This window comes from Camelina sativa, chromosome 20 (assembly GCF_030686135.1).
Source record: "Camelina sativa cultivar CO46 ecotype springtype chromosome 20, ASM3068613v1".
In the NCBI taxonomy this organism is placed as follows: Eukaryota; Viridiplantae; Streptophyta; class Magnoliopsida; order Brassicales; family Brassicaceae; genus Camelina; species Camelina sativa.
In genome coordinates, this window is record NC_141899.1 from 13,035,769 (window position 1) to 13,158,604 (window position 122,836).

A 122,836-nucleotide genomic window follows, 5' to 3' on the forward strand; every position below is an offset into this window, starting at 1 on the left:
TAACTCTGAAGTGATTTGTGACATATTATAGAAATTACATAAACATAATTTATAAATCCATGATATAATCATATAATTTAACATAAAGAAAAATAAAATCAACACCTAAAATCACCGACTTTCACATTATTATTTTACAAAAAAAAAAGAGCAACTAATTTTTTTCCCCAAATAAAGAATTTAAAAATAGAAAACAAAGTCAACCACCGTTATACCAAATTTAGATATGATATACTAATACTATTTCATAAGTGATTGGTGACGACAAACTACTACGTTTTGTAGTTTACCATGTTTTCTCACTACTACTAGGTCTATAGATGCCGAATGAATATGCTCAATATTAATTAACAACTTAAGAATTCTTAAGATGGTTTAGCGTAGCGTAGCTGTCATAAATATCTAGCTAGCTAGCTTGATAAAACAATTAGCTTTCAGAAAACGATGATGCTATGTTAGTTGATGGTTTAGGCTTTTACCTTAGTACTAATATACAACCTTATAATTTAAAAGGCTGATTAGAGAGAAGGATTAGTGGAAGAAGTTGGTAGATGGCCCCGACCATGGAATACAAAAATTGGATAGAAAATATTAAAGTTGAAAGCTAAACAAAATAGTATATACTTTTCTTTAACAAAAAAAAAAAAAAAAGGAAATAGAAAAGTTGAAATGATAATAATAATATGGTTTGGTTCATTCAATTAAATATAGAATTCGAGTGTGGCGACCAACAGACAAGTGATGCTTCGTTAAGAAGAATTGGTTAAAGGGCATCTTCTTATCATAATCTAAAGCCATTATTGCTTTATTAGTAGTAGTATTATTATTATTTGTAATACTTAATTAAAAGTATGGAATGATAACGATAATGATGCAATTAATTCTCTGGGTGGAATATTCATGGCACTTTCATAGTAGGATTGTTGTAACACGTCTTCTTCTTCTTCTTCTGTATGACAACAATTAAAAAAAAACAGACAGATATCTTTGGAAAAAGTTATAAAGCGGATTAGCTTCTTCTTACTTTTGAGTAAACATGAGTTAAGCTAATCCTCTGTATATGTTTACCACTAAAACGAAATTAGAAGAAGCTAATCCGCATACTCCAACATCTCATACTCTTCAAGAGAAAAAGCACAATGATGTATAACGCAAATAATTTAAGCTTAATACAAAAGATTTTGATCATTATTTTCATAAATATTCTGGCACGTAACAATTTTATCTACGTTCTTGAAATTGCAATTTTTTAAAAATTGCCTAACAAAGAAAGAAAAAAAAATGGACATAGTTTCTCGGATTCCAACTAGTGATGATGGGCCGGTTCAAGGCCCATTTCATGATGTAATAAGTAGAGAGGATAAATTGACAAAGGGATACACTCATACAGATAGTGTGAGTCGGGTCATCTCACAATGCTCTTGGCTTGAAGACAAGAAGCTTCACTTAGTACTTGACTTGGACGACACGCTTGTTTACACCATTAGAGTTTCAATGCTTTCTGAATCTGAAAGTATCTATTAAATATCCCACATCAATGATGGAATAGATTCTTGATTAGTATATATGGCAATCATTTTTTCTCATATGGTTTCACAGCCCATAATTATGATACATTCTTAATATGGTATCAGATTCTATAGTTAAGCCCAATAAGCAATTTCTTACATTTGTTTTCTTTATCTATGTAGCCCATATGTAGTCCATATAAATGGCATATTTTGTTGTGGTATTAGGTTTAGACAGTTTTCGTGTTAGACCATTTTTCACGCCTATCTCAAGAGAGACTATTAAATACTCCTTCCATTTCAAAATATAGGATGTTTTAACTAAAACACGCAGATTAAGAAGATATTAGTTTTAACAAGTTCAACAAATCAGAAATAATACTACATAATATAAAATACTAAACTAATCTAAAAATTGAATAGAAACTTGAAAACATCATATATTCTGAAACAAAAATCTCAAAACAAAGGGAGAGTATCTCATATTGTTGATGGAATATACTCTTAGGTAATATATAAATGATGTAACAAAACTTCTCCCTCTAATACCATATTAAGAATGTGATCCAACTAATTCTCTATATGAATTATCCAAATTCGAACAAATCTGAACCGAACCTGATCTAAAATTTGAACTCCCAGACCTAAATGTACTCATGAAATAAATTGATTTCATCAACAAATACTAGTGTAGTTTTTTTTTTTTTTTTTTTGATCAAAACTAGTGTAGTTTCTAAAGTCCTAATTTTATCTAATACTATATTAAGAATGTGGCCTAACTAATTCTCTATCCGAACCATCCAAATGCGAAAACGTTTGAACCTAATCCGATCCAAAATCCTAACGCCCAGACCTAATGTACTCTTGAAATAAAATGACTTCATCAGCAAATAGTGAAGTTTCTAAAATCCTAGTGCTATCTAGAATGTTCTGATGATTCGGATCGGGTAAGGGCTGCGTGACCCGACAAAAAAATAAAATAAAATGAATGCACACAACAAAATCGGATTATAGTCATAGAGAAGAAAAAAGAAAAGAGGGTCGAATAATAAAACAGTGTCTCCTTCGTCTCTAGCGGTGAGTTGCTCTCGAGTGTGTGATTCTCTCTGCTGCGACTCCTTCCGGATCATACATTCTACCGGAGCTTTGAGCTTTCCCGTCAAATTCCTTCTCGAGGGTTGTCACCGATTCAACGATTCTCACAGTTACAATCCTAAAGTTTCCGTCTTTATTCATTTGTGCCGTTTCATATACCCGTCATCAAGGTTTTGCATTTTCTTCTCTGTAAAGTGTATTCTCTCCTTCTCAATCGATTTTCGAAACTAATAATCTTGCTTAATGGAAGTTTCGTCGTAATGCTTTGCTTCTTCTAGGTTAATGTTTCTATGGAATGTTGATCGAAAAAGCTTTGACCTTTTTTGTCTTTTTGGGTTGAAACATCACAGGGTATAGCTTAGAGAATGGAGGACTCCAATGAAAAAGTGAAAAGTTCGAGTAGAAAGAGGTTTAGAAAACCTAAAAGTTTGGAATTTGATTGTTGGGGTTCGAAAAATCTCATTGAGTTTCTTCAGTCACTTGGTAGAGATACCACAAACAAGATACCTGAGAATGAAGTTACAACGATTGTGATGAGCTATATCCGGGAGAGAAACCGTGAAACTCCTTCTAAGAAGAAGAGAAAGACCGTAGCTTGCGATGACAAGTTGCGTTCGCTTTTTGGGACTACGAAGATCAATATAGTCAAAGTCCCTGATTTGGTAGAGAAGCATTATGCAGAGAATCAGGAGGACGAGTCATTCTTTGATTTTCTATACACTCCAGAGGATGATAAACAAGAAAAACAGAGATTGTCTCCATCAGATAAGGTGGCTAAACGGGCGAAGCAGGTTGTGCAAAAGCCTAAAGGCACTTTTGCTGCAATAGTGAGCGATAATGTGAAGCTTTTGTATTTGAGAAAGAGTTTACTTCAGGAACTAGCAAAGACTCCTGAAACTTTTGAGAGTAAAGTTGTGGGGACTTTTGTGAGGATCAAGAAACCCTGTCAGCTTGTTTACGTGACAGGTAATTTTCATCTCAACCCTGGTACCTGTACATAGCCTAGTTGGACAAGTCAAACATCAACATACTGTAGTTTCACTCCAACAACTCAAAAGTTCTGTAACTTCTTAGATTTGCCTGAGATTGAGTCCTATTCATTTGTGACTTACTTTTAACTTTTTTATCACTAATCTCATCTCTTAGATTGTCAGGTTCATCATATATATTTGGTCTGTTGTAGGAGGTTAAGTTCTCTCTCGTTTTTTGATTTCCTGTTAAGTAGGTGTGATGGAGGGAAATCCGATTGATGGTAATCTTCTTCAGGTTACAAATTATTCCTATTATCTAGAAGATGTTTTTGTCTCTTCCCTATCAGATGATGATTTTTCTCAGGTAAATTCTCAGAACTATGCCTGTTCTACTTTTGTCCTTCTTATCATTGACAATGTTAGGCAGAAAGTTAGTCGAAATAGTGTGAGTGTTTGTGTGTTTCAGACCATAAGTCCTCAGGTAGCCCTGTGTATTGACTAGTGGCTGTATATGGACTGATCTAATTTTGTAGTTATGTGAAGACGTACTATCTTATGCAATCTATCTTGTTTAAATAATGGCTAGTCAGATTTTACTTGACAGATAGTGCTTCCTATTTATGATTTTATAATAGCTTTACTTTAACTTTTGCAGGAGGAATGTGAAGAACTTCATCAGAGAATAAAAAATGGCTTTGCTAAGAGACTTACAGTTGTAAGTTTCTTTTTCTATTTAGTAGCTAATGGTACCTTATTTTGCAGCCTTGTTGTCTTTAGAGCTCTCTCTAGTAAATATTTGTATTGGTCGACATTTAACTCTTGCATTGCTCCTCATTTTGTTTATTATATTGCTTCTGTTTTATATTAAGTTCTATAATCAAAATCCACTTTAACCATGGACAGGCGGATGTGGAAGAAAAGGCTCGAAGTTTGCATGAAGATGTGACAAAACATGTATGTTGCTAATTTACTCTCTATTTGACATGATATTAAATATTTTCCCCATTCATTACCGCGTCTCTTATTTATCTCACAATTGAAAGTGACAATCAAGATAGCTCAGAAGATGATCAATCAATTCTCGGTTGTTATGTCAAATTGTATTTCCATAACTAACTCTCAACTTTTGGTGGGTGTCTTTTAGTGGCTTGCAAGAGAGCTTGTATTGTTACAAAGGCTTATTAATCAGGCTAATGAAAAGGGATGGCGAAGAGAATATCCTTTTCATAATCATAATCATTTTTATATACTTATAATTGAAGAATTACTATTGGGGAAGTGAGAGCGAGACTCTTTCTATATATTTTCCTTGACTTCTTAGCTATACGCTGTCCCAGTATCTGGACAAAAGAGAGCTTCTTGAGAATCCGGAAGAACAGTCGAGGCTATTGTGTGAAGTTCCTGAAGTTGTTGCAGAAGAAGTTGAACCTGAGAAAGTAGATGATGATAGGAATATTGAAAATGACCTCATTGTACCAAATCCTGAGGCTTCCCCCGAGGTTCATCAAAGTGACGGAAAACAACAACTGAGTGATTCACCAGCTTCTAGTGTCAAGAAAACTCTAGAAAATTTGGAGCTTCTTAAGAATTCGGAAGAACAGTTGAGGTTGTTCCATGAAGTTCCTGAAGTTGTTGTCGAAGAACTTGATCCTGAGTATGTAATTGATGATGAGAAGATAGAAAATGACTTCAGCGTACCATACCCTGATGCCTTCATTGAGGCTGATCAAAGTGACGAAGAAAAACAACTAAGTGATTCACCAGATTCTACTATCCAGAAAACTTTAGAAGGTTCGAAGCTCGGTAATGGAGAAGACCAACCAACATGCACTGCCTCTGCAGGTGCGTCCATCCTTTGTAACTTCAATTCATCGAGAAGACTTAAATTGGCTGGATTAATGATCATGCTCGTCCTTGCCTTTGTCCAAACGTGTTCAGATTGAACTACTTAACAAGATGAATGTGTCTTTACACTAATTAGATTAATTGAACATCATCTGGTTTTTATTCTTGTATTGTTCTGTTGGCTGGATTGAACCATTTCCTCCCGACTTGTTTGTTCTTAATAGTTAACTAGATGGTATCCAAGGAGTTACAGGGATCTGTATTTTTGTTTGTGTGAATTCTAGGTAACAAAGATCTCCATGAAGATGTATTCGAGCCCCCAGCATATGACATCACACAGAACAAGGACTGTATCACTGAAGTCACTCATCAACAGTCAAGTATTCCTGTGATTGATCTCTCTAACCAACCTCAAGCTCAATCAAACCCCATAGAGATTATCGAATTAAGCGATGATGATGATGAGGATGATGACAAAGACAGTCGAGCTTACCAGAACTATGATCCAAAGAAGGTGATGTGGTTCTATGAATTCCCCAAAGGAAAAACACATGGACCATTTTCTCTCACAGCACTCAAAAGGTGGAACGAGGAAGAGTACTTTATTGACGTTCCAGATTTCAAAGAATGGAGGAAAGGAGAGAGTGCAGTGTTACTGACCAAACTCCTGCCGTACATCAAAACCTAATTAAAGAACTTGTGAAAGCTCAGAATCCTCTCAGTTTAGAAAGTGTGCAGTTTCTTAACTGACAAAACTTGTTTATTTAATCTAAATACAGTTGTTTCAGAACTTCGTGTACATGATGCACAGATTCTGACTTTTGTTATAAAAACTAGTCTCCCCTTAAAATTGTTAGATTCCTTAAATTATTTGAAAATCATAATGCTTGTTGCAAATAGTATTAGTTTTAGTAGGTAACAAATAAATAAATAGTGCAATGTATATATATAAAACCCAGAGGTCAGCACAACACTTTACTTACCAGTCCCAGAATTAAAAAACTGATAGAGAGAGAGAGATAATAAAAGGGAGAGAGATTGCTTGAAGAAGACGACGACGAAGACAAAGGAGGAAACTTTCTTCTCATTTCAATTAAAAAAACCAATTTTTATTTACTGGGCTTTTCGTGTTGTCGTGTGATTGCGCAATTGGTTCCTTATCATTTGCTCTCGCAATCATTATCATTTCTTCTAAAATCAACACGCTCAATTTTTCAATTTCATTCTCAGAAATTTCCTACCTTTTTGGGGTTAGTTCCTGTTTCATCCGTGAGATTCGATTGCTTTAAACGCCGCTCAGATGAGATCATGAGAATTAGAAAGAACAAAAGAGCGGAAATTAGACTTCTTTGGGATTCGATTGGGATTTAGTCAGCTTCCGAGTGAGCAGCTGATGATGGAGAATGGCCATGAGGAGAGATTGACCGAGAAATTTTCTGGTTTGGGACTTGAAGATGATTCTTCTCGCTCGCTTGAGAATGAGTTTAAGAACGACAACTTGTTTCAGGTTATCAAAGCTGTTGAAGCAGCAGAAACCACCATCAAGGAGCAGGTCTGGTTCTCTCTTTTGTGTCTTTTTTTTCTGATATTGTTTCAATTTGTGGGGATGTACTTGCTCAAATCCGTCCATTTCGAAACTTATGTATTGGGAAAGAGAAATAGCTGTGGATTCTGGCTAATGCCTAAGGGATAAATAAGTATCTTGAGTGTAGGATTCGTCGTCTCTTGGTCTCTTTAGCATTTGCCACCGCAAGACGATGGTTTTTGTTTGTCATTGAAGTAATTTGGCAATCTAAGATTGTGTTTTTTTTTTTTTTTTTTTACTCTAAGCAGGTGGAGGAGAATAGCCGTTTAAAAGCTGAACTTGAGAGAAGTGCTCTGGAGCTGGCTAAATATGTAAGTAATTTATCTAGTTAAATGGAAAAGAGAGTATCTCTTCGGTCTATGTGATGACTTGCAGTCAGATATCTGTATTTTCGCAATTAGTGAGGATCCTTGTTTAGTTGTAATAATGCTTACCTTTTTAATCATTGGTGAATTTGTGATTTACATAGTAATCTTGTTTTTTGTTCTCCATCTAGAAATCAGATGATTCCTTTCCCCAAACATCTAATCTTGGAGATCACTCAAATACTGCCCTTGTGTCCCCTCTAGTTGACCAACCAGTTGACTGGAAGCAGAGTGTGATTAAGACTTCGGATACTGATTCATCAGGCATGCTGGTTGTTCACCCACATGTGAATGGTAATGGCGAAGAAGCTAATCTGAGTAATCGTTTTGAAAAGCTCTCTGAGGGAAATTTCGTTAATGGCATTGTCAGAGAAGCTATAAATGGTGCTGGTCCCTCTCAACTTGATTCTTCATTATCTCCTATGAGGTACTGAAACTAAAACTACCACTCTGCCGGGTGCTAAATTTACTTGTAAATCTTATGGTATAGACGAATTTCCACTGTCTAAAAGTGTATAATTCTCGAGATCTGATATCTGCTAGAATGCGGTTAGAAGGAGAGCATACAGTAGACATCAACTCGTCTGCTCATGGATCTGTGCCAGGTGATGGAGTAAATAATTCAGGCAATGCATGGAAGCAGGTCTCCATCAATCTAACTACGTCTTGGTTTCCTTGGTGTAAATAAAAAAGTTTTAACTTAACTATGTACTTATTCAGGACCTCATTCACAAGGTCCAGGAGCAGGAACAAGAAATTTCGCAGTTGAGTAAATATCTTACTGACTGTTCCGTTAAGGTGAGTCCTGTTCGACAAGGGAGATTTCGAGTCATTATTGGGAATTTATGTTACTTACTTTTGTGGTTCCTTGGGATTTATTTGTGATTGAGTCAGGTTTCATTTGTTGCTTATGGTTTTCTCTAGTTTTTTGCCCTTTATAAGTGAACAGAACAAGAAATGAAAATCATCTGTGGTTTGGATCAATAAAAGTTTGTCATAAACAAAGTAGGATATTCATGGGAAAAGATAGATTTGCTGCTACTTAGAGAGACCTGCAAGTATCCTACTCCGTTTCATAGGAGAAGCGGCAAACTCATATTGATCCAAACCAAAGATTATTTCTTAAGTGATTTTTATGTTCTCTTCGAAAGGGCACAAAAGAAGAGCAAAACCCTAAGCAATCAGCTCAACCACAAATAAAACCCAGACAACCATAAGAGTAAAAGGACATAATAAAACCTGTAGCCTTTTATGCTTGCTGTTGGTTCATCCCTTGCATTCTTTGTTAATTTTATGCTAAATCAGCTTACAAACATTTTATGTATTTTTTAGGAAGCCCAAATTCGCAATGAAAAATATGTTCTGGAAAAGCGAATTGCCTACATGCGTCTGGTTGGCCTTTCCTTTTTCTTTTTTTATTTACTTATCTGTTTTCATCTTGTATTTAATTTAATTGTTTGGAAGCTTAAAGATTCTTGCTGCTGTAACCAGGCATTTGATCAACAGCAACAAGATCTTGTTGATGCTTCATCAAAAGCTCTCTCTTATAGACAAGAGATAATTGAGGAAAATATACGCTTAACATATGCCTTACAGGTACTATCGTCTTGTGTATGTGGAATTACGGCAATAGTTGTCTTCTGGCATACGCCTAAATTCCTCATTTCTTTTTTCTTTGGTAACCATAAGTTATCCTCAGTTTCCATCAACTTGTTACCAAATGTTCATGGTTCAGTTTTTCAGACTAGGATTTGTCTCTCCCACCTCACTCTCATCATAATTTTTGATAACAACGTAGTGCAATTGGTATACACTTCTACGCAAAATCTGGTTAATTTTCAACCGAAGCCAATATGCCTTTTTCGAATCTTTCCAGGCTACACAGCAAGAGAGATCTGCATTTGTATCATACTTGTTACCTCTTTTATCGGAGTATTCTCTGCAACCACAGGTTTCTGATGCTCAGGCTATTGTTAGCAATGTGAAGGTCAGATCCGAAATCTAAAGTGCTGTCTCTTGCTATCTTTTATCCTTTGTTATAACTTGTGTTGGAATCTTACCTTTCTTGCTTTGTCATTCAGTTGTAATTTTTTACTTGCATACGGTAGCCTACTAGTTTGAGAGATTTTGTTGCATTGTATTAGACTTGACTTCAATAGTGGGGTACATCATCTTCCCTGGAAATGTTTCAAATTCACATCCCTTGAAATTCAGGAACTACAATATAATGTAAAGAATATTGCCTCTCAGCGGCATATTTTAAAACTGTGCATCGTTTTTAGTTTCCTATGCAAGTGACCATGACTTAAAGTCTCTTTCAGTTAATTTATGGAGTATCCTATATCGATGATTAACGGAGCTCGATTGACATAACTTTGAGCTTCATGGATAAGGAAGCACAAGCACTTGTTATCTTGTCTGTGAAACCTAGAATTTATGTGGATTCATGGAAACCATAAATCATAGAACTTGGATAGGAAGTTAATTGACTGATTATATATTATACCCTGCTTCGTTTTATAGCTATTGTCTTTTTTATTCAGGTTCTGTTTAAGCATCTACAAGAAAAGCTTCTTCTTACTGAGGTATGTTATCCGGGTATGGGCTTATCTGGTGTTAAATGTCAGTGTCTGCTTCATTTTTGACGGCAGTTTATTCCTGGCATTGAATCCGCTGTATTGCTTACTGACCTACGATAGATGCTTGTGTCTGATCTTTTCTTGTATTAGAGAAAGTTGAAGGAGTCAGAATATCAATTAGCACCTTGGCAGTCAGATGTGAACTACTCAAATAATTCCCCTTTGGCTCCACTACGCTCAGCTGGTGTAGCGTTAACCCACTCTGTACGTTCTTATTCTTTAGTGTTATATCATAAGCTTGAGTGAATTAAATCTTAAATTACTTCTTGTGTTTCCACCAGACAAAGGATTCCTTGTATTCCCATGATCACACAGCCGTAGACTGGAATTTGGAGCGCCAGCATCAAGATGAGCCAAGTAGCTCAGCTGTGAGGAATTACCACTTTGATGAGTCTAGTACGTTTTCACCTCTTGTTAACAGGTGAGTTTATCCCTGCAAAGATTACTATTCCAAACTATATGCAAACTAAGTGCACCCACTCTATATTTTATGAAGTCTACACATGTAGTTGCTAGAGCATTGTATACATCTATTGCAGTGGGGATCTTTCACATATAAAGTCACCCAAGGAGTTATCAGCAAAACATTTAGCTTCTTTCTCGTTTTGAGGGTTGGTCTTTCTCTTTCTTAGGGTTGGGTACCGCGAGGTGACCACATTTCACGTTAGGTAGGAACAAGTCTGTGACATCTTGCCTCTTTGTTTATCATTGACTCTTGACTCTTAAAGTTTTCTTACATGTTATTAAATTTAATTTGGCTGTGACTCTTGACTCTGACTGGTTTCTCTTGACTGGTAAAACACGCTAACACGTTATTTGATTTAGTTGGCTATGACTCTTGACAACGATTATTGGTTCTTGACTTGTACAACATGCTGACAAGTTATATGATTTAATTTAGCATAGACTCTTGAGGCTTGAGTCTTTCCTGCTGACTCAGAAAATTCCTAGTTCTAAGCCTATAGTTGGTATCCCTCTTCTGCACTTTGAGTGTTCATCGGCTTTTTCCTATGCTTACATTTTCTAACTTCGTGTTCGCTCTAGGCGATATGATGATTTCAGCTTTCAAAAGTATCAGATTAGTCATAGGCCTAATAAGGTTCTGTTCTTCTTTATGTGTCTTATTTATTGATCTCTCATAAGGTGGCATATCATTTAACTTGGTCCTTTTATTTTCTGTTTTTACCTTTATAAGTATTGTTAAATTACAACTTGGTCGTGCTCTCCTGGTTCTATGCACTTTAGTTATTGGTGGATAATTTTCTGCAATGTTGATCATAGTTTGATGGCCCTTCATGTGTACCAGTCAGTCGGCAGCATTTGAGATGCATGTGCAACCAGGTACGAGTATGGAAGAATCTCCTGGTCTGAAGCAAGCAGATGAAATTCCACCTAAGCATGTCCAATTTCGTGAGCCTATCAGCAAGACAGTGGTGGACGATGCCCATAATTCAGCATATGTGTCTGCGTTTGATGATCCAAGCTCCTCAAATTCTCCTCTTTTGTCCCCCGTTCTTGAAGAACCTTCTTCCTCCTTTTCTGAGGGTAATGATTAATAATACTATTCTCATTATGTTATTTCACTTGTCTCAATATTTGAACCACTGTTGACAGCTGGGGATGATGACCCGCTACCAGCTATAGAGGATCTCCAAATTTCAGGAGAACCTTATCCTGGACATGAGCTTCAAGCTTGTGGTTACTCCATTAATGGAACAACAAGTTGTAATTTTGAGGTGCGTATTAGACAGAAAACAGAATCGCTTTCTTATTTATGTTGAATTGCATCTAATCTATCTTCTTCTCTTCTTTAATTTGCAGTGGGTATGTCATCTAGAAGATGGATCTGTGAATTATATTGATGGTACATTCCCCTCCTGCTTACCATATCTTTATCCTCGAAGTTGTTCGTTCTCTTTTGTTTCTCATATGGATATAAGAATTTAGTCGTTAACGAATTTCTAATGCAGGAGCAAAGCAACCAAATTACCTTGTTACTGCCGATGATGTTGATTTATATCTTGCTATTGAAGTTCAGCCTTTGGATGACAGGAACCGAAAGGTTAATACGATTGAATGAATGAGTGTTTCTTTCCTGTGGATAGCGAAGATTAGGATTGTGGTATACTGGAATCTTCTTTATCTGGATTTTAGTTTCCTCAGTATTTTGTTTTGTGGGATGAATTTAATGCTAAAATACTGTTGGGGGAAAGATTTTTCCGTTGGACTGAAAGTAAATATATGATTTAAGACTTATGTTAGTTAGATGTGCTTACACTGTTGTTTACTGCTGACTTTTTTTTAAAAGTTTTTTTCATGTGGTTTGCAATATTCATTTGCTACTTTCTGATTTCAGGGGGAGCTTGTGAAGGTTTTTGCCAATGATAATTGCAAGATCACTTGCCGTAAGTTTATCCATTTACTTTGAGAATTATCCGCTTGAGTTCCTATAAAAGCAGGCTACTTGTCAGTTTACATCTTGATATTAAGATGTTAAGTCTTTTATGCTCGCTGAGCTGTTTCTGGTTGGTTGTGTAAGATATAGTGGTTCGCTTAAATCTGAAGCATTCTTCGAGAACTTAATAATATTTAGTAACAGTAATCCTCTTTTCATTTTCACAGTTCCAGAGATGCAGAGCAATATAGAGAAGACACTTCATACTGGCCATGCTTCATACAATGTTTTCCTTGCGGTATAACATTTGCCTTTTCAACTCACATATTTTGGCTATTATTCTCTGGCTTTTCTTGGATTATTTACATATGGCTTTGAACAGACTGGTTTCCTGGATATACGGGAAGCAGCTACGTTATCTATCAAGAGAGAAGGTTACAGCATCAAGTGTAATAACGATCTTATAGTTGCAGAAAAGTTCTCAGCTTCTACTGCTGTAAGACTTATGCCTTATTTGCTCCTGTCTTTTTGAGCGGTTTAATATGAATGGGGAAGGTTTCGAACTTTGAACTAATATTAGAATCCTTCTTGTGATACCTCTCTAGGTAACAATTCCGTTCGGGCAACCTGCAGAATTTGTTATCATTGGTTCTGATGGTAGTGAGTATTCCTTACGAACAGATAATGGATCGACAGACCTTATCGGGTAAGTAAAATTTCGCTTTCTTTCAAAGATGGACATAGACCATAAGAATGCTTCGAGTTTGAGGAGCGGCTCCTCAGGAGCCTGACAAAATTTAATTAGGTTATGAGTACTTAGTGTGTTTAAACGCCCATTTGTATCAATCAGCATATGCATCTCAGCTTGGTCAATTGGTTAGTGAGCTTGTCAGAAACTTGATCCGGATCAATCAGCATATGCTTGGTCCTATGATCCTTTACTAAATCTATGTATCTCAGTAGGATTAGACACTTAAAGAGTAGGTGATATATATCACACTTGTTTGCTATATGTATGTTGAATACTACACTATAACCTTTTAATCTTCTGTTATGTTTTTGGCAGCTCAAGAGATGAAATAGTACTCACCCTGAGATTATTTATCAAGAGGGTAATGTATTTTCAAAAGCATTGTATTCATTTTATCACTTTCTTTACAATCTCTAGAAGACAAAAATTGCAGCTTTCATAAAATCAGAGATAATAAATGTAGATACAATAATACAAAGACTTCAAGCTTCGTTTATAGAGAAGCAATTGCTGACTCGGGTCTGCTTATATTCGTTGCAGGCTCTGCTGAGGAAGAAGGGAAAAAAGAGAGTATTTTTGTTTAACAAGTGATGAGATTGTATATAACAATTTTTTTTGGCTCTCTGGCTCTTTTGTTAGCTGCAAATCAATTAGTTAGTTATAAGGCCTTTGTGACACAATTTATTCATGAGGAAAATGAATATTTGTTTATATAAAATAATCCCACTTAAGTTACATTTTGATCTCACAACAAATGTCACTGCTATGCAGTCGCATTACATTTTAAACAATTGGCCACATGGAGTATGTTACAAGGAAACTCGATTGCAAGCAAACTCGATTGCTTATGTCATTTTTAATATGGTTATTTTTTTTAAGCTATTAATAGAAACAATATATTGCTTCATACTCTTCCACTTTAAAATTATTATTGTGTTTTTTTTAATAATGTGTTGTTGTTTAGGCTACTCTTCCACCTTCATAGATGTTACTTTTCATTTTACTTTTTATTCAACCACAAATGAAAATGTTTAACTCATTTCATATATATTATATTTACTCAATCATATAAAGAAAAATTAGGATAAACTAAAAAAATCGTTAGGCTGAACTACAAAAATAAAATTAAATCAACTAAAATTATGAAGCAAGTCAATGACAAAAAGAAAACCAATATTTTATTTGAAAAAATATATCAATATTACAACATGATAAAAATAACTGCTTAACAAATTGGGAAAAATGCTAAAAAAAACCCGAAGTTATTTTTATTTGGACGTTTAATACCCAATAGTTTTGGATTGGAATAAAAATACACCAAATAATAAAAACGTGTCATTTAAAATCCAAAATAATAATCGTTGTTATTTTCATACCCACGATTTTTCAACAAAATCAAAATTCCCATTTTACCCTGGTTATGTAATTAATTATTATTTTTTAATATTATTTTTTTTGGTTTTCTATAAACCATATTAAACCGGTAGTAAATCCCGGTTATCTATTTATTTTTGTCTTTCTTCCTCCTCTCTCAAAATTTCGATATCTAAGGGGAAAAAGAACAGAGATCTGCGTAATCATTTAAGCTTTTCTTGGATAATTCCTCAGAGAAATCTCGATCATCAAACCGTAAGAAGCATTCATCACTGTAGACTCGACCAGCCGAACCGGAACATTTTCTCTCGAGCTCCACTCTGCTTTCGTTGAAGCAACGGCGACAATGGGAAACATAAAGATCTTCGCGGCACTGTAGAAAGACATAGATGGGTGGAGATACATCTTTGGAGGAAGAAAGGACCCAAAGCTTGTCGTCGGAAATGAGATCATTGACGGAAGACATAGCTCTGAGGAGATCAACGTGGCGGCGACTAGGGTTTACAAGCTGTTGACCTAATAAAGGTTGACAATTGAGGAGAGATTTCGAAGAAGAAGAAGAGCCCACCGTCGGTAATAGTACAAGTAATGAAACCCATGCGAGGAATTGAGCGATCGACGCACAAATTTGCATTAGTAACCGACCGGCGCGTGATCATGAATCGTGAAGAACTATTCCCATATGCAAATCTAATGTTTCTGATAGAGTTCAGATTCTTGGTGAGAGAAATAACACTCCATAAAGGGTCATTAATAGCGGCGCCGTGAATCTCAAGCTGGGTAGCGAAACCACCGTCGACCACCGCACAACCACCGCATTGCTAAGAAGATTACAAAGCTTAATTTTTGTTTGCATTTTCTCTTATTGTTAAAATTGAAACTTGAGATATTGGGTTCAAATGATTACTAGTGTAAAGGCAGATCTCTGTTTTTTCTCCTTAGATATCAAAATTTTGAGAGAGAGGAGGAAGAAAGACAAAAATAAATAGATAACCGGGATTTACTATCGGTTTAATATGGTTTACAGAAAACCAAAAAAACTAATATTAAAAAATAATAATTAATTAGATAACCGGGGTAAAATAGGAATTTTGATTTTGTTGAAAAATCGTGGGTATGAAAATAACAATGATTATTATTTTGGATTTTAAATGACACGTTTTTATTATTTGATGTATTTTTATTCCAATCCAAAACCATTGGGTATTAAACGTCCAAATAAAAATAACTTCGGGTTTTTTTTGGCATTTTTCCCTTAACAAATTTATTATGCATTGAGAAAATTTAACAGTTTCAATAAATATAAGGACAAAAAATTTAATTTTTTTTCTTCTAAAAATGATAAACTAAATGAAAGTTCTTTTAAAGAAATTAAGAATCAGATTCTACTAAACACATAGCTAATTGAAAGTTCTTTTAACAACTTTGATCTTCCCATGGTGTTTCCTCCTCTGATGCAGACACAAACCCCACCACTTGTCCACTTTGATCAGTTTGCCGAGTGGAATCAGACTCTGTCGTCTTTTGCAGATCCAATGATGATCTCTTCTTACAACTGAATTAGGTCTTTGACTAGGTCAACAATTTATTAATTTCTATTATGTATATGATTATGAATATTAGATTATGAGTTTAACTCTGTTAGCAGTCTCTTCTTGTGGCCGATTTAGATAGATTTAGGGTTTGTTAGATTTATTTGCCAAGTAAGAATGTATTTTTTCTCTCAAGTTGCTAACATAGTTTTTGGCTTATTCTACTTTTTTTCTTTTCTTTTCTGAGTCGTAAATTTGAGTTTGATCAAACTAACTGCATATTAAGGGTTTTTATGCAATAGACATTGAATGTTAAATGTCCATAATTGATGCAGACAAGTAAACTAATTGAGTAAATTGAACCTTGTTTTTGTGGATGATCTATTTTATCATATAAAGAAAAATTAGGATGAACTAAGAAAAAGGTTAGGCTGAACTAAAAGAAAAAAAATTAAATCAACTAAAATTATGAAGCAAGTCAATGACAAAAAGAAAACCAATATTTTATTCAATATTACAAACATGATAAAAATAACTGCTTAAGAAATTTATTATGCACAGTTTCAATAAATATAAGGACAAAAATTTTAATTTTGTTTTAAATGATAAACTAATTGAAAGTTCTCTTAAAGAAATTAAGAATCAGATTCAACTAAACACAGATCCAGTGATGCAGAGCAATATAGAGAAGACCTTTTATACTGGTCATGCTTCATACAATGTTTCCCTTGCGGTATAAGTAACATTTGCCATTTCAACTCAAATATATTTTTGGCTATGTAGTATTCTCTGGTTTTAATCCTTCACATGCATGTGGCTTTGAACAGAATGGTTACCTGGATATATGGTAAGCAGCTACGTTATCTATTGAGAGAGAAGGTTACAGCATCCAGTGTAGTAGTAATGGTCTCACAATTGCGGAAAAGTTCTCAGCTTCTACTACAGTAAGACTTATGCCTTATATGCTTCTGTCCTTTTTTTTTGACATAAAAGAGTTCATAGATAGCTTTGCATGTTGAAAGAGTTAAAGTTTATTCTAAAGAAAATTTCTACATGCATGTGAAGGATTAGCATTACCGGGTAAGTAGAAGTTAAGTTTCTTTCAAAGACCGTAAGAATGATTTGAGTTTGATGAGCCTGACAAAAGTTAATTAGGATCTAATACTAAGTACTTAGTGATTGTGAGATTGATTATATAGATACACTACTGATATATATAAATACTACAACGGTTAGTTTGACTTTAGAATAATGGAAATCGAATCCAATCCAGATTGCATTGTGACAACAAAACGCGTATATCATTATATCATTTAATGAAGAGAAATATGGAAATCGAATTTTCTACATAAATAAATAACCCTCTGAAGTTGTGTGTTTACCCTAATTCTCAAATTCTATATAATATAACCCAGAACCGTGTTGTCTTTTACCCTAGTAATTCTCAAAGATCGTCCTTCTTTATTTTCTCTCTGCCAAGCAACTAAAGCTTCTTCTTTTCTATTTTTTTCTCTCTGTAAACAAAGCTTCTTCTTCTGCAATGTCGACCAAGGACAAAACAAGGAGATCATTGTTGTCGGTGAGAAACCGAAAAAGTTTCAAGAAACAACCTAAGACAACAAATTTTGCTTTGAGAGAAAAGACCATGTATAAGAAAGCATCCGAGCTTTCGATCCTTTGTGATGTCGATGTCTGTGTTATATACTACAACCGTGACGGAGAACTCGTCGGGACATGGCCGGAAGATCAATCCAAGGTTCGAGACATGGCAGAGAGATACAGCAAACTCAACGATAGCGAGAGACGCAAGAAAAGCACAAACCTTTCTCAGTTTCTGAATAAGAAGACCGGCCTCAAAGACAAGAAGACATCTTTAGATATCAATGACAAGAGATTCTCTGAGAAACTTTTGGAGATGGAGGCTTCGTTAGAGAGTAATATACGGGTGTTACAAGATCAGCATCTTCGGGTGTTACAGAACCAGACAGAACAACCCGATCAGAACCCTCTGGTGTCTTCCGCTGGCTTCTTCACAACATTGATGAGCGGTGGTGCGTCAAAAACAGAGCAATACCTATCGACGCCTTCATCGACTCAACAACATCAGAGAAAAGTTTCATTCTTTCTCTATAACCATGACAATGGTAGCTTCTGTCAACTCCCTGACTCCTCTGTTTCTACCTTTGACCCATCGACGAAGTTACATTATGAGTTTTAACTCTTTTAGCAAAAAGTCTCGATTTAGTTATATTTAGGGTTTTGTTAGAAGTCGACAATTTTTGTTTGTTATCATCCTTTGAATTGTATGTTTTGCCAAGTATGAATGTACTATTTTTCTCTCAAGTTTCTAACATAGTCTTCTACTCTTTTTTTTTTTCTGAGTCTGAGTCTTAAATTTGAGTTTGATCAAATTACTATATTAAGGGTTTTTATGCAATAGATCACATTGAATGTTAAACGTCTATAACTGATGCAGACAAGTAAACTAAATTGAGTAAATTGAACCTTGTTTCTGTGAATGATCTATTTTATCACTTTCGTTACAATCTCTACAAAACAAAAATCAGAGAGACAGTGACTGATTTGGTGCAGGCTCTGGCTTTTTTCAGCTGCAAAACAGTTAAGAGATAAGGACTTGTGAAACAATTCGTTCATATGAATAATAGTCAATCTTTGTTTATATAAAATGATAATCCCACTTAAGTTTACATTTGATCTCACTACAAATATGCATTACATTCTATTTTCGTGACCTGTTCGAGTACACTAAACCCTTGGCCACATGGACTATGTTACAAAGAAGAATGATAAGTCTTAGGAGATATGATACAACAAGAATGAAGTAACACAAGTATATTCCTAAAACCGAAATCAATCATACATTCATCTGTGTCGGAATTTAGGCCACACTGTGATAACTCCTGGTCTTGTCTCATCAAACCTGTACCTGTAAAGCAACATTCCATTCTTCAGTTGTTAGAAATATCGAATTGGAAGAGATAAAAAAGAGAGTTTGTTTCACCTGTTATCTTCAAAGAATGTCTTCACAGCCTGAGGAAGGGAAGCATGTCCCCGGCTGTGTTTACCAATACCTAATTAAAGGACATAGAACATTACTATCACAGATCTATGTGTGAAGCTTCTATTATATCTAAACAAGGGAAACATCAGTTCACTTGATGCTACATAAACAAAATTTGACATACCTGTTACAACCTGCAATGAGTTTCTTTGTTGCCTAGAAGAAGTTTTTTGACTGTCGCGGCCTTCCACATTTAATCTACCAACAGGCTCTTGTGATGCAGATCGCAGGACTGCATTCTTTGGCCTACCTCTATTTGGTGATACCGAACGGTTCACTGTGAATTGACCTTCTATCTCTTGCAAACGTTCTTGTAACGCTTGAACAGCTTCTGTTGCGTGGAGTCCATGCAGGTCCAACTTCCATATGTCGTTGTCCTTATTTGTTGTACCTATTATTTTTTTGGCTGCCTCAGCATTTAGCCTCTCAGCTGTTAACCAATCCTCTCTTGCTTTTTCTGAGTGCTGCTTGGCAGATGCATGATCATACCTCTGAAAAGCATTTTGGGCAGCTCTTGAATGGTTTGAGGCTGATCTGTTTAAAAGAAAAGAAGGGGAAATTTCTCAATAGCTGATGATAATTACATATTCAGCTCTGAAAATAAGACAGGGTTGATATGAGAAACCGACTAGTTGTCGCTTGAAATTTATGCATATAGTTTGGAATTTAAGCTCAAAATATGAACTCTGGATTCGGTCGACACAATTAATATAAACAGACTATGGAGTATGGACACAATAAACAACTCAATATAAAAAGGATACACGCCTTTGTGTACCTCATCATTTTGAGTGCATCCTTTCGATGATTCAAGTAGAGATCATCTTCTTCCCATTCAGGCTCTATAGGAAGGAACTGAAGCCGCTGAATGATACTATCTAGTTCAGAAATATCTTCAGAAAACCGTTGACTGTCAGATGCATTCACCGATAACGACCTTCCATCACTCTCTTGCAGATCATACTTGCCAGCATCTTCAAAAGTGGACCTAACAGTCATCTTCACCGAACCTGTAACACTTATTCCAAGTGTTCTACATCCAGAACTTTTGTTATTGATTGAAGCTGGCACCTCAGCTTCCTTATTGTTACCAGCAGGAACCATCCCTTCCAAAAATTCTAAAGCCATGTCAAAATTATCTTCAGTGGATAACAATACATCCCTTATCAAGCTCTCATCTGCCCAGCTGTTCATTTCCTTTAACTTCATCAAGGCTGAATCATGACTGTTTACCGGCAGAATCAAACTGCCAGGTTTGCTTCTAACTCCTCCAACGCTTTCTTGGTTTCCGCAATCCTTATTCTCTGTCAATGCCGGAAATCTCGAAGAAGGTAAGAGCACAGAGGAAAAAGACTTTTCAGAAGGTTCATGATTTCTTCTGTACTTTCCTCTAACATCTAGAAGAGATGTATTAACACTAGTCGAAACAGGCGGGAATGGATCATCCTCGACTTCGATTTCTAGACCTTGCTTCTGTCTCTGCTTGAGATCAAACGCAGTCCAACCAGATGATTTACCTTTCATCCATGACATCTTTGTATCAAACTAGCTCTCAGCGTTTGATCATATCTCATTCCCCATCACAGTAACAATATTATACTTCAAAGTTTCAGCCTTTTGAGGTACATAAGGGTGACTCAGGAACTGCAGAAACAAACCAAAACGCAAAACAATTTCTCAATGAACAATACAACTAGTCTACATTTAAATTAAACCTAGACAAGACAAACCCTACACAGTTCTGTAATTCAACAGAAGACAAAAGCACTGGTCCGGGAAAGAAAAAAATCAAAATCCCCCAAAATTTGGAAAAGGACATGACTTTTTAGAAGCTAAAGCGGCCGAAGAGGGTGGACTAACCGACTAACCTAAGGCCAATGATTGGAGCAGTTGAGGTTTGAATATGGTCGGAGGGTATTAGACGAGCCGGTGATAAAGATTGACGGAGAAGGGAAGCGATAAATTTTGCCGGCGGATGGAGGAGAGAGAGAGACGACGCTGCAGATTTGCATTTAATTGCGAAATTTGACCTTTCTCGAGTTTTTTTTTGAAATTTTGACCTCTTTTTCCTTGTCGTCAACATTGTTGACATTTAAACTTAGCCCTAGTGGGCCTTTACGGCCCATATTAGTCCGAACTTAAATCAGAACGAAGTCTTTTATTTTATACTAGCGTTACATAAGCCACGATAATTACAAACCCGACCTAAAAAATCAGTGCACTGTAAAATTGTCCTTCCACGTTCTTACAAACGTTCTTGTATTTGTATACAAATTATTTTTACCATTCAACAAGAATAGTTACATTACATATTGTTGGTGTTGGGTTTCGTCGATCAGAAGCCCACCCGATAGGTCCACTAAGACGCAAGCGCGAACAGGACAAATGGGCCTGACAAAGGCCCATGAAGAGGAACCCGAGCCAAAGGACGGAGTCAACCTGGAGGAAAAGTTGGGATTGACGAGTCGAGATCGAGGGCAAGATTACAGGAGGACGTTTAGGAGAAATCTGGCGGAGAATGAAGTTTAAATATCGGATTAATGTAAAGGATTCGGGGGCATGTAATTTTTCTAGCAACTCAATACACGAAATCAATATAAAAGGTCCAATTCGCAGTTCTTCATTGTTCTTGTCGATTTGCACCGAAAGTCTGTCCAGATCCTGTTTCTTAATTTTTCTTTCTCAATTGTTGTTTCTGACTCCAACACATATGTAAAATTATATCAAACGAGAATATTAATACAAAATCTGTTTATATTAAAAAAAAAAAAAAAGAAGGGAAAAACAAAGTTAAGTGAATAAAAGAAAAAAAAAAACTGAAAATAGAATCATGAACAAACAAAAACAATTGATTAACTCACAAACGTGGAATTATAATAATGATATTAGAGAATGTAACCATAATATTTTTGTCATATTGGACACGTACGTGGCTATAGCATTTTTATCCGTATTCAGTCAGGCCGACTTTTAAATTTAGAAAGTAATTGTCAGTATCTCCAAGAAAGGAACAGTGCACCTAATAAGTCTGCTCTCACACCACTACTAAAACACACACGGATAAATATCATCTTGTCGACAAGAGACGGACGGTCCAATGAGTACTTAAACAAAGAATTACATTTTCACTTAAACAAATCATTTAATGTCCTCGCATAACGCACTTCAACGAAGGTTTCAACTTTCAATAAGGTGTGAAAAGAAGGTGTGAAAAGACACGAGCTACGTTTTCAACTTTCAATAATATCGATTTCAAACCTAATTGTTTAAATTGGTTGAAAAATGTAATGTTTGATCATTGATGTAATACTAAAAGTTTTCATTTCAAACATGAATTATGTAGGAAACGTACACGTCAAGCGCAAAGAAAAAAAGGGTTTCCTTCCGTTTGGGTTTAGTGTTGTTTACATTAACCATTTACAAAAGAAATCTTGTTTTAAAATGTTTAAATTTGTAAGTTACTATTTTTAACAAGCTAAGCACACAATAAATATAAACGGAAAATACACAAACTCAAGCAAACAATCAAGAAATGAGAACGGTGATGAATATATATACATTTTACAAAATGGAAATATGTCTCGATGTAAATGTTATATACTAGTATATAAAAAAGAGCAAGTTGCATCATTTAATTTGTGTCAAATAAATAAATGATTTAAATTTGAATTATTTTTTTATGAATGATACAAAAAAATAAAATTTAACATCAATACAAATAACTGATGCCATCAGTAATCTGATTTACATCAATTCAGAATAATTGATATAAATTTATATTAATTTGCATCACTTTAAAATATTGATACAAAATATAATTTTACATCACTTAAACAATTGATATAATTTATAAATTATACTAACATTACTTAAAATAATTGATACAAATTTACATCAATAAAAAGTGATGTTAATTATATGAATTCACATCAATTATAAAAACTGATATAGCTATTTACTTGTTTATATCGATTAAACGAACTGATGTTATTTACTCTAGATTTGTATCAGTTAAGAAATTTGACGCTAATAAAACCAACATGCATAATAATTAACAAATAAAACTTGTAATTTAAATTGATGCAGTTTAAAACAAAAAAAGGAATATATCTCTTGAATATTGTAAAACTTGACACAAAATATTTGCATCATCAAATCATAAATCACTTTTATAAATGATGTAAAACTTATTTGCATCAATTATACATGATGCAAATATATAAAATAACTGATGTAATACAACCTTTTTTTTGTAGTGACTCAACACCCTAAATAGTTCAACGGATCGAAACAATTTACTACTTTGATTACAAAACTCAACAAGAGTCTTTTACAATACACTTAGCATCGACATTAACGAAGAGCCGTACTGGGAGTTAACTTCTCTGCTAGAAAAATGCATTAAATTGTGGCACTCTTCACCAAACTAACCTCAACAACTTATCTTTTCTTTAAGTGAGGGCATGGACTCACCTACCGGTGTTCTCGAATCTCATCACCGTACAAAACAATCAATTCCATTGTTTCTAATTTCTATTCTACTGTTCTACCCATATGGCCATATATAGTATTAAGTAACAACCGTGACAAGAACGATAGAAGCCTTTGTGTCGTTCATTAAGTTTACAATTTAAAAGATATATTGTCTCATAATGATTTTTCTTTTCCTTGAAACGTTGTGTACTACAACTACAAGTACAAAACCCGCACGTAGAACAAGTTCACAGAACAACACAATAACATGATGTAAACACAGATAAATCATACATAGGCCAAACACTAAATAGAATATAAAGCATAAGCATAGCTTAATACATTTATTTTATTTAATTAATTGAGCTAATAGGGTGATTAATTAAGCAGCTTTAGAGTGAAGCGACGCGCTCAGCAACAAAATCCTTAATCCGCATAATTAACTGGCCCGACTCCGGTAACTCAGGAAAGATATAAAACGCGTGGAACATGTTTGGATACTCGATTAACGTTGCTCGTTTCCCGGATAACTTTAACCACTCGTAGTAGCTTCTCTGCCAATCCTTTAACGGATCAAACCCAGCCACAACCACCATCGTCTCCGGGTACTCCAGATCCGATATATCCACTGCGTTTGGTCCTCCTACGTTAACCGCTTCGTGATCCCGGTTTACTCCTTCCGGTAACATCGCTTTCCAGCACCAATCTGCTCGATTTGACGATACCAAAGGAGCGTCGACGAGTTGTTTCTCCGCTTCAGTCCTCTTTTCTCCGCCGAAGAACGGTTGGATCGAGATCAGTCCGATCAGTTTCACGGCGGTGAAATTCCCCCTGCAAACTCGGACGGCGACGTTGTGCGCGATGTTTCCGCCGGCGCTGTCTCCGGCGAAGAAGCATCTAGACAGATCAGCGTTCGCCGGGAGGATGTTGCCGCGATTCTCATCGAGGTACTTGAGAACGTCGAAGCCGTCGTCGTACTGAGCTGGATAACGATGCTCCGGAGCGAGACGGTAATTGACGGAGACGACGTAAACCGGCAGTTTTCTAGCGAATCGCCGGCATACATTATCGTAAGGGTAAGCGTTAGGGCTGAGGAAAGCGAAACCGCCGCCGTGGAAGAAGACAACGACGGGGATTTTGTCGCCGGAGACGTGCGGTGTGAATAACCGGAACCAGAGGTCGCGGGAGGGATCAACGACGAAATCGGAGGTGGAGACGGAGTTGATGGGTTTAGGATTGGGAGGAGCACGGAAATCGAAGAGGCGGAGGAAACGGCGGTTGATAGTTCCGTCGGGACGTTGAGCGTTATCGGTGAAGGTTGAGATGACGGTGAGAGCGATTCTTGTTTTTAACGGAATCGTTAGTTTCTGGTTTGGTTGTGATGATTCTGTCGCCATTTTTTTTGTTTTTTCTTCTCCTCCGTGAAGATATTAATTAACGGATGGATTTGGAGAAAGTATAGTGCAACATTTTTAGAAGCTGTTATATATATATATGCTTTAGAGTATTTTGCCAGCTGTATTTTTTTGGTTTGTTTTTTTGGTGACATTTATGGTTAGAATAACTGAGTAATGGAAATTATAGATTTGTATTAAGTGGTCAAAAATACTCAAATGGCATATCCACTTCTTGCAAGATCAGAACTCACAAGAGTAGGGGAATCTCAAATGAGTCTGATGAGGTCAAATCGTATCATACGAATACCGATTGATTCGTATGCAGCTGCTTATTTTGAAGAAATAATTGGCTTGGCTCCATTGATATGGCGCAGTCTCTTATTTTTTTTTTTTTAAGGTAACATGTAGACGTAAGGTGAAATATATATCAAATATTTTATTGTTCTATAGTGTTGATGAAGTCATTTTTCACATGGGCAACAGCGATAGAGTAATTCATAAGAACAGTAGACGTAATCAATGTACATCGTGAAGAGGGGGGTGGCAAAGTAATTTCTAAACGTCAGACACTTGCATCATCAACTGATTTTCAATCTCATTCAATTCTATGTTAAATTCAGCACTGGACATCACATGGGTAAATAAATTTGTAAAGTGATGATAATTTGGTAAAAACTCGGGGCTCTCTATCAGACAAAAGCCAAGGTAGGGAAATATCATATATGTATTGATTACTACCTCGTCGGTGGATCAAGATTCAAGAACATATATGCGTTTGTTTTATAAGGAATCTGATTTTGCTACAAGCTTATACGTTTTCAAGGATGATTTTCACTTAACATACCATGACTACGTTACTAGTAACATATAAGCCATATAGTGTTGTATGATGCATCAACATTCAAATAAGGAACCAATGCACTAGGTGATGAAGAGTTTGGTTGTCAAAACAAAAAAACTTGGTTTTATACAATTATGTTTAAAACTCATCTATATATATAAAGTTACCTTTTACTCATTCCTGGTGCTGCCACGTCAGCATTTCTTCTTTAGTCTTTTTGGGTCTAAGAGATAATTATTAGCCCACTAAACATTCATTCAAAAACAAACTTTTCCACATAATTTTATATCACAATCTGGCCAACGTCTCTGGACCCAAACTATTTCTTTAGCTTATAGATTAAACACCTAATAACGCTTCTCCACATGCTGTCAAGAACGCTCCACCTTCACACATTCCTCTCCTCCGTAACTCTCGATCCATGGCGTTTAACTTCACACAGCCTTTGTAACGGCTATATTAATAGCCCAAAATTTATTAAGAGAGATATCACTTTGAAGGAGAAACAGAGAAATATTGAGAGAGAAGTTAGAAAAGAACCGCCTAGAGTTAAAAGGAGCAAAGAGAGTTAGAGTTTTACCTTTATGTCTTTGTGTGAGATTGTACTCTCTTTCTAGCTTCTTCGTCTTTGGGAGACAGTTCCCAATTCTCACCCGAGACGTGGTTAGAGGCAAATAACTCTGTTATCAAGTTCCAGTACGTTCCAGCAAAATCAATCAATCGATCATAAGTGAAGGAGAAGTAGCGCAAGGGTTTAGGTGTTCCACTTTGCTTTATTATTTTTTTGTTTTATTCTTTTGGCACAAAAATCATCGATCTCTGTTTGGATCCATGATTTGAAAAGTCAAAAACAAGGAGATGAGAGTGGTAACGTTTGACCTGGAAGGCTGGAAGAAGCAAACAACAACGGCCACGGAGACTTGAGACTCGTCTTTGTATATATATAGTATCTTTCTCTCTCGTCGACACTTAACAGAAAACGCAAAACACGACTCATAGACACAATCAAACTTACCTAAAAAGTTTTCTTTTACAAACGATGTCATTTGCAGTTGCCGTTTGCAACTCGCCGGTGTTCTCTCCGTCATCGTCACTTTTCTGCAACAAACCTCCGGCACACGAAACCCTAACTCTATCTCTATCCCATCTCAATCCTCCAGCTTTTTCTCCTTCTCTTTCCTCTGCGCCTCCCACATCTCCATTCTGCCTCCGTCTCCTGAAACTGCCGCCTAAATCAGGGTTTGGAACAGACTCTGTTCCCTGAGGCGTTCTGAAGAGGAAACGTCCGATGAGGCTTGATATACCGGTTGGTACTGCAGCTCCTATATCTGCTGAGGCGTCGGTGACTACAGAGACGCTGAGGGAGGAGAGCAGAGAGGTGGAGAGGGAAGGTGATGAGTACTCTGTTTATTGCAAGAGAGGAAGAAGAGAAGCTTTTGAGGATCGTTTCTCTGCCATCACCAATCTTCGAGGTGATCCCAAACAGGTAATACTTCAATTTGCTTCTGTAGTTTCGAGTTTCTTTACTCATTATGTGATTTGAAGAGTTATATAACTTAAGGTTTCATTATGGTGTGTGAGCCAGTGATGAGCTTTGTGAAGTTTGGTTCTAGAATTGTATGAGTAGTTCTTGAATAGGTAGATCATATATATTTACTTACAAAATCACTAAAAATATTCTAAATTCAGGCAATATTCGGAATCTATGATGGCCACGGAGGATCAAAAGCGGCGGAGTTTGCGGCTAACAACTTGTGTAGTAACATTAATTCTAGATGAGATTGTTGGTGCCTTGGTGGGATGAACGATTCAAAGATTAAAGAAGCTGTAAGACGCGATTACCTAGCGACTGATTCTGAGTTTCTTAGGGAGAAAGATGCTAAGGGCGGCTCTTGCTGTGTCACGGCTCTGATCAACGATGGGAATCTCGTGGACTGCCGTGCTGTTTTGAGTGTTGGAGGGCACGCTGAGGCTATGACTTCTGATCATCGTCCTTTGAGAGAAGATGAACGTAACAGAATTGAGAGCTCGGTAAGAATTCTTGCAAAAATAGTTACTGTTTGCTTTTTTTTAATTCAGGATTACATGGTTCTGAATACGATAATGCTGCAGGGCGGTTATGTGGATACATTCAAAAGTGTTTGGAGAATCCAAGGATCTTTAGCAGTATCTAGAGGAATAGGAGAGGCTCATCTCAACCAATGGATAATATCTGAACCAGAGACAAAGGTTCTACGGATCAATCCCCAACACGAGTTCTTGATCTTAGCATCAGACGGTCTATGGGACAACGTTAGTAATCAGGAGGCAGTAGATATAGCTAGACCATTTTGCATAGGAACCGATCAGAAACAAAAGCTATTGTTTCAGTAGTGTGTGCCAAAATATAGTTTGATAAAGTATACACAGAGATTAAGTTTGGTCAAATCACAAAATATAGAAAAAATGATATGTAATCACTTAGAAAAAGTGACATGTGATTTGTGTAACATATCTCAGAAAACATATTACTAAAGTTACAATTCTATAACATGATAAAAAAGTAAAATATAAAAACAGCTTGGGAAATTTCATCAATTTTATCAAATATTTTAAACCCAAAACATTGGCAGAAGTATGTTTTTTTAGAAGACAAGCTGAGATTGCATCACAAAATTAACATCTGAAAATAACATATGAGGTTTTAGAAAAATATGTAACTTGGATTAGTGAATGGATATTCATTGTCGGGGTTAATCATTTTACCATCTAAGCATTCTTGATTTGGTTGGAAATTCTATTATGGCTGATAATGCATTTGTAGCGACATAACACTAAAAATGTTCATGAAACTTTGTTATATTTGTATTTAGTTTGTGATATCGATATGTTTAAATGATCTCTATAATTAGGCAAACAATCGACATTCGATTAGCCCTTTTGGGAAAAATTTTTAACCTTAATTGGTTTCCAATCGATCAATTTCCCTTACTTTGTCAAAACCCAAAACAACAATTTAGGCCCACTCGATGAAGTCCCAAAAACCGATTAATTGATGTTTTCTTAATTTCAGGGGACAAAAAATCAACAAAATTTATCTGAAAAAACAATTAAGGGCATAATTGGCTAATTTTATATCATAAAACCTATTTAACCAAACTTTTGAAAAAAACACATATCACACTCTAATCAAACTCCGCCGCTAAGCACAAGTCAAATACTAGACAATAACAAAATGACAAATAATAATACATTAATCACAACTAATAACTACAGCAAAACAACAACTTTAAGTACACAATGTTAACTTCTCATCATAATTATTTTAAAAACATTTAAAAAACACAGAAGATGATCTCAAATTTTGAAAAGAAAAAACACATTGAATTATACTTACTGCAAAACTTATTTAAAAAAAATATATATCCAACAAACAACATAAGCACCCAAATCAAATACAAAAACAGACATAAAGATGAATTTACATAACCAAAAAATAATATATGCAACAAAATCCCAAATACGCCTTTATCTAACTCCCGCGCGGATCAATTGCTAGTTTACCTAATAATTAATACAGTAAGTTCTTTAAAACTGTATATAATATTTTAAATTCGTTTTAATAGTTCTGATGTAAATAGTAAATACAAATGTTTTAAAAATAAAATAAAATAATGTTCATTAATCTCAACGTTGGCATAAACACGAAGCTTCAACGTTGTCCTTTGAGATCAAACTTGTTTTTGCATCCCCCCTCGATTTCATTTATAATCGTCAAATTATCCGAAGGTTATTGTCAGTGTCATAGTCAAGAACCGGAATTAGGTATAGAGATTGATAAGACTAATTACTTTTACTTATACTGTTATGCACAAGACATTTCCGTTGATTTAGGGTTCTTCATTTTCAATTTACCGAGCCAATTTCATAATCTTTGATTTGGGTTCTTCATGCTTATACGTTGTCAGGGATGATTTTCACCTAACATGTCACGACTACGTTACTAGTAAGATACCGTATAGCCATATAGTGTTATGATGCATCAACATTCAAATAAGAAACTAATGCATTGCGTGATGAAATGGATTTTGGTTGTCAAAACAAAAAACTTGGTTTTAAAACAATTATGTTTGAAACTGCGCAAATTCAGTAACAAATTAATTGCAGCGTATTACATGCTCTTGGGTAAATTTAAAAGAAATGCCTCTTAACTTATAGAAAAATTTATTGAAATATTTTTTTGAGTCGTTCATATAATTTTTTTCTGGTGCTCTTTCTAGCTTACAAATTTTTCTTTTTTTACTTTTTCTAGCTAACAATTTTTTTTTGGTATCCTTTTAGGTTACAAATTTTTTTTATGCTCCTTTGTCTTATAGTTATATGCCCTTAAATCTATGTATCCGGAGTGGTCGCTCTGCCCTCCCCTATGGTTAAGCCGGCACTGATTAAGTGCATGTTGGTTGTAGTAGTCTTACCAAAAAAAATAATTTCTAAAAAACGAAAAAAATTAAAATCATTTACCTAATAAATAATACAGTAAATTCCTAATAAATATTATTTTAAATCCGTTTTGGAGTTTTTTTTAACAACAAAAGTACAAGATTGGGTCGTTTTGGGGTTATGATGAAGATATTAATACGTATATACTCTGTATATATATATATATTTCTTTTTTTTTTAAATTGTTCAACAATTGCTGTTTAAAAAAAAAAAAAAAAATTCATCAAGCAATGCGTTGTCGTTTTCAATGTTTCGTGGTTTAAGGGTTTATCATTTTTTCCCATTTTTTCACAGACAATAAAAGTACTCCCCGATTTCTTCACCACCGTCGTTACTTAACGCCGCCTTGGCACCGTTGAACGCTTCTCTTCCTCGCCTAATTCCGGGTAAGCTTCTTGTCCTTTATGCCAAACTTGTCGATTTCATTTCTAATCTTCAATTATTTGAATGTTATTGTCAATCTCTCTTAGATCGGAATTAGGTATAGAGATTGATAAACCTAATTGCTTTTAGTTTTAATGTAATGCACGGCTGCCTTTTACTTAGATTATTCGGCATTTTCGTTGATTTAGGGTTCTTCATTTTTCAATTTCAAGATCTTTGATTTAAGGTTCTTTGATTTAGATCTTCTGTAGTAGGAATCTAAAAGAAAGACTGTGTTTTTTTTTTTTTTTTTTTTTTTTGTAATGTAAATTTAGGATTCTTGTGTAAGAGAGTAGGAGCAAAATGGGTTGGAAAGCTGCTGAGAAACTTATCAGACACTGGAAGATACTCCGAGGGGATAATGTGAGGAGGACACCACTCACTTTTGTTCTTCTTCTGGTGGTTTGTTTTAGTTTGGTTTCATTTTCTTATGAATGATGATGTGGTGTTTCTTCTTGGGTTTGATTTTTATATGCAGGTGATGATAATTCGTGGGAAAGATAAGGGTGAGACTGGAACCATAAAACGTGTCATCCGATCTCAAAATCGTGTTATTGTTGAAGGCAAGAATCTGGTGAGTTTGTCTTGAATCATCTTTGTTCTAGATATCTTCTTACTTAACACCAATGATGGAGTTATCAATCTTCATTTGGTTCTTCTCGACAAATTTAAACATCTACTATTAGTTGGTTATTTAATCACAAAGCGGGTCTATTTCCATCGCTTTCTCTACATAATGTTTTGAATTGTTCAACTTGAACTCTTTTCGTTTTGGATGATCTAACTCGCTGCTGTGATAATCTTTTGTTACTTGTTTTTTGTTCTGTATCTGCAGATCAAGAAGCATATAAAGGGAGGCCCTGATCACGAAGGTGGAATTTTCACGGTAGAGGCTCCTCTTCATGCCTCAAATGTCCAAGTTGTTGATCCAGTCACTGGGTATTATCTCATTTTGCACTACTATCATCACCAATTTCTCTTTTGCTCAAGCAAGTATGTTTCTAATATCTTTCCCATCTCAGGAGGCCTTGTAAGGTTGGTGTAAAATACCTAGAAGATGGAACAAAAGTAAGAGTAGCTAGAGGTACAGGCACATCTGGTTCGATAATTCCTCGACCAGAGATTCTTAAGATAAGGGCTACACCAAGACCCACTACCGGTACGTAGCAACTCTTCAACATCTCTTTAAACATACGATTTGCGCATAGAATGTTGGAAGTGTATATCGTAGCTACTTGGGAACAAACATAACCATAAATACTGTCGGCTGTAAGATTAAGGATGGAATCAACATAATCTGTTTGCTATGCATTTGAAACATGCGTTATATGTTCTAAGTCTGAGAAAAAGGAATAGATGCATTGATTCCCTTCTGAGATCATTACAAGAAAATGCTTTTTTTGGCTTTGCCCTTATTGTCATGACTATAACAAACTGTGATTCTTGGTTTGAACCATATATTGAAACATCTCAATTTCGCACAATTTTATCTCTATGAAATATAGTTTGGCCTTGATAGTAGTGGTTTTCTTACAGAGGGAATAATACTTTTTTTTTTTTTGCAGCTGGCCCTAAGGACACTCCAATGGAGTATGTCTGGGAGCAGACATATGATGCTAAAACAGGAATGGGCATGCCTGATCTTTAAGTAGACCTCTTTACAGTTTCATTCCAAACATGTTGCTGCTCCAAAAGTTTCTTCTTTTCCCGATCCATTAGTTAATTGTCAAGAGCTATGAAGCGAGGTTTTGTTGAAGAACCTTTTAGTCCTGACTGAAACAGAGTCGTTTTCGTTATTTTCATTGATCTTGTGAACTTTTCAAGGTGCCAAATAAAAACCATTGGGAAAATTTTTCAAGTTGTCTACTCTACACAGATTGACAAAACTACTGACATTTTTTTTAACTCTTGTATCTACAAAAACTACACAAATAGCATAAACTCTAAACATAAAACAAAAAGCTACAAGTCTACGTAAATAACATTAACGAATAAAATCATAAAACTCTCATATAGTTTGACAAATAAGGAAAATCAGATTTATTTTTAACTTTCATTGGGGATGTTTTCTAGAATTAGTGGTCTACAATAAACAAAACGGAAATATTAGAGGACTAATATGTAAATAATATAGTTTCGCCTAATCGAACGATTAAGATCCATCTTCGTCTTGTCTTGTTAATAAAGAAAACTCTGAAGAGAGGTTTTTTATAAGAAGATCCCATTGTTGTAGCGAACCCAGAAGAAGAAGAAGCAACTCTCTCGAAGGGGAAGAAGACGAACTGATTGATTCATCTGAAATATGGAGAGATTACAGCGAATCTTCGGAGCTGGTGGCGGTTTGGGTCACGCATCGCCTGATTCTCCGACTCTCGATACCTCGGAGCAAGTTTACATCTCTTCTCTCGCCCTCCTCAAGATGCTTAAGCACGGTAAAATTACCCAACCCAATCCTTAAAACTCTAATTAAGCTGCCTCCTGATTAGGTTATTATGATTTTGTTTCCGCTCTCTTTGATTTTCGTCTTGCGCCCCCTTTTTGATATGGAGCTCTAGGGTTTGGAATATTATTGTTCGATCTGTTTGTATAATAGAGATTTGATGAAAGTAATTGGGTAATTCGCAGGAAGAGCTGGTGTTCCTATGGAAGTCATGGGATTGATGCTTGGAGAGTTCGTGGATGAGTACACTGTTAGGGTTGTTGATGTTTTCGCTATGCCTCAGAGTGGTACTGGTGTTAGTGTTGAAGCTGTTGATCATGTTTTCCAGACTAATATGCTTGACATGCTTAAACAGACTGGAAGGTAACTTGTTCTTCTCTACTAAACCCATCTACACTTTAGTGAGCTTTTTTGTTATAATTCAGAATCTGATTTTGGGATATTGATTCATTCTTGTATCGTAATTTTCAGACCTGAGATGGTTGTTGGTTGGTATCATTCCCATCCTGGATTTGGCTGCTGGCTTTCTGGTGTTGACATTAATACTCAACAGGTGCGTTGTGTTTCCTCAGTTTGTTTACTTATCTATTCATCTGAATGAACTCAATAATGATGTGTTGTTTTCTTTATCGTCCATACTGTAATAATTGACTTGGACACTATATAGAATGTTAATCTGTTATCCACTTTTGCATTGTAGATCTAACTTTGGATTGGACTATATATGCTCATTGTGAACATCTGTGTGCTTTTTTTTTTTTTTTTTGTAGAGTTTTGAAGCTTTGAACCAGCGAGCTGTGGCAGTTGTGGTAGATCCAATTCAAAGTGTGAAGGGAAAGGTTGTGATTGATGCGTTCCGCTCAATTAATCCACAGACTATTATGCTTGGGCAAGAACCCCGTCAAACAACATCTAACCTTGGACATCTTAACAAACCATCGATCCAGGTGATGAATGATGATCACTTTGTGAAACGTGTCTCTTTTGTTTCTAATTTGGAACGAAACGTAATGATTTCTCAGATGCTGACTTTTGGATACTACTATGCAGGCCTTGATTCATGGATTGAACAGACACTATTATTCAATAGCCATCAACTACAGGAAGAACGAGCTCGAGGAGAAGATGCTACTAAACCTCCACAAGAAGAAATGGACAGATGGTCTGACGCTAAGACGCTTTGACACCCACTCCAAGACAAATGAACAGACTGTCCAGGTAAGAAAGAAGGATTATTTTGCAATCTTTTTATAGTTGTTAAAGCATATTGCACACTCATGTTCATTGTCATTGTCTCTGTTTTGGTGTTTAACAGGAGATGTTGAGCTTGGCTGCTAAGTATAACAAGGCCGTTCAAGAGGAGGATGAGTTGTCACCAGAGAAGCTTGCGATCGTGAATGTGGGAAGACAAGACGCAAAGAAGCATCTGGAAGAACATGTCTCCAACCTGATGTCATCTAACATTGTTCAGACACTAGGTACTATGCTCGACACTGTTGTCTTCTAATGAGCTTCTCACTTCTCCAACCACTTCACAACCATTTGGCCAGAGTTGAGCTTTGTTCTTAAGACATCTCTGTGGTTTCTGCTGAATGTTTTCGTTTTATATCTTATCTCCTAGCATTTACGAGGTTGTATTGTACTATGTGATTTCGTTCTTTTCGTTAAGCCAGGGATTGATTTCTATTTCTTGCAGTTTCTTTTTCAGATTTTTTTCTCCCAACTTTCAGAATTTATGCTTAAGTGCTTTGGCCAGTAACTGGCAGTATTTCCAAACACTATCACTTAATTGAAGTAGAACCATGAGAATGAATTGGGATGTTGTTAAAAGTATCTGAATTTTGTGACAAACACGAAACTATTCTAGATGACTGCAGAATATTCAAAATACAGTATCTGGCTGAGCTGGTTAACATACTTTCTTACAGAAGAACTCAAACAAGTAGGGAAGAAAAAGAGGACCAAATCTACGTTAAATTCCACAGTAAAATATACAAAATGTGTGTGAAACGAGTACCGAAGATAAGCCAAACCATGGACTATGAAGGCTCTTTAACGTTTTTTGTGCATCAAACAAGTCCAGCTTTGAACACATTTGGGAGATTGACAATTAGTTCAAACAAAGCACAATGGTTTTGGGACGATCTGTGTAATGTTGCTTAAAACTCGGTGTCGAAACAAGTGTAGAAGACCTTGGAGACCATGGTCCTTGCAAAAGGGATGTAGCTCAAGCTATACCTGCAGTGTTAAAGAACAGAAAGATGAATGTCGACAACTTTTGTGAATGAACTCAGAAACCATCTAAGTAGCATTAGGTACACCAACTCAGTACTAGTTCAGGCTGATAAAATGGTTCGATGAGCGAATCATCAATCATGTAACTGTATGCAGAGACCATCTATAAATAACGAGAAAGTTCAAGATAAATGCAAAAGAACCAAAACTTCAGCATACCAAATTAGACCAGAGAACTCAAGAATGATGGCCAGCAGCGTCAGAAGCTTGTTACGAACCTACACAGAAAGAAAAAGACAGATTATATTCAGTACAACAAGGCCTTTTCACTAGCTAGTTTTAATCAAACTTTAACAATGGTCACTATAGAGAAACCCACTTACATAAAGTAAATTGAATTAAATGGAGTTGAGAAACCCACTTACATAAAGAGCACAAAATAAGGCAATGATGATGCTTGCTAGATACAAAGCAGTAGCGTAGATACGAGCAGGGTCAAGCATCATAGTCACCTGCCGCTGTGGGCCTATAAGGAATGCTGTGCTGTCATACAAAAATGACATGAAACCTAAAATCCATGAAGAAAGAAAAAAACAATATGGAGAAATACTAGTACAGACAGAATCTCGTAAACCAAATGCGATATCACAACCTAAACTAAAAATCAAAATACGGACCTCCCAAGTGCCATCAAATTTCCGAGAGTAAATGTGATGCCAAACTTGACCGGATTGAAGAAAACAAGCATTGACTGCATTGTCAAACAGATCAAAGATAAAGAAGAGGTATATCCAAAGGGCTTAACTTCCCAGAGTTATAGAGCTAAAACAAGTTTAAAGGTAAAACGATTCAGGATAATGAATTCTAACATGGATAAGAGTTGAACTTACCAAAAGTGTACAGGTCAAGCCAGCTGACAAACAAATTGCAAACCCATAGAATCTCTGTTTTCATGAATAAAAAACAACACATTAGCAGAAGATAAACCCAACTTCAAGACATTCAACAAATTCCTCTAAACGAGACAACACTACAACTTCATAGAGATACACAGTAAATAAACCCTCAGCATACTTGTCAAAGCAAACCTAGCCATATGGATCAAACTGCTATAGTGTTATCATATCCCATGCAATTCTATCATCCTTCTCCTCCATTAAATCAATTTTTTTTTCTGTGCATGAATCTGAGTTTAAAACACTGAATGTTATGCTATTGATCACTTGATCTACATCCAATAGAAACTCATTTTGTCTTTCTACATCAGTGAGCTTACGAGCCTAACTTCTCTAATTGGACGACTACACAGTACACATTTGAAACCAATCGTTGCGATAAAACCAAGAATCACAAGAAACAGCGAAATGCAGAGAGGACTTGATCGAAGAGATTAAACATCTCGGGAGTAAATAAATAAGAACCTGTTTGGTAGTCAAAGCGCAATTTCGATTAAGATCTTCCATGAAAGAGAGCGAGCTTTCTTCCTCGGCAGCTCGTTCCTCGTCTTCAACCTCCATACCTACCATCATCTTCATCTTCTCAAATGCCTGATTCATCTTATCCATCTCTCCGCTCTAAGTCCTCTCTGTGTCTACTACTCTAAGCTCTTTATCTCTCCTAGTTTCAGAGCTCAGATCTCACGCTTCTTGCTTTCAAATTTGTGACAGCAGAACTGAAGTATGGTTGGATCTTCTCTGCACAATTACGCCATCGGAGAGTGAAAAGAAAATGAAAGAGACGCTCTCCTCTATTCTTCGTAGTGGTTTCGTTTAGAAAGGCTTTTAGTATTGGGCTTCTTTCACGAAAAAGGCCCAACTCGTTGTCCATTAGAACACACAATCTGGCAACTCCTGGTTTTAATCAAAACGACGTTGCACTTAGTAGATTGACGTTTCCCACGAATCGTCTGACTCAACAACATCGTTAAATGGTTAAGTTATATCGTTTGACTAGATGTTAAAATCACCAAAATTTCATATGGTTGTAAAATGCATGGTATCATCGTTTAGATAGAAAAACGTTTTCTGCAAATAGTTTGAATATATTTTAGCCGTTTTTTTTTGTCGTCTACCGAGTTTGGTCAATCGTTATGATGTTTTTTAAGTAAAATAGCCTCGTGATTTGTTTCTTAATACTTTTTAGCCACAAACGTTAACGTAACAGCTGTTTACACAACCGATGTGTAACACACTATTTTTGTTTTGTTTTCTATATAAGTTGGTCAATTTTGTTGTGATTTCTTTTAGTAAGTTATCTCGTGATTTTTGTTTCTAATTATATTTGGTTCATAAAAAAAATGATATGTAACATATTATTTCAAATATATAAAATAGAGAAAATAAATTAATAATTTTGGCTTTGTTATATATAAATTTATCAGTCACATACTCACTAATTTTTCTAGTATTGTTATGCATTTTTTGACATTCTAATATTCTGTCAAATGAATTATATTTTAACTTGTAAGCAAATTTTAAGTTATTTGTCTAGTAAATGATTTAAGATGTTGAGTCCATAGTTCCATACTTTGCAGTTTGCACACAATAAAGTAAAAATGGGCAAATTAATTTTGCCTGAATGGGAAAAAAAGTACAAAAATAAAAATAAAATAAAATTGAATGAAATTTTTGGAGTCCGGACTGGGAAAAAGAAAAGAAGAAAAAAAAAAAGAGGCCGTTTTTAGAGCTTATTAAGGCCATTCTCATTTCTCTCTTCTTCTTTCTTCACCTTTCTTTTTCACTCTCCGGACTCTCCTCAGTCCTCAGTACTCTCTCAGTCTCCGGCGCTTAAAATCTTGCATTCTCCCGTCGTTTACTCCGTAAGTTTTCTTCCTTAGAGGCTTCGATCGCCTCTATAGAGACTCCTTGTTCTCGATTTCGTCTCTCTTCGTCGGAAAATTGCCCTAATGTTCTCGATTTCCAAGTTTTTTTTTTTGGTGCTATGGGTTACTTTTTTGTTTCCCTATTTTTTCATAGTTTTGTGTAACGAGGTTCTGCTTCATACTGTTTGTGTTCACTGTGTTGTGTTCTCACCGTTTAGTCACTGATCCGAGACTTTGACAGTGAAAAGTCCTTGTTTTTTTTTGGTTTTCGTGTCATATCATCCGATTGATCTACCGCTTTTGCTTTGATGTTTGTTTGTTTTGCGTATTATGCGTTGTTGGATTGTTGTGGTTGAGATGTTGGTTGTGACTGTGGGTTTCTTTTTGATGGCTCTAGGTTCAGAATGAGTTCTAGGGCTGGTCCAATGTCTAAGGGGAAGAACGTTTCTCAGGGTGGTTCTAGGCCTGAGGTTGAACAGTTGGCTCAAGGTTTGGCAGCGACGAAACTGGCTCCTTCACAAGATGATGGTGGAGAATGGGAGGTCATTTCCAAGAAGAACAAGAACAAACCTGGTAACACTTCTTCTGGAAAAGCTTGGGTTCCTCAGAATTCGAACCCTCCTAGAGCTTGGGGTGGTCAGCAACAAGGTAGAGGTAATAACGTGTCTGGGAGAGGTAATGGCAATGGTGGTCGGGGAACTCAAGCTACTGATCACAGGGTCTCTGGTCGGGGACGAGGTTTGAACAAAAAGTATGATAACTATGTGGCTCCTGTTGCACCTGTAACCCGCCCTCCTTTGGAAGGAGGATGGAATTGGCAGGCACGAGGTGGTTCTGCTCAGCACACTGTTGCGGAGGAGGTTCCAAACATGGAGGATGATCTGGATAATGCTTCTGAGGAAGAGAATGATTCTGATGCTTTGGATGATTCTGATGATGACCTTGTGAGTGATGACTATGACTCTGATGTCAGTCAAAAGAGCCATGGATCACGGAAGCAGAATAAGTGGTTCAAAAAGTTCTTTGACAGCTTGGATAGCTTGTCCGTCGAGCAGATTAATGAACCACAGAGGCAGTGGCATTGCCCAGCTTGTCAGGGTGGACCTGGCGCCATCGACTGGTATAACCTACAGCCACTGGTAGCTCATGCGAGGACTAAGGGAGCTAGGCGAGTTAAGCTCCATAGAGAATTTGCTCAAGTTCTTGACATGGATCTACAGATGAGAGGAGCATCTGTCATCCCCTCTGGTGAGATTTATGGGCAGTGGAAGGGTTTGGGTCAGGAGGAAAAGGATCATGAAATTGTCTGGCCTCCAATGGTCATCATCATGAATACTAGACTGGACAAGGACGATAATGATAAGGTGAACTTCCTTCTATCTTTTTCTCCTTTAATCTTTTTTGTTGCGTTCTGCTGATATTGGAATGTTATATTTTTCAGTGGCTCGGGATGGGCAACCAAGAGCTGTTGGAATACTTCGAAAAGTACGACGCTATTAGAGCACGCCATTCCTATGGTCCACAGGGTCATCGTGGGATGAGTGTTCTGATGTTTGAGAGCAGTGCCACTGGCTATGTGGAGGCCGAACGCCTTCACAGGGAGTTGGCTGAGCGAGGCTTAGATAGAGACGCCTGGTCCCGTCGGCGAGGTCTGTTTTCTGGAGGTGTTCGCCAACTGTATGGCTTCCTTGCAACCAAGCAAGATCTGGAAATATTCAATCAACACTCTCAAGGTTCTCTTCCCTCAGAAATTTTGATTTATGCTTTTAAGTTTTGTCACTGGGATTTATTAGAGTTTTTTTGTTGGTCCTTGTGAATGTATCTGTTATGTAATTTCGTTAATTCATTAGGTAAAACGAGGCTGAAATTCGAGATGAGATCCTACCAAGAGATGGTTGTGAAGGACCTGAGGCAGATTGCTGAGGACAATCAGCAGCTGAACTATTTTAAGAACAAGCTTTCAAAACAGAACAGGCACGCCAAGGTGCTTGAGGAATCTCTGGAAATTATGAGCGAGAAGCTGCGTAAAACTGCAGAGGATAATCGTATCGTGAGACAGAGAACAAAGATGCAGCATGAACAAAACAGAGAAGAGGTATGGTTTTTTTTTATACTTTTACTTGGAAATCACAAACTCGACATTCTTTTATTACCTTTTTGATTGATTTTGTCTTAAAGAAACGGTGGTGGTATGAAGATGGATGCACAAGACCGGTTTTTCAAAGACTCAATCAAGCAGATACATGAGAAAAGAGACGCAAAAGAGGAAAATTTCGAGATGTTGCAGCAGCAGGAACGTGCTAAGGTTGTTGACCAGCAGGAGAAGAATATGAATCGCTCTAGCAACGATGATTGCCGAAAGAGGTATACGTACTTACATAAACCCTCTTTTCGTTTTTGTTTTCCAAGTACAGGAGTAACTGAATGGTTCTGGGTTTTGGATAATTGTGCAGAGCTGAGGAGGTGTCAAGCTTCATCGAGTTTCAAGAGAACAAGATGGAAGAGTTTGTGGAGGAGAGGGAGATGCTGATCAAAGAGCAAGAGAAGAAGATGGCAGAGACGAAGAGAAGGCATTACGAGGAGATACTTGATCTGGAGAAAGAGTTTGATGAGGCTTTGGAACAGCTCATGGACAAGCATGGCCTTCACAATGCAGATGACTGAGACAAGGTCTCTACAAACAAAGACAAGACTAAGTTTCTTGCTTTGGTTTTCTTATGTCGGAAAATAGGAGATTTGAGAGAGACTCCCATCTTAATAGGACTAAGTTTAAGGAGATATAATAGACTGTTATTAGTATTATTCTCCAATTTTTACTAGACGGATCTTAAGGAAGCATTAAGTTCTTGGTAACAAAACCAAGTTTCTTAGTAGTTGGTTTTTGGTAATTTTTTTGATGAACGTTACGTTGACATATAAACCAAACTAAATCAGCCGAACCACACTAACTGAATCAAAACCGTGGGATTAGCCTAATTCGGAGTTATAGTGTACAATTAATATTTTCGTAAAGTTTGGGGGGGAATAATAGTAAGTATCTAAAAGACAGAGGTCTTTAGATGCAATTATACATTTGGTCTAAAGAGACGTGGTGGTGTCATAAAAACACTTCAACTTGAATCGTATTGGAAGAGCATCGTCACGACCACACCAAAATCTATTTGTTTAATAAAAGGAATCCCATAAATATCTCTCTGCTTTAAACAAATCTTCTTATCGACGAATTTACATCTCAAGCTCTGCTTTGGATCCGCCGTAACTTAAAAAACCAAATCCTTCTTCTCCAAATCGTGGAAACATGGCCCCGCCGGCAGGACAAACGGCGGCGGTGGCTGAAGTGGCTGGAGCCGACGGTGCTCAGCCGCAACAGCAGCAGCAGCAGCGTGGATTTGGTTCCACGATTTCCGGAATCGTTAGAATCGCCGTCTTCTGGTATTTTGCTTCCAAGTTCTTTTCACCTAAACAGAAACCTGTTGATCCTTCTGCTCCGTCTCACCTCATGACTAATCTCTTCCACAAAGGCGAATCATTGGTAACTTTTTGTCTTCTAGATGAACAACTTCGATTCATATTCATACGACTAGTTCATATGTTCTGTTTCCAAATCGTATGTAACACGCAGTGTTTGTTCTGTAGTTTGTGTATGAATACGACCATTGTTTGGTTAGAGGATTAGGGTTTATAGATTTGATTTTTGTCTATGAATATAGCTTCGAGTCTAAATGCAAGCAATGTTTTTTTTTCTTTATGCAGGATATGTGGTTTTATATGTCAGAGCATGAGAAGTTCAATGACTTTGGCAATGATAAAGCTCTGTATTGGCATGAGACTAATATACCTTATGCTGTGTGGACACCAGAGAGTATTAGGACCAAGTCACTGACGTATTATCCATCTGAGGTATCAATCACTTGCTTTGACTGTGTTTAGGTTTCTTTTCGTATTTCTTACTCTTATATCTATTTTTGTTTTGGTTTCCAGACACTACAGAATAATGGAAGTCTGTATGCTCATGTCTTCTTTGCTCGATCTGGATTTCCCATTGACCCCACTGATCCTGAGTACCAACCTCTTAATAGTTTTAACAGGACTCATCGTAAGACTTCCTTTTTAAAAGCTGAACTGATAATTAGGTTTCTGTGATGGCTGAATTGGACTGTTCTTTTCAATATTTCAGCTGTGGCAACTTACTTTCCTAAGCAAAAGAAAAATAAGAAGAAGAGTCTCTTGGGGAGTCCCAAAGACGATGATGAATCCGAACCAGAAGTTGAGGTATGGCTCTGTAAAAGTTTTCTTTGGGGAAACTTTACATATAGTTATGTATTTTTCTTGAACTCTAATGAGTTCAATAGATGTGTAATGAACTAACGCCAACCGCACATTCACAGAGTGTTGGTGATAAGAAATCGGATCTCAAGGTAGAGGTCCCTGTGGAATATGTATCCCTCTGGAAACCGAATGTCACAATTAACCTGGTTGATGATTTTACTCGGTAAGTTGGTTTTGTTATTTTGATATAATCATTGTTGATTCACTTTCTATGTTGATGTATATATGATTCTACTTCTTGTCGAAAATAAATAGCAGAGTCTTGAAAAGCATAGGCACTTGATCACACTTATCAAATATGGGTATAACCTTAAGCAATCGCAGGGGAGACATTTTGACTTCATGAAAATTATAATTGACCTAAATAAGTAGTAGCTGTAGAACATTAACCTAATTGATGGCATGGTATGCCCTCTTTGACTGTCTGTCAGTATTGAATTTAATATGACTCCATACTGGTAGACTAATATCTGCTTTCACTTTCATGACAGCTATTCACAGAATGGTGTACCACCAAACATTGCTCCTCGTATCCTTCAATTTCTTTTGACAAAAGAGTGACCTGCTTTATCAATTATTTGGATTTTTTCACAACTCTCTCCACGTATGTGTCATGTCATGTCTCTTACTTAGTTAATGTGTATAAGGTGCACAATAGAATCTTGTTTTCCATTATTTGATTTTCTTTTGATAGGTGGAATGGGAATTTCATAAGAGGGTTTACATTTTAGCATTGTGATTGTCTACTTGCCCAATCTGTTATATGCTGTACTTAACTTTAGATTTGCAGACTTACTTGTAGAACCTACCACAGGAAATTACTATCCTACAGTTTACTTCAATGAGTTTTGGCTGCTAAGGGACAAGTTCATTCCAGTCAATGCAACCGTCTCAGAACTACCACTTAATCTGGAAATAAGCCCCATAAGCATGATGAAGTGGCAACTGTTCCAGCAAGTTGATCAGTCTTTCCAGATGCAGCGTAGCTATGGAAGCATGCTTGACGGAGAATCTGACGAACTAAAGGTAAATATGGTTTTTTTTTTAGTCAATCAGCATCTTCTATCCACGTCAATGTAGTTGGAGAGATGCTATTGGTTATTTTCTTTACATGGCTCTTGGTTTCTCCCTGGAGCTGATTGTAAATATTCTTTTGTTGTGTAATTTATTTTATTACAGAGGGTGTTTTTGGAAGGAAATCCCTATCTTTTGGGTATCACGATGTTTGTTTCGATGCTTCATTCAGTGTTCGACTTCTTGGCATTCAAAAATGGTTAGTAAGACCTAAATTTTTCCTTGAGATTGTAGGAAAAATTATTGAATTTTGCTCATCTTTTGCTGTCTACCGTGCAGATATCCAATTTTGGAACAAAAACAAATCTATGGAAGGATTGTCTGCAAAGTCTGTTGTACTGAACTTTATCTGTCAGTTTGTCATCTTCCTCTACCTGCTTGACAACGACACTTCATGGATGATACTGGCTAGTTCCGGAGTCGGTGTCTGCATTGAATTCTGGAAAATAGGGAAAGCCATGCGCATAGAGGTACTTGTAATATGTACATATTCATTCCTGATGTCGTTGCTTTACATATAAAACCTTGTCTAGCATTTAAATTTAACAGGTTGATCGTAGTGGAATGATTCCAAGGTTGAGGTTCCACGATCGTGAATCCTATTCGAGCAATAAAACCAAGGAGTATGATGACATTGCCATCAAATTCTTGTCCTATGTGCTCCTCCTCCTTGTCATTGGCTTATCCATATATTCTCTCGCTTATGAACGCCACAAGAGCTGGTATTCTTGGATCCTGTCTTCACTAACAAGCTGTGTCTACATGTTCGGTAATAGCCTTCACCATCCTCAGAAAAACTTCTTATAATCACTCATTGTAAAATTGTTTTGAGTTTGGGGTTGTGTGTTTTGCAGGATTCATCATGATGTGTCCTCAGCTATTCATCAACTATAAGCTAAAATCAATGGCACATTTACCATGGAGACAGATGACTTACAAGTTCCTCAACACCATTATCGACGATCTCTTTGCCTTTGTCATTAAAATGCCGATTCTACATCGGCTTTCTGTATTCCGAGATGGTGAGTAAAATCCATCAAATTTCTCTATAATTGGATTCAGTATTCAGAAACAGTCCTTTCTAATGGATAGATACTGTGTGCTTTGCAGATGTGATATTCTTGATATACTTATACCAAAGGTGGGTTTACCCTGTGGACAAGACACGTGTTAACGAGTTCGGTTTTGGAGGTGAGGATGAAACTGCAGAGAAGAAGTTGATCACAGAGAAAGAAGAAGAAGACAAGAAAACAAACTAATATCTTCTGGTTACACTTTCTAGACCAATTTCTATTATAACAGGGTTAAGTTATAGTTTCTTGATTTCTCTTTGTTTATTCACTTTTGGAAGTTTTGTTGAATTTTACTTGTCAAGTTTTAAGACACATTATAAAACAACTCCTTTTGTATTGCCATAAAGAAACAAACATTTTCACGAGAGAACTAGCTTCAAACTGTTAAGAGGATTCAATATTCCAAATACTTACTCGCCACAAAAGACTTGTTAAAAGCAGAATCAGCAAGTTCTATCACATCAAATATTTTGCTACAGAAGTCTCTAGAAATACTTCACTAAAATGAAAAATTTAGACATTCTTTGACTCAGCAGGAAGAGCAGTTCCAAAGTTGAGACTGTTCCTCATAGTTCTCCGACCAATCCCACCTACATTGCCATTCCCTTTCCTCATCATTGCCACAAACTCCCCATAGTCTATTTGTCCATCCTACAAAATCAACAATAGCCAACTACCATAAACATGTATTCCAAAGCTCCTTCATCAAAGAAACAGTGAAGATCTTTTGTGTACTACTCACATTGTCTTGATCGATGTCTTTGATCATTTCATCAAGATTTGAATCCTTTATACCAAACTCCTTCCACGCCTGTTGAAGCTCGTCGATTGTAATGTACCCACTTGCATCTTTGTCAAAGAAGGAGAATGCAGCCACTAGATTCTCCTCTCTCTCCAGTTTGTTCAAGTGGATTGTTGCAGCTAAGAACTCTCCGTAGTCAATAGTTCCACTTTCATCAACATCAGCCTAACAGACACACACACAATATGAGAATATTACTGGATATTAGTTTCAGCAAAAACAAAGATGCAAAACGTGAAAGTTAATAAGAAAGGAGTTGTGAGAGTTTACTGCACGCAAGAGTTCTTGGATCTCAGATTCCATGAGCTCTGATCCAACACGTCTCATACTGTCTTTTAACTCTTCAAATGTGATAGTCCCACTTTTATCTGTGTCTATCATCTTGAACAGCTCTTTGAGTCCACTGATTTCTTCCTCAGATAGTCTCTCTGCAATGACTCGTAAAGCCATCTTCTTAAGTTTGTTCATTGCAGAGAACTTTTTCAGACGGGTCACCACTGCACAGTCTAAAGGTTTATCTGGAGCAACCTTATCATCCACAATCCAAGGGTGACCTGAAGAAAAAGATCATTTGAATCAGCTTGCAACAAAAAAAAAGATAATCATTTACTTTTGCAGGCATGACAACTTACACAACACTTGATGAGCAGTTAGCCTCTTTTTTGGATTGCTTTCGAGCATTTTCTTGATAAGATCTTTGGCACTCTCTGAAATACTAGGCCAAGGATTGGTCTCAAAGTCAAGCTTTCCCTGTAAAATCTTTCTGAAGATGCCCATCTCAGTTTCTGAATACAAAGTAAAGACACATGAGACATCAGTAGTAAGCAAGCACATGACAGGAACGTTGCATTTATGAAGAAAGAAGAAGGCATTAGACTACCAGCCCAGAATGGAGGAAAACCACATAAGAGAATGTAGAGGATAACTCCAGCGCTCCATACATCACATTCAGGACCGTAATGCTTATGTAAAACCTCAGGTGCCACATAGTAAGCGCTACCAACGAGTTCCGAAAACTTTTCACCTAAAAGACAAAGATTTGTGTCCCCAAAATTAGAGCTCCATATCAAACTAACTCAACTGAAAACACGCAAACACAAACTCACAGTCACAACATTAAAAAGATGGGATCTTAAGCAACGGTTCATTGTGTTCTATCACTAAAACATCAATTTCTGATGCTTCGTCCATAAATCAACACAGTAGAGAGTGAGTCACTTAACTAATGCAGTAACCAAATCTAAAATACATCAAGTAGTAACTCATAAACATCACATCATGAAACAAAATTAGAGAAAAAACAAGAACAAATTGGAAACCTGGTTTGCAGAAAACAGAGAGGCCAAAGTCGGTAGATTTAAGAGAAGCATCTTCATCAGAAGAAGTAAACAAGAAATTCTCAGGCTTAAGGTCTCTATGTACAACCCCAAGAGAGTGACAAGCCTCAACGACCCCAACAATAGTCTTGATAAGCTTAGCAGCTTCTCTCTCACTGTAATGACCTCTCTTGACGATTCTATCAAACAACTCACCGCCTTCACAGAGCTCCATCACAAGGTGAACGCTTTTGGAGTCCTCGTAAGCACTCTCTATACGGACAACGTTTGGGTATTCAGACAAGTGATGCATTATCTGGATCTCCCTCAAAACGTCGTCGTAGTCATCTTGGCAAAGGAGCTTCCTTTTGGGTATGGTTTTGCAGGCGAGCTTTTGACCTGTCTGTTTATGGGTACAGAGGAAAGTGGTTCCGAATTGGCCTTGTCCGAGGACTTGACCAAGAGAGTAACTGTCTTCCACGTTTTTGGTCTTGTAAGGAAGAACCCATCTTGTTGTTCTTGCTTTGTTTGCCATTCTTGAGAGAGTTTTTTTTCTTTTTTCTTGAGGGTTTGGTCTAAGCAGAGGAAGAAGAAGAGAAGAAACTGTTGAATGAGTAAAGAAACTGACTTGAAGGCATTAAAGAGAGAGAGAGAGGAGAGAGAGAGAGAGGGAAGTCAAGAGTTAGGAGAGAATGATTGATTAGCTAATATTAGATATTTTTCCCATTTAAGATTCTTTTCCATTTAAGATTGTTTTTCATATAGATTGAAAAAATGGGAAAGAAAACTAATTCAATGAATACTTTGAATATAAACTTGTGAATAGCTAATTGTATTAATTAGTAATTAATATTATATTATAAAAGTATAATTTTAGTCAAACATATTAATTATGTTATACTGAAAGATAATTAGATAAATAAAAAATATTACCATATCATTGCAAGTTTTTTTTGTGCTAATTTTACAATTTTATAAAGTCAAGTTTCATGTGTCACAATGCAGTAAGAAAAATCTACTACATATTGTTTTATGAATCTAATACTTATTATGAAAAAAGTAATTGAATAGTTTAAAATTGTTATAAAAACAATGAAAAATTAAAAGTTTCTTATTTTTTTTAGTTTAATTAGAAGTGTGTGGGATATATGTATGTATTACGTACTTAGGGCACTAAATAAAGGCAAAAGTGTCGCCTTCTCTTCAATACGAAGGAACTATAGCTCTTTAAAATTTAACCACAAAAAAGAACAAACTAGATTAGCTCTTTAACCTAAATTATTTATTTCTAAGCAAAATATTTTCATCACATGTATTTTCTGAAAAAAAAAATCAAGATTTTCAATCATTTTGAAAAGAAAATACAAAAAGGACAAATATAATTCTCTTTCATACACATATTCTTGTTTGTGTTCTTTTGCCTCCCTTGTGGTTTCTGTCAATGTCCACTTTATCTAAAACCGTATGCTTCATATATATATATACACATTTAAAAATCTACATATCTCAAAATATCGCCCCAAAACGTTTCATTTTTATATTCAGTTTACTATTGATGTCTATCTTCTTCATATAACGTCGAAGCATACACAACATACAATTCCAAATAAATGAAGAATATGATACAAATCCAAAAAAATTTCTAAATTTGAAAACGACTTCCGTTACAAAGTGAAGCTCTCAAGAAGATGACACGAAGCATTTAAAGAGCTTTCAGGGTAGAGTTTGTAGAATCAATTGATATGGAAACTAAATGTACACAATAATGTATAAGGACGACCAATTTAGTCTTCAAGCAGCTTCATTCTTGATCAAGTAGCTTAACCCCTCATCATTTCTGGTTCATAGCCGCCTGTTCAAAAGATGAAGAAAAAAAGAGAGTAAGATATGAGAGTTCTTGATAACAAAAAAATGGAAGTTTCTATGACTCAACAGGAATATGCGGAGAGTAGAAATATACCTTTCGCAGTCTTTGCATGACGGCGTCTTCATAAGCTTGATAACCAGCACCTACTATGTTGCTTTGTGGTTCTGCTTCTGCAGACTTCTTAGCGGTCTGAAAATCTGATTGGGCTGCTTTCTGAAGAGGTACAACTAGCAACGGATTAGAGAGATCGCCACACAATGTTCTCGTTGCTGCAACCTGTAAGGGAAAAAAAAAACACAAATTGAAACAATCCATGATTAGATCCTTGATATATATATAAAGTATAAAGAGGGAAACGAAGTTAGTAGATAAAATTAATAATACTCACAGCTCCATCTTTTGTCGCCATTACAATAAGAGCAGAGCATTTCTTCTTGGTACTCCTAATCACAACATCTTCAACCTTACCAAACTCCGAAAACACTTGTGTAAGCCTCCCCGCTGTATACCCTTGACCAATTGTTTCCCATGAAACCTTCAACATTCTCTCCTTATCGAGTTGAACACCACTAACTCCAGCACCGCTTCTTTCTTCTTTTTTCTTTTCATTCACACCACTCTCTTGGGTTTCAAACCCACTTTTCTTCTTTGCATGTCTTGCACGTATCCTCTCTATCTCTTCCTTAAGCTTCCTTGCGATCCTCTCTTCTTCATCATGAGGTCTAGCAGCAGAATCAGGAGGAGAAAAAGCAGAACGTTCCCTTCCCTCAAGATCTGACATCAACTTACGCCTCTTGAAATCTACTTGTGTTTTTTTCTGTTGTTTCTCACGCTGAATCCTAAGAAGATCATCAAACAGCTTCCGGGCTTTCTCGTCTTTGAGAACCTCATAAGATGTCTTGAGCCTCTGAAATTTCTCATGAGCATCAGGATCATCTGGACGTTTATCCGGATGCAAGTCCAGAGCTTTCAACTTGTAAGCTTTTGCAATCTCCTTCTCAGTAAACTTGAGAGCTTCCTCCCCAGAGGGTAAGCCTAGAACTAAATAGTGATCAACAAAACCCTCCATCTCTTTTTCCTTCTAAGCCGGATCACCAAACTGCAGAGAACCACACAAGAAGTTAGTAATCTAAGGAACTTTACAAATACAAAATGCCAATAAAGAGAAATTAACAGCCAATGAACGGAGGAAAAAGCAGATGATGATATATGCATCTTCTTGCAAGGATCTCTTTTCACAAAGTGAAAACCTTTAGACATAGTTAACATAAACCCTAGGTTATCTTAAAGACACTTCGATATTTAGTGGAGCTAATTCAATTTTCAGAGCAATTAGTTCAAATAATAAAACCCAATCAACGCATCATAGATGATAGACTACAAGTTCAAGTTATGACAGGCTTTAAAATCGGAAATTTGACCTAAAAACCTTGATCGATAAATTATTATTCTACTTGCGAAATCAACAGTAATCACAAAGATTAAAATTTTAATATATGGAATGAACGTACCTTTTCCAAATTCCTATTCTCAGGGAAGACACTCTAAACAAAACGAAATCTCCGATTAGACAATTGTAGTTAAACCCCTTTACGAACCAAAGCGAAACCCTAGAACCTGGGAGCTTCCTTCTCTTCGAAATTAAACGAGCAAGAACAATCGGAGGGAGAGAGTAGCGGTTGAGGAATCGAGCTACCTCACCTGCGAGGGAATTGGTATGGGTAATCAATCAACGAGGATGAAGAAGAAGAAGAAGAAGTTTCGATTTTCGTTTTAGGGATTTTGGCCAAATCTCAATTTTCCAAATTTGTAATATAATTAAAACCACGAACCGACCGGTTCTGTATTAAAGCCTGATTGTACCATTGGTTTCGGGTAATTTTTGTAACTAATAAACCGCGCTGAACCGGTTTTTAGCTTTAGGCCCTGATTGGTAACGGCTGTTACTTTTGGCTGTAGAGACTTTGACTTTAAAATTTTAGCTGTAGAGAATTTGGCTGTAGATGCTTTGACTGTAAAAACTTTAAAAACTTTAACTGTTAAAATCTGATTGTTTACCAACAACTTTTAAAGCTGTAGCTATTTTTATTACTATCATTAGATATTAATAATATAATTATAATAAATATAAATTATGTCAGAATTTAATCCATATAGCAATTTAGTAATGATGATGATGATGAAAATAAAAATTATTATTGAAATGGATCTTAAAAGAAAGAGAAAAAAATGAGAATAATTAATTTGTAAAAAATATAATATGTAAAAAATATACATAAACTTTTGGAAAGCTTTTAAATATAACGGGGGAGAAAGAAAGAATGTTTTTAAATTTATTTAGTTTTAAAGCATGATTTTGACGCTTTAAAATTTTTGAGAAAACAAGGAAGGAAAAAATATAAATGACTTTCAAAACTTTTAAAAAATTAAAAGCAATAAAAGTCTGATTGGCAAAAATATGACTGTCAATGCTTTAAATAATTTTAAAGTCTTAAAAATCTGTTACCAATCAGGGTCTTAATTTCCTTTTCCGGTGTGTTCTTCTGCTTTGATTATTGGGTGGTTTTCCATTTTTTTTGGTTTTGGGTAAGGCTAAATTAGATCGGGTTTCAGTTAGGAGTCGGTTTAGTGTGATTTTTATCTTATGTTAAACCGCCACACAACAATTAAAACCTCAAATGGTTTGAGATTGAGTTGTATAAGTCGGTGTTGTTGTTGTTCAGGATTGCAAAAACAGTGTTTGATATTTCTGTTAGCTTCTGTGCCGCTTTGGCTTTTCTCAAGTCATCAACTCCTTCAAGGTTTCTTGTACCAGAAGATGCAATGTGTGGTAGTTAATTAACGAAGCAAGACTGTGAGATCGATGATAGGAAATGGTGAAATAACATCAACTCAGAAACAACAAGGGGTCTAGAGGAAGAGTATTCTAAAATTGATCATCCAATTCACCACACCAATGAATATTAATTTGTTTGACTACTTCACCTGATAGAGAATACTTGGGTCGTCAATATCTCATCTTAAAGAACCTGAAGTCATGCCAGCTGACATGACTGGAGCTTCTGGATTCACCTCACTCCGTCTCTCTCACACTCATTCTTGCCTACGTCTGTGCAAAATTATATACTAAGATGATAATTCAAACCTGTATATTATTGATGCAAAACCTACATATCTCAAAACATCACATTTGATATTTACTATTTGATATATCATCCCCAATCATAATCAAAACTTATTAATCACATAGCAAGATGATAAGATGTCGAAACAAGGAGAATTACTCAAAAGCTTCATAGTTGAATAAAGAGTCATCAGAGAGAGAATATACAGCAAAACAATTACCATTCAAGCATCTCTACCTTCGATCTCACTTAAAACCTTCTTCTATATGACTTACTTAAAGTCCTACCTGTTCCTAAGCTTCTCAGATGCTACTGGTCTCTAGTCTCTCTTTGTTTTTTTGTTTTTTTTGTTTTTGGTGTTTAGTTTTATCAGAAACCCTGTACATGTTCTCTAAGGGATTCTATGCAGGTGGAATCGACTAGTTAGAGCGGAATCACTGATCAATTTGTGCCTAGTCTTCACGGGTAACGCCAGTTTGGTTGATTCTGTCCCTTGAGAGCAAGGACAGCGTTTGATAAATCTGTAAGCTGCTGCTCTGCTTTCGCTTTCCAAGTCACCAACTCCTTCAAGATTTCCTGTACAAAGATCATTCTCAAATATTGATTCCTTAAAATCAAGCACTGCAAAGCTTTGGAAAAAATAGCCTAATTACAGAAGATGCAATATTGATCATGAATGAAGCAAAGGCAGTGTTAAAATGACATCTACTCAGAAACAGCAAAAGTGTAGAGGGTTTTCCAAAATTGATCATCTAGTTTAACTGAAACACCAGACCAATGCTTCTAATATGTTTGACTAACTCACCTGATTATGGATGGCTGGGTCATCAATATCTGATTTTGGACCAGCAGTGATCGAAGAACCCGGAGTCAATTCAGCTTTGTCCTGACTGGAGCTTCTGGATTCACCTCTAGTCATGCAGCTAAACAGAAACAAAATATTAGACAATTAGACAATAATAAACCATTAACCCTACCCTTGGACCTAAGCAAACAAACAACTGCCCTAACCTCTCTGTTCTTTGCATATCGATGTTGACCAATGACTGTTCCTCAAACATGGTATGGTCTTGGAGAGAGGTTTTGCAAGGATTTGGTAGAAGGGCGTAGGTATCCGGCCTGACAGCCTCTGGTAAACCATCAATAAGGTCATCCCATGGCTCAAAATCATTCCCTGTAAAATCCTCCAAGTTGGCATTCTTCAATATATGTTCCCAATTTTCGGGACCTGGACTGAATGATGTGCTCCCATTAGGCTGCAGATTGCTCAGAGTGTTTGAAATTCCAACCAACTTCTGTTCTACTTTATCTTTCCACGAAATCATTTCCTTGAACATGCCCTGTGAAAAAGTGCGATATGGTAGACAAAAGCTTTATAGGTTAAGATCATGACACCATAGTTAAGAAGCTTTAAACAAATACTTTCTACTTAGTTTATAGTCTCGACCTGAGTTGAAGTCAACGAATTAGAGATCTCCAGCATTTGCTTATCAGCCTTTTCCCTCCAACTCATAAGATCCTTGCACAGTTTCTGGGGAGAAATGCAAACAAATTCTTTTTGAATCTCTAATATGCTTATCTTAACACATTCCTCTAGCAGAAAACAAAAATGATCTCAAAGTCAGTCACCTCAGTTGCCTCAGCATGATCTGGTAACTTTTGCTTTGCTGCAAGTTCTTTGATTTCACTGCTTACCACAAAAGAAATGAGATTCAAAGCACATTCAGAACTTTCAAGGAAAGCAAATATCAAACCTCAAAGAGTATTTGCAAGGCATATTACCTCTTCATTTGCTCAATCTCTCCCATAAGAAGCTTAGACGAAACAGCAGAAGCATCATGTGATACAGTCTGAGCCTTCCACCAAGATGGGGGAACCCAAGTAGGATCAGGAATACCGGATTCAAGTTTGATTTTGATAAGGTCAGCACTCTCAAGCCAATACTGCATGGTACCATCAGTATTGTAACACCTCCTAAAGCGATCAGCACCACCTGGTGTAACTTTGCCATCCATATGCTTCAAGCAATGGTCCAAGAGCCCAGTATCACCTATATTACTTCGTGCAGTAACTCTTAAAAAATTTCGTGATACAGGTGTTTCAAAAGTAGCACCTTTCTCCTTGAGTACATCCGCTAATGTTTGCTCCGCAAACTTAATCCTGCATAAAAAAAACAAAGCTTTCTTCATATGAAAAGGGTAAAGCAATGATGAAAGTAAAAAGGGCTTAGGGTCATTTTGACAAACCTATCACTGTTCCATCGAGTGGTCAACTGCTTGCGTCTCGGAGGGAGGATAAGCTGCTTATTATCCTCTTCGAAGCTTTGTGAATACCTTGTAGATCTTCCACAACGAGAGAGTCGTTTTCGTTTCAGGATCCCACAGGTAACGAGAAGCCCAGCTTCTTCTTCCTTCTCTAACTTGACCTCAACAAGAGCAAGGGCATTGTTTTCAGATGCGGTACCTTCGTCTTCTTCTTTCTCCTTTTTAACCTGAGTTTCTCCGGGCTCGCGCTTGGTAACCATCGCCGAACCAGCCATAGTGGAATCATTCAGCTGCGTCCGACAAATCTTCTTGCCCGAACGTTTCTGGCGATGTCTGTAAAGATTTCATGCGACAACGAAAACAACAAAGAGAGAGAGAGAGAGTCATAGTCAAGCTAAAAAAAAAAAAAAAATCAACGAGAAGATAAGAGAAATGATTGAAGAAATCAGGAAGAAGATAAGAGAACCGAACATGTTGTAGATCGCGGCTAGGGTTTTTTCACGGAGAGGAGGCGACATTTTTTCCAACACTGAGGCGGCGCAATTCTTCTCACAGCATTGAAATCGACGCCATCGGGGAAACAAAACGCGGATCGCGATTGAAATTGGAAACAGTAAATGGTAAAACCTAGAAATTTAGGGATCAGAGCGACAGAGCGTCACCGTAGAAGAGGAGGAAGAGGAAGAAGGAAGAGGAAGAAGACAAGACAAGAGATGATGAGCAGAGCCGATATGCAAAAATGAATAATAAAAAAAAAAAAAAAAAAAAAAGAAGAAGAGCAGCGCAAGTAGAGAGAGTGAGAGAGCCCTAAAACCGCCAAAAAATCCCTAGAAAACTTTCTCTTCTTCCCCCTTTTCAATTTTGCCGTTATTGGTAATTTTTTTTTTAGCTCTGTCTTTTTTATCTCTCCATGGGAATAAACAGTGTAATAACCAATGTTTTACTGACGCGTGGTCTATTCTTTAAAATCTACAGTGGACTTTCTCACAGATGATTATTTTACCAAAATACGGAATTTACTTGGTTTGTCGGCTTCTGCTTTTTGCCTATCCGCGATAATATGGAAAATTGAAAACAAGTAAAGAAACAAAAGAAGAGTAATGTGAAGAAAAAAAAAAAGAAAAGAAAAGAGTAATGTAAATCCTTAGTTTTATAGTTAAAAGGATATGAGAATGTGTGGTTCCTTAAAAGACTAGTAAGTAACATAATGAGGGAAGAAGAGAACATTATAAGTGAAACAAAATGTCTAAATCAGAGAGACCTATGGGAAAAATGCTCATGTTTTGTCGAAGCTTTCTGCAAAAACAGGATCCCAAAAACGAACATTCTTTCTCTGAGTTAAAAAAATGTGTGGGACACTGATACCTGCACCTAACCTGTTTTGGTTCTCTTCAAACTTTCTTCTTCTTCTTCTCCAGATTTGCAGTGACAGCTCTTTGCTTGTGTTTCCAAGAAGAAATCTTACCAGGGAAAGCCCACCTGAGCAAACGCTCCCATGAGTAGCAGATGACGAACATTAGTGAAGCCCAGAGGAGAAGCTTATCCCTCAGACCTTGAGGTAATGGCACCAGCTTCAGCGAATCGTTCAGATCCCTAAACAGATCTGAGGCGATGACAGTGAAGAACCCTGCTCCAGCAACGAGTGCGTAGAAGAATGGCTTGTTTTCCCTGATACTCTGGTTAAAGGGATGTCCCATGTAGTTCACAGCAAATGTTGCAACCTGTAGCATCATGCTCACCATGTACGACACTGTGTTCACCAAATTAGGGTGGAAACTTGCATCTGGTTCTATGCATTCCTCGGGCATGTGTTTCTCAGCTTCCTTCACAGAGTAGATCAAGAAAGTCAAGTGAACAGCAAACTGTCCTAACAGAGATAGGAAGAGGTACAAGGAGAAGACACTCGGGTGGGGTCGTTCTGCAGAGAGGGTTTGAAGCGGTCGAGCATGAGATATGAAGAGGAAAAACGCAGCTGTTAATACTCCGCTGATTGTAGCCTGGACATCACCGAGCTTTACACCGTCTAAGTACATGACACTTAGCACATAAGCTGTGGCGAGACAGTTCAAACCGAGAATTTTGAACATCTGAAGAGTCGTCACAAGTGTACTACGACCCTGTCGGATTATGTCTGTCACTGGGGCAACCGACGCATGTTTAGCTGTAAAGGGAGACGCCATTGATGCATCCCCAAGTTTGACTAAGGGAGCTGACCGCCCATCACCATCCTCACTGTTTAGTTCATCCATCATCTTCTTCAACTTTTGTCTTTGCAACTCCGCAGCAGTTAAGTGGCGGTTTTGGGAAGGGGTCTTTCCTTTTGATGATCCTTCCCCATTCTGAATTGTGGTTTTGCTTGCTGGTTCTAGTTGCGTTTTGGACTTTTTTGACTTTGACTTGTCATCTTTAGATTCCGATGGAGACGAGGGAGGTATAGTATTCAGTAAAGCAACTCCAACATGGGCCTTCAAAAGTGAAAAGTCATTGAATCAAAAGAAATAAAATAAAGCAAAGGCACCATTAACAAGGCATCTGCCCAATGAAAGTCTTATAACCCCAACCTGCTTCAATGCTCCGACATCATTTGTCCCATCCCCACACATCAGAGTTCCTCTGCCTACCGCCTTGAAGGTGGTTAAGATCAGCTCCTTCTGCTGTGGGGCAACTCTTGCAAAAACCTGAAAAGAAAAAAATTATTAAAGCTTCAGACTCTATTACTTATAGATACTAAGAAACACTAAACCACTTGATAGAGATTACAAGCTGTATACTACCTTAACAAATGGAATGACTTGCAAAACAGCAGACGTAGCCTGTAGCATTTCAATGCTGTCACCTCCAATACATAAATCATGGGTCTCTGCAAGGGTTTCGATCTCTTTTTCACTGAAAAAGAAAAAAAAAAAAAAAGGTCATCCAGTTAAAAGCAGGAGAATGAAAGAAACCATCTAGGTGTCAGATCTTTTCTACTTGAGCAATCATTACAGCGGAGCAAAATATCGCACGTCAAACGCAAAACACCACACCAAGAGGGACACACACTTCAATGGCAGATAGACTATTAAAAATGGCAGCATGGGGAAAGAGAGACTATTTTGATTACATATACTGCTGATATCATGTGACTACCTAAAATTGTACAACAAGAGAACACAAATTTGCATTAATTCAACAGTAATTGTGTTAAAATATGACTGCACCTATAGGGTATGATCTCCTGCTCATCAGGTGACACCCAGTTGTATTTATCACCAGTCCCTGACCGACCAAGAATTAAAACTGGGTTTGATACAATATGCACCTGGGCTGCAACATGACAAGCTGTCAAAGCTTGATCACCTGTTATCATCACCTGGAATCATGAAAGAAGGATAAGACATCCAATATATTTAATTAATAAGATTAAATGAGCATACCTGCAAAAAACTAAGACATGATGACAGAAAACGGAAATCAAAGAACCCAAATCTATAATCTATACTATTATATTTTTTTGATGGAATAATGAGATAGCTGCTTTACGGGTAATTTGTACCGAGTAGAAAAGGAACTGAATTAACCACTGGTAGTGATAGAAGGTCCACTTATCTATGTGTGTGTGCATTATAGGATAGACAGCATGACTTACCAAATCATGGGATGAATTCTTCAACTCCAAGAGAACGGTGGCTGAATCTGTTCTAATGGGGCAGTTGAAGACCTGTGATGCATGGTTAAAGCCATTATGAACCAATGTTGATATCAGACATCGATTACAATACAAATATATATAAGAGCATAAAGCATTAATGCCATTACCGCAAACCCAGCAAAAGTAAGGTCACTCTCAACAACATCTCTTTCCATGTCCCTAGCTTCACTGACCTGGTTATCATCATATAAGATACGTGTAAAGTACAACTTAAAAGCATGTGGGCAGCAGCTTGCATAATCCAGAACAACACGATGCTGGCTGTTTATATTGTTAACTACAAACAGAACAAATCAAGAGACATGACAAGTGCAAAAGCAGATAGCTGACTTAAGAAGCCCAAACTTCTAACATAAATTTAGGTTGTACAATAAAGATTCACATACAGACCTCAATAGATGAGCAGTGAAATTCTGTAAGGTATATTACTGAAAGGTTTCGAGGTAAAATGAAATTCATCAAGATTTTTCATTTTCATGAGATGATGAGAGCATGGGTAATTACCATCATGTCGGGAAGTCGTTTATATGCAAGGGCTAGAACCCGAGATCCTTGACGTGTGTATCTCTTATATGTTTCAATGTAGTGTGCTGGCACATCCACAAGCCTATCTTGGATGGTCTCTGGCGCACCCTGAAAAATAAGTTATATATAAGCATCCAACATTTGACTGATAAAAAAATTGGTCTACAAGAATGATATATTAAGCAGACCTTCACAAACACTAAATACTCCTCCTGAATACGAACGATAACTGACATTCTCTTCAGATGTGAAGCAAAATGGTATCTCTGCATAATCTGCACTGAGTTGCCGTTTCCTCTGCAGCGGATTAACAGATAACGATAAGAAAAAGCTTCTTTATATGTGAGCAGAACGCTCTTCAAACAAAAATTAAAAAATTACCAACTCTCTGGCTTATGCAAGCATAATTTTCGAGGTTAAATATAAATAGAGATTATAAGCTATTTCGAGAATGACCATTAAGGCATATATCATAGCAGCTCCAAAGAAAGTGATAGGCCCACAGAATGAGGAGTCAAATAAAATTAAAGCAGAGATAAAGTGTCCTCCCCCAGGTGATGTAAATACTATCAGCTATCATTTTTTATGTAAACTTTACTTCCCATAATCCACACTCCACAATTAGGCATAATCTTTTTCATATACAGTGTCCGATCAAAACGCCAGAATATGCCTTTCTAGGAAGAGAAAACCATTAAGTGAACCTCACAACATCAACATTTATGTAGAAAGCAATATTTTAAAATGCAGCAAGCATCTTTTTATTAGTTCATATTTTAAAAAGCAATATAGATAGTATTCCCAAGGCTACATAGCCCGAATAGACAAAAAAATCAGAACAATAGTATAAGAGATCAATAATCACCTTCTAGGCAAGGCCTTTTCATCAGCTTTGTAACTCCACTCAATTCCTTTAAGTGCAGCCTTCTCAAGTGGATCACCAACCTGTAAGTATTGGAAAACAGAGATAGACATGCAGATTTTTTAATGATAATTCGTAATGCAAAAGCAAATTACAAGCAGTTTCAGAAAGATGTCTATTAGTAAATGTATCATTATCACATGCGGACTCGTACACTAAGATTCATTTCAGACTTTCTGAAGAAATAAGTAAACTACATAAAAATTGGATATCAGAAATATAACCAAACATGTGTGCTTAGATCAAAATGGTCACACTAATGAAGTTTCTCACAGCCAAAAAACAGGGACAATAGCAAAATCGATACCAGGAAATTGAGTTTATCGACATCAAAAAGGAAAAGAATTGTATTTCTCATACCAGCTTGTTGTCTACAAAGACCAAGGCATGACAAGAAGCCAAAATCTCCAATGTGCGTACAGGAACCTTGCTCATATCAGTCTCTGCTTCTTCACAATTAGACAAGCCCCCAACTCCTCGGAACTCCTATGTAGAGGCAACAATAATGAATTAATCATAAGCAAAATCAAGCAAGCATATATGCAGAACCTTTCACTTGACCTTACCATGTCATCTGACGTGAGTGTACCAGTCTTATCGAAACAACACAGATCAACCTGTCAGCAAAAAACGGGAAGTGTGACACTAGTAAGACAACAGTACAATCAGGAACAAATACTAATTCCTTAAAAGAGTACTTAACATCTAGAGTACTTAAGACCAGCAAATAGCCCAATGAGGCACAATAGATAATACCTTCCCAGCAAAAGGGATCCTAAAAGGCTCTGTGCAAAATATTCCACGTCGTGCAAGAGCGATTAAGGATGTGTTAACAGCAATGGATAATTCCATAGGCAATTCCGGTGGGATCACTGAGGTGATGATAAGTGAACAGCCTAGCAAAAGCTTATATTTGCTCCTTGTAGGATCCTCGAGACCCTGCACAGAAGTTTCCTCAACACTAGTATAGATAGACATATTTATTTGATAAGAACCACAGAAATTATTGCCATACCTTTACAAGAACATAACCCGCAGCTATCACGGCAAATACCACTAGAAATAATATGAACAGACCACTCTCCCAGCTGTTTGCAGTCACCTATTTTTTTACCACTGATCAGAACAATCAAAATTCTCGAGCATGCTGAAATGAAACAACAGATAAAAGAAAGATCTCTAACCCTTTCTGTAGAAAATAAAATTGTCCTCATTAGTTTCCCTTGGCTCGTCTCAAATCCAGTTCGGAGAACAACAGCTAGACAACCACCATCAGGGGTTTTCAGAGAGAAGGACTGACCAAAAACATTAATTAGTATAAAACAGAATTTGGAGAAAGCACGAAAGAAGAAACGGTTGATAATGCTGAGATGAAATACCTTGTCAGGTGAATGTTGCAAGATTTTGGTCCCGCCAAATAAAACATGATTCTTATCCCTTTTGATCGATAATTTTTCATCAGATCCTACGCCAACAGTTGGAACCTAAAATAGCCATCATATAATCAGTGAAACATAGGTCACTAACCTAATGAAGCCAGGTCACAACACATATGGACATTCTAATGTAAGGGTTAAGCAATATCACTATCATGGACTAAGTATTGCTCACTAGTTAATAATGATAATTCAGAATTTTAAACAAATATACTAGAACCTATTACACATTGTGAGAGAAGCTGCTGATGCGATGATAAAGAATAGCCAGTAAGATGACAAAAGCCAAATTATGGCAATGTTATAATTCAGAACAACTATAATCTCAAAGTCCAGAGAGCGGAATTTCAAAGAGAAGCCATATAACAAACAAAGAGTATTATAAGGAAAAAAAGTACCTTCCACTGGGGAGTTGACTCGCCTGTCAAAATGGCTTCATTTACAATAGCACTTCCTACCAGTAAAAGCATGTCTGCTGGTACTGTCTTATCCTCTCCTCCAGTCTGAGCTGAAGGTCGCCCAATGGACACAACATCTCCTGGAAGCAGATCTGTACCTAAGAGCTTCACCCACCTAAAATTTTGACTTATTTAGACACAGCAGTAATACAAAAACGACCTTTTAGGTGTACTTGGGGGTTATTCAGTTACATACTTCCCGCATCGATACACCATCACGGTCTGACTATCCACCCTAACACGTCTTAGGTCGGTTAGTGTCTTCAAGCGGCTTTTGGCCATTGTTGACTCGAACATGAAAAGCATGAATAGTGTGAACACACTGTAGTACCAGAATTCATCCAAGCACCAAAGACCCACACAGAAAACCTGCAAAATGAGGAAGAAGCACAATGCGTAAAGCCACAATAAATACAAAAAAAAGAACTCTAAGATACATACATTATCAAGTAAACAACACCTGAAATACAAAGAATGGTTCCATGCAGTTTTCTTTCATTAGCTTCTGGAATGTAGGTTGCGGATAATCAAATCTGCAAGACACAAAGATAAAGTATCAAGCAAGATAAAAGAACAACAAACTTTGAATATTTACACTGAGAAATGTTTTAACAGAGGTCGGTTAAACACGTTAAAAGAAAAACAGAATGCATAAATTAAGAGAAGATCGGAAAATAATTGCCAACAGAATATAAACCTCAATTATCTACGTTACAGTGAACAAGTGATAGATGAATGTAAAGGAAAATTACAAGGCAACTTACACATTCCTTCCCCACTTCTCAGTGGCAGCGGCAACTTTAGCTTCAGTACCATGACCAGTACATTTCAAATAATGACCAAATGTTTCCTTTGTGGGGTAAGGAAGCTTGGAAAAGGCTCCTAGCTCTCTTGAGTAAATAAAACGCTGCTTCCTGAAGTCAAAGAAAATTTCTTCCAGGTCTCCCGAGGATGCCGAACCTGTCATCTGCAAACAGAAAAAGACTTTAAACTGTTAAAAACATGAGGAGTACTGATAAAATCAAGCATTTCTAGGCCAAAGAGAATTCAAATAGTAAAGGGCTTTAATTCATTAAATTTTTCTGTACTATGGCTACCACTACCATGACATAGTATTGGTTGTTTAGGGGGGGGGGGGGGGGGGAGAAACACTCAACTTGCATATATCATGAGAACCAACTAGAAACACAGAAAACATAAGGCTAGCTACCACTACAAAAAGCCAAACCATTTATGGAGACTATTTTGGTGGCAACTTAACTATTACACATAAATTATAGAATGAACTTACTTGACTACGAAAATGAAGAGGCACAACTTCTTTAGAACCAGAAAATTTGGCTGGTGTAACTTTACATGCATCAGCCTGGTCGATACTGTTAACCTGTTAATTCAATACAAAGACACAGGGCCAATCAATACCTGTAACACAGTATTCACCCGTTAAAGAAAGCAACGCTAACAGATTTTTTTACCTTGCTAAAGTGGACAAAACACTTGAAATCGACAGACCAGGTAGTGAAAAGCAAGACTAAGATGTGAGAAGCAGCAAGAGCACCAAACGCAATGAAAGCATCAGTGAAGTCTATGCTGGGCACGATCGTAGTCAACCATAGTGAATAGAGAATCGCAAAAGGCCAAACGTCCAAACGCCACACCCAGTGTTTCTTCCTACACAAATCAACCTTCTCCACTACCTTCCCTCCCACGCGAAAGCTCGACATCTCAAAAAAACCAAAACCTTAAGTTCGATTGACCTGCACAACGTTACACTAATCGCATCCCACAATAACAAATCGAACCCACACAAAAATCGCGTATAAGAAGATGAAATTGCATAGAAAAATCTCACAACCCTAATGAGAGAAGAATCGATTGTGAAGCAGATCTAAGGAGGGGAGAGGGAGAGAGACGAACCTTGAAAATGGAATAATAGCCTTGAAATGAGAGAGATATAAACTAGGGTTTTCCAATTTCACATGCTCAGAGATGATAAGATCGAATCACGGCGAAACCCAAAAAAAAGGAATCGCACTCCGTTAGATTGTATCACGAGTTGATGAGATGAATCGGGCTTTTACTAGTTTAGCCGCTTCGATTTCCGTTCGTAGACTTCTCTGTATCCCTTTGTTAATTATAATTTTATACTGTATCTGTATCACACTGTATGTATCATTTGTATAATCATAATTTATTTATTTCTTTCTACTTCTTTTCTAGAAAATTGATTATTAGTACTTGAATTTATCTTAATTAAAGTTTTTTGCGTTTATTTGTTGACTGAAAAAAAATGTTTTTTATTTTTTATTTATTTATTTTTTTTTTATTTTTTAAAGGTATTCAATATTATAAATAAATACCCAATGGGCTATTTCCGGATTTAGGCACATTTACATAAATCCCCTTAGGGCCTAAACCACAAATCAAACCAAATAAAACCAAAGAATCAAAATTGACTCGTGTTTAACTAAAAAGAACCGGAATCAAACCGGTCTCTTTCTAACCCTTATCTCAAACTGAAAAACTCGAGTTTGAGCTGCCGTCCATGGAATTGCGGATGCTCATCGGAACAGGTCCTCCGGTAAGCCTGGACGACGCGAGCCAAACGGAGATGGTGATCCAGGATCCGTTTGCCATCCCGCCACCGTATAGCAGTTTCGAGGAGGAAGAAGAGATCCGATCTTTGGTTGTCGATGAGATTCAAGCTCATATGTGAGAGATCTAAAGCGGTAGGGAGTAGATCTGAAACCTTCGACGGTGGCTTAGCTCCTCCTAGCCATAGACGACCTCCCCCATCGAACGACAGCCGTGAGAGCCTCCAGAATCTCCGGTCATCAGATCTAACCGCCTTACTCTCTCGATCCTTGCCGTGAATCTCCCTCTTCTATTCCCCGTCGCATCACCGGCGATAGAGCTCTTACCGTCGGTGTGTTGAGGAAGCTTCTCCCTTCCACTGCTTCCTTGATTTTGATCTTAAAGTTTTACTTTGTTGATGTTGCGGTTTACGGATGAAGCACCATGAGCCTTGGGGCTCTCTTCGTCGCTGGAATCGACGGAGAACCCCCATCGACGGAGCACACGGTTGTGGTCAGAAGAAGAAGAATGTTGGGAGAGAAAATCGCCGCGAGTGTCGTCCACGAGCGAGCGACTCGAAAAAAAAAAAAAAAAAAAAAAAAATGTTTTTACGTTTATGTATACACACGTTAATTCTCAAACACTAATAATTCATTAGCTTTAATCTCCCAATATGAATAATTATTTGTGTTTATATTTATAATTTATTTTTGAATAACTATTTAGTGATTATTTAATGTTTTATCTATAGTTTTTCATTATAATCATATTCGATTTTATCATATTTTCATAAATATAGTTTTTTTGGTGTTTTTATATTTTTATAATTATATATTACATTTATGTTAAAAAATTTTGCTTAGTCTTTGTCGTACTTGTTAGTCGGTCAATCTTAAATCTTCTGCAAATATGGCACATTATTAACCGGTAAATCAGCCATTTATAACTTCTAATACCGCTTGTAAACTCTCGCAACCACAATTGTTGCATTTAAACCCATGAAATCTTTAATTACATTTTGGAATTTTATTTTCTATTCATTAAATTACAGTTGGACTAGTACTGGTTTTAAAGTGGTTAATGGTACATGATGTATATTAATTGTTATAATTCTATTAGTTTGTACACATTTTAACCTTTGTATCACCTCCCCCTTATTCTAACAATCTGATGTGTCATCTTTCTTTTATTGTATCGACTAGTTGAATGTTATTCATTTGTATATCTCTAAAAAAAATTATAACTTTAATTTTCTTTAACCAAAAATGAAAATTACATATACTAATTTACATGTGTGACATTGATCAATTACATTTTGACATATATAATTTTTTGAATAAAAACTAAGATATAGATTATTATTAATTGTTTGCAAAAAAAAACAAATATTATTATTAGTTTTCTTTTTATACTAAGTAAGTAAGATATAGAATTGATATGTGGCGATTGATACGAAATTTTTTTTAACTCTTATCCATCGAAATAGAGCGTCTAGAATTAAAATTTGGGTTATTATAATTAGTGACTAAATTGTATTGCAAAATGGAATGCATGAAGTTCAAATCTATTTTAAAAGAACTTAAAAAAAATGTAGCTAACGTGTACGGCTACTGAGGTTGAGTACGGGCCGATGTGTACGCCTTTGAAGGCTCATGCTTGGAAACTTGATGTTCCCCTGAAGGTGCAACATTTTTCTGGCAGATTGCTTCTGGTGCAACATTTTTTCTGGCAGATTGCTTCTGGTTCTCTTTCGGTTATGGAACGTCTTGCACATCGGGGTGTACGGTGCGATTCAGGATGTAAACGATGTGACTCTGCGATGGAAACAATTAATCATATGCTGTTTGAGTGTCCTAATTCGCATAGGATCTGGATTTTGTCTCCGGTTTCCATCAACCCAGATGGTTTCCCATATGATTCAGTGTTTGCCAATTTGGATTTAATATTCTGGAGGGGCCCTTCCAATCTACGTCCACAACTAATTTGGATTGTATGATTAATTTGGAAGGATAGGAATAAAAAAAAAATTCAGGGTACCGAGGGAGAGCCAATTGATGTTATTAACCAGGCGGTTAATGATATGTTACTCTGGGAGGAGGTTAAATCTTTTTCCGCGAATTCCCTTGGAAGTGCGCCAATTTTGGAGGGCCCAGATCCAAAGGTCTGTGATATTTCGTTCTGTTGTCAGATTGATGGCTCCTGGAAAGCTACAGATCCTTTCGTGGGTCTGAGTTGGTGGTATTGTGATAGTGAGGATAACACGATCTGCATGGGAGCTCGGAGCCATCGACGTAGTCAGTCTCCCTTACACTCAGAGTTATATGCTTTGGTTTGGGCCATGGAGTCTATCCTGGCTGGCGGGTTCAATTATCAGTGTTTTGAGACTGATTGTGCGGAACTAGTCGCGATGGTGCAGTCTGCTGAAGATTGGCCGGCCTTTTCGAATCTGCTAGATGATTTCAGTTTGCTCAGAGCTGCATTTCTCTCCTTTACTCTTACTAGGATTCCACATGAGTCAAATGTGCGGGCAGACTGTCTTGTTTGTTCTTCGCGTACATTAGTTTCTAAAATTTTATTTATAAACATTTATCCTCCGATTTAGGCAACCAATCTTGGAATTATTTTCTAGTTATATGTTTGGTTGACAAAAAAAAATGTAGCTAACATTTTTCAAAATAAAGTAACATGAACAACTATAATTTTCAGTTTTCATTTTATCTAATATCTGTTAAATTATATTGTTTGGTTTTCAATAAAATTTTTCACATGTTTCTAATTATTTGAAAAAAAGATTGTTTGAGGGTAAATAAAAATTATGTTATCACTTTAAAAACATGATTTACATAATCATATTTTTTAACTTGGCAATAATTGGCAATATTCAATATTTTGGTAAAAAAATTTAGTGATTAGCAATTAAAAATCACTCTTAAAAAAAAATTGAAATGTAGCGATACAAATTAGTTTACTTGGCAAAAAATAAGAATGCAAAATAACTTTTTAAACCAAAAATATCATCTGTCGTTTCCAAAAAGCTTTTTAATAACTAAAAATTGCCTATACATTAAGTGAGAAACATTCTCAAAAGCCAATATTGACGTGTCGTGTTCACTGTAGCCCATTTATTTATTTGCCTTATATATCTTACATTAATATTTACCCTAATTTTACATCTATATATACATTTTTTGAGACATTTATAAAATAAATCCTGAAATTGGTACTTATTTACAGGTATGTCATTTGCATTAAATAATTAATTTAATAAATAAATTAACTCTACTTATATTTGATTTTTTTAATAGAAACTAAGTGTTTTAAAAGATAAGAAACATAATTGTAAATGTATACAGATTTTATTTCCTTATTTTATAAAGTGGTGAGTGAAGAGGTATTGTTCTTTAAATATTTGAAAAACATATTTGATAAAAAGTGACTTTTAGCCTCACATACTATATTTTACTTTCACGGATTTCGTATGATGAGTTTTTGCGGATTAAAAATCTTTGAACATGTTGTCTGATCCGCCTAGCATGGCGGGTTTGGACTATAGAACCAACACTAAAACTATTAGTTTATTTCATATACTATAGATTTGTAGTCATAGTTTGAAAAATTAACTTATAAATTATTTAGTATATGTATATGACTACAAAATATTACACATACTACAACACATTCTTAATATTCCAAAAAAACAAAAAAAATTGTATACACATAAAAATATACACTAACATACCATATAGGAATATACCTCTGTTTAATTATAGAAAACAAACCTAAGTATTTTAAAATTTTATATTCTATCTAATAACAAATTTAATTTAATTAGATTATAAACTGTATAAACGTAAGAAGAAGAAAAAACATTCTAAACAAAATTATAAATTAATTAGATAAAATTTAATTAATTGGGAATTTGAAAAGTAAATAAATTAAAATTTATTATTTAAAATACATTAATTTATAATTTAGTCCCGCAGTGTACCGCGGGTGAAAACCTATTTGATATAGTCTAAAGGAATATTTCATTCAATATATAGAAATCTATACTATTAAAAGAGAAGCATTTTTAATAAGTAGACATAGATTAAGAGATTATTACATGAAATGCCACTCAAATAAGAATAAGGATATGTATACTTATAGCCAAACAGTTTGATAGAATAAATATTAAATGATTTTAACACATTAACACATAAAAATCGGAAGGAATTAAAACCTATCATAAAATCTAAATAAATCAACCCCCATAATTAGAGTAGAATTAAAACAAACAATTAAAACCTAATCACATAATTAGCAACATAATCTTTAAGTCCATCGATTAGTAAAATTCAATCTTGCAATATCTTCTAAAATAATAAAGATGTGTTTAATTTATAAGGGAAGTTAACATAATCTCAGAAATTAAAATCAAAATCTCGGAAAGTATCTTAGAATATGATCTTAGTTTAATTACTTGCTTAATTATGAAATATTTAAATTATACTAACTAATATACCTTTCAACCGACCCTAATTGTAGTATCAATTCAAAATGCTATAAATGATAACGAAAGAAAAAATATTTGCAAGAAACAATTAAATAATTTACTACTCCCGAAATTAACAGCATACCTTGATCAAATATTTGATTGGATTTTTGGATAGTTTCAAAAACTCCCAAAATTTTAAGAAAATTTGAATTATTGATTCACTAAAATACTGATTAAAAGATATTTAATCAAGATATGCTGTTAAATCAGCTTTTATTTTGCCTGAGAAATTAAAGTAATATGCAATTAAGTATTTATTTGTTGAGATTTTGATCCTACTAACCCTAACTATCTTCGAGCTGTATATATCTTCTTAAAGTTGCACACACTACATAAATCGTTTCATAAAAAGAATATTTTCATCGGCCACTGAGAAAATTAACCCTGCATAGCTTGGAATACGAGTGTGCAATGGTTTTAGAAAAGAAAACGGCAGATGATGTTGAATATGTAACCAAAGTCCATCATTAATCTCCTATATTTTATATGGGGTGAGTCTTATTTTTATTTTATTGTAGGTTCACAATTTTGTTATTTATATTTAAATATGGAATTTTGTATTTGCAGATAGTGGATGACATACATAAAAGTGACATACATAATACCTAAACCTAAAGAGTGTAAGGATGCATCTAGGTTTTGTACATGAGTTAATTTGATCATTTATACACACATAATATAGTCATCGTATATCCTATATATTTACAAGCATTACCATTGTCTATAAACATTTAAACAATTTTCCATTTACTAATTTTTTTACAAATAGATTTACCGTCGATTAAATCTGGCTTTTCATATGATGTACTCATGTCATTTTTTTATTGTTTATGGTGTTTAGTCTTAAGATATAGAAGAGAATAGTATGTAATTGTATTGTAGATTTGTGTATCCATCAACACAACATATATCACAAGGTGTAGACATTTATGTCCCATAATGAAAATGTTTAATAATACATTTTATAAAACTAATTAGAAATTGTAAATTCACATTATCTGTTTTATTTTCATTTAATTTGTTCGTTATGTAAATTATGTCAATAAAAAAAAACAATGTTTACACATTTAAGACTTAAATAGTAATATTTTATTTTAATTTTATCTATCATAAAAATATTTCCATATACATTTCTATTTTTGAATATATAAAAATAAAAAATGTTGACAAACTATTCATGATAAATGGGACGGGTGTAATATATTCAAAATCTTCATATTATTTATTTCAAATATCATGACTAATTATAGCGGGTATAAGATACACACGTGTAATTCAAAAAATAAAAAACATTATAGTGTAAAAAAAATGGGTAACAAGTTAAAGTATAAACATTTTTGCTAGCTAGATTCAGTTCTCAAAATCTTTAATTTGAGTAAGCGTCAACTTCAGAATGGGTATGTGCCTACTTTAAGATGATTATTTTGAAAAAAAAAATTTGTATTTGAATATTTTATAGAGTTTGAGAATATCAAAAATGAAAATACGAGTAATCCGTCATAATCTTTCACCCATTTCTTTAATATATATTTTACATATTACATATCAGAAAAATCTATACTATTAAAAGGAAAGCATTTTTAATAAGTAGACATAGGGTTAAAGATTATTTATTACATGAAATGCCATTAAAAACAGAATAAGGATATGTATAACTTAGAGCCAAACATACACAATTAATATATGAAATGTATACGATACAAGTGTATCCAAACAGACTTGTAAGCAAATTAAATACTAAGGAAGAAAGAATATTCTAACTAATTGTAATAAATTTTGAAACAAGAATTACGAATATCAAATCCAATCTCAACACATTCAACTAAGCCGAGATTTCCGAGCTTAATTTCGAATTATCTACGGAAAAAGGACCACGACATACAAAAAATATGGAAGAAGGGAACGAAAAAATACTATCCAAATATTCTTTATAAAATATCTGACAAAAATCTGGATAAACTAATTTCTTTTTTGGTACCTATATTCAATTCTCAAATCTCACTTGAGTAACTGACTAACTGTACATGTCAACTTCGGATTGGTAGAAAAAAACTGGGTTTTTTTTTTTGTAAACTTTAGATAGTTTGAGAATATAAAAACGAAAAATTGATCTCAATCCCTTTAACATATAATTTATATTGGAACTTTTTTTTAATTGAAACACATGTTATCCATGGGCTTTGCAAAATTTTAAAGTGATGAATGCAGACATTTCTCCTATGGGTTTTTACGGAAAAAATAGCAAAATTGTTATGGGCAAGCCTATCGAGTTGGATTTATTCAGGTAGACAATTTAGGTCATTTGATTTGAGAAGTTTTAATATTTTAGCCCGGTTTGATAGTTCTTGGGGCGGGACAAGACGGGTTTTCGGTCCCAAATAGATACATCACTTTTTTCTTACCATTTTTTCAATGTAATCTCATCATTTGTTGTCTAACCAAATAAAAAATAAATTGAATACTAAACTTATAGTATGAGATAGGGTTATGAATGTTAATAACATTCTTAAAAAAATATGTTTACATTAACAATTTCATATATATATATATATATATATATATATATATGTATACGTAATATATTGCAAATATGATAACAAATTTTGGTTTTGAAATCATTCCCGCACGTACATGCGGGTCCGAATCTAGTTACAACGTGCGGGTCCGAATCTAGTTAAAATTAATATTTAATCTTCGATCCCAAATTACAGTTTTATCGATAAGTACAACAGATTTTGTAAATAGAAACTATAGTATAATTATTTAAAAATTATTTCACCTTGCACATAGTGCAGGTTGTTATCTCAAAGAATTAGAGTTAGAATTAGAGAATCAACTTGACATAATTAAAGCCCTATCTCAAAGAAGAAAAAAACTTGACATAATTTATGCATGGTAATTTGAATTAAAAATCAATGCATGGCAAGGATGGTAGAAGTATCCCAGTCAAATATAGAACGGTATAATGGTTAGTATTAATTGCCAAACCATTACTCTCATCTATCTAAAATTAGTCAAATTTTCTACAATTTTTTGGACATTCCTATTTTACCTAAGCTCAGTGATATAACAGTCATGTTTTGTAAACATTTCTTTTGTAACTTCACAATCTCTTATTTCTCTTCATCTATACTATTAAAAGGGAAGCATTTTTGATAAGTAGACATAGAGTTTGAGACTATTACAATGAAATACCACTCAAATAGGAATAAGGATATGTATAATCCTTGAAGCCAAACAGAAATAATTAATGATAAACTGTGGAGCCAAACAGTTATAAATGTGATTAAACAGATCAGTTATAAAATGAACTAGGTAACAACCCGCACTATGCGTAGGATAAATTTATTCAAATAAAATTAGTGTTATGAGTAAAATTATTTTCGAGGATATAAAATTTGTTTGTGTAAAAATAAAATATATAACCCATGAGAATATGTTTAGATCAAACTACTATGCATCAACTTAATATATAATCCGTTATTTCTTCAATATGCAAGATTTTTTGTTTTGTTTAAAGTTTTTTTTGTGTAAGAATATGTTTCACCTGTGGAATATTATACCAATGGTATTAAATAAGTCAATTGCCTATAATAATGTTTATTGTGATAATTTTATTTTGGAAAATTTAAATATGTGAATAGTAATCAGTTTTTTTTTAATATGTGAATAAATTTAGGTTTTGAAAATTTTTTAGATCTAATAATGTTATAATAATTATATATGTGATAAAAATGATTAAAAGATATTTTAAAATTGAAATGTTTGATTTTATTAATTAATTGAAAAGGAATATTCCTTAATCATTCAATAGAAATTATGTGTAAATATCCATAAAAATAAGGACAATAAATTTATGGGTGTCTCGAGCTCTCTAGCTACACACATCAGCATTTTCTTGAAAATGCTTTTCTATTAATATATAGAGGATTTTTTAAAAAAATGAATTTAATCAATTTCGTTTGATATATAAGGAAATCAAAATTTAATTCTACATGCCATATAAATAAAACCGATAATTACTCAATATTTTTGGAAGTTGTTTAAAGTTTGCTTCCAGAATAATCAAATAATTAAAATCGAAATTATATATATGTAAACATATTTGATTTGCTTTTATATTGTGAGATATTTATGGAAACAACAAATCAATTTAATACAATTAAATAAAAACAAATAATAATTTAGTTTATATTTAGCAATATTCCCTTAACGAAATGAAAGTAACTAATTATGATTAGTATAGATGGAAATAATTAAAAATCGAAATTTTATATATGTAAACAAATTTAATTTGATTATATATTAAAAGATATAGAAAAGTGTATGTCGAGTCCCACATTGGCTAAATATATTAAAATATGGTTCAACATCACTATAAATAGGACTTATACTCTTTTCAATTACGAAGCAGCAGGAGGCTTTGATTTATCAATTGTCCAAATTTAAAAGTTAATTCAACTTTTTATTTGAGTATATATAATATAAAACTTTTCAAAATTTCAAAATATTATAATATTTATTTTAAAAAGTTTCAAATATTATAAATATTGAAACTTTTGAAAATTACACATATTATAAATATTGAAATTTTATAGAAATGTTTAAATTATAATAATTTAAACATTTCTATAAAATATTTGAAATACTTCTATAGATATTATAATATTTTTAAACTCCATTGAAAGTTTAAAAACATTATAATATTTAAACTCTATTAAAAATTTAAGTAATATTAATATTTTAACTCTATAAATTTTAATATATGAAAAAGTTAGAGTTAAACCCGTAATATAATAAACTACAATTTTTAATTCTTCGTAAAATACCAATGTTTAATTGTGAGATTTGGGAAGTTGTTTAAAGTTGTTCCATAATAACAAACAACTAAATTCGAAATTGTATATACTTAAACTTATTTGATTTGGTTTTATCGGTCTGGAAATAAATAAAAAGGTGTCATTTATGTCTTATTTTAACTTTAGAACGAGAACAAAAAAAAAGACTAGAAAAAACAAGAGGGAAACCAACAATTCAAAAAAAAAAACTAACCATCAAGTTAAAAAAAAAAAGATTATGCTCCTTATAAATTTTAAAAAGCTAAAGAAGTACTAATCTCTATAATCCATTGAAAATAAAAACTCATGGCTCCGATTGATAACCTACCAAGGAACAAAAATAACGAGGAGGAATAAGAATAAAAAAGAACGATCCAGAAAAGAAAAAATGATAAAACATGAATGAATAGGAAAATCTATTCCTTATAAAATTTGAAAAAGAACAATTTTCTTCTACGATTCTTAAAAAAAGACAATAAGAATAGTGTAGGGGCCACATGTTAAAATTCGGAAATAAATTACTTGTAATATGTAACATCCGTGAACCGGAATCCCGGTTTGGGAGTTGCATCGGTCGATGCATATTGTGCATCGGTCGATGCATGTTCAATTCTCTGCGTTTTGACTTAAGTCAAACGCAGTGTTTTGGTCAGGAGAGAAAGGGAAAACCCTTAGGGTCGTGTCTTTTGTCTCATTAGACGTGTGTAGCCGTTTTTGAGAGAAAAGAGAAGGGAGAAAGAGTTCCTGAAAGTTCTTGGTGATTTCTTGAGATTTGAGGCGTTTCTTGGTGAGATCTGTAGCTGGGATCGTGGTAGGAGCTTCCTAGAGGCTTGTTCTTGATTGTTTGAGGCTTAGTTCTTCTGTGGCAAAGGTAAGTGCATCACCATGGCTTATCTAAGCTAGAGGATTCTTTAATTCTCTTGTTGTGTGATGTTAGGCTTGTTAGATCGTTGCTAGGGACGTTAGGAAGCTTTCTTGTGGCTTGGGATCGAGTTTTGTGGTTGTAGGAACGAAGATCCGGCGAGAAGCTTCAGGGAAATCACGGTGCTCGACGTTGCGTCGATCGATGCATATCTTGCATCGGTCGATGCAAGTGCGAGGACGGCGCGTAAAACTCTAGGGTTTTCGTGTTACGTCGAGCATGCGTCGGTCGATGCAGACTGGGTATCGGTCGATGCAAGTTACACTTGCATCGGTCGATGCAGCTTCTGTGTCGACCGATGCTTCCCCATTTGGCATCGGTCGATGCATGTGTGGCGTCGGTCGATGCTAAGTCCTGGTTTGTTATTCGTTGTTGTTGATTGTTGTGTGATGATTATTGATACTCTATTGCTTGTGTGTATAGCCCAGTAGATGGGAGGATTGCCTTACTGAGTGTTTATAAAATACTCATGCATTGCAATATGTGTTTGTGGTGCAGGTAAAGGCAAAGTGTGATCGTGGAATCCAGGAAATGAAGAGGAGGATGTTCTAGGGACTCGGTTTGATGTTGTCTGGCATTGCTAGGTTGCTAGAGTTGGGTCATTAGAACATTGTTAGGTTGCTGGTTCTTTGATTCTTGATGTTTGGATATTGTTTATGTTGGAGTTATGGTTATATTTTATTATTGGATTATTATTGGATATTGGATGGTTATTTCCGCTGTTGAATGTGTTGTGGTTAGGTGGCTAGTGGGTATGAGACCACTAGTTGTAGTTTATTTTATTATATTATATTTATTATTTATTTATTTAAAAAAAAAAGGTCGGTCGTTTCATTTAACAAAAACAAGGAACAACTAGATTCGGACCCGCACGTACGTGCGGGGATGTTTTCATAAGTCTTTTTTTCTGAATAATATAGTTATGTTATTGTTAGTTGAAAATTTGTTTTGTGGAATTGTTGCAAGTGTTTTTTTTACAAATAGTATGCATATTTGTAATATCATTTTGTGGAAGTATAATGATTGTAGTTTGTATTGATTGTTGCATATTGTATATAATATGTCTAATGATTTGTTTGTTTTAGTACAGTGAAAATTGGATCCAAATAAAAAGCTAAACTGGTTTTGTCAAAAAAAAAAAAAAAAGCTAACCTGGCAAAGAAGAAGAAAGACTCTGTTACGATATTCACTATAGATTTTTGCCTAATCTCTTCATATATGTATTTGCACAATTTTGTACTTTGGATAGGAAAATATACACAGTACCATGAATAAGGAACAGAGGACACTTAACGTTGGTGTTGGATTTATGGAAAAGGTTAGTGCTTATGGAAAATGTTAGTGCGGGTTCGACTATTAGTTAGTAATTCCGTTAAGCTCTATGGTCAAATCGATTATAATTGTTATAACAAAGTGTGTGATATGTAGGTACATTCTCTAACATGGTGGAGTATGGTGGTTCAGCCTAAACCTGCAAATATGATAACTCCGTTAATCCGATAGTAATTCTATACTTATGTTTATAGATATTTCTGAATTAAAAAATAGGAGTGATTTGAATTAAATAGAAGTTTCGAAATATTATTAAAAAATTCCCAAATATTGAAAACTCTTTACTTTTGCATAAGTGTTTGGAGATTATTGAAATTAAAAACTTCAAAAACAAACAAAGTTGCAAAAGTAATAAGATAAATAGAGGAAATCATGGATAGATGGCTACAACCATCAGAAAATCTTGTCACATTCAGTTTCTCATTTCTGCCTCCCTCTGCAGTCTTTACATGTAGAGACTTTTTACAACAAAGCATTTTTGATGATGAATATAGTGTAGTACCATATTTTAATTCAAAAGCATCATTGTTTTATCATTCAATCTGCTTGTAAAAAGTACAACCCCTGTAACAAAATTTAAAAAAACCGATAAGTACATCAATTTGAACAAATGAAATAATTTTTATATAAGTCCATCGATTATTAAAATACCTAGTAGCCATGAGCAATTCTGCCTTTTCCATTGTAATTTATAGGTCTTTGAAAACTTCTTTGAAGACTACATTCAGTCTCCTCTTCTGCAGTTTCTCATCTTTGTCAACAATAAAAATCTTTAATCCTTTTTAAGAGTATAAAGCCTCTAACTGTATACAATCATTACTTGTATTTTCGAAGTCATTTTGAAAGGATTGAAGTTAGCAAGGCTTGTGAAAAAATTGTTTGCAGTATTCGAGATGAGTAAAACTTTGATCACGTATGCTATATTTATAGTAGTAAGTCATGTTTTAAAGAATATCTCATAGTATTTAAGATTTGATCATATCGTCTATCAATATTTGGTAAGTTGCTAAAATTTGGTGAATTAGAATATTTTGAAATCGAAAAGATTATGTTAACTATCCGAGATTTTGGTGTTAATTGGCAAATTCATTTTTTTAATTAAACGCATCTCCACTTTTTTAGAAGATATTCTAAGATTGAATTTCCCTAATCGTAACAATATGATTTTAATTGTTTGCATCATGTTAATCGTAACAATATGATTTACGTGGGTAGGTTTTAATTGTTTTAATGGCATCAACGGTAATTATGTGGGTTAATTTGTTTAGATTTAATGGCAGGTTTTAATTGCTTCTGATTATGTGTTAATAATCATTAAATATTTGATTTGTTTGCTCCGAAAAACTTAAATATCAATTTGTTTAGCTCTGATTTTTTTGGTAAACTATCACATATATATGTTTGGCTACGTAATTCCTTGTTAATTGTATCTGTTTGGCTACACAATTTATATATATCCCTATTCTATTTTCAATGGCATTTCATTGTAATAATGTCTAACTCTATGTCTTTTTATTAAAAATGCTTCCCTTTTAATAGTATAGATACATTCCATTCAATTCTTTTTTTTAAAAATGGCCAGTTGGACCCATCTATACTATTAATTGGGGAGTACAAAAGCAGAAAAAAAAAAAAACTTTACAAAAATTCTATATATTGCCCCTACGACCAAAGAAAGGAAGAAGAAGGAAAAAAAAATTCAGGACAAAAAGGTAATCTAAGAGGGATAAAAGACGCGGATCTTATATGATCGGACTAACTTTATTCGGATCGTGGATGGATTATGAAAGTGTTTGGGTAGAAATATCCGTTAAATTAGGTTAAGTTACCCCCATACCATCAGAGTCACCCGCTGAAAATCAATACAATAAAAGAAAGATGTGTTGCTCTCCTCTTCTGACACATCAACTTCAATATTAAAGCATGGCTTGACACATCAGTTAAAATCAATAGCCAATAAAAACATTTGAATTAATACAGCTAAGATTTCTATACCAATTAAAAAATTATATGCCACATCATGTTGTCTTTCACTTCTTGAGTTGACTTTTATTAGGAAATTTTGAAATAGATTCTTAAGTTGTAAGTGCTTCAACTTTTGACTTCGACTATTGTACCTTCGTTTTTGTGGGGTGAAATAGCCATGTTGCACTAGGATTCTTACGGTTGATGTTTATTGTCTTAGGCAAAGCTTCATTGGAAGAATTGTAGATGACGGTACTAAAACTTTCACAGCAAAAGTCACAAAACAAGTTATATTAACCAATGTCTATGAACTATTTTAGCATATTTAATTGAATATAAATACTCATTGCATAGACCTATGTAAAAAGTCCATCTATTTCGATTTCTATACTTACATTTAGTTTCTTTACTTGTGTTCAATATAAATGTGTTGTATCTATATAATGTGTGTGTAAAGGCATATATTCTATGAAATGAAAAAAGTCAAATTCTAAAAAAAAATATATGTTTTAAAAGTTATATTTATACTAAAAAATATTTAAAAAGTATCCTCCTGTTAGTCATAGTTTTTACACGTAACAATGTGTAAATTTGATTTATTTTTCTATTTTTTCTTTAAGATGTTGCTAAATTAACATATATAGCTTGAAGAACTTAATCATAAGCTTGTCAAGTGAATGATAAGCTTCCAACTTGATCGTAAGCTTGTCAAGTGATTAATGAGTTTGTTTAGTTTAGGTGTTAGGTTAAGATAAGAACAAGTATAAATATGTTGTAATGTTGTAAGAGATAAATTAGATGAGATTTAGGAGAAAGGTTGAAATGCCTGAACCTAAAGTATTCTAAGAGATCCATCAAGAACATTTACAATGTAGATATCAAAGAGTAATTTGTTTTACTGTTCTAGAGGGTTTGTGAGTGAGAAACAAACCAAGAACTAATGGTTTGTAATCTCTCAACTTATTTGGTAATAAAATTTTTAAAAAATATATATATATATATATATATATATATATATATATTTTGTCAACATTTAAAATATATTCATAAACTAAATTTATGAAATAAAAACTCAAGTATCATATGATGATGTAAACAAAAATAATAATAAATTACTATTGAAATTATCAAAAACTTATAAATTGATTACAAATAATATATATTAAATTCTGAAATTGAGAAAAATAAAACAGAAAATATGACAAAAATAAAATAAAAACAAATCCCGCGGCGTAGCGCGGGTACCAACCTAGTAACAAATAATATAAAGAAATATCCATTAGATTAGGAAACAAGTGAATCACAAAACGATACATACCATAAATTGTGGAGCGACAAGCAATATAACTGATTTTATCATTAATTTTTTCTAAACGAACATTTACTTACAAAGATATCAACCTTTAAACAATATTCTAATTACCAAACTCAACCTAATTTTTAGTCACATAATTTATTTCGAAATCGTCAATCTCATTAAATAATATCCTTAACTAACAAACAAACAAAATAATTATTATAAAGATTTGATTACCAGATTAATTAAGCCATATATATTTGAAATATTATTTTGTGACACAGCCCAACTAAGCCCAATAGTAATATAATTACAGAAATGATTTTCAGCTATAAATGATCTAATAGTTTGTAATATATATGAAATAGTTGAAATTATATATTTTAAATTCTTAAAATAATTTCTATATTATAATTTTTTCTTTATTAAAACGTCTATTATCTATAGGTTTTGCAAAATCAAACAAAATGAATAGAGACACTTCACTTATGGGTTTTGCAAGGACAGGTTTTCTACGGGTACAAAACTATTATAAGGTAGATTTAACGAGATAGATTTATCCAGCTAAACAATTTAGGTCATCCGATTTGAGAAGTTTTCATCCTTTTGGCGGATTTTATCTGGTTTGATAATTCACGAGACGAGATGGGACGGGGTTTTTTGTTAGTTTTGGTTCAGGACGAATTTTCTGTTAGTTCTGGCCTGGAACGGGGTTTCTGTTAGTTATGGTATGGACGAGACGAACTGATAGTCCACACGAAGGGAAGGGACAGGTTTAAACTTTAAACATATCACATTTCTCTTACTATTCTTTTAATGTGTCAGTAATGATAATAAAAACAATTAGATCATTTTTTACCTATCCCGAATTAAAAACAAATCGATGAGTTCGGATTATGAATGTTAATAATATTCATAAAAACCGCTTACAATATAATCTAACACTTACATAATATTTTGTAAACTTGATCACAAACTTAATTTTAGAAATTAACACCGCACGTACGTGCGGGTCCAAACCTAGTAATCATTATAAATTAGAAGCATACATGGATCATTTATGCTTCATGGAGCATACATGGATCAAACATATACTATGAAGTATGAATCGGCTAATTGAATAATAGAAAATTCAATTAAACAAAGTTGAATTTTCAAGAAGAGGTTCATTTATTTTTAACTGTAGCATACATGGATCAGTTATATTTCAAATATTTAATGAGAATTCCGGATTCATGTTGAAAAATATTATTATTTTTTTGATTAGACAAACAATTAGACACATATAATAGGACAAAAAGAGACAAAAAAAAACAAAAAAACAAAACTACCCTTGATTTTAGAAATGTTATGTAGAGTCCCACATCAGATTATATAAAAAAAGAGAACTAGATACTTTGTCCAATAAATAACAGTTTCACTTTAACATGACAATTGGGTTCTAAAGGTTTGTTGATCCGGTTTAACCAGCTCACCGGTTTAACCATGGTTTTTGGATCTTAAACGTTTTTTTTCCTGTTTTTGATGTGTTTTACGTATATCACCAGACTGGAACACCAACCAGGTCGCGGTTAGACCGCTCTGCCTAGCTGGTCTGGTCCGGGTTTAAAAGCATTGCTTGAGAGAAATATATATAAGATGGGATGGATTGGTAATATATTTGAAAATTTTCATTGACATATTTATTATAAATATTTGAACAAGAAAATGGGTACGAAATGGAAACTGGTAATTCAGAAAATAAAAAATGTTATCTATGGTAAAATACGATAAGAGAATTTTGAGTGACGGGATAAAATCAAATAATTTGGATAGTTAGTTCATCAACTTGCTTACCGGGACGAATTTGACCCGTTTGAAAATTTACATCACCCGGTTTGGGAAGTTTTTATTTTTCTGACGATTTTTGCTTATTTGACACTTCACGGGTTTGATAAAAAATTAACCCGTAAAAAAATCTGATTTACATTTGATTCAGGGTCTATTGCCATATCGATCCAAATTTTATGGTAACTAAAGAACAATTGGTTACGAGATGGCAGCGAGTAAATCAAATTATAAAAACTTTGTTTAAAAAACATGACCAAAAAATAAAGATAATGAGACGAGATCATAAAATTGGATCAAAATCTTAATTTCAACTTCAAAATATTAAATATTCCATATGATACACCACATTTCTCTTACTACTTGCTGTCTCGAAATAAACTGTAACACCCGCAAACCAATTTGAGTGTTTTGGGTGAGGGTGTCGATCGACACCAAGGGGGTGTCGGTCGACACCACTGATTTTCTGGTTCGACCAGATTGAATTTTAATCGATTTGGACCGGTTTGGTTTAGGAAAAACTATTAAACCGTGATATTTAAGTGGGAGAACGACCTAGGTCGTGTTTTGTTGTTGCCTAGCCGCTGAAAACAAAGAGAAAGAGGAGAAGGAAGAGTAAACTTGATTTTGGTGTTCAAAGCAAAAAGGAACAGAATCGTCAGGGTTTGGGAGAAGGAGGATCTGTATACTCAAATCGTTTTGAAAGGTATTGAGTTTTAATAGGGTTGTAGCTAAGAGATTTTCGTACACTCTCCTGTTTACAGAAGTGAATTTGGGTTAATATTCTAGGATATATCGGCAGTTTCGTGGGGCGTTTTTTCTCAGTCGCGGATTGAGACCAGCGGGAGTTTCAGGATCGATTGCGGTTTCATCTGAGATATGAACGTGCTGAATTTTTGTGGGAAGCTTCGTGACGCCTAGAAATAGCTTTTCACCGGTGGGATTTGATAGTTAACGGTTCATTTTCATTTTAGAAGGTGAGTGCATGACCATGGCTAATCTAAGCCTTTGATTCCCTTGTTCTTGCTTGTTGTTGCTTGTTTGTGTGTTTTTTTTTCTTGCTGGGATTGGTTGATACAGGTTCCTAAGGAGGTATAAGGCTTGGGTATTGAGTATTGGACGTTTTGGAGGAGATTTGAGAGCGAGATTCGTCTCTCGACTTTGCGCGGATCGCAGTTGCAGAGAGAGTGTCGATCGATACCACTTGGTGTCGGTCGACACCAGCAAATTGGGCATCGATCGACACTGTGGGGTAGTGTCGGTCGACACCATTGACCCAGTGTTGGTCGACACTAGGCTGGTGTCGGTCGACACCTCCCTTCCAGCGAGACGATGTTTGATTTCCTGGTTTGTGTGTTTGTTTGTTGCTTGTTTTGGAACTTTGGAATCATTGTTGCTTATGTGTATAGCCCAGTAGATGGGAGGATTGCCTTACTGAGTGTTTATCAAATACTCATGCATCTCAATTTGTGTTTGTGGTGCAGGTAAAGGCAAAGTGTGATCGTGGAATCAAGGCAATGAAGAGGAGGATGTTCTAGGAACTCGATTGGATGTTGTCTGGCATTGCTAGGTTGCTAGAGTTGAGTCATTAGAAACATTGCTAGGTTGCTGGTTTTATGTTTCTTGTTGTTTGGTATTGGGATATTGCCTTTGCTATAATATCGGATTATTATTGGTTATTATTGGTTTATTATTGGATATTGATTTATGTTATTCCGCTGTTGATTGTGAATATGGTTAGGTGGCAAGTGGGTATGGGACCACTAGTTGTAGTTTATTTATATATATATATTATTTATTATTTATTAAAAAAAAAAGGGTCGGTCGTTTCATAAACATATCATATTTTTTTAATATAAGTGTCATTATAAATAACAAATTACAAATCTGATAAAAAATTTTCTAATCCGAATTAAAAACAAATCAAATAATGTTCTTAAAAAAATTACAAACATAACCCCATACATATGTAATATATTATAAACATGATAGCGAACTTAGTTTTTGAATTCATCCCCGCACATACGTGCGGGTCTGAACCTAGTATAATAGTAATTTTCTTCACGGTCTCTTATTTCTGTAACTTTTTTTTTTCAACCAAACATTAAAAATTAAAAGAGAACTCCTAGATTGGTTGCCCAAACCGGAGGAAAAGAGTTTACAAAAGAAATTTCAGAAATTAAAGTTCTCGAAGAACGAGCTAAACAATCTGCCCTTGTGTTAGACTCACGAGGGATCCTGTGCAGGGTGAAGGAGGGATAAGCTGATCTTATCCACGAAAAATCCTCCAGTAAATTCGAGAAAGCTGGCCAATCTTCGGGCTGTTGCACCATAGCGAGTAACTCTGCACAATCCGTCTCAAAATCTTGACAAACCACCCCTGCGGCCACTAGAGACTCCATAGCCCAGATCAGAGCTTGAAGCTCAGCATGTAATGGAGTAAGGCCGCGTCTATGACTCCGGGCTCCCAGGAGAAGCGTCAAGTCCTCACCATTGCAGAACCACCATCCCAAACCCTGGAGGGCATCCAAACTTTTCCATGAACCGTCAATCTGACAGCAGGGAGAGGGCTCCCTAACATCCAAAGAGTCCGAAGGAGTCGAATGACTCCCGGTGAAAGATTTGACGTCATCCCATAATAATTTGTCATTTGTCGCCTGCTTTAGAATATCTATCGGGCCGGCCTCCGTTCCCTGAAAAACCTTTTTATTCCTATCCTTCCAGATTGACCAAAGTATCCAGGAAAGACTAAAAGTGATATCAGAAATCCCTGATTGCGCTGCCGCCCGCCAATATAAAAAATCCAGATTCGTATAGATTGAAGCATATGGGAAGCCTTCCGGATCTAGTGATAAAGGAGACAGCTCCCAGATACTCCGCGAGCGCGGACACTCAAAAAGAGTGTGATTGATGGTCTCAGTAGCCAAAGCACACCGTTTACACAGAGTATCACATTAGACACCTCGATACGCTAGCCGTTCCAGTACAGGAAGAGTGCCAGAAGCAATCTGCCAAAAGAAATGTTGAATCTTCGAGGGAACCTCAAGTTTCCACGCTTGGGCTCGAAGAGCCATAGACGTGGGTCCATATTCAACTTCCACAGTTAATTCCCATGCTAACCGATAGCCTGATTTCACCGAATACTTCCCTCACTTAGTAAAATGCCATACTAAGCGGTCCGGTTTATAAACTTTACCGACCGCTATACTCCTAATAATCGGTATATCCTCCGGATCGAAAAACTCCTCTAGGATAGGTAAATGCCAATCCTTCGTAGTAGAATTTATTAAATGGTTAACCATCAAAATCGAAAGCAATAAGCGACCACGACGATTAGCTGGTCTTGGCCTAATATCTGGTAACCACAAATCACGCCAAACCGAGATAGAACAGCCAGAACCTACTATCTTGTTCCACCAGTTCCTTGGTTGAGAAAATACTCCTCCAAGCATAGGAAGGGTTATATGGTTTTTTGGCCGTAAGAGGATGTTTATTCCTTATAAGGAAGTGGATAGTGAATAAGCCGCCAAAACTGTTTCGCCAACATGGCATCGTTAAACTGATCCACAGCTCTGAAACCTATGCCCCCATCACACTTATCGTTACACATTTTATCCCAAGCTACCCAGTGCATACCCCGAGTAGAATCATTCGACTTCCACCAGAAGGTAGAAATCACACTCGTTAATTTGGATGTTAGTTCTTGTGGAAGCTTATAACACGACATAACATGGGTAGGAAGTGTTATCGCCACCGACTTAATCATAATCTCCTTGCCCCCCTTCGATAAGTACTTCGCAGACCAACCATTTACTCGGTCATCCAACCGATCCTTAACATAGCTAAAAACCTTAGTTTTTGAATCCTGGAGACTTTCAAGAATTCCCAAATACGAGCCCATACCGCCCTCTTTAGAGATACCAATAACGGATTTTAAGTGCGAGCGTATATCAGATGGGACCTTTTTACCAAACATAATAGAAGATTTTTCCAGATTAACCTCTTGTCCCGAAGCTTTGCCATAATCTCCTATTATTTTCATGACCTTCCTACACTCAGTCGCCTCTGCTTTACGAAATAACAGACTATCATCAGCAAATAACAAGTGCGAGATAGTAGGGCTATCACGAGCAATTGAGATACCCGTTATTTTCTTCTCCCGTTCAGCCTTCTTAGTATTTGCTATCAAAACCTCGGTGCATATAATGAACAAATACGGTGACAGAGGATCCCCCTGACGTAGACCTCTTTGAGGAATAATAGAGCCCCGAGGCTGACCATTTAATAAAACTTGATATGACACTGAAGAAACACACCACATTATCCATAAAATCCACTTCCTGGAAAAACCTAATTTAACCAAGACCGCCTCCAAAAAATCCCATTCAACTCGATCATATGCCTTACTCATATCCGTTTTGAATGCCAGAAACTCCGCCTGACACCGTCGGTTAGTATTTAGCCCATGAAACATTTCCTGAGCTACAAGAATATTATCTGTTATTAAGTGACCAGAGACAAAGGCCGACTGAGTCTCTGAGACCAAAAGAGGTAAAAACCATTTTAACCGAAAGCACAATACTTTAGATATAATTTTATAACTCACATTACAAAGACTGATTGGTCTAAACTCTGCCATCCGCTGCGGTCTATCGACCTTAGGAATAAGGCAGATATTGGTCTCATTTAAACGAGGATCAAAACGATCCGTTCGGAAAAAGTCCTGAACCAAAGCCACCAAATCCCCTTTCAAGGAAGGCCAAAATCTTTGAAAGAACAAACCTGTCATACCATCAGGTCCTGGTGTTTTCTCTGGATGCATCGCAAACAGAGCCTTACGGACTTCCGTCTCAGAAATATCCCGAGTAAGATCTCTGTTCATACTCTCCGTGATTAGTGGGTTGATTTCCTGAAGCATCTCTGAGATACCATTGCCAGCCGACTTCTTAAAAAGGTCCTCAAAGTACTTAGTAGCAATTCGCTCCATGCCTGGGGGCGATTCGTTCCAGACATTATCAATGTCAAATAAACCAACAATCCTATTCCTTACCCGTCTTGGTTTGGTGGAGATATGAAAGTATTTAGTATTTTTATCCTCAACCCTTAGCCAAAATTTCCTACTCTTTTGTTGCCAATATATTTCCTCATCATGGTACGCCTACGCCTCCTTTAATTTCCTTTCAATACCCCGAATTTCCTCCTGAGAAATCGAGTCATCTATTTTTGCCTCATGCAAAGCCGCTTTTAAGGATGAAATGAGCGAGGGACCAGAAATTATATTTTTCTTTCGCCACCAAGAAATCGAGTTCCTTCAATTCCTTATTTTATCCACAAAACTAGGGATCCAAAAATTTCGTGTACGATTCCACCCGGACTCAACAGCACCTGCTATACCCTCCTTACCCAACCAATGTTTTTCAAAGCGAAACTGTCTGAGCCGTCTCCTATCCAGCTTCAGACAGGTAGCCAGGATTGGACAATGGTCATAACCAATCATATCCAAATATTCTCCCTTCGAATTCGGATATAGCCCCTGCCAATCCTCATTACCCACATCGCGATCCAAACGACAGCGAACTACTTGATCATTACATCGGTTACCCCTCCATAATTATTGTTCCCCATAACAAGGAAATTCAAGCATCCCACAATGGCGAAGCATAGAACTGAAAGACACAAAAGAAGAAGCTGGGCGCAAAGCGCCACCCTTTTTCTTATGATTCCCAACCAGCTCATTGAAATCACCAATCAAAAACCAGGGATCAACTCTGAAAGACCCAATATCCATCAAACTATCCCAAACTTTCTGCCTATGTTGTGGAACAGGATCACCATAAACAAAAGACATAAAAATCAATTGTTGTCCAATACAGGCTTGTGTATCAATAATACGGTCATTATCAAATAAAATTGAAAGTTTTATTTCATCCATAAAAAATAAAGCAAGACCATCGCTAGACCCGCGGGGCTCAACAGTATACAACTTATTATAACCAAACTTATTCTGAAATTTTTGCAAATAAGAAAAACATTTCATTGTTTCTGATAAAAAGAAAATGTCTGGTCAATGCTTCTTCCACAAATCACCCAAGTAACTTTCTGTCAGATCAACCCCAATGCCCTGACAATTCCAACTAAAAACCTTCACGTTTGAGCCGGTGGTTTCAGGAGCGCCACCATTCCTTTCTTCTGAGTACAACTTCCTCCACCAGCAGGAATATCGTCTTTTGCCTTCTGACCTTGCTTACCCACCACCCCCGATTTGATGCCTTTACCTGCAGGTTTAAGAGAAGAAGCTTTAGCTAAAAGTCATTTCCCATGTGAAGCTAGGGGTAAGACCACTCTCTTTGAACTATGAATCCCTTTATTAGCGTTGGAACTGCCCTTTGAATCCTTAACACGAAACGTCTTTCCCAAGGAAACAGACTCCCTAGTGGTATTCACAACATTCAAACTCAAATTAATAGGATCAGAAGCATGAATACCTTGGGTGGTAATGTCCTCCGCATCTAAACCCGACTCTGTGCCACCATCTGTAACGATATCCGACTCATGCCTTGGGTCCTCAGAGTTATCAACATCATCAAATTTCCCATCCTCTAACAAATCATCAGTACTCTCATTAAAAGGCAATTCCTCAAGGTCATCACCTCCGCCACTAGCACCAATCTCCTCTGTCACCTCCATAGAGGTATCCTCCACCCTCACCGGCGAGTGACCACCTCGATCAAGACTCTGAGGCTTTTTCTCACCAGAAGCCTGCTTAACCTTGTACATAGGTTTAGGCCACACAGGTCTAAGTCCCTTCCTCTGTGGTGGAAAACCGGCTCCATTCTCCACCATACCACCTCCAGCCTTCTGCGAAACAGAAGCGGAAACCGCATTAGCTCCTGACCCACTACCCTGGTAACGCATCTGCTGACCCCAAACATGACCCTGATTCCTCACCTAAAGAGAGAGTCCGGTAGAGTTTGACTCACCACCCCAAAACTATGGCTGCCTTCTCTCAGTGGAGTGCTCAGATTGAAAATCCAAAGCCCTTTTGACATGCTTTTGTGGTTTCTCCCACCCCCATCATGATGGATAGGACCTTGTTTAGGCGGAACCTGCTGCCGCTGGTTAGTGCCCCTCTTGTCCGTGTAATCCACATGTCCCCGAGTTGTAGAGACATTATTCATCTCAGGACAAACTAACTCGTCATGTGTTAAGCAAGAGAAATGTTTGCAGTATCCAGACAGCTTCTCATAATCAATGGTGACCACCACCTCGTCACCTGTAGCAAAAGGAACCACCAAATTGAGAAGCAAAGAATTAAATCCATTTACTGTGACACAGATACTTCCTGAATCCTCATCAAGCTCTTTGATTCGACCAATCTTCCTTCCTATCGCCTCAAGTGTTGCTATCTCCCATAGATGCATAGGGATTCCTCCCACCTTCACCCATAAGCTAATAGCCGATGGGTAGGAACTAGAGACTATAGGTTCCCAACGAACCAGCGAGATCATCCAACCATCAAAGTGGTAAGGACCATTGAGCAAAACCCCCCTGTAGATCCTCCTCTTCTTCAAAATTAAATTGAAAAGTCCCCTGACCCAAATCAGCTCCCATAACCTTTGCCTCCAGCTTCCAAATCTTGGGCAGATTAGCAAGCAGAGACTCCATTCTCTGCACTGCTGGATTCATTAACCTTCCAATGAGAGTGAGGGAAAATTGTTGAATCCTCTAAGCCAACACATAATCAGAAATCTTCACCACCTCTGTGCGGACCAACGCAGCTTTGCCCTTGTTAAGTGCCAACTGAGCCATGAGAAGCCGCAGACAGAAAACCCAGCGAGACCACCAATACACACTCCGAACCACACGAAGAAAGGCTCCGACACAACAGCACCAACAAACCACCAAAAAATAGAATAGAAACGGAGATATATCGAGAATAGGGAAGCCTTGGAACCAAATAAATATAGAGTCAGAAACCAAGACCACTAACCCAATAAAGACCAAAGATCCTATCCGCTTGATATCCAAACCTTCCATTGACTGTAATAATTCAAATATACACTCACTAATGAACCGCCCAAGACAAGGAAAGCAAATCCAAATACCCGTTGATAGACTAATCATATCCCTGATAGCAGAGAACTCGAATCTCGACATTATCAATTCGAAAACCAAATCAACCCGACGAACCACAAAAGGAAACCGCAAATCCGATTGACCAGCAAAGCAAATCCCATCAGATGTACAATGAAATAGCATACACCCATCCCCAAAGACCGGTAAATCTATCCCTGTCAACAATCCCTTGATCCGTATCCTGAAATCCCATAAAACCAGAGATCCCCTACTAGAGGCCAGATCTAAAGATAATTGAGATGCGGAAACAAACAAATCCCGAATCCGCAATTCTCCGAGAGAAACCGAGAGACCATATCTCGATCCTCTTCCAATCCCGTCAAAAAAATCCATCTCAGAAAGAAACCCTAAAAACTGCAATCGCTATCGCCATCCATCCATTCATAAATCCACAGTTTTTAAGTACATAGTTTGGTACTAGTTTTCTTTTTCAGATATTTTGCACTTTTCTTTTGGCTTTTCATAATCTCTCTGTTTTACATTTCTGTAACTTCTTTTGTAAACAGTTTTTCTCCTATTTAGGCAACTAATCTAGGAATTTTTTTTTTTTGACAACTAATCTAGTAGTTCTTTTAATTAATGTTTGGTTGAAAAAAAAAACAGTCATGTTTTGAGGCATGACTATAAAACTAAGACTTTTGACAAAAAAAAAAAAAAAAAAAAAAAAAAGCTATAAGACTAAGACTAATTTCATCATTATCGACATCCTTCACATTTACTACACTTTCTTTTCTTTTTTTTAATATAAGTTCTTTTAATATTTTTAATTGAGTTATTACTTGATCTCAATTATTTTTCAATTATTTGTCTAATATTACATGATTTTTTGTGATCTTTAAGTTCATAATCTTGATACTTTATTTTTCATCTGTATAATAAAGGGTAACTAGATGAAAAATTAAAAAACCTATATCAATTCTGTGTAATTTTATGACAAACATATATGCATGGTTAATAAATATTTGCAAAAATAACTATATACATATATACTCTATATAGTTCATTAGTTTGTTAATATTTTGTTAGTTCTTATTTTATTTAGGAGTACTACTTACAGGTCCCAAAAAAAGTAATCACAAGCAAAATCTTCTGCATACATGATTATCCAATCTAGTCACTCTTGTACTCAGTGATCTGCTCAGGCCGGCCGATGGCTAAAGTCTATAAAGTAAAGGCTTTAGGGACCAATTAACATTTCTTTCACTTTTAATAACTTATTGTTTTATAGCGATTATCAACGATATGCATGTAATCATAATTATTGCAATTGTATGTGTTACTTGTCTAGCTCATTAGTAGTTTATATAAAACCAATTGCATCATTATCTCGTTATCTCTATTACCCGAAATGAGATCATGAATACGATATGTATGCAGATTGCAGATGTATACATATATTATATACCTAGTAGTAAACATTATCTTTCATCTCTTCCTCTTTAATCACTTGGCTTTGTTTATTCTTTCTACGTTGGCTGCTGTGCTGTTACCTGTTAACCAGTTTTCAAAATACACATAGGATCATCAGGGATTTATGAATATTTTTGTTAATGCCATTAAACAATATAAACTATTGATCCCCTATAATAAACTGAAAAAAAATAAAAAATAACTAGACATGACATATTTAAATGAAAAAAAAAAGTGATATTTATATATACGATTGTACAAGCTAAGTCTGACACATTTAAATAAAAGTTTGAGGCAAACATAAACTTCTACTAAAAAAAAATTTGTACTAAATAATATGTGTAATCTATATATATAAAGTTAACTCTGCTCACTTTTCCTTCCTCCACATCAACATCCGCCTAATCAATTTTTTTTTCTTTTTGCATAAAAAATATTATTTTTAATGTTCATTCATTGCATATTTATTACTTATAATTAATAATATTAAAAACAAATAAATAACAAATTAACTAAAATTAATTAAATTTTAAAATAGTATAAACAATAATATAATTTTTTAGTAAATAATAAAAATAATAACTATCTAAAAATGAATTAAGTAAAATAAATGAAAAATTTAAAATAGTAAAAATAATACTATAAAATTTGTTTTAATAATAATGTTATTATTAAAATTATAACCAAAAAATGATTATATTCCAAAATTTAGAATGGGCTTATGAGTTTTAGAATGTAAGTAAGATTTTAATGCATGGTGGAGTAAAAAAACAAGTTATGTAATTGTATTTATAAAAAAATCTAAACATGAAAATAAAATTGAAGTGAAACATTAGTTTCTAAAAAACATATACCATAAAGATTTATTATTAAATTTTACTTATAAGAAAGAAAAAATTAATTACTTAACTTAAATTAACTTAAAAGTTTGATCTAAAACAAAGACATTGTAAGGGGCACACTTTTTTGGGAAAACTATGAAAAAGAATTTTAAAAAAATAATCTATCTAAAAAATAAAGTCAATGGTCAGGAAATATAGAAAAAATGATATGTAAGCCGTTACAAAAAGTAGCATGTGATTTGTGTAGCATATCTCATAAGGTATATTATCAACTGGAGCTACACTTTTATAACATGATATAAAACATATATAACAAATATAACATATATATATATATATATTATCAAATGCTTTTAACCCAAAACATTGGCAAAAACAACATATATAAAGTACACTATGTTTTTTTTTAAGCTGGGGTTGCATCACAAAATTAACATCGGCAAATAACATATGAGATTTTTTTTAAAAAAAATGTAACTTGGATTAGTGAATAGATATTCATTGTGGGGTTTAAACGTTTCATCATTTAAGCATTCTTGACTTAGTCGGAAATTCTATTATGGCAGATGATGCATTTGGACAATCTCATTGTAGCCACATAGCACTAAAATTGTTCATGAAACTTTGTATATTTGTATTTAATGTAGGATATCGATATGTTTAAATGGTCTCTATAATTAGGTCAACGAATGACATTGACGTTAGAATTTTTAAAATTATGTTTTTATGAGATATAAATATTGAATGAACTCTTTTAAACATAAAAGGTCAGAAGATTGTTGACAATATTATTGCGACATATATTCATATTCAATAATTCTTATTGATAAATTTTTTTAACTAAAATCCCACGTAAAATTGCAAATAGATATAACAAAGAAATATTATCTTCAAAAATATATATGTTTTATATCACTGAGTAAAGTAAGTTTAATTTTTTTATAGATTTATACTCAAAAGTTGGAATGATTATATTGATAATAAATATTTTAAATTAAAATCTTGTGTGTGCACGGGTACAAATTCTAGTGTAATGTATATGTAAAAATTTTGACAAAAAAAAATAGATGTATATAGTAAAATTTAAGTTTCCCCATAATGACTTTGATTTTTTTAGACTTGAATAATTGTTGCTTGACAGTTGACACCCCCCTCAAAGAAGGTGTCAAGGTCTATAAGCACAATTTTATTTAATACTATAAAAATGGAAATTTGGAAATATAGATTTATTTCTATATGCTGCCCCAAAAAATAAGATTTATATCATTATATATTATTTAGCAAATAATAAAGTAGCAATTGATACTTGTTGCCATCTGTCATATGATATAATGTATTGTAAGCACCATATATATATGGTTAGGGGAAAAGAAAATAATGGAAAAACGGAAAGAAAAATAATAACAATAATGAGTTTTAATTTCTTTTATGAAAAATAATAATGTTTTTAAACTGAAAATAGTATATATAGAACATGTGTTTTGTGATCTCTTTCCATCTATATATCTGTAGTTTTCTTGATATAGTGTGTATAGTCTTTACAAGTCTTTCAAAGCTAGTTTCTGGGCTTATAAAACCAAGCTTTACAATTTCAAGTCATCATATCATTCTAGAGCATTTGTTTTTTTTTTTTCTTTAGCCGGAGAGTATTTGGTCTAAAATATTTTGAGTTTTTTCATGGAAAATGACTTTGGGATGGAACACTAGTGTTGGTTCATATTGGAGCAGGGATGATGATATTGCTTTCGAGACAGCCCTTGCATTTTATGACGATGAAAGAAAGATTTGTTGGGATAGCATTGCTGAAGTTGTTCCTGGGAAAACTACAGCACATATTATTGATCATTACAATAATTTAATTCGTGATGTTATGGACATTGAATCTGGACGTGTACCTCTTCCAGATTATCGTGTTCCAGAAGAACCAAATCCCAATGCTAGAGGTAAAAGAAAACTCAAGCACAAACGACAAAAGGGAGTTTCTTGGACATTAGATGAACACAGGTTCCTTCTATTCACTTATTTTTGTAATGTAACTTTGTATATAGATTTTGTGTTTATTTTGTTCTGATTGCAATACTATGGCATAATCATTTATTTGGCCAGTAATTAGGTAACTGAATATAAAACTCAAAAATGCTTTGATACATTAGATTTCACTTTATTTAATATGTATTATCATTCCATTGTCTTTGATTTGTACCTTTTAAGTTTGATATGAACCAAAATTGTTGAATTTTGACGTTGATTCTCACACTTTTTTTTTTTTTTTAATGGAAATAGACAATTTCTTATTGGTTTGGCTAAGTATGGGAAAGGTGATTGGCGTAGCATTTCTCGTAACTCTGTGAGGACAAGAACACCAACTCAGGTTGCAAGTCATGCTCAAAAATACTTTGAACGTCTGAACTCAAAGAACAAACACAGAAACAGGGCAAGCATTCATGACATCACCGTTGATGAAGAAAACAGAAACATCTCACCAAAACAAGGAGCAATCGGCACATGGCAAAACGGAAACGTCAATCTTGCTTCTGCCTCCAACAACCAAGCCATTCAAACCAATTCGCAACCGTCACTAGACCTTCCGATTCATGGAAGGCCCAACATAGGGAATACTCAAGCCCTCTCTTCTACCTCCAACAACCAAGCCATTCAAACCACTTCTCAACCATCACTAGACCTTCCCATGCATGGAAGACACAACATATGTAATACTCAAGCCCTCTCACAGCCATCGCTAAATCTTGCTTCTAGCTCCAACAACCAAGCCATTCAGACCACTTCGCAACCGTCACTAGACCTTCCGAGACATGGAAGACACAACTTATGGAATACTCAAGCCATCTCACAGCCATCGCTAAACCTTCCAACATATGGTGCACCCCCCATATGGAACGCACAAGCGGCTTTGCCACCACCACCAGCCAGTATTCCTGTGTATGGAACGACATTGTCCACCATGAACCAACCAATGGTTGGACAAATGCCCTCACATTTTGGAACAAACATGAACCATTTCGCTCAACCTCACATGACTCCTGGTGTTCAGCCTTATCCTCTACCTTCCTATCCGGGTCCTCGTGCACCGATCAACATGGGTTCATCAATCCCATATGGTGACATGACTTATGCAAATAAATCCCAAAGATAGGTTTTTATTAAGCCCTCCCTGATTTATGCTTGTACTTAATCCATCTTGTTTGTTTAATTTTCTTTCTTTCCCCATCCATCTTGTTGTTTGGTATGCTATGGATTATCTGATGTTTCTCTTGGATCATATTATTAATTAGGTATGTAATATATATATATAAAATCTATTCCTAATCTATTTAAATATAAATAAATAAATAACTCATAAATATTTTCAACTTGGAAAATAAGAAATATTTATATCGAACAGATAATATAATTACATTATCCCATAATTAAAAGAAGAAGAGAAAAATTAACTCAGGAAAAATGTTAATTCCCAAGTAATTTAATCCTCAACTTCGCACACTTTTTTTGATAATCTCAGAAAACTACGACAGCTGAAACAAGTACACGTGAACGACGGTGATTGGTGGTGGGTATATCAAGAAGGGTACAAAGTCAAATAGTCAACAAATAGGTTTCTTAAAATATTGTAACTTCACTTCATGTAGCTGCTGCTGCAGTGTTTCTAACTAGCCCCTGACCATTTTCAATCTCAACCTTTCGATCGTTACAGTTACACATGTTTACCGGTCGGACAACTGTGATCGCCGCTGGTTCAGGTGAAGCAATTAGTGTGCCTAGCTTCAGCATATCGATGCTCACTTCATCAGGCAACTTCGCAGTTTCGAGTTCTTTCTCAACCAATTCCGACGGCGTTTTGCAGTATTTGTAAACCACGTAAAGTATCATTTGTAGTGCACCGAGCACAAACCCAATCACGTTAGGGAACTGCGAAGTTGACAGAAAAAAATTATATAAAGGGGAAAATTAAAGATAAAATTTATCAGTGCTCAAAGCAATATACCTACTTTTTTTTTTATATGAACTTTACACTTTATATATTTTGTATTATTAATTTATATTTAAATTTTGAGGTTTTTTTTTACTTCTATTGAACCATCATCCCGAATAAAAATCGTTTTTAAAAAAAGTTTTTTTCCTAATTAATTAATATATAAAAATATATTGCGTGTAATATACAAGTTTATGTGATATAGATGTAGATAGAACTCTTTTGTAAAAGATGTGATCTTTTTAAGGTTTTGTCTTTTTAAAAATATAAAAGAAGGGAGTATCTTTAGTGTTTAGTGGGATTATTAAATGTAAAACGACAATAATACCAAACAAAAGGGTTTTGCTTTTTTGTGAAACCATATCCCATCTTTATTTTATGATTAGCTTTCACAGGCTCAGGTAGATAGAAACAAAAGCAACCCACTTCATGCAAAGAATGATTATTATGACTTACCGCAACGTAGATATCTTTAAGAGCAAGACCATAAAGGAGCCATATGACCGCACTGATGGTAAGAGTCAAGGATAAGCTAAACGGCATGTACTCCACACTTTTCGTCTTTATCACCGTTCTCTGTTATTTCATATAAATTTGAATTAGTCAAAATCATATTTTCCATGTTTAGTTAATTTATGTAACAATAGCTAGCTAGAGAGTACTACTACTACTTACGATAATGCTAAGCGGCGCAGCGAAAACGCAAACAGAGAATCCGACACAGATTCCTCCAATGATCTTCGCACGTGTGGCTCCTTTAGTCAAGAATTGGCAGAGAAGAAGAATCGCACAGAATCCTCCAACGTTCATTAGCAACAAAAGCTTCACTGTGAGCATCTGCACCAAAAATAATAATTAGATATCGGAACACATATATCATAAATTATACCATATAATATTCATATATATTGACATTGTTAATGAACACATACTCGGGCTTTTTTGGTTGCGAAGGCAACGAAGATGGAGATGTAGATGGTTTCGATGAAGCAACCAAAACAGTTGATGGTGACGAGAAGGAAGACATCTTTCTTCTGAGTAGCGTAGTAGAGCCAAAGCGTTGCGCTGAAGAGCGCCACCACGTAAGGAAGAGATTGAAATCCTTCTGTGGTTTTCTTCTTACAAATCCTGTAGAACGTTGGCCTGCATCCACAATCGAATCAATATCTAACTCTTAGTTATATTAAAACTTCTTAATAGGTTTGTATCATATGTTCATTTTAGTACTAGCGAGTTAGATATGGTAACATAAACATATGTGTTGGACACATTTATGAAGAAACAAGAACAGAGGTGAGGTAAATTAACGATGTAAAAATACTTACACGGGAGAGAGGAAAACAGCAAAGGAAATGAGGTTTCCTGAAAATTACACAATAAAAAAGATGAAGATAGTGTTAATATATATGTATATACCGGTTTTGATATCAGAATCTTGATATAGGTTATGGTGATATATATAATATATCAAATTTGAGTATAACTTTAGAGAGAGATGAACTTGATGAGAACTCGTACCGAGCAAGCCGAAAACAAAGGCCCATGTGTTATGAGTGTCGAAGAGAGCCATGAATGTAGCTAGATCTTTGAAAGGGAGAAGAAATTAAGTTTCTTCGAAATAAGAAAGATCTTAGGTAGTTGTAAGTGTTTCGCTTAAATCAAAAGCTAATGGCACGACCTTAGCATTCTGAGGACTTCAAGTATATATAGAGGGGGGGGGGGGGGGGGAGAGGTGTTAAGAAATATAGGGATGTGTGTGGGAAAGAAAATAAAGATACATGTTTTGTGTGAGTCATAATTATTTTCAATTTTTTATTTTTAAAGGTGACATTACAATTTGTAAAAGCATTATTGTCTTTGTTGGTGTACTATAAAAATAAAATGCTATTAGAAAAGTATTCACAGAACCAATCTAACACCAAAATAACTTTTTCATAAATAATGCATGTCGATTTCGATTTAGGCCAACTCTTTCTTTAAGGGCTCTATGTCTAGATTCTACCTATTTCACATATACCTATTGACGTGAGTACATTTATCATTTATTAATTTCTATGGTTTATATTTTATATCCTCATTTATCATAAGAATTGGATTAAATGATGAAGTCCTTGCGTAAATTACGTTTCCAAGAAATTTAGACAATTAGTTCACGTGACATTGTACGTAAATATAAATTGCCGTTTTCACTTTTTGCCCCTTTTCATCCTAATTTACGTTTCTCAATTTTAAGAAATTTTTTTTCTTACTTTATATTTGCCGTTTCTTAATCATTAACATTTGTCTATACCCCCCAAGTTTAATAATTTATAGAGTTTCTACTTCAAGTTCAAGTTTTACTTGAGTTCACATTTATATCATCTATCAAACAAAAATTAGATAACTAAACATATTCACGTTTTGTGACTTTTGTCTTACATTTTAAAGAGGAAAATAAACCGAGCAAATGAGAAATAGACGGCTTAACCAAAATTTGAGACTTGGATAAGATCTTTAGTTTTTTTTTTTTTTCTGTTTTCTTCATAAGACTCGGAATAAGATTGATATATAGTACAAATTTCAGTTCTTAAGAACTATCAAAAGAAACTAAACCACAGTTATATTTAACATTTGATCAAGAAACTAAATCATTCTTGTCTGTCGAAATGAAGTTATATTATTTTGGCTAGATTGTAGATGCAAGTTTTTTTAATATAGGCTCCAACATGAAATAGACAAAACGTGAATATGTTTAGTTATCTAATTTTTGATAGTAGGTTTAGCGTGCTATAAAATCGAAGAAGATCAGTGGTTTTCAAACTCTTCCATAATTTTGTTCTCCCTGAAAATTTACTACTATCAATGGGTATTACTCCCTGTAAATGTATTGTATTTGGGGCTATTACACTTTCAAGGACGATTTTGATAGTAGGTTGAAGCGTCTTTCGTAGTTTCAAGCGTTACGTATTAAACATAAGTAGTAAAAATTACTCAGTTGTCAAGAGTAGATCATTTTTTATGTATAATATACATAATAATGTAGTAGGTGTAAATAAATAAATAAAGAGCTTCGTTTTGTTTAAACAAAAATAATGGTGGATTGATTTGGGGATAACCAAACTCCAATAATTCATAACTAATAGGACAAAATAACAATAGCATGAACTGCATTTGCAAAACTTTAGTCTATCTCGGACCTTTTATGGTTATTGAACGTACCCATTTAGGTTAATTAGTAACTTTACAATGCTGTTTCACATGATTTTCATTTTTCAAAGAGTTCATTCTTTTGGGTAGTTTCTTTTTTATAGTAAAAGTTATAAATGAAAAGGACATCGATCGATTCAGATATATAATTTCAAGTACATAATAACAGAGAATATTGTTCATCGTTTAGAAAACTCCATATTTGTTTGAACAATGGACTAACTATTTTTTTGTTTTTTGATACTCAGATAATAGCTATGATCTAAAATATTAACTAACTTGTTTTAATGTCTAAAATAATTAACTAACTTGTTTTAATATGTGGTTAAAATATTAATGATATAATTCCTTATATGTTTTGTTAAACTAGCTATGTGGTAAATTTATCGTTAGCATCATAGCATGTTGCTGTAAAGGATGTGAGCAATGGAAACTCAAACTCGGAACCGTATATATGTTTTGCTGCTCCAAAAAGCTAGAATTAAACTCGCAAACATGTCGTCACGAACACTTAGAACTGAAATCACCAATAGTCTCTGAAACAAAGTAAGCTTCGTTTGATCTTGTTTCGGGATTAAGCGTTATATGTCTTTATCCTCTATTTATATCTATCTTAACATGCTGGATTATGGCTTTAATTGGAGATATACAAGCCCAAAAAAAACAATAAATCATTGGATCTTGTTGTTGTTAATTAGAGTTTTTCTTTTTTTATGCAACGATGGTTTGGGAACTAGAGCTGATTTTTTTTAAAAAGGAGAGAAGAGACCAAACTTTGTAAGTCTAAATCTCAGAGAGCTTGTGATTAGCGGCCAGAGCCGTGGACAAGTAACTGCCAGAAAAAGATAGCCAAGACGCCAACGAGAGAGAACAAGAAAAAAGCTTTAAAAAGGAAAAGAAAAGCTTAGCAGTTAGCACATATATAAAGTTTTTTTTTTTTTTTTTGGGGTTACATTACATCTATAAGTTATAAATAGGTTCTTAGTCGAAAAATCATGAATATTGTGATATCGTTATCATAGACCAGTATAGATCCAAACAGTAAACGGTAAACGGTAAACGGTACGTACGTACACTCACGTAGTGTACTTCGAAGACCACAATTTATTGTTTCAAGTTTCAACTATAAATAAGAACAACCATATTAAGTATAGTGTTTTGTTTTTCTGTTTATGCTCTGCTTACTCTAGTTACGTGTGTATTGCAGATCTTTGATAGTTACTCTAGAGGTGTTAAGAAATATAGGGATGTGTGTGGGAAAGAAAATAAAGATACATGTTTTGTGTGAGTCATAATTATTTTCAATTTTTTATTTTTAAAGGTGACATTACAATTTGTAAAAGCATTATTGTCTTTGTTGGTGTACTATAAAAATAAAATGCTATTAGAAAAGTATTCACAGAACCAATCTAACACCAAAATAACTTTTTCATAAATAATGCATGTCGATTTCGATTTAGGCCAACTCTTTCTTTAAGGGCTCTATGTCTAGATTCTACCTATTTCACATATACCTATTGACGTGAGTACATTTATCATTTATTAATTTCTATGGTTTATATTTTATATCCTCATTTATCATAAGAATTGGATTAAATGATGAAGTCCTTGCGTAAATTACGTTTCCAAGAAATTTAGACAATTAGTTCACGTGACATTGTACGTAAATATAAATTGCCGTTTTCACTTTTTGCCCCTTTTCATCCTAATTTACGTTTCTCAATTTTAAGAAATTTTTTTTCTTACTTTATATTTGCCGTTTCTTAATCATTAACATTTGTCTATACCCCCCAAGTTTAATAATTTATAGAGTTTCTACTTCAAGTTCAAGTTTTACTTGAGTTCACATTTATATCATCTATCAAACAAAAATTAGATAACTAAACATATTCACGTTTTGTGACTTTTGTCTTACATTTTAAAGAGGAAAATAAACCGAGCAAATGAGAAATAGACGGCTTAACCAAAATTTGAGACTTGGATAAGATCTTTAGTTTTTTTTTTTTTCTGTTTTCTTCATAAGACTCGGAATAAGATTGATATATAGTACAAATTTCAGTTCTTAAGAACTATCAAAAGAAACTAAACCACAGTTATATTTAACATTTGATCAAGAAACTAAATCATTCTTGTCTGTCGAAATGAAGTTATATTATTTTGGCTAGATTGTAGATGCAAGTTTTTTTAATATAGGCTCCAACATGAAATAGACAAAACGTGAATATGTTTAGTTATCTAATTTTTGATAGTAGGTTTAGCGTGCTATAAAATCGAAGAAGATCAGTGGTTTTCAAACTCTTCCATAATTTTGTTCTCCCTGAAAATTTACTACTATCAATGGGTATTACTCCCTGTAAATGTATTGTATTTGGGGCTATTACACTTTCAAGGACGATTTTGATAGTAGGTTGAAGCGTCTTTCGTAGTTTCAAGCGTTACGTATTAAACATAAGTAGTAAAAATTACTCAGTTGTCAAGAGTAGATCATTTTTTATGTATAATATACATAATAATGTAGTAGGTGTAAATAAATAAATAAAGAGCTTCGTTTTGTTTAAACAAAAATAATGGTGGATTGATTTGGGGATAACCAAACTCCAATAATTCATAACTAATAGGACAAAATAACAATAGCATGAACTGCATTTGCAAAACTTTAGTCTATCTCGGACCTTTTATGGTTATTGAACGTACCCATTTAGGTTAATTAGTAACTTTACAATGCTGTTTCACATGATTTTCATTTTTCAAAGAGTTCATTCTTTTGGGTAGTTTCTTTTTTATAGTAAAAGTTATAAATGAAAAGGACATCGATCGATTCAGATATATAATTTCAAGTACATAATAACGAGAATATTGTTCATCGTTTAGAAAACTCCATATTTGTTTGAACAATGGACTAACTATTTTTTTGTTTTTTGATACTCAGATAATAGCTATGATCTAAAATATTAACTAACTTGTTTTAATGTCTAAAATAATTAACTAACTTGTTTTAATATGTGGTTAAAATATTAATGATATAATTCCTTATATGTTTTGTTAAACTAGCTATGTGGTAAATTTATCGTTAGCATCATAGCATGTTGCTGTAAAGGATGTGAGCAATGGAAACTCAAACTCGGAACCGTATATATGTTTTGCTGCTCCAAAAAGCTAGAATTAAACTCGCAAACATGTCGTCACGAACACTTAGAACTGAAATCACCAATAGTCTCTGAAACAAAGTAAGCTTCGTTTGATCTTGTTTCGGGATTAAGCGTTATATGTCTTTATCCTCTATTTATATCTATCTTAACATGCTGGATTATGGCTTTAATTGGAGATATACAAGCCCAAAAAAAACAATAAATCATTGGATCTTGTTGTTGTTAATTAGAGTTTTTCTTTTTTTATGCAACGATGGTTTGGGAACTAGAGCTGATTTTTTTTAAAAAGGAGAGAAGAGACCAAACTTTGTAAGTCTAAATCTCAGAGAGCTTGTGATTAGCGGCCAGAGCCGTGGACAAGTAACTGCCAGAAAAAGATAGCCAAGACGCCAACGAGAGAGAACAAGAAAAAAGCTTTAAAAAGGAAAAGAAAAGCTTAGCAGTTAGCACATATATAAAGTTTTTTTTTTTTTTTTTGGGGTTACATTACATCTATAAGTTATAAATAGGTTCTTAGTCGAAAAATCATGAATATTGTGATATCGTTATCATAGACCAGTATAGATCCAAACAGTAAACGGTAAACGGTAAACGGTACGTACGTACACTCACGTAGTGTACTTCGAAGACCACAATTTATTGTTTCAAGTTTCAACTATAAATAAGAACAACCATATTAAGTATAGTGTTTTGTTTTTCTGTTTATGCTCTGCTTACTCTAGTTACGTGTGTATTGCAGATCTTTGATAATTCCTTATAATACCTCACTACCTCAGAAAAGTTCAAAATAATTAGAATTTTGTTGTGGTCTTTGCTTTAAGGTAAAAAAGATTATAAATAAAGTGGTCGGTGGGACTATATGGTATACCAATAAATATCTAAATGGAAAAGATATTTGTTTTTCCTTTTCTATAATCTAATTAATCTAATTAACATTGTAACTATATATAAAATCACTCTTGTTAGAATCAGGAGTTGATACTAATGACGGGATGACAAAACTAACATAACATGCATTGATCAGTTTCAAATGCTAAATTCGATTTTAAATCTTATATATAGTCTGGTTGAATTTGTGAATATGTAGATAGTTTGATACTATATTTATGGCCTTTTTTGTTAGTTTGATTCTGAGATTTTGTAGATAGTTTGTCGTTGAAAACGTTTACATAATCGTTTTTTGTCACGACCACTCGTTCGTATTCTTCATTTTTTTTTTCTGTTAATTAATTGTGCCTAAATCAATATCTACAAGTATCTGAATCAGATAGTATTGTTGTCTCCCCTCTTTAAATTGGAGGAGTCACCCATTATAAATCTATCTAATTCATATTAATGGAAAAAAAAAACAAAATAGTGATAATGGAAATAACTTTTGACCATACAAATATCTACCAGAAAAATAACAATAAAAAAAACTCGTTAAATACATGACACAACTTAAATTTTAGTAGTACGATCATGATATAGATAATAAATGGCGGCGCTAGTGTTTGGCGATTAAAAAGGCGATTTCTTCGAGTTTTCGGCTTAGTTCCATTTCGGAGATCCTTTCGTTTGAAGATTGAAGAGAATAACTATTACTCTAGCACACTGCTACGTTTTTTCGTTTCGCTTTGCTTCCTTTCGTTTTGTTCCTGCTGTTAGTCTTTTTCTTTCCGGTTTAGGGGAATTTTTATTTTGAGGGGTTAGTTTTTGATTTGGGGATCTGTCGGATGTCTGGATCTATGATCCCGCGAAGGAGCGGTAAGGAACCAATGTCAGATCGCGAAAGGGAGGTTGAGGAACCAGGAGTGATTCGTATCCCGAAGTTTGATTTCTCGGATCTAATCGATAAGTTCAAAACTTCGCTGGTAGGTCGCATGTTCCACGCAGAAGGAAGAAGTACAGAAGCCCTCTTAACGTTTATGCCAAAAGAACGTATCTGGGATGTGGAAGGGAGGGTTCGAGGCACTGATCTGGGAAACGGTAAATTTCAGTTCGATTTCGACCACGAAGAAGATTTAGTAAAAGTTCTTCAACGCCGGCCTTGTCACTTTAATCGCTGGAGTTTCTCCCTTGAGAGATGGGAAGCAAGTATAAAAGAGGATTTTCCAAACACTATGTTGTTCTGGGTACATGTTAAGGGAATTCCATCTATCTACAAAAAGGAACAGACTTTCAGGGGTATTGGTGAAGCTCTGGGAACGGTCTCTGCGGTTGATGTTGAGGGGTCTAGGGTGCAAGTCTCAATTAATGGTGATAACCCCCTTCAGTTTGAAAGTAAGGTTGCCTTTGATAATGGAGGTTGTGTGAATGTCACTCTGCGATATGAAGGTCTACACAGGTATTGTTTTACCTGTAAAAGAATTTCGCGTGAGGAGCGTTCCTGTCCTAAACTGACTGATTTAGAGAGAATGCAGAACAAATCTATTAGAGCTTCCCTCTCCTTAGCAGATTCTCCACAAGAACAGGGGACTCGAAAGTACGGAAGGATGGAGGAACATGCAGAATCATCATCTCACGTCCGAAGGAATCTCTCGAGGGATCTGGAGCAGGGAGAATTCCGTCGACCTACGGATCTTCGTCAAGATTTGACAGACAAACGGGCTTACCGTAGCAAAGGTGTTTGGGACAGATTGGATCAGTCTGATCCAAAACAGTATCCCCGAAATAGGGAGCGTTACCACCCTTACTCAAGAGACAAAAATAAGTTTTCGGCTGGAACTGGCCAGTATGAGGATAAACATGATCCCAGGATGCGGAATGGAAGATCTTCACGCGATTTTAACATGGAGGATAGAGCTCCATTGAGGCGAGAGTCGCGAAGATATAACGAGCCTTTTTTGGATTCCCCGGATTCTCAAAGAACAATATCAGACATCCATGGAACAAGGGAACAGCTTGCCCGTCTCAGGCTTGATAGACACTCGGACCCAGTGGATCGCTTTCATGCCACAAATAATCTTTGGAGAGGGTCTACAAAGGGCTCTTACCGTAATCAAAGGAAAGATCCGGGAGAACTTAAATGGCATAGAAATGAGAAGCGGAGGGAGACTTAAAACCCCCGTAAGGATCTCCCGAGGGTTCAGGAGGCTGTTCACACAACACCCAGTCAAGGGGAAGACTCTCGTCCGGTATTGGTTAATGGTGTTAATAGGCCTATAACGATTGCCGGGGGGGACTGATATTCAAGCTCATTCTGCTTCATTGACTGGAGCTGGTACTGAGGCTACTGCGAGGGAGACTCAAGGGAATAGTGCTCCAAATACTTCGCTTTCAGGAGAGAAGCAACTTAATCAAATTGCGGAAATGGAGGATGATCTAATAATGGAAGAAGACATGATTGATAATGATGATCTCCTGGATGAGGAAGAACCCTCAGTAGATAAGTATCTTCGAGAAGCAGGTATCCTGTACGACACTACAGAAACACACGAGATACCACTGGAGGATGCGGAACAAATAGAGGCTATTTCTCAACTTTCACCAGTCCTGAAACCAAAAGTGCCCTTACCTCCAAAGAAGATTCATTCGAGATCAAAGGGTAATGATAAGGCGGTACAGGCGAAGGGAAAAGCACATACGTCCATTTCTCAAAACGCCGTGGAGGGTGCGAAACAAAAAGCTTCAAGGAAAGATGATAGAGAGGATAAGCGACGTATCCCTAGGAGCCCTGACATCGTAGGGACAGCTTCCAGGAGACTTATTGCTTGAGAGCACGACAATCTCCAAAGAAAATGTCAGGTGCGGGTCGTTCAAAAAATACTTCTGTCCCTCGCGCTGAGGTGTTCCCTTCTGCTTTAAGCAAGAAGACTAATGCTGTTTCCGGTTCGGTGGTGTCCCAGAAACCACCCAGTACGCATATATGAATACAATGCCAAGGGGCGGGAGCTTTCCTGACCTCAGAGCACTTAAAAGAGCTCTCAGTAAATATTTTTTTCCTGCTTTTCTTTTTCTTCAGAAACAAAGAACAATTTTTCTTTTATGCAAGATATTCAGCTTTCTTTAGGATATGATAATTTGTTTACTGTTGATCCTGTGGGAAAAGTGGTGGTCTAGCCATGTTCTATATGAATTATTCACAGGTTACGATTCTGTACTCGGATAACAGAATGATTGATATTGAGACCACGGTGGAGGGTCACAAGGTCTTCATGACATTTGTTTATGGTGACCCGGTGGTTGCGAATAGAGAGGACGTTTGGGAGCGTTTGACGCGTTTTAGTCTTTCAAGACAAGGACCCTGGTTTATGATAGGGGATTTCAACGAGATTATTGGGAACCAGGAGAAACAAGGGGGAAAACGTCATGCTGATTCAACCTTCCTCCCTTTTCGAAATATGTTGGCTAACTGCGGCATGATTGACTTCCCCTATAAGGGAAATTTCCTGTCTTGGGTAGGACGACGGAGAAACCGCAAAAGAGTTCGTTGTCGACTGGACCGAGCTGTAGGCAATGAAGACTGGCATAGTCTATTTTCCCACACTAATGTGGAGTATCTGAAACTTTGGGGATCTGATCATCGGCCAGTATTGGCTAGAATTTCTTCAAACAACCGGAAAAGGCAAAAAAGCTTTAAGTTCGATAAACGCTGCTTTGGAAAACATGGTTTCAGAAACGTGGTCAAGGCGGGCTGGGGAGAACTCACAATAGACGGTCCCGTTGACATCCATTCTAAGTTAGTAGCCTGTCGTAAGGCAATCTCCCTGTGGAAACGAGAAAACCCCGGTAATGCAATGCTGAAAATTGAAGCTTTAAAGGAACAGCTGGAGAGAGCACAGGATAATGATTCCCTCACTAATGAGGAGGAATTGGAAGTGAAATGGCAACTCTGTGCAGCCTTTAGAGAGGAGGAACTATATTGGAAGCAGAAGAGCAGAGCAACCTGGCTGAAAGAAGGGGACCGAAACACTAAATTCTTCCACGCAACTACAAAGCAACGGAGGGCCAGAAATCGCATTTTAAGTCTAAAAAAAAAAGAAGGCACTCTGATAGAATCGGAAGCAGGGATCGAGCAAGTGGCGACACAATACTTCCAAGAACTTTTTTCTGCTTCAAATCCAACAGGGATAGAGGAAGCTTTACGTTATGTCACTACAAAGGTTACCCCCGAAATAAATGCATCCCCTATCCGTCCACCTTCGATAAATGAGATAAAGAAGGCAGTGTATGGTATTAACCCTGATAAAGCCCCGGGACCTGACGGGATGACAAGCCTCTTTTATCAGCGTTTCTGGAAATCTATTGGGCCGGATATCATCAAGTTGGTCAAGGAGTTTTTCGAGACAGGAGCTTTTGATCCAAGACTGAATGAGACAAACATTTGTTTGATTCCCAAGAATGAGAGGCCTAGAGCCATGGGAGAATTTAGACCTATCAGTCTTTGTAACGTGAGTTACAAGATAATCTCCAAAGTCTTATGCAATAGACTGCGGAAGGCACTCTTGAAGCTGATTTCGGAGACACAATCAGCCTTTGTGGCTAGACGGCTGATCACAGACAACATCTTGCTTGCTCAAGAGAACTTCCACGCTTTAAGGACGAATTCAACTTGCCGGTCGAAGTTCGTAGCTATAAAGACAGATATGAGCAAGGCTTACGACCCCGTTGAATGGCTTTTTTTGGAGCAACTGTTGAGAAAATTAGGTTTTGATGAGAAATGGATTTCACTGCTTATGTGTTGTGTGACTTCTGTGTCGTATAGGGTACTCATCAATGGAGAGGCAAAAGGAAATATAATTCCCTCAAGGGGATTACACCAAGGCGATCCGCTCTCTCCATTTCTGTTTATTCTTTGCACTGAAGCACTTATAGCACAATTGCATGGAGCAGAGAATGAAAGACGCATAACAGGGTTGAAAATAGCTCAAGGAAGCCCACCTGTATCTCACTTACTATTCGCAGACGATAGTCTCTTTTTCTGCAAAGCTGATATCCAGCAATGTGCTGAGATTCTTAAGATTATCAATTGTTATGGGGCAGCCTCGGGCCAACAGCTAAATAAAGAAAAATCCGCAATCCTGTTTGGAAACAGAGTAGACCAAAATTTAAAGGCAGAGCTGAAACAAGCCATTGGAATTACAAAGGAGGGAGGAATGGGATCGTATCTTGGTCTCCCAGAGACCATTTGTGGGTCGAAGCAACATGTATTCGCCTTTGTTCAAGATGGGTTAAATGCTCGGATCAACACATGGTCTGCCAAGTTTCTCTCTAAGGGCGGTAGAGAAGTGTTGATTAAGTCAGTAGCACAGGCACTCCCGACTTATGTCATGTCCTGCTTTCTGCTACCTCAACATATTACTAATAAGCTTAGAGGTGCTATCGCTCGTTTTTGGTGGAGTACAAAAAATAACAATAAAGGTCTTCACTGGATAGCCTGGGAGAAAATCTGCGTACCGCTGGACCAGGGAGGACTGGGTTTTCGAGATCTCAGGGAATTTAACTTAGCTCTGTTAGCCAAGCAGCTTTGGAGATTGTTACGGTATCCGGATTCTCTCCTAATTAGGGTTTTAAAGGGGCGTTACTTCCGCTACTCAAACCCCATGGAAGTTAAAAAGGCGAGTTCTCCATCGTTTGGATGGCGTAGTATGTTTGCAGCAAAGGATTTACTGCTACAAGGTCTTAGGAAAAATGTCCGTTCAGGTTTTCATATCAAGGTTTGGTCAGACAATTGGATCCCAACTGTACCAGCGCGACCGGCAAAAGACCGAGGTGTACCCCGGGATCCAAATTTATATGTAAACCATCTCATAGACTTTGACACGAAGACTTGGAAATTGGAAGCTCTTAATGAATTGGTGGACCCATCGGACATCCCTCTTATAACTAGTATCCAGCTTAGTAAAAGCTTTAAAGTCGATGACTATGTCTGGAGCTATACGAAGTCAGGCCAATATTCGGTCAGATCGGGTTATGCTCTCGCTACACAAGGGATTCAGGAAGTCCTCGAACCAAGCATTACACCACTGAAGAAGCAGGTCTGGAAGGCTAAAACATCAAGAAAGATTAAACATTTCCTCTGGCAGGTACTATCGGGAGCACTGGCAGCGAATGGCAGGCTAGCGGAGAGACATTGCGGGACTGACAAGTCGTGTCCCAGATGTGGAGAGGAGGAGTCGATTAACCACCTTCTTTTTGAGTGCCCTCCGGCGTTACAGGTATGGGCTCTTTGTTCCATCCCTTCCCCTCCGGGCTTGTTCCCGTGTTCCTCTCTATTTACAAATATAGACCATCTACTATGGCGAGCAAAAGAACAAGGAGTGTCAGATGAACAGCTAGCGATTTTTCCCTGGGCCTTGTGGTATCTATGGAAGGCGAGAAATGAGAAGATGTTTAATGGTAAAGATATTACCCCTTTGGATACCCTCGAACTCGCCTCCTCGGAGGCTATGGCTTGGAAGATGGCGCAGATAGTGGAAGCTTATGAAGATTCGGAGGTCAGTTATGAGGATGTGGCAGATGTAGAAGATGTGTGCTTGGGGCGAAACCAAGTGCCAAATAGATGCGTCCTGGGATGAAAGTGATCGTTTCTCGGGTGTGGGTTTTGTTTTACTCAGTGCAGGTCCTCATTTCGGGTTAAAATGCACAAGGAGGTTCCTTTCGGTGCTTCATGCGGAGCTAGCAGCTCTAATATGGGCGATGGAATCTGTTCTTCAGCTGGGATTAGTGTCAGTTCATTTTGAGACAGATTGTGCGAGTATCCCAAAAGTAATTGAGGAGTTTGAGGAATGGCCTATTTTTTCCACGGAGTTAGATACTTTCTTTAGTTTAAGAGATAAGTTTTCAGTGTTTACAATTTCACATATTCCTAGAACTGTAAACATCCGTGCAGACCGCCTTGCAAAGGGCGCTCGGGCACGAGGTGAACTCTTTTCCCATGTAGACTATCAGGTTCCGGAGTGGTTGGCTGTTGAAACCAACCTATTCAAACATGAGTAATAAAATATGGTGTTTTTTGAGGTAAAAAAAAAAAAAAAACTCGTTAAATACAAAAGTTAATTACGTTATATTATTAGTAAGCTTCAGAAATGTATTTCTATTCAATAGTAAAACTCCACTTCCTTAAACACTGTACACAAATATCAAATGTATGATTATAAACTATTGTCGTGGCGACAGAAAACAATTATTTTCACTAATTAATTAGAATTTATAGTTATTAAATTGATTATACTGTACAATTTTCCTGGCTACTACAAGCTTTTTTTTGTTTTTTTTTGGCAACACCACTCAAGCTTTTCTTAACAATAATTGACAATAATTTCTCATAAATGCGCCTAAGTAATGTTTCCGTTTAGTGCATCAAGAAAACAAAGCAAAAAAAAAGGACCTAATAATTCGTCTTTAATTTTTATGAATGACTCATCACCTGATTCAAAGAGTCAATTTTTTTGTTCGATATCATTAACATATAAATCATTTGTTTTCGACGTCTCCATAGCACATAAAGTTAGTACGTTAAAAAAATCTTATTTCTCTATGCTCGTCGAGCTAGGGACATAGATAAATATTGTGAATATTCATTGAAATGAAAAAGTTTAGAATTTACAAGTAGAGCCTATGTATTACTGGTTCCATGGAAGTAAAGATAATCACCATGGGTTTTAGTACTGTTATTTTGTAAAGGAAGCTAGCTAGCTGAGCCTTGTTTCCCTAAGGCCATCCGCAATGGGAAAACACTTGGTGTGTTCTTAGCCCATTAAAATCATAAATATAATGAATAGTGGCATAAGAACATGTTTTCTAGTTCTTGATGTAGAACTGATCTAGGCTCAGTTCTAAGCTGACGTGGCAAGCTGTGATTGGATACAATTTTTTGCAAACAATTTTTCACAAATTAAAAGAGGATTTGATTTAAACTATGTATTAATTAAATAAAATGTTTGTTTGTTTTAATTAAGTAATATGTTTGTTTTTTTTTTTAATCTTTAATGATTTTTTGTTTCATAAAAATTTGGTATTGCATTTTGAATTTTAGTACAAGTTTTATAAGTTTGCAATTTAAATGTTATTTTTACAGTTTTTATAAATGTAATATATTTAAGAATATTATACTATTAAATCTTATGATCTTAAACATGTTCTCCCAATAATTAACTTTTTAATAAAAGATCTTAACTACTGATCTTAGATTATTTTCATAATATTTTTACTCTAAGAACATCCTAAAGTGTTCCCCCATTGCGGATGCCCTAAATTAGTTCGAACTCCCCCTTGAGATCGATGGATGATCAAAGGCTGGTCTCGAGCTCAAGAATTGCATGAGCTGCGTTCCTATTCTTAATAAAAAAAGATATTGCAAGTTGACAAACAAATTTTATGTAGAAATAAACATATTACATAAAAAATTATAACTCAATGAATTACTCGATTTCATTTATCACTGGTTATAGAAAAGACGCCGAAATATGTAATATTTGGATACACATAAACGAAAACGAAAGGTACGTTACAAATATATTATCACATCAACTAGTGAAAATGATGTGATTAATTATATATACACGTGGTGTAATCAACTTGCTACGTAAGGCTGTAGAATTCGAATGGTAGACGAAAATTAGAGAAAGAGATGAAAGAAAAAGAAAAACTAATAATAATAAAGGAAAAATAAAAATAAATAAGAGGTGAGCAAACAACAAAACAAAGCAGAAAGAGGAACTGAAATGTGGTTCTTCTAATATTCCAAGTTGCTCTCACTCTTTTTTATATATCCAATCATCTTCTTCTCTATATATGTATTTTTCTTCGTTTATCTTTTCATTTTCCTATTATATATAAATGGTATAAACATTACATTATATAGATCAACTTGCGTTCTGGAAGATTGATATACATATTAAGATTGATTAATTAATTGTTTGGAACGTCAATACATTATATTGCATTTGCGTTCATAGCATTTGTAATATTTCATATACTAAAATATTCTGTTTATATTTCTAAACTGTAAACATAAAATGCATATGACTTAAATGTTCTGTTTGATATATTTTTTGAAAATTTTAAATTAACTTAATACTATTTTAATTGTAACATGTGTATAAATGCGTTGTTCATCAAAATAAACATACGTATTTATGCAAAGACAAAAAACAAAGTCATTGACGTTTTTTTCTACATTTGCCAATTTTTACATAACACGCTGATCACCATTCTATGCTATGGTGGACCTAGCTAGGTATGCATCATGCAAATATCTATTTCCAAATCATATCTATATTAATAAATGTTGATATTAATTATACTATAACTTCTATTCAGAAGGCAGGTTAAAAGAGAAAATTTTCATTTGTGTCGTTGTCGAGTGATAAAAACTAGTACATGTATAAAAACGTACGTTATCATATACGTGCTGTTATTGCTATGATGGTGATTTAAAAAAAAAATATATATATATATATATATAGAACCAAATAAATAATTTGTACTAAATTTAATACAATTAATGCCATAACGAAAACAATTTTCAGTATGATTATTAATCTATTGTGTCCAGATTTTACAGTTCTAGTTAATGTCAGCTATCCTCTATAGTATTATATAATGTCAATATTATAAACTATTCATAAGCTATGCTACAACGTGTCTTTGGTTTTAAGAAATGTGCATGTCTTAATCACTGTAGCCTAAATGTTTAATCGCCAAATATATATATTTTCTTATAGTCATGTGTTTGTAACTTTTTACCTCTCATCACTCTGACTTTTGTTTGTCATTAAAATTTTAATATCTAAATAAGGCAGTGTGCATCCCGCGTTCCTCTAGATCCGCTTTTTGACGTGAAGAATCATCCCAAGGAAGAACCTTAAAACTCATTGGCCAAGGGGAAAGAAAGATTCATTTTATTTCACAGAGTCCAACACCTTTAAACATTATTTTCAATTTTTCATATAACAGTTATTTACATTCACATCGACAACAGAATTTTATTATTATAACCATATATATTTTTCATCTTTAAATAGTATATTTTTTTATCAGACCAATGATTCAAAAAGAGAAAGGAGGTGTAGGAAAAATCTCCATCTATATCGAGTGATATGATGACGAGATAGGGTAATTGCATGCTTTATATTCCAAACTTTTTGGCAAATCATGGCTAACCATGTCCATCGTGAATCGTGACGTGGGATTATGTTCCATGCAAGTATCATATATATATTTATAAGATAATATAATCTTTAAAAAAAACATGCATGAAGATAACGAGTACGTCGGCTTTATCAAGAGGCCCTATATGGCTATATAAAAAGAGAAAGATGAAAAAGATAGATTGACGAGGATAGGAGATGATTGGTCGAATTTCTTATTTCCACTAGATAAATATCACGATTTTTTTTTTGGAAATAATCTTTAAAAATTTTCTAGTCTATGAAAAAGTTTTGGATGATTAAAAAGTTCATGTTTCTTCTTTAAATTTATGAATTTGAATGTGACTACAAAATATGAACGAATGTATGATTATAATTATATATAGTTCGACGTAGCTAAGGATAAATGGTCCAATTCATTTTCTTTTTAAAAATGGCATTGACAGAATTTAATTAGGATCATGACTTGCTAGGGCTAATATTGCATTAATCACCAATCAAGAAGTGTGACAAGAATATTTGTGAAGCAAGGAGGGGTGTCATGGATACAAGTTACAACGTACGATTTATGTGAGTATGTGACTCTAAGTCTCTAATAAAGATACACATCTCGGGATCAATAAGTAACGTCAACAAAACCTACATAATTTGTTTCGTACGTTTTTTATCGATCGGTGCAATTATTTGAAATCATAAGTCAAATAGCCAGTTCAAGTGAATTGATCTGAGACTATATAGCCAAAAAGAGTAATTGTTATCGCTTCGATATACAGTAAAGATTGAATTTGTGTTGCTTAATTAGTTGTCCACTAGACTATATAAGTAAGCAACTAAATAATACGAATGCAACCGAACCTAACTAACATTTACGTCAGTTAATATATATGTACGTAGTAAGCAAAAAGCCAAACTATTGGGGGACAGATAAAAAGGTTTTAATACACATCATGTTCCTGCATGCACCAGAAATAAAAACAAAGACATTTTAAAAGCTAATTGATCACGTCGAATCATTCATCGTCAGTATACATAAATAATCTCTTTATGCTACTGTAATTCAAGCCATGCAGGAGTTTTCTATAACCATACTATTATAATTAATTTTAGTAAGTTTATCTGATAGAAAATATACCCAAAATTGGTTTGTACCTTTTTCTACCCAGCTATAGCGTTAATTTTTAATGTTGTAAAAAACCCATCTCTTGTTGCCTTGTTGGCACATTGCATATATCGTTGGGAACTTGACGAGAAACTTTTCCCACAATCGATTATGCGAAGAAAAACCAATTATGACGTCTATTAGAGTAACATGAATTATGTGTTCATTTATCAATTGATTTAAATTAAAAACTTATGAAACTTATATCTAAATTTCTTATTTCAAGTAGTATTTGCTAGAATAAATTTTTTCCTAGCGGAATTTGGTTCGAAATAAATTATCCTACTATATTAATTGGAAAGTACAAATATGAAACTAACCTTAAAATATGTAAAAAATTACATTCAATTGCCATTAGAAAATATTAGTTAAGCTTAATTAATTAATTTAAATAAATATAATTAATTTTTAAAAAAACACTCACAGATCAAATATAAAAAAATCTAGAAAAATATATTTTCTCTTTCTCTAATAAATTATGGACGAAATTACTAAATATTTTTTTAAAAAATATATATAAACCAATCAGAATTTTAAAAACTAAGAGTTTATATCCAAATATACAATTTAATTATTTTTAATAACTAAATTTCGAAAATTTTGTTAATATTTCAAATTATGATTTTCTTATCATCTTTATTTTATTTTATTTACAAATTGTTTGGAATTTTCTTATAATACTTATGATTAATAAAGTGCATAATTTTTTTTGCATATGTTGTAATTTAAATTTTTTAAAACGAAGATATATTAATCAATCTATGAAAAATGTATGTTTTAATTTCCACATTGCCAGGTTGGTAAAACAAAATTATTATAGATGATAAATTAATAATTTTTATTTGCTCACAATTATAATTAAAATTACTACTTTATATTTCACCAAATAATGATGCAAATACAAAAAACAAACAATATAAAACTGTAATATAAGTCAAAAATAAAATACTATAATATTCCAAAATATTTAGTATTTAAATAGACTAATAGATTTAAAGAATAATTAAAAATAAATATTATCTCAAACAAAATAGTTTTTTTTAAAATATATAACAATAACTTTTATTATTATATTATAATTTTTTAAAAAATTGTTTACCCGTGCTTAAAGCACGGGGTATCTTCTAGTAACCATTATTAAGAAAAACCTTATTCAAAATCTCATATTAAAATTTTTAAAAAGTTAAAATAATAAGTAAAATACATGAATATAATCAGTTCAGTAGCGAATTAATTGATCTGTTTAGAGTTTAGACAATGATCCTTAATAACATGTACATTTGTTAGTAATTTTCAACTCCAACGTTGTTGGTATATTCGTTGCATTGAACAGAATTGCCTCCCAAACTAAATTTCGCCAACTTCGTGAACACCTTTAGATTGTGTCTGTATGCGTTAAGGTTCCCGGCCAAAAGAGAATTTTTGCCAAAAGAATGGTTTCAAATCAGACTATTTTCGATTCTGTACCCTAATTTTTTTTGTTGATAATCAAAAATATTTTAAGAAAATCAGGAGATAAGATTTAGTGATACAACATGTAACGTGGTGATTTTTTTTTTTTTTAATTACGTGTGGAGTGATATATATCTCTAATTATTGAAGGCTTTATTGGACAATATGTGAGTGATGATTCCACTCCCATGTAAAGGAGAACGAGATAATATCAGTATTTTGTTTTTGTTTTTCCTTTTCTTTGTGTTTTTTTTTCTCTCTTTCTCTTTTCACTTTTCTTTATTCTATAATTAAGTTGCTTCTCTTTCTTTTTTCCTAACACTATGAACAATGATGTTGGTCTTCCCCAAAATCTGATAGAACACTTGGCAACTTGTGTATTTGTATACTTGCATTTCTTTTTATCTTTTTTTCTTATATTTAGGAATTTTCAAATTTCAAATTGTGCAATAATGCCAATACACTCTCAACTATATTATCCTAGATAATTGTTTTTTAAGTTTTTATATATTATATATATATATATATATATATATATATATATTTGCTTTCTGCTCTTTAAGGCTTTAATAATTAAATGTTTGTTTATTCTTTTGACAGATTAACACTAGTTTCTATTATATAAAAATAATAGTATTCTCATTATTTCTGTAATTAGAAAAGTATTTAATAACATATTATGAAAATATAAATTCCAGCTAAATATGAATATATGAATAGATACATGAAATATATTGTATATACACATGATATGTAAGGAAATTAATTTATAACTTTTATCATTAGTAACTTGATTAACTATATATGTTCGTAATGAGGCACTATCCTTTACTATTAGCAGGCTATCATTTACATATCCCTTATATATTAAAAGAGGACCATTCTCACACAAAATGCTGACGTGTCACATTCACAGAGCTCCAGACACTATTTCCTTTATTTATTATTAATTTTTAATAATATTTATATCAGTTTTCTAAATAAATAACCCAAAATTAAATTTTTCTATTCTCTTTTTTAACTTAATTATATCTTTTAATTACATTTTCATAAAATCTTTAAAATGAATTTTAAGAACTCTTTGTTCATATGATATGATAATACAAATTGATATTATAATAATTCTCACGAGTTAAATTTTAATTATTATACAAAATTTTTATATATACTACACAATCGAATTTTAGATTCCAATTACCGATAAATATTATAGATTTTGTAAATAAAAATTACAGTAAAAACATTTACTAATTATTTTATAACACACATAGTGCGGGTTGTTACCTATAGCCCTGGGCATTCGGGTGAGCCGATCGGGTTCGGGTCGGGTATTTCGGATTAAGGGGTCCTAGACCCATTCGGGTATTTCTAATATTCGGGTCGGATTTCAGATAAACACCCATCGGGTTCGGATCGGATCGGGTATCCGATCTCAATCCGAAATTAAGTAAACCAAACTCAATTTCATTCAATAAACCGATCAATAACCATAAACAGAAAGAGACCAATGTTCAAAATTCAAACCATAATCTCGTTCAAACAACCACATAACAAGATTGTTAAACAAACAAATCCATGTCTTAATAAACCAAGTACTAAATGAGAGAGACAACAAAGTAAACCAAAATTAAAAAACCAAGTACTAGCCGATAGTTCTTGTAGAACTGTCACCGATTGTAAAACAAAACAATAAAACACCTTGTAGCTTCAAGTAGTCGAGACCTTAATCTTCAATGCAGAACTCTGAAAACAAAAGAATTGGATGAGCTAACATAAACTATAAGAGAGGCAAAAACAAAAAATAACAAGATCTAGTGATATACAAACCTTTTTCAAGTCGATCTTCATATTCAACATCTGCCAGAATTTGAGCATTGGTAAGAACTCTTGATTCAATTGCAATGTCTTGTTTCATCCACTGCTCAGTACACATCAAAACCTCAACGATATAGGGAGTTAGGCAACGTCTACATGGTTCTATTATCCTACCACTTGTTCTAAAAGCACTTTCAGATGCTACAGATGACACTTGCATAGCAAAGACATCACGAGCCATTTGTGATAGAATAGGGTACTTACCACAATTGACTTTCCACCAGGATAGAACATCATACTCATTCCCCATCATCACATCTGGATTCTCAACAGCCTCTTTCAGGTATGTAGTCAACTCATCTTTTGTTACTTGAACTCCAATCTCATTTAACGCTGCTTTGTACCTTTTATCAATTGTGAAAAGACGAGGAACACTATCTGCTTCACTCACATCTGGCTGAGATGACTGAAAAGGCTGAGACTGAGATGACTGAGATGACTAAGAAGGCTGAGAAGGCTGAGATTTAGCATACCGATCACTATACTCCTTGAACATATCAACCAGAAGATTCTAAACCTTGTCATACATCTCTTTATATGTTGGAGTCTCTTCACCATACAACTCGGCAAAACAAATCTTAGCAAAATGCAGCTTCTTACTAGGATCAAATACTGTCGCTATTATCAACATCAGATTGATATTACTAATCCCATCCCAATACTTATCAAACTTTTTATACATTTCCTCAGCTTTTTTCTTCAACTCAGAATCATAACTAGAACACATCATGTCAAGATTGGTTGATATGTTGACAATCTCCCCATAACACTTATGAGAATTCAGTCTAGTAGAAGCCGAGACAATCAATGTTGAGTTGTAAAAAATCTCCAAAAACTTGTCTAACCTTTCAACTGCACGGCCAGTCATTGAAGCTAGGAGGTCCAACTATCTTTTTCCATTATCAATCTCCAAGAAATGATCATTGTATAGCTTGTCTTCTGTCTCCATCTTATCAAATGCTACCTCTACAACATCAAATAAGTTGAATTCCACCTAGTCTTAACATCCAAAGGCAAACTACCCCTTGTCATCCTAACAGAATCTATCTTCTGGTCAAATGCGTTTTGCCTATTTGTGTGGGATCTAAAATAAGAGATAGCATTCCTGATTGCAAGTACATTCTCAGAAACTTCAGTCAACCCGTCTCTCACTATCAAATTAATGATATGAGCAGCACATCTCACATGCATAAACTCTCCTTTCATAACTAAAGACTCATCAGAAGCGAGAGAGAAAGCAGTCTCAAACTTACTCAAAGCATTTGTATTTGCCGTTGCATTGTCCACTGTAATAGAGAAGACCTTCTCTATACCCCAATCAGCTAAACAATCAAGAAGAGTAGCTGTAATTGTCTTCCCTTTGTGGTCTGTCACATACTTGAATCCTATTATAAGCTTCTTTAGTCGCCAATACTGATCAATGTAATGTGCTGTTATGACTATATAACTTGCACCTGTGATTAGCAATCGATTTTAAGATAAGATTAGAATAGATAAGTGAACTCAAAAAACGAGCCATTTGTGAGTAAAAAGAAGGATAAATGACATTACATGTGACATCACTAACCCATATAGCTGTTGTGAGTGAGACTCTTTGTTTGTTAGCAATGAACCACTTTTTCATTGTTGATTTTCTCTGAATAAACATCTCAACAATGTCCCTTGTGGCAGTCCTTCTGGAGTGTGGTTTATATAGATTCATCTGCATCCATGAACATATAGAAACATATTAGTATCATTACAATAAAATCCAGAAAAAAAGGAAAAAAAAAAAGAACACTATACCTTGCTACAGAAGTGTCTCCAAGCCATACATTCAATGAAAGATAATGGCAATTCCCCTATCACAAGCATCTCATTGGATGCTTCTCTGAAAACACTCTCTGGAACTTTAGCATTTTGCAGATTTCCATCCTTATTAATGATCTGTTGACTCAACTTTGGATCTTTTCCTTCTAGCCACGCCTTGTGCTCCTTACAGACTTCAAGATGATTCCACAAATTTTTAGTCCCTGACTTTGATGGACACTTGTATTCAATCTTGCAATAGTGGCAGGTACATTGCGGTTATTTGGTAGCCTTGTGAAATGAACCCATACACCTGACCTTGGAGTGATTTGCCTCAGAGTTTTTGGTTGTTCATCTCCATCTTTATGATTTTATTTTCTTTTTCCCCATTGATTTGCTTCTGGAGTCTAAAACCCTTCTCCTTGGTCATCAAACTCAAATCCATCTGCATCATTATCTCGATCATGTTGATGTGGAGATGATGAATCCATCTGCTAATTGTAAAAAAACAAATAAGTTAGTGAAAGAAAACACCATGTCACCATCGATCATTGATCACACAAAACAAATGCTCACACAAACAAGACCACTATCGATCACACATCAAAGACCACCATCGATCACACAAACAAGACCACCATTGATCACACAAACAAAATCCATCGATCACAAAAACAAAACCCATCGATCACACATGAAACATGAAGCTAAACTAAAACAGAATCCAATCAAATGATCAAACTAAAACAATACAAGACATGAAGCTAAACTAAAACAGAACCCAATCAAATGATCAAACTAAAACAATACAAGACATTGAAGCTCAAACACAAACAAAACTCATCGATCACAAAAACAAAACCCATCGATCACACATGAAACATGAAGCTAAACTAAAACAGAACCCAATCAAATGATCAAACTAAAACAATACAAGACATGAAGCTAAACTAAAACAGAACCCAATCAAATGATCAAACTAAAACAATACAAGACATGAACCTAAACTAAAACAGAACCCAATCAAATGATCAAACTAAAACAATACAATACATGAAGCTAAACTAAAACAGAACCCAATCATGCTTTACTCAACAATACAAGACAAAAACACATAGAATTTCAAATAAATTATGAAGCTAAAACCAATTTTGGATGCAGAACATAGTTTTGATTCAAATGGGAAGAAGGAACAACATTGAGCAAACAAGTGAAGAACATGTGATTAGAACAGAAATGGGAAGAACACATATCTATTTTTAGTTAGATAACGAAACCAAATTAGATATCACTAGACCATTACATAACGTAAAGAAAACCCAATAACGAGTCTCACTTCTTCCGAAGAAGTCAAAACAAATGATGAATAAAGTCAAAACAAATTCTGGGTGCAGAACACATATCTCCGTTTTTAATAATTGATACAAGATAATTTGCAGAACACATGATTGATAATAGCGATAGAACACATAAAATTGCAGAACACATGATTTGCAGAACACATGATTTGCAAATCGATCAACCGAACAAACAAATCCAAAAACCCACATAAATTGATACAAGATACAATAGAAATTGAAACAGAGTAGAACTCATAGACAAAAATTGATACAAGATACAACAAAAATAATCACCTGTGAATGTCTCCGTGAAGTCTCAGACGGAGGAGATGAGTAGCAGTTTAGGTTTTACAGCTTGAAGAATGGGGATTAAATCCTGATAAATAGTGTTTATAGACCTTTTAACTGGAAAACGAACCGGCAGTGAGAGGTAAAAACAACAAAGCCAAACAAATTTATTCGTTATAGTGAGAGATCGTAGGGATAGGGGCTATGCAAAACAACTCTCAACTTATCGGGTTTTGATCGGATTTTGATCGGATTTCGGGTAAAACCCGATCGGGTTCGGGTATCTGAATTTCAGAAATCCTAAATTCATTTGGGTTTTTTCTTCTTTCGGATACGGGTTCGGATCGGGTTCGAAATTCGGGTTTTGGGTCCGGATATTTTGCTCAGGGCTAGTTACCTAGTTCTCATTAGACTACTTACAATGGAGGTGTTGAATTATAAATTCAACAGTTAAATTCATACAATGAGAGTGTTGAAAAATGAAAAAAAAATCTATGTGGATTAAACCATGTTAAATTCTTTCAACATGTTGAATAAACAAAAATGGGACCAGTAGAGCACATGATGCATTATTATTGGTTGTTAAAATTATTTATAATTTTAATTTCATTATAATTATTTGACATTATTTATTTTATAGTAATCAAATTTTTATTTTATTTTGCTTTACATCAAAATGTATTATTATTCATACTCTATAAATAGAGACTTGTTTCATTTTATTTGAACATATAAAAATAAAGTAATATGTTAAATTTTATTAAACCAAACCATTGTAGATGATAAAAATTGAATAGATGTTAAATTATTAGGTAGAATAAAGAGATGATGATGTGGAGTGTTAAAAAGTAAAAAGTAGGGTATTAAAAAAAAAACCAATGTACATAATCTTATACCATTTCCTGTAGCAGTTGACTGGATCATGGTTCCCTTCGATTCGGCTTTTTGTGTTTTTTCCTCTTCATTTTTTTTTGGGTATATATGATCGTGTAATCCTACTATATTAATTGAGAAGTCCAAATATGAAACTAACCCTAAAATGTGTAAAAAATTACATTAAATTGCCATTAGAAAAAATTTATTAAGCTTAATTAACTAATTTAAATATATATAATTATATTAAAAAAACACTCACAAATCAAATATTAAAAAATCTAAAAATATCTAAAAAAATATTTTCTCTCTCTAATAAATTATGGACAAAATTACTAATTAATTTTTTTAAAAATATATAAAACAATCAGAATTTTAAAAACTAAGATTTTATATCCAAGTATACAAGACAATTATTTTTAATAATTAAATTCGAAGATTTTGTTAAGATTTCAAATTATGATTCTCCTAACATCTTTATTTTATTTTATTTACAAACTGTTTGAAATTTTTATATAATATTTATAATAAATATACTGCATTTTTTTTGCATATGTTGTGGTTTGAATTTTTAAAAACGAAGATATATTACTCAATGTATAAAAATGTGTGTTTTAATTTTCACATTGGCGGGTTGGTAAAACTAAATTTATATAGATGATAAATTAATAATTTTTATTTGCTCACAATTATAATATTAAAATTACTATTTTATATTTCATAAAATAATGAGAATTTGTTAAAAATACCCCTTTTGATATACCCCTTTTCAAAAATACTCTCTTTTCTGGCCATTTTTATTTTTGCCCTCCTTTAATTTTTAGTGACCATTTTACCCTTAGATGAAAATTATTTTATTCAATGAAAAGAAAAACAAAATTTTCCCGCCAAAATATTTCCGACATATTTTCCCGCCAAAAAATAAAAAAGTTTGATAAAATTTTTCGACAAAAAAAGTTTTCCCGCCAAAAAAATTTTACAAGGTTTTTAAAAGGTTTTATAAGGTTTCTACCTTTTAAACACCTTGTGAAGTCTTTTACAAGATTTTTTAAAGAGTTTTAAAAGGTTTTTTAAACAACTTGTAAACATTTTTACAAGATTTTTACAAGGTTTTTAAAAGGTTTTCAAATGGTTTTTAAAAAGATTTTTAAAAGGTTTTTTAAACACCTTGTAAACGCTTTTACAATGTTTTTAAAAACCTTGTAAAAGTTTTTATAAGATTTTTAAAAGGGTTTTAAAAGGTTTTTAAACACCTTGTAAACGCTTTTAAAAGCTTTTTAAAAACATTTACAAGGTTTTTAAAAGCGTTTACAATGTGTTTAAAAACCTTGTAAACGTTTTTAAAAGTTTTTTAAAAGCATTTACAATGTTTTTAAAAGGTATAAATTTCAATATTTTTGGCGGGAAAAATTTTCGATTTTGGTGGGAAAATTTTTTTTTGGCGGGAAAAAAATATTTTTTTCGGGAAAAATTTACGATTTTGGCGGGAAATTTTTTTGGCGGGAAAATATTTTCGATTTTGATCATTTTGGTCATTTGGTCATTTTGTATATAAAGACGGGTAGTTTTAAAAATGGTCAACATGAAAGAGTATTTTTAAAAAGGATATGGAAAAAGGGGTATTTTTGAGAATGCCCCTAAAATAATGATGCAAATACAACAAATAAACAATATAAAACTGTAATAATACGTCAAAAATAAAATACTATAATATTCTAAAATAATTAGTATTCAAATAGACTAATAGATTTATATAACAATTAAAAATAAATTATCTTAAACAAAATATTAAAAAAAAAATAATTTTATTATTATATTATAATTTTTTTAAAAATGTTAATCCGTGC

General features: G+C 34.8%; 17 protein-coding genes and 2 pseudogenes across 30 annotated transcripts; 9 read left to right on the forward strand and 10 right to left on the reverse strand.

The window, feature by feature from the left end:
- Nucleotides 1-2,420: 2,420 nt before the first annotated feature.
- Nucleotides 2,421-6,269, forward strand: LOC104770710 (uncharacterized protein At5g08430). Its single transcript, XM_010495167.2, has 8 exons — nucleotides 2,421-2,773; nucleotides 2,954-3,569; nucleotides 3,829-3,938; nucleotides 4,230-4,289; nucleotides 4,478-4,528; nucleotides 4,719-4,789; nucleotides 4,902-5,416; nucleotides 5,704-6,269. Exons 2-8 carry the CDS (start codon nucleotides 2,969-2,971, stop codon nucleotides 6,105-6,107), a joined length of 1,812 nt encoding a protein of 603 aa, XP_010493469.1. The 5' UTR covers nucleotides 2,421-2,773; nucleotides 2,954-2,968; the 3' UTR covers nucleotides 6,108-6,269.
- A 103-nt stretch (nucleotides 6,270-6,372) lies between these two features.
- Nucleotides 6,373-13,872, forward strand: LOC104770711 (uncharacterized). Of its 6 annotated transcripts, none has more exons than XM_010495169.2 (21): nucleotides 6,373-6,971; nucleotides 7,253-7,315; nucleotides 7,501-7,796; nucleotides 7,913-8,012; nucleotides 8,090-8,167; nucleotides 8,702-8,761; nucleotides 8,861-8,965; nucleotides 9,246-9,356; nucleotides 9,913-9,954; nucleotides 10,099-10,212; nucleotides 10,290-10,429; nucleotides 11,315-11,553; nucleotides 11,623-11,744; nucleotides 11,830-11,872; nucleotides 11,979-12,070; nucleotides 12,365-12,413; nucleotides 12,631-12,701; nucleotides 12,786-12,899; nucleotides 13,009-13,109; nucleotides 13,470-13,515; nucleotides 13,695-13,872. In XM_010495169.2, the coding sequence occupies exons 1-21, from the start codon at nucleotides 6,813-6,815 to the stop codon at nucleotides 13,743-13,745; spliced, it is 2,196 nt and encodes a 731-aa protein (XP_010493471.2). In that variant the 5' UTR covers nucleotides 6,373-6,812; the 3' UTR covers nucleotides 13,746-13,872. The 6 variants fall into 6 exon arrangements, 1 of the variants encoding a protein (XP_010493471.2); XR_015592852.1 differs by having other exon boundaries at nucleotides 6,380-6,971; nucleotides 11,290-11,553; XR_015592850.1 differs by having other exon boundaries at nucleotides 6,384-6,971; nucleotides 12,061-12,130.
- Nucleotides 13,873-17,511: 3,639 nt separating this feature from the next.
- Nucleotides 17,512-18,428, forward strand: LOC104772493 (agamous-like MADS-box protein AGL53 pseudogene; annotated as a pseudogene).
- Nucleotides 18,429-18,716: 288 nt separating this feature from the next.
- LOC104770712 (uncharacterized) lies at nucleotides 18,717-21,242 on the reverse strand. Of its 2 annotated transcripts, none has more exons than XM_010495170.3 (5): nucleotides 21,011-21,242; nucleotides 19,921-20,786; nucleotides 19,267-19,676; nucleotides 19,083-19,152; nucleotides 18,717-19,007 (listed from the first exon to the last, which is right to left on the reverse strand). In XM_010495170.3, exons 2-5 carry the CDS (start codon nucleotides 20,673-20,675, stop codon nucleotides 18,944-18,946), a joined length of 1,299 nt encoding a protein of 432 aa, XP_010493472.2. In that variant the 5' UTR covers nucleotides 20,676-20,786; nucleotides 21,011-21,242; the 3' UTR covers nucleotides 18,717-18,943. The 2 variants fall into 2 exon arrangements, with proteins under 2 accessions (XP_010493472.2, XP_010493473.2); XM_010495171.3 differs by having other exon boundaries at nucleotides 21,003-21,209.
- Nucleotides 21,243-23,784: 2,542 nt separating this feature from the next.
- On the reverse strand, nucleotides 23,785-25,250 carry LOC104770713 (putative carboxylesterase 18 pseudogene; annotated as a pseudogene). Its single transcript, XR_015593716.1, has one exon. The product of XR_015593716.1 is annotated as a putative carboxylesterase 18 pseudogene (transcript).
- A 1,062-nt stretch (nucleotides 25,251-26,312) lies between these two features.
- LOC104770714 (putative protein phosphatase 2C 2) lies at nucleotides 26,313-28,336 on the forward strand. The gene is made up of 4 exons (XM_087504929.1): nucleotides 26,313-26,611; nucleotides 26,906-27,339; nucleotides 27,543-27,884; nucleotides 27,966-28,336. The coding sequence occupies exons 3-4, from the start codon at nucleotides 27,654-27,656 to the stop codon at nucleotides 28,224-28,226; spliced, it is 492 nt and encodes a 163-aa protein (XP_087361055.1). The 5' UTR covers nucleotides 26,313-26,611; nucleotides 26,906-27,339; nucleotides 27,543-27,653; the 3' UTR covers nucleotides 28,227-28,336.
- Nucleotides 28,337-30,516: 2,180 nt separating this feature from the next.
- Nucleotides 30,517-32,613, forward strand: LOC104770716 (uncharacterized). Its single transcript, XM_087504930.1, has 6 exons — nucleotides 30,517-30,718; nucleotides 31,031-31,118; nucleotides 31,234-31,329; nucleotides 31,591-31,694; nucleotides 31,778-31,914; nucleotides 32,321-32,613. The coding sequence occupies exons 2-6, from the start codon at nucleotides 31,059-31,061 to the stop codon at nucleotides 32,401-32,403; spliced, it is 480 nt and encodes a 159-aa protein (XP_087361056.1). The 5' UTR covers nucleotides 30,517-30,718; nucleotides 31,031-31,058; the 3' UTR covers nucleotides 32,404-32,613.
- Nucleotides 32,614-32,893: 280 nt separating this feature from the next.
- LOC104770717 (26S proteasome non-ATPase regulatory subunit 14 homolog) lies at nucleotides 32,894-34,881 on the forward strand. Its single transcript, XM_010495174.3, has 6 exons — nucleotides 32,894-33,187; nucleotides 33,381-33,558; nucleotides 33,667-33,748; nucleotides 33,966-34,142; nucleotides 34,246-34,413; nucleotides 34,511-34,881. The coding sequence occupies exons 1-6, from the start codon at nucleotides 33,058-33,060 to the stop codon at nucleotides 34,700-34,702; spliced, it is 927 nt and encodes a 308-aa protein (XP_010493476.1). The 5' UTR covers nucleotides 32,894-33,057; the 3' UTR covers nucleotides 34,703-34,881.
- Nucleotides 34,882-35,034: 153 nt separating this feature from the next.
- Nucleotides 35,035-37,186, reverse strand: LOC104770718 (uncharacterized). Of its 3 annotated transcripts, none has more exons than XR_015592856.1 (6): nucleotides 36,852-37,186; nucleotides 36,321-36,374; nucleotides 36,108-36,181; nucleotides 35,856-35,968; nucleotides 35,650-35,708; nucleotides 35,035-35,433 (listed from the first exon to the last, which is right to left on the reverse strand). XR_015592856.1 is itself a non-coding variant. In XM_010495175.3 (6 exons), exons 1-6 carry the CDS (start codon nucleotides 36,993-36,995, stop codon nucleotides 35,355-35,357), a joined length of 528 nt encoding a protein of 175 aa, XP_010493477.2. In that variant the 5' UTR covers nucleotides 36,996-37,186; the 3' UTR covers nucleotides 35,035-35,354. The 3 variants fall into 3 exon arrangements, 1 of the variants encoding a protein (XP_010493477.2); XR_015592858.1 differs by having other exon boundaries at nucleotides 35,856-35,998; XM_010495175.3 differs by having other exon boundaries at nucleotides 35,856-35,973.
- An 819-nt stretch (nucleotides 37,187-38,005) lies between these two features.
- On the forward strand, nucleotides 38,006-41,124 carry LOC104770719 (protein SUPPRESSOR OF GENE SILENCING 3-like). 2 transcript variants are annotated; one of them, XM_087504927.1, is made up of 6 exons: nucleotides 38,006-38,248; nucleotides 38,649-39,615; nucleotides 39,693-39,984; nucleotides 40,102-40,346; nucleotides 40,449-40,615; nucleotides 40,705-41,124. In XM_087504927.1, the coding sequence occupies exons 2-6, from the start codon at nucleotides 38,656-38,658 to the stop codon at nucleotides 40,913-40,915; spliced, it is 1,875 nt and encodes a 624-aa protein (XP_087361053.1). In that variant the 5' UTR covers nucleotides 38,006-38,248; nucleotides 38,649-38,655; the 3' UTR covers nucleotides 40,916-41,124. The 2 variants fall into 2 exon arrangements, 1 of the variants encoding a protein (XP_087361053.1); XR_015592854.1 differs by having other exon boundaries at nucleotides 38,060-38,248; nucleotides 40,430-40,615.
- A 184-nt stretch (nucleotides 41,125-41,308) lies between these two features.
- Nucleotides 41,309-45,092, forward strand: LOC104770720 (uncharacterized). 2 transcript variants are annotated; one of them, XM_010495178.2, is made up of 12 exons: nucleotides 41,309-41,783; nucleotides 42,005-42,151; nucleotides 42,233-42,347; nucleotides 42,429-42,523; nucleotides 42,640-42,743; nucleotides 43,072-43,109; nucleotides 43,371-43,606; nucleotides 43,760-43,853; nucleotides 43,934-44,124; nucleotides 44,204-44,423; nucleotides 44,509-44,676; nucleotides 44,765-45,092. In XM_010495178.2, the coding sequence occupies exons 1-12, from the start codon at nucleotides 41,550-41,552 to the stop codon at nucleotides 44,911-44,913; spliced, it is 1,791 nt and encodes a 596-aa protein (XP_010493480.2). In that variant the 5' UTR covers nucleotides 41,309-41,549; the 3' UTR covers nucleotides 44,914-45,092. The 2 variants fall into 2 exon arrangements, 1 of the variants encoding a protein (XP_010493480.2); XR_015592855.1 differs by having other exon boundaries at nucleotides 41,340-41,783; nucleotides 44,188-44,423.
- On the reverse strand, nucleotides 45,084-47,624 carry LOC104770721 (calcium-dependent protein kinase 12). The gene is made up of 6 exons (XM_010495179.3): nucleotides 46,849-47,624; nucleotides 46,410-46,553; nucleotides 46,162-46,314; nucleotides 45,800-46,083; nucleotides 45,470-45,694; nucleotides 45,084-45,378 (listed from the first exon to the last, which is right to left on the reverse strand). The coding sequence occupies exons 1-6, from the start codon at nucleotides 47,378-47,380 to the stop codon at nucleotides 45,241-45,243; spliced, it is 1,476 nt and encodes a 491-aa protein (XP_010493481.1). The 5' UTR covers nucleotides 47,381-47,624; the 3' UTR covers nucleotides 45,084-45,240.
- Nucleotides 47,625-48,359: 735 nt separating this feature from the next.
- On the reverse strand, nucleotides 48,360-50,768 carry LOC104770722 (uncharacterized). The gene is made up of 4 exons (XM_010495180.3): nucleotides 50,224-50,768; nucleotides 49,101-49,811; nucleotides 48,806-48,988; nucleotides 48,360-48,697 (listed from the first exon to the last, which is right to left on the reverse strand). Exons 2-4 carry the CDS (start codon nucleotides 49,779-49,781, stop codon nucleotides 48,677-48,679), a joined length of 885 nt encoding a protein of 294 aa, XP_010493482.1. The 5' UTR covers nucleotides 49,782-49,811; nucleotides 50,224-50,768; the 3' UTR covers nucleotides 48,360-48,676.
- Nucleotides 50,769-51,975: 1,207 nt separating this feature from the next.
- On the reverse strand, nucleotides 51,976-54,976 carry LOC147918790 (uncharacterized). The gene is made up of 8 exons (XM_087504928.1): nucleotides 54,573-54,976; nucleotides 54,084-54,434; nucleotides 53,620-53,997; nucleotides 53,467-53,524; nucleotides 53,285-53,368; nucleotides 52,849-53,177; nucleotides 52,643-52,760; nucleotides 51,976-52,413 (listed from the first exon to the last, which is right to left on the reverse strand). The coding sequence occupies exons 1-8, from the start codon at nucleotides 54,617-54,619 to the stop codon at nucleotides 52,297-52,299; spliced, it is 1,482 nt and encodes a 493-aa protein (XP_087361054.1). The 5' UTR covers nucleotides 54,620-54,976; the 3' UTR covers nucleotides 51,976-52,296.
- Nucleotides 54,977-55,233: 257 nt separating this feature from the next.
- On the reverse strand, nucleotides 55,234-63,351 carry LOC104770724 (putative manganese-transporting ATPase PDR2). Of its 2 annotated transcripts, none has more exons than XM_010495183.3 (22): nucleotides 63,051-63,351; nucleotides 62,609-62,905; nucleotides 62,425-62,517; nucleotides 61,898-62,100; nucleotides 61,594-61,666; nucleotides 61,330-61,502; nucleotides 61,074-61,248; nucleotides 60,619-60,723; nucleotides 60,424-60,534; nucleotides 60,255-60,341; nucleotides 59,996-60,178; nucleotides 59,806-59,856; nucleotides 59,600-59,725; nucleotides 59,183-59,262; nucleotides 58,506-58,614; nucleotides 58,297-58,425; nucleotides 57,900-57,965; nucleotides 57,730-57,801; nucleotides 57,302-57,453; nucleotides 56,876-56,987; nucleotides 56,663-56,779; nucleotides 55,234-56,566 (listed from the first exon to the last, which is right to left on the reverse strand). In XM_010495183.3, the coding sequence occupies exons 2-22, from the start codon at nucleotides 62,855-62,857 to the stop codon at nucleotides 55,493-55,495; spliced, it is 3,540 nt and encodes a 1,179-aa protein (XP_010493485.2). In that variant the 5' UTR covers nucleotides 62,858-62,905; nucleotides 63,051-63,351; the 3' UTR covers nucleotides 55,234-55,492. The 2 variants fall into 2 exon arrangements, with proteins under 2 accessions (XP_010493485.2, XP_010493484.2); XM_010495182.3 differs by having other exon boundaries at nucleotides 62,609-62,890; nucleotides 63,051-63,345.
- A 19,071-nt stretch (nucleotides 63,352-82,422) lies between these two features.
- LOC147918791 (uncharacterized) lies at nucleotides 82,423-83,877 on the reverse strand. The gene is made up of 4 exons (XM_087503706.1): nucleotides 83,622-83,877; nucleotides 83,413-83,552; nucleotides 82,656-83,142; nucleotides 82,423-82,508 (listed from the first exon to the last, which is right to left on the reverse strand). The coding sequence occupies exons 1-4, from the start codon at nucleotides 83,875-83,877 to the stop codon at nucleotides 82,423-82,425; spliced, it is 969 nt and encodes a 322-aa protein (XP_087359832.1).
- Nucleotides 83,878-86,325: 2,448 nt separating this feature from the next.
- On the reverse strand, nucleotides 86,326-90,154 carry LOC147918792 (uncharacterized). Of its 2 annotated transcripts, XM_087504933.1 has the most exons (3): nucleotides 87,374-89,230; nucleotides 86,911-87,283; nucleotides 86,326-86,700 (listed from the first exon to the last, which is right to left on the reverse strand). In XM_087504933.1, exons 2-3 carry the CDS (start codon nucleotides 87,266-87,268, stop codon nucleotides 86,570-86,572), a joined length of 489 nt encoding a protein of 162 aa, XP_087361059.1. In that variant the 5' UTR covers nucleotides 87,269-87,283; nucleotides 87,374-89,230; the 3' UTR covers nucleotides 86,326-86,569. The 2 variants fall into 2 exon arrangements, with proteins under 2 accessions (XP_087361059.1, XP_087361058.1); XM_087504932.1 differs by having other exon boundaries at nucleotides 86,911-90,154.
- A 2,177-nt stretch (nucleotides 90,155-92,331) lies between these two features.
- Nucleotides 92,332-94,220, forward strand: LOC104772496 (uncharacterized). Its single transcript, XM_087504931.1, has 2 exons — nucleotides 92,332-92,817; nucleotides 93,097-94,220. The coding sequence occupies exons 1-2, from the start codon at nucleotides 92,498-92,500 to the stop codon at nucleotides 93,965-93,967; spliced, it is 1,191 nt and encodes a 396-aa protein (XP_087361057.1). The 5' UTR covers nucleotides 92,332-92,497; the 3' UTR covers nucleotides 93,968-94,220.
- Nucleotides 94,178-96,505, reverse strand: LOC109124545 (bidirectional sugar transporter SWEET12). Its single transcript, XM_010495185.3, has 6 exons — nucleotides 96,323-96,505; nucleotides 96,130-96,166; nucleotides 95,737-95,947; nucleotides 95,480-95,641; nucleotides 95,261-95,380; nucleotides 94,178-94,740 (listed from the first exon to the last, which is right to left on the reverse strand). Exons 1-6 carry the CDS (start codon nucleotides 96,372-96,374, stop codon nucleotides 94,453-94,455), a joined length of 870 nt encoding a protein of 289 aa, XP_010493487.1. The 5' UTR covers nucleotides 96,375-96,505; the 3' UTR covers nucleotides 94,178-94,452.
- Between the last annotated feature and the right edge of the window lie 26,331 nt (nucleotides 96,506-122,836).

Excerpts from the sequence above, each read along its gene's own strand:
- LOC104770710 (XM_010495167.2), top strand. The coding sequence starts at position 2,969 with ATGGAGGACTCCAATGAAAAAGTGAAAAGTTCGAGTAGAAAGAGGTTT. Across the intron at positions 3,939-4,229 it reads CAGATGATGATTTTTCTCAG|GAGGAATGTGAAGAACTTCA; the intron begins GTAAATTCTCAG and ends TAACTTTTGCAG. Across the intron at positions 4,290-4,477 it reads TTGCTAAGAGACTTACAGTT|GCGGATGTGGAAGAAAAGGC; the intron begins GTAAGTTTCTTT and ends AACCATGGACAG.
- LOC104770711 (XM_010495169.2), top strand. The coding sequence starts at position 6,813 with ATGATGGAGAATGGCCATGAGGAGAGATTGACCGAGAAATTTTCTGGT. Across the intron at positions 8,168-8,701 it reads TTACTGACTGTTCCGTTAAG|GAAGCCCAAATTCGCAATGA; the intron begins GTGAGTCCTGTT and ends TGTATTTTTTAG. Across the intron at positions 13,110-13,469 it reads GGATCGACAGACCTTATCGG|CTCAAGAGATGAAATAGTAC; the intron begins GTAAGTAAAATT and ends TGTTTTTGGCAG.
- LOC104770712 (XM_010495170.3), bottom strand. The coding sequence starts at position 20,675 with ATGTCATGGATGAAAGGTAAATCATCTGGTTGGACTGCGTTTGATCTC. Across the intron at positions 19,677-19,920 it reads GATGCACTCAAAATGATGAG|ATCAGCCTCAAACCATTCAA; the intron begins GTACACAAAGGC and ends TCTTTTAAACAG. Across the intron at positions 19,153-19,266 it reads CTCATTGCAGGTTGTAACAG|GTATTGGTAAACACAGCCGG; the intron begins GTATGTCAAATT and ends TCCTTTAATTAG.
- LOC104770714 (XM_087504929.1), top strand. The coding sequence starts at position 27,654 with ATGAACGATTCAAAGATTAAAGAAGCTGTAAGACGCGATTACCTAGCG. Across the intron at positions 27,885-27,965 it reads GTAACAGAATTGAGAGCTCG|GGCGGTTATGTGGATACATT; the intron begins GTAAGAATTCTT and ends ATAATGCTGCAG.
- LOC104770716 (XM_087504930.1), top strand. The coding sequence starts at position 31,059 with ATGGGTTGGAAAGCTGCTGAGAAACTTATCAGACACTGGAAGATACTC. Across the intron at positions 31,330-31,590 it reads TTGTTGAAGGCAAGAATCTG|ATCAAGAAGCATATAAAGGG; the intron begins GTGAGTTTGTCT and ends CTGTATCTGCAG. Across the intron at positions 31,915-32,320 it reads TACACCAAGACCCACTACCG|CTGGCCCTAAGGACACTCCA; the intron begins GTACGTAGCAAC and ends TTTTTTTTGCAG.
- LOC104770717 (XM_010495174.3), top strand. The coding sequence starts at position 33,058 with ATGGAGAGATTACAGCGAATCTTCGGAGCTGGTGGCGGTTTGGGTCAC. Across the intron at positions 34,143-34,245 it reads TTAACAAACCATCGATCCAG|GCCTTGATTCATGGATTGAA; the intron begins GTGATGAATGAT and ends ACTACTATGCAG. Across the intron at positions 34,414-34,510 it reads CAAATGAACAGACTGTCCAG|GAGATGTTGAGCTTGGCTGC; the intron begins GTAAGAAAGAAG and ends GGTGTTTAACAG.
- LOC104770718 (XM_010495175.3), bottom strand. The coding sequence starts at position 36,995 with ATGGATAAGATGAATCAGGCATTTGAGAAGATGAAGATGATGGTAGGT. Across the intron at positions 35,709-35,855 it reads CCTTATTTTGTGCTCTTTAT|GTTCGTAACAAGCTTCTGAC; the intron begins GTAAGTGGGTTT and ends CTTTCTGTGTAG. Across the intron at positions 35,434-35,649 it reads GAGTTCTCTGGTCTAATTTG|GTATAGCTTGAGCTACATCC; the intron begins GTATGCTGAAGT and ends TTAACACTGCAG.
- LOC104770719 (XM_087504927.1), top strand. The coding sequence starts at position 38,656 with ATGAGTTCTAGGGCTGGTCCAATGTCTAAGGGGAAGAACGTTTCTCAG. Across the intron at positions 39,985-40,101 it reads ATTCAATCAACACTCTCAAG|GTAAAACGAGGCTGAAATTC; the intron begins GTTCTCTTCCCT and ends TTAATTCATTAG. Across the intron at positions 40,616-40,704 it reads AACGATGATTGCCGAAAGAG|AGCTGAGGAGGTGTCAAGCT; the intron begins GTATACGTACTT and ends ATAATTGTGCAG.
- LOC104770720 (XM_010495178.2), top strand. The coding sequence starts at position 41,550 with ATGGCCCCGCCGGCAGGACAAACGGCGGCGGTGGCTGAAGTGGCTGGA. Across the intron at positions 42,152-42,232 it reads TGACGTATTATCCATCTGAG|ACACTACAGAATAATGGAAG; the intron begins GTATCAATCACT and ends TTTGGTTTCCAG. Across the intron at positions 44,125-44,203 it reads GGAAAGCCATGCGCATAGAG|GTTGATCGTAGTGGAATGAT; the intron begins GTACTTGTAATA and ends TAAATTTAACAG.
- LOC104770721 (XM_010495179.3), bottom strand. The coding sequence starts at position 47,380 with ATGGCAAACAAAGCAAGAACAACAAGATGGGTTCTTCCTTACAAGACC. Across the intron at positions 46,084-46,161 it reads AACTGCTCATCAAGTGTTGT|GTCACCCTTGGATTGTGGAT; the intron begins GTAAGTTGTCAT and ends CTTTTTCTTCAG. Across the intron at positions 45,695-45,799 it reads TCCAAGAACTCTTGCGTGCA|GCTGATGTTGATGAAAGTGG; the intron begins GTAAACTCTCAC and ends TGTGTCTGTTAG.
- LOC104770722 (XM_010495180.3), bottom strand. The coding sequence starts at position 49,781 with ATGGAGGGTTTTGTTGATCACTATTTAGTTCTAGGCTTACCCTCTGGG. Across the intron at positions 48,989-49,100 it reads TGGCGACAAAAGATGGAGCT|GTTGCAGCAACGAGAACATT; the intron begins GTGAGTATTATT and ends TTTCCCTTACAG. Across the intron at positions 48,698-48,805 it reads TCATGCAAAGACTGCGAAAG|GCGGCTATGAACCAGAAATG; the intron begins GTATATTTCTAC and ends TCTTTTGAACAG.
- LOC147918790 (XM_087504928.1), bottom strand. The coding sequence starts at position 54,619 with ATGTCGCCTCCTCTCCGTGAAAAAACCCTAGCCGCGATCTACAACAT. Across the intron at positions 53,525-53,619 it reads GAGATTGAGCAAATGAAGAG|TGAAATCAAAGAACTTGCAG; the intron begins GTAATATGCCTT and ends TGTGGTAAGCAG. Across the intron at positions 53,369-53,466 it reads ATCATGCTGAGGCAACTGAG|AAACTGTGCAAGGATCTTAT; the intron begins GTGACTGACTTT and ends ATTTCTCCCCAG.
- LOC104770724 (XM_010495183.3), bottom strand. The coding sequence starts at position 62,857 with ATGTCGAGCTTTCGCGTGGGAGGGAAGGTAGTGGAGAAGGTTGATTTG. Across the intron at positions 60,724-61,073 it reads AGTCAACTCCCCAGTGGAAG|GTTCCAACTGTTGGCGTAGG; the intron begins GTACTTTTTTTC and ends TGGCTATTTTAG. Across the intron at positions 58,426-58,505 it reads AGTATTTAGTGTTTGTGAAG|GGTGCGCCAGAGACCATCCA; the intron begins GTCTGCTTAATA and ends CTTATTTTTCAG.
- LOC147918791 (XM_087503706.1), bottom strand. The coding sequence starts at position 83,877 with ATGCTTGGAGGAGTATTTTCTCAACCAAGGAACTGGTGGAACAAGATA. Across the intron at positions 83,553-83,621 it reads TATTAGGAGTATAGCGGTCG|GCTATCGGTTAGCATGGGAA; the intron begins GTAAAGTTTATA and ends CGGTGAAATCAG. Across the intron at positions 83,143-83,412 it reads TTGCTTCTGGCACTCTTCCT|GATAGGAATAAAAAGGTTTT; the intron begins GTACTGGAACGG and ends TCAATCTGGAAG.
- LOC147918792 (XM_087504932.1), bottom strand. The coding sequence starts at position 87,340 with ATGCGTTACCAGGGTAGTGGGTCAGGAGCTAATGCGGTTTCCGCTTCT. Across the intron at positions 86,701-86,910 it reads GGAGGACATTACCACCCAAG|GTAAAGGCATCAAATCGGGG; the intron begins GTATTCATGCTT and ends TTAAACCTGCAG.
- LOC104772496 (XM_087504931.1), top strand. The coding sequence starts at position 92,498 with ATGACTTTGGGATGGAACACTAGTGTTGGTTCATATTGGAGCAGGGAT. Across the intron at positions 92,818-93,096 it reads TGGACATTAGATGAACACAG|ACAATTTCTTATTGGTTTGG; the intron begins GTTCCTTCTATT and ends TAATGGAAATAG.
- LOC109124545 (XM_010495185.3), bottom strand. The coding sequence starts at position 96,374 with ATGGCTCTCTTCGACACTCATAACACATGGGCCTTTGTTTTCGGCTTG. Across the intron at positions 96,167-96,322 it reads CTTTGTTTTCGGCTTGCTCG|GAAACCTCATTTCCTTTGCT; the intron begins GTACGAGTTCTC and ends TGTAATTTTCAG. Across the intron at positions 95,381-95,479 it reads CTGCGCCGCTTAGCATTATC|AGAACGGTGATAAAGACGAA; the intron begins GTAAGTAGTAGT and ends ATGAAATAACAG.